Raw genomic sequence first — 144,179 nt, forward strand, 5'->3', positions numbered from 1 at the left:
TTGTCCGTTTCCATTCAAAATAATTGTTATTGTCTGTGTAGTACACTCAAAATGGGTGAACCTAATTTAGGACTATACTGTGTACAAATAGACGAAGATCTCAGGAGCATAGAAGTTACGGTCGACCCCCTAAGTAAGTTACATTTTTAACTAAATCGCGGCAACTCAATAATGACGTAGTAGTAGCCACCTATCTCTATCTCGCTCGGACTAGGCGAGTGTTTCGCCTGTTTGGCAAGCGTTTGTTGTGTCGGCCGTATTGATACTTTGTGAATCAATGTTTTAAGGTTGAAATTGGCTTGCGATCGTAAAATTATCATTTTTATGTTGTTGCGTATACGGCGCGAAATTAATCGAGAAGTTTAGTGTAAACAAACGTTCGTCTCGGTCAATTTCCCGTCTAATGTAGTTACGGTATTGTATTTATGTACGTAGCTGTCACTATGATTATGGTTATGGTTTAAATTGATTGAAAAAAAAACTTTTTCACACTATTTTTAGTTTCTTTATCTATTTAGGAAAGTCATAATCGTATGGTATTTTTGTAAGTATGTACCTAATCATAAGTAACGAAGTACGACCTGAGTGGTAATAATGTTCAACATGCCGGTATACCACGAAAGAGGTCCCGGGTTCGATTCCCGGCCGGGCAGAAATTGAAATGATGAATTTGGCTAACATTTAGTCACTATGTCAAACTTTTGGGTTTGCGTGATTTTATAGTGAATAGAGTCTAGCTTAAGAATTCCTTTTGTCAGTTAGTTGAAGATCGGAGTGATCTAGTTTTCACATAATTAATTTTCAAAAATTACTTTTTAGATTAATTTGAAACTCCAATTTTGACAGCTGAGTTTTACCAGAGTAAATACAATAAATAGCATACGTATTGGCGCGCTCACATACAAACCGCACTCGGACGTTTCTATGAAGATGACCTACTCATTTGTTAAATACTCTGGTTTTACGGTCCGATTTAATAATAATTTGTCGGCCGTTTGGTGTAGTGGTTCAGATTGGACTACTGCCGAGATGTCCCGGGTTCGATTCCCGGCCGGGCAGAAATTGAAATGATGAATTTTAATTTCTGTGACGGGTCTGTTTTCTATGTATAATATGTATGTAGGATATGAGTATGAAACGGAACGTAAGGATGTGTGAAAGAGAAGGAAGAGTGTGTGAGTTAGTGTGAGACGTGTAATAGACGAACGACGATTGTTTTGAATTATTATTTTTATTATTTTCTATCTCGGGCAAATAAATACGTGGGAATTAGAACCGCATTTCAATTTCTACATGTTCGTTCGTTCGTTTCAGCCAAATGACGTCCACTGCTGGACAAAGGCCTTCCCCAAGGTTTTCTATAATGAACGGTCCTGCGTTTTTCCTGTCCTACATGTATTTATTTAAAAAAGTATCGTTGTCTAGTACCCATAGTACAAGCTTTGCTTAGTTTGGGGCTAGCGGCGCAGTGTAAAATATCCAATAAAAAAATAATAACACAATGTTTACTAGTTAAATAGAAAAAGGTACATTTGGTAATAATAAAGTTTTAAGTGAAAATTTTTTAAACCTACATACTTATTGTTATAAATACATTTTTTTTGTGAATAGTATAATTGAAAAAAAATAATATACGAGTATAAAAACCCACACTAATACAAATACTTAGGGTGGGTTGCACCATCTTACTTTGACTTTGACAAACGTCAAAAATCTGTCAAACTCCATACAAAATGCACCGGTTATCGTCATAGTTACCGTTAAAGTTAGGTGTTGCAACTAGGCCTTAGTTATGTTCATGCACAGAAATGTTTTTACTGTGCGGGAATCAAACCTGTGACCTCTGGCATATTAGGCCGCTACGAGAATTTTGTGTAAGTACCAAACGGTCGACGCACACAAGTTGACTTAGGCTGGGTTGCACCACCTCACTTTAACCGTAACTATAAAAATAACCGGTGTTTTTTGTATGAAGTTTGACAGACTTTTGATGTTTGTTATAATCAAAGTAAGATGGAGCAACCCAGCCTTAAGCATTACGTTATTTATTCTGCTGTAATAAGGTTTAAATTCCAATGAAAATATTATAATTGTATTTTAGGTACTTCACTTGACTTTACTTTTCAACCGACTTCAAAAAAAGGAGGAGGTTCTCAATTCGACCCGTATGTTTTTTTTTTTCTATGTTTGTTACGCAATAACTCCGCCAATTATGAACCGATTTGAACAAATCTTTTTTCGGCGTATAGGTAATACCTCAAGGGTGGTCCCATTTAAATTTAATAATAAAAAAAACAACCCCCAAGGGTGGAAAATTGGGGATGAACTTTTTTATACGCAATATCTCCGCCGATTATAAACCAATTTGAACGATTATTTTTTTGTTGAATAGGTATTATCAAAAGGGTGGTTTCATGCGAATTTAAAGAAAATATTTCACCCCCAAGGGTGGAAAATTGGGAATGAACTTTTTTATACGCAATATCTCCGCCGATTATGAACCAATTTGAACGATTATTTTTTTGTTGAATAGGTATTATTTGTGTTCACGCATTTGAAGTCGGTTTAATTTTTTTTTAAAAGTTATATACAAAACTGTCGTAACTACAGAAAATAATTATTTCTTTCATCAGGTTTCAACCAAGCGGATCCATGGGCACCAGTCATAAGCAGCCAACAAAAGTATACGGTACATTTTGCAGACAATTCTTACATTCCCCTTCACCTCAAGGATATGCCTAATACTACGTCCCCTCTAACTTTTTATGAGCTAATGGTTCATGATGAAATTTTCCAAGCAATTGCTGAATGCACAAACATGAAGGCAGACAGAGTTATATCTAATAATAAAGATTCGTCACGTTGTGCAAGAATCAACCAATGGGTACCAACTAACCACTCGGAGATCAAAAAGTTCTTCGGCTTGATAATGTTCATGGGACTCGTGAAACTTCCAAGAATTACAGACTATTGGTCTAAAAACGACATATTGTTTCAACCCTTCCCCCGGTTGGTCATGTCGCGAAACCGATTCGAGTTATTATTACAAATGCTACACTTCTCAGCTGACGATATAACTAATAGCTCTCATTGCATCGAGAACCTTGTGAACGCTCTGAACGTAAATTTTAAGAAACATTTCTCTCCATCTGATGATTTGTTTATAGTAAAAGGACCGCTCATTGTTCATGGGAAATTGTCATCTGAGCTACAAAAGGATCAAGAAACCAGTAAATATGGCACTAGAGTATTAAAGTTATGCTCCGATCCGGGTTATATTTGTAAAGTTAGCCTGTTTTCCCGAACAACAAATGAAACAATGCATGACACGTTGTCAGATACAGTAATAAGCTTATGCGAAGATATTCTAAATGAAGGCATTACTTTATACACTGACGAATATTTTACTAGCCTTGATCTGGCTCGAAAACTACTAGACAATGAAACGTATTTAGTCGGTTTTTCGAAAATCAAGAAACAGCTTCTTACGCTAAGAGTCGCTACTACCGAACTTGAAGGTGGTTCTTTTACAATAGGAGAGACTAAAGACGGAATTAAGATCATAAACTTGAAGGACAATGATGCATGCATTTTATCGACTAAACCCTCAGATAATGAACTTGTCAATGTCACAAAACAAACACGAGGCGGGAAAGATTTTACAAAGCCACAGATTTTAATTAATTACGAAAAAGCAAGAGACGCAGTGAAAGTATGCAGCAAGGTTACTGCTAGTTCATTGTCCCTCCGCAAGTCTGTAAAATGGTACAAAAATGTAGCTATAGATTTACTGTTGAATACCGCTGTTATGAATGCTTTTACTTTGTACAAGTGTGTGACACAGAATAGTATTCAAATGACGGACTTTAGGAAATATATACTGCAGCACATGTGTGACGTAAAAGAGTTCTCTTTCACTACAATGAACAAAGGAACGGTACATACATTGTCCAGAAAAGATGGTCCAGTAAGATTAAATCGAAGAACTTGCTACAACTGTTACAAAGAGAACGCGAAGGTGATTGGTAGGCTTCTGGCTAAGAACCGATCACCAAAGGTGGTCACTTACTGTGAAGCTTGTCCTAAACAACCGTATCTCTGTTTGCAATGTTTTAATAAAACTCATAAGTCACAATAAACTTTAGTTTTATTTTTGTAGTACCTACCTATCTGTTGCAGTTTTATAATGGGCGTTGCATTGAAATAAAAAATCTAGTAAAGACAGTATCATACAGTTAATTTGTATTTTAAAATTTTACATTTTCATCTTTTTCTCTACCAAATTCAAAACTGAAGAAATCAATTATTTTCAGCCTTTCAGTACTCACTCAAAATAAGAAAACTATTACTTTATTGCTCAACTTGTATTAACTAAGCTGCAAAGTACAGAAACTAAAATCCTATTAATGTTTACTGCGAATGTCATTAAGTGTTTTGCTGTTGGTGTAACTTTACAACAATGTCTGTGTGGTTCCATTAGTAGTAAACAAAAGGCCATGGGTTCAAGTCCCAGGCTACAGCCAAAGCTGCCAATTTTCTCAAGTGGAAAATCAAAGAAACAACTAACATGAGGAAATCAGCCGGAGAACCAAAGTGACTGAAATAGCCCGCAGAATCGGTAAAATCAAGTGGCAGTGGGCGGGGCATATAGCTCGTGAAGCTGATGGCCGTCGAGGCAGAAACATTCTCGAGGAGCGACCGGGAGCGGGAAGACGTAGGTGGACCGACAATCTGGTGAAGGTCGCGGGAGGTGCCTGGATGCTGGCGACCAGGACCGGTTGCTGTGGAAATCCTTCTTCTTTGTCCAGCTGTGGACGTATCGAACGAACGAACCATATTACAGTTTTATTAAGCTGCTACAAACTACATCAAAGTCTAAACTTTCCATTTTACACTTAAATTCGCAGTAAAACTGACAAGCCATGTAAAGTTTCATAAGCATAGAAGATAAGAGCGTATTTGTCAGTCGCTCAAAAGCCTGATGGCTCGCCTCTAAACCCGGCCGCAGTTAAGTGGATAATAAAACATGGAAGGTTGCTTTCATTAGCTTCGTGCCAAGTCGAAGAACAATGTAAGTCAAGTATTTAATAATTTGAACTTTGAAGTGAACTTTAATATCACAAGAATTTTCAAAGGTAGTTTTAGCTCTTAAAGTAGTTGAGTTTAAAGAAATAGGTTAAGTTTTTTTTTTTTAAAGTTTCAACAAAATGTGGATTTGCTCAGCTACCTAAGTACCTACTCTTTTAATGGATTGATAAACAACATAATTTTTCACTACATTTTAATTACTATAATTGTACTATGTTAGTTCATTAAGGATCAATCTATTGCTTCCAAAAATCTAACACTAAGTCATATTAATTTGTAATCAAAATGTTAGCTAATTTGAAATCAGTTTATTTTCACCTGTATCACCTGTAAATATAAAACGGTAAATTTAAATTTACACATTTTTCTTGTCTAGCCGATCCGCACACGATATACTGCAAGTTAAGCGAATCCACCTCAAATGTAAGCTTCTTTTACGAGCAATATAAAATTTGAAATTCCGCCAGTCAGCGCCCGCACCTTGTTTATCGGCGACCGCCATTTTTATTATTGTTTTTAGGTTTTGCTGAGTTATGATTTTCTACGGTCTGGCCGTTTCGTGTAGTTGACGCTAACGACTCAAACAAACCTTTGCAAATATTAGTTTTCTAGACTTATTTGCTTGAAAGGTTGTACAAAATTCGCAATGTTTCATAAGGGAGCTGCATTAATTTTACTCACGAAAAATGTTATTTGGTTAATTTTACTAGTACAGCGTATCTTAGTTTCTCTTTTGTTTTACGAATATTATTAGTTAGCAGATCACAGGAGCAGAATATTGTCAGTCTGAAAGACTGCTTTTCAGTGAAACATTATTAAACATTACGAGTTAGTCCAGTTGTCCTAGAAATAATTATTTCTTACTTTTATTCTGTTATCAGACGTGAATGATTAGCTATCATGGGCGTTTGTTATATTCTAAAGGCCCAAGAAAACACAAATAAGAACCTGAAAAGTACAGTAACTGTCGTAGTTACAGATCTGAATAAAATAACAGTGATTCTTCCGCACAGGGAGTGTAACACGTCAAGTTCAAAACCTCATAACTAACATTAGGCAACGCTTCCTTTATCCGGGAAACATATTGACGTCTCCCGCCGCAAATACAACTATAACTCATGCATGTACATTCTAATAGAGATACTTAGAGAAGTCTCGCTTTAGACCAAAGCTTGACTGCCTTATTATTATACGAAACTAACCTGTAATTTAAACACAGCGTATTCAACTCTCGAAGTAAGCAAAGAGTGCATTATTAATAAAGGATATTTACAGATAATATTGCTTGTTTTCTTATACACTAACGCCATTAACTTATACAAACTATCAAGCCTAGTTTAAAAATGAATGGTTTTGATTGGATGTTCTAATTAATTGAACATTATTTTGACTGTACACTCAACATTTAATTTTGATTACGGAACAGATAGATATTTCGAGGCTTCAAATGTTGTGTCACGTAAAAACCGGTGACATGCTTGATTTTAATCCTGGAAATAGTGACGTTTTGGCAGTGAGGCTACTGGACCCATAATCTGTTGTCGAAATTTCGATAGCGCAATCTAATATTTGTACGTCTATAAAAACTTTGACGCACATCTTGAATTATTATACGTACCGTAAAAAGTTGGAAAAACTTCCCTGGAGCTTGTAAACGGATGATTTACACGAGTTTTTGGCAACTTTACAATAATAGGATGTGTTATTAATTCTAATATGTAACGGCTGAAACGACATTTGGTGTAACATAACTCATGCAACGTAAGTACAGAAAGATTTACGAAAAAATATGTCGCGGAGGGTGAAGGAAGTAAAACGAGTTTACGTCTGAGTTTGTTGCTGCGTCTTTTCTTACCAATATTACTATTGTAGGGTGCTTTTATGTGACAAAAATTTTACATTTTATTTTTTTTAAATAGAATCAATTACTACAGAGACACATTGCATGCTCAATGAGCTCTGTTGTTACGAATTTTATGCCTAATGAACACCTGCAAACTGAACACAGAAAAAGCAATAAATTAAATTCTATTCTAATTAGGGTTTCTGCTCGAGCTTTCTCGAACTCGAGAAAACTCGAGAAATTTGGCTACATTCGAGACGAGAAAAAAATTACCGGAGCTCGAGAATTCTCGAGTTTCGATTTTGAAGCTTTAATATTCTTGAAAGCCTATTTTCTTAGACGAAAGAAAGTTTTTAATTATTTGATAGGTCAACGTTGCTTTTAGACTGGCCTTTCTTTCCTTTTTTAACTGATTTGATTTGCAAGTAATGATCTCAATCGAAACTAAGTAATAATATTCAACAACGAGTATGATATATAACGTATTATGTATGTTTAACTCTGCTGACTGATATAAACTGAAAAATTTGTTAAACTCGTGCCTCCTCGTAAAGTTTATTCAAGTCGTTATCTGTGAGAAATTTAAAAATTTATTTAAAAGTTTTTTTTGTTCATAAAAAAAAACTATACTGGTCATCACAAAAATCGGCCCACCTACGTTTTACAGGAAAACTCGTTTCTACTGACACAATCATTGTGCCCCAACAATATTGGTGTTATTTGAAAGCCCAATAAATATCCTTAAAGAAAAACACATTTAATTTCTTAATAAACGATTAACATAAATACAATAAATGTGACTTGAAAAAACTTAGTCGGCCGTTTGGTGTAGTGGTTCAGAACGGACTACTATGCCGAGAGGTCCCGGGTTCGATTCCCGGCCGGGCAGAAATTGAAATGATGAATTTTAATTTCTGTGACGGGTCTGGGTGTGACTATGTATAATATGTATGTATTTAAAAAAAAAGTATATAAGTAGTATATCCGTTAAGCTAGCACCCATAACACAAGCATTAAGTTGCTTACTTTGGGGCTAGCTGGCGCTGTGTGAAATTGTCCAAAGATTTATTTATTATTTATTTATTAAAAAAAGACCTCACTTTGGGCTCACCTCNACTTCCCTACTTCAGTGCGGCACAGGGTGCATAAGCCTTGTATTTTGAATATAGCTATAATTTTTATACTAAACAAGTTATTCACGAACGCCTTCAGGTGTATGTCAATAAATGCATTATTATTAATATTCAATGAAAAAAACCGCAATATCTATTAACATGAAGCAAAAAATAAAATTAATATATCTTGAATATTACAAGGTCTTTAAGCCTTGTGCCGCCACAATGTAAGTTTTAATACCAGGTTTACTGACCTTGTACCGAAGGAATGGAAAGTATTAGAAAGTTACTGCCGCAGCAAAGGTGTTAAACTATTGAATATCATCATCTCTGTACTTAATCAGAGAAAAAAATCACCTTGATGTTGACCCCTCTCAGTCAACATGCAATTATGTTTAAGTAAGGTAGATACCAAGTTACGCTATCAATCATGGTACCTACCGTACCTACCTATGTCTGAATGTCTGTAAGTTCTGTAACTCATTAAAAAATTGACATTTTTAGCTATGAATAAAATAGCAACTTAATTACATAATGAGGTTCTAATTAGAATGAATGAATAAGTACCTACTTACCTACCTGCAATGTTTAACACAAGTCTGATATTATTATTATTTTATTATTATAGCTTTATATTCCACATTTTAACAGTTTGNTGTACAATTTTTTTGTACGACGCATAGTTTCGGCCCCTGTGCTACGGTTGCCGCATGCCCCGCAACCCAGGCCGTGGGGGGCCCGCGCAGGCTGGGGCCCGGCTGGCAAATGCCACCCCGACTGTATGGCCAGTCCGACGCTGAGTAAATGTTAATGATGAAAGAAGATTTAATTTTTTGTTTCTTTCTTTACCAAAATATAATAAGTGGTACTAAATTCTAATATTGATTGTTGTGCATAAAAGTAAGTAGGTATATTAGATAAAAAAACCTGTGTTTTTAATAAATTTCAACCGATTTCAGCAGTTTTCATTAAAAGACGAGACCCGAGAAAACTCGAGACTTTGGCCTCGAGAATTCTCGAAACTCGAGAAAAAAAATAAGTCGAGAAATCAGAAACCCTAATTCTAATCCTATTCCCAACTATTTTACCTAGACATTCTTAATATGATGGCTCAGCAGATATTTTTTTTTTGTTTCGATAAAACTTAACATTTTCCAAAACACTTCACTAACTTGTTTTTTAAGACTATAAAATCATTGCCACGAGTGTGTGCAAGTGTATCAAGCATGTAGCAATACACGCAAAATTTGATTGAAGTTCAATGATATAAAAAAATACATAATCTGCCTTCAAGTGATGCCTTCACACAGCCAAATACTGCACACAATCGGAGGCTGTCGCAGGCTTACCAGGAGCAATTTCCGTAATAGCCAAACGGATTAGGAACACAATCAAAGCGGGTGAAGTTGGTTTTGTCCTAGTACACATCTGTGTAACCGTTAAAACCGTAAAAGTAAAAAATAAAATATACAACTTGTTAGTAGCCTCTTATTCGCTTACATTACGACATTATTTAATTTTTATCATCATTTCAGCCACAGGACGTCCACAGCTGAACAAAGGCCTCCGCCAATGATTTCCACATCACCCGGTTGCTAGCAGCCTGATTCCAGCGCTTTCCCGCTACCTTTATGTGGTCGTCGGTCGGTCACCTTGTGGGTGGACGTTCCACGCTGCATTTTCTGGTACGTGGTCTCCACTCCAGAGCTTTGTTGCCCAGTGGGGCAACAACGGCCAATGGGCCGTTAGTTCTGCGTACTATTATGCCTGCCACGACGTTATTTAGTGCTTATATTAATTTTAACTGCGCCCGCTAACAGCCTGGTTGATATGTATGATAACACAGTTAAATGATCAATAGATAAAAAGCACTCCAAATAGTGGCTTTAGTGGGGTTAATATGGTGCTTCTGTACCCCTTCGTGCCTGTTTCGACTGTCAACGACGAGCCGTCCGTGGCCGCGTCGTGTGTCGTGTATTGGGCATTAATAACTGAGCGTGTCCCTGCATTGTCTGTATAAACAGTTGCCAATCAAGCTAGTTGGAACAAAGGTATATTTACATTGCCATATCCCATATTATAGTACCATCTCCAGATATACCTACCACGTAACAATAATATTTTTTTTTTTTTTTAGGAATTACAAACAAATGTGTTACAAAAATTAACTTATCTACTAGACTTATGTATTATTTATGTGGTAACACATCCCACTACGTAATCCACATATTGATAATGAAACCATGTAATATAGAGCGAGGCAATTACAATATGTGATCANTACGTTTTCGTTGCTGTTTGTATCGAATGACACCAATTTGCCTAGGTATACATAGTCATCTACATATTCTATAGGTTTTTCCTCTATTTTTATTGTTTTCCTAGGACTGTTTGACATGTTGCAAAGTGTGAACTATGAAAGTATAAAAATCGGCTTACACATGAACGCTTCTAAAACTAAGTCTGATATTATCATTCCTTTATTTCCGAGAATAATGCTTGTTTTAACCATCAATCCCTAATTACAATTATTAAGTGACCCCTATGGTAACACATAACAGGAATTTTGTTTACTAAAAATTATGGATTGATGGTGAAAACAGGCATAGTCTCCCACACTACCTACGTACGGGGTAAACCCTGTTTTTTTACAATTTATACAGGGACATTTTGTTATGTTTTCAGTTTATGGGAACAATGCAGATAAAATATGACAATGAGGCTCGCCAAGCTGGTATTTACGTAATTAGTGCATGCGGTTTTGACAGCATCCCAAATGATATGGGGGTGATTTTCTTGGAGAAGAATTTCCAAGGTATGGTAATAATACCTGATATAGTTACTATAGGATATTGTGCTGCAGCTGAGATCTAGATTTATTTGTTTATTTTCAGGCACTCTACACTCAGTAGAATCGTACTTATCACTCAGCACCGTCAAGGAATACCAAAAGGAGGCGCGTAAAAGTGGTGTTCTTAACTTTGGAACATGGGAATCTTTGGTTTATGTGTAAGTTTTATGATTAGGTAAGCCTACACCTCGAAAAAGTATCGTTCGCATTTGTCTCGTGAAAAAATTGTCTGTATTCTGGCTACTGCGATACAAGCACGTACGCTTAGTGCAGAGACGGCTAGACTTTAAACTGTACATTTGTTATCATTAAGAAATACACTCTTTTACTTTTTACTAATTAAAATGCTAATTATAAAATTTACAAATAATGAGCAGTTACATGAAATGATTGCAGATTCGCCAATTTCACTGAGATTTTGAAACTGAGAAGTAAACTATATCCAAAAAACGAATCCACCTATAAGCCAAAACTGAAACAGCGGTAAGTTAGGGTAATTAATTATTACCTAAGTACTTAATTATTAAGAAAATACTTTTACTAAAAAAATCATTATATTTCTTCTTCAGATATATTCATAAGCAAAATGGAAAATGGGCAGTTCCTCTCGTAAGCCCTGATGGGTCTATCGTGAAACGCACGCAGCATCGCCTCTTAGAAACCAATAACAAACGGCCTGTACAATTTCAACCTTACATTGTTCTCCCTAGTATCTCATATGTTTTTCTTCTTGGTATAATCACCATGTTTGTCGGCATCCTCTCCAAATTCAAGTATGGAAGAGCTTTGCTTTTAAACAAACCGGAGTGGTTCTCCCTGGGGCTGGTGTCAAAACAAGGACCAACACAAACAGTTATGGACAACACGTGTTTCACTTTTGAAATGTTTGGACGTGGCTGGGATATGGGACAAGATACTGAAGCTTCTGAACCAAAGAAAACAGTTATAGCTAAGGTCTTGATAATATTTAAGTACTTTAGTTATTAGGTACTAAATTACTCGTCTTTTTTTAATTATTAGGTACTAAACTTAGTCTTCATGTGTAGGTGATTGCGATTGTTCTGCTTAAAAAAAATATTATTTTAGTATGCTCAAATGTAGGACTAGTTACTTATGGTAGAATTGGAAATTACGAATTTCAAACTTTTCAGGTTTCCGCCATGGACCCTGCTTATGGATTCACGTCCTTGGCACTCGTGCAATCAGCCATTGCTATTCTCAAAGAAAAACACAAAATGCCATCAACGTAAGATAAGCTTGAAATTCTGATGAAAATAAATATATTTTGCACTAGCATTCACTCGCGTGAAATTTAGTTTGTCACATAAAATATCGTCATAAATTATATGTGATCAAATGAACTTCAAAGTGAAGTTCGATCATTATTATATGAGTCGCTCCATTCGAAGATATAATATTACCTGGTAGTTCCCCTAGCCTACATGGCAACGACGCACTTAAATTTTTAGAGATAAGTCGAATTTTTTCGACAGACAACAGTAGTTTTTTCGATTTTAGACTGGCAACACTAAGTAATAGTCTACCTTCACTCACTCACTCGCTCTGCTACCTCATTCATTTTTAGAGATTGCATTAAGTTCTTAACAAAATCATTAAATTGGGTAGGGTGGGCTGGGTTGTTATATCTTCGAATGGAGCGACTCATATAATAATGATCGAACTTCACTTTGAAGTTCATTTGATCACATATTATATTTCGTCGCTCCATTCTTCAGATATAATATTACCTGGTAGACCTTTAGAGAAATGATTTTGTTAGGACTAAACAATGGTGTGTAATGCATATTCTCACTGACAAACTTGATCGTCTTCTCAATGGTTGCATTAGATTCATTTTCGGCCTCCGGAAATTTGATCATATCTCGAGTTATAGATCCCAACTCAATTGGCTTCCCATTCGTCAGCGTAGGAACTCTAGACTTCTTGGCATTCTTTTCGCCGTTCTCTCTAATCCCACCTCTCCTTCCTACCTTAAAGAAAAGTTTACATATCTGCACCAATCGCATGACCGAACTCTCCGTTCTTCCGGAAACCTTCGGCTTGTGACACCTGTCCACCACTCTGCCTTCTTCTCGAAGTCCTTTACAGTGCAGGCTACTCGCCTTTGGAACTCGTTGCCACAAGATGTCAGAGAGTCGGAAACGAGGACATCATTTAAAATGAGAGTACGTAAACACCTTTCCACATGATTGCGTAATATTGTTTATTTATTTATCACATATTATATGGTATTATATTTATTTATATTATATGTTTGTATGTATCTGTATATATGTATGTATATGTTTGTATGTATGTGGGTATATGTATCTTAAATATTATATCAATTAAAAATTTAACTTCAATTTTAACTTCTACCCTTCTACCTCTACCTTCGCACACACAGCTTTCTGCATAACCCAGGGGTCGACTGGCTGAGAATGCTTAAATAGCATTAAGTCCACCTTTTGTACTATTTTATTGTGCAATAAAGTTTTATAATAATAATAATAATATCTCTTTTGACTTCTTGCACAACCGCATTAGACCTTGACGCAAAACTTTATGCCTCCCATTCGGTTAATATAGCTAAGAGCTGTAGTATTGTCGATACGCAATAAGATTGCACATTTGCACAATTTGTTACGTTTCGAGCAATGGTTTTTAATGCCAAGTAAATTGCTAACAACTCTAAGTAATTTATATTTTATGTAATGATATTTCATTCGTTTTCCATGCTCCATGCACCCGAGTATTTTTACAGGAATTTCATCATTTCAGAAATTTTACCCGAGTATGTTTAGGTTCTAAACAGCTTTTGTCGGTATTGATTATGAATCCGAGGTCAGTTAGTAATTGCAGGGTCTTCTTTACATTATTTAGACACTCATTATAATCGCAACCGATACAAAGTATGTCATCAAGGTAGATGACGGATTGAAAACCTTGATTCCTAAGAAATTTTACTATTTCTTTCATGATTTTAGTAAAAATTCTAGGTGCTATGCAAAGACCATAGGGCATTGCGTTAAATTCGTACGTAGTCAAATTTCATTTAGGATTTTCGAACTGAAAACGTAAATATTTTCAGAAACTCATATTTACAGGTACTAATAAATATGCCTCTTTAAGGTCGATTGTAGCTAAAAAGCAATCTTTCGAAATTAATTTTGCAACTGTTCTATGGTCTTCCATCTTAAAATGTGATTTGGTTATATATCGGTTTAAAGATTTAAGGTTTAGAATAAACCGCTTATCGCCGTTGGGTTTCGGTGCTAAGAATATCTTTGAGATGTACTGATCGACATCGGGCTTACATATGGATACGGCACCCAAGTCTAAAAGTTTTTGAATAGCGAGTACCATATCACATTTTTCTTGTGCACTAAAAGTAGGGCTAACAAAATCGGTTTGACAAAAATCTTTTTCGAATGGAATGTCAATACCGTATCTAATCCAGTTAAGAATTTGACTATTATTAGTAATATTANCCCCTAGGGCCGCTAATATATTGGGATCTAACTCTGGGGTGATCGGGGGTGGCTCTTCTGCGCTGGGCGCAGAGGCTGGTTCCGCTACATTAGGCAGTTCGACGGTTTCCTCGGTGTTGGGGATATCTGCAGGTACTTCAGGAGCGCAAACATCCACCAACTCCTCGACCGATGATGCATCGTCTTCTTCTGGAGGATGCCCCTCGATTTCCTCGGGGTTAACGATGTCAGCGTCTGTAGACAAGACATGACTTGGTTAATTTTATCACTATTTACATAATTCTAATTTTAGAATATGTTTATCGTGATGATGCTAAGCCTTCGTGTTGTTATCACGAACAACCTCCCGGTATCATTCCCGTATCATTGAATCAAACTAGTTTTTTGCCATTGTGTTAACATCGCGGTCAACCTCCAGGCATAAGTATGGCCTAAATTATTATTATAGATAATATTAACCATCGTGTTACCATCTCGGGCAACCTCCCGGTATTTTTTCTTTAATAATAGAACTGGATTAATATAATTGAATAATTAATTTCACCACTTTTGTAACACACAAAAAAATGTGGGTAGGATAGTAGGTACTTACTATTTTCTGGTTCCGAATCCGATGCGGCAAGGCATGTTAACCTTCGTTTCTTCTGCAACTTCTCAATCTTTTTGAGATATTTTTCAATTTTTTCTTCGGCACTGCGTTTAGACATACCTAATTGTTTTTTAACTATTTTTCCTACAATAATACTTATTTAGCACTTTAGAGAGAACGTCCGTTCGTTGCCACGCACTTTAAAGGAATGAGGTAGCAGAGCGAGTGAGTGAGTGAAGGTAGACTATTACTTAGTGTTGCCAGTCTAAAATCGAAAAAACTACTGTTGTCTGTCGAAAAAATTCGACTTATCTCTAAAAATTTAAGTGCGTCGTTGCCATGTAGGCTAGGGGAACTACCAGGTAATATTATATCTGAAGAATGGAGCGACGAAATATAATTTCCTATGTTATTCTGGGTTAGTTATAAACAAACAATAATACTGTAAAGTTTCATCAAAATCCGTTCAGTAGTTTTTGCGTGAAAGAGTAACAAACATCCATCCAGACATCCAGACGACATCCAAACCACAGATTACTTATTAAGTAAGTAGATCCAAACTTTCGCATTTTCAAAGTGCAACGAATGCATGCCTAAACCTAAGTGTGCCTCACCCCCAACCCAGATCCACCCCACCAGGCGCTAAGCCCCCTATTAATGTAATGTGATTAAAATTAAATCCAAACAGTACATAGCTAAACTCGTAAATGGGTTGAAGTTTCGTTGAACTAGTTTTTCGAATTCTTGACTGGATTTAGTAAAAACTAGCTGACCCGGCGAACTTCGTACCGCCTTAGCGTAGAGATTTTCTTAATATTTTTTTCCGTAAGAACCATCCTTGGACTTCCACAAACATTTAAAAAAAAGAATTATCGAAATCGGTTCAGCCGTTCACACGTGATGCCGTGACAACGCGAAACGGGTTTCATTTTTATATATATAGATTATATTTTTCTTCCAGAGGAGGAGTCTTTACGTCGGGCGCTGCTTTTTGGAAGACAAGTCTTGTAGCTAAACTACAAGAAAATAATGTTAAATTCGAAATATTTTATTAATTTAAGATTATCGTATAAAATGTAGTCCTTTTACCTTAATTATTATGTTGGTATTATTGACTAATCGGAATCGGTAGGCAGGTATAAATTAAGTCGCTCGCACTTTGCTCGTTTTTATCGCCCCAACTCTTAAATCCGCGACCTTTAATATAATTTATAATTCTTCCTTTAATACGTAAATTAAAGGTATTTATATTGGCATTGAATAAATGGTTAAAATTAAGGTATGATTAATAAACAATTTATATTTAGAACTTCAAATGATATTACTTAACTTTTCCTTGCCCACAACTTATAACTTTATTGTGGTAAGTAAACCCACTCCCAGCAAAAGCAATATTACCCCCATAAAGCCACGATGCGATGCGGCGTGCGGCTCAGGCGCAGCGCCTAGTACGGTCATAGTGGTGGACCGGTTGGAAATTATGATATTATTTTTTTATGTTTATATTTGGTTCAAATAAACAGTCGAACTTGCCGCATTCTATGTTATTAGAGGAACACACGCGTTGAACAGTATTAAAGAGATAAAACACACACATAGCTAGTTTTTTATTAAGTGTTTGAAATAAGTACCTACTGCCATTTTGTTCATATCCTGCGCCCCGATTGCGATAAATATTTGCAACTGCAAATTGCAATGCGACTGGACGACTATTTTGACAGCTAGTTCAAACGAAGTTGTAACGTAAACGGTTACGTCTTTGTGTTAAAGCTGTCAGAAAGCTACTGTTACTCAAACACTTTACGAACATTTGCTGTTTTAATGAAATAAGTTCGGACTTTTAATGGAAAGCGCTTAAATCCGTTATTTCGCCTTCTTTGCGCGTGAACTTTACCGCGATACCGAATTGCACATCAGCTGGAGCATGACTGGGGTGTGGACTAGAGATGAAATCGGGGCACCATACTCTCTAATCTGTGCGGGGCACTGAATTGCTGAGATTTTGGTGTATGGTGTGGTATTCAACGGAGCAATTATAAATTGCAACGCAGCGCGCACCGAGTCACTACGCTACGGGCCACCCGCCGCAGCACATCGTAACGTAAGTACTCGTAACGTAATTGTATTTTTTTTTGTATTTTTATTAAAGATATGTTGTGATAAAATTGTCTTCTATAGAAAACGTGGCGTGCAGGGCTGCAGGGCACAGAAACACTTATCTTTCATAGAAGACCGTGGCGCTGAAAAGGTTAACGAGTTACTACTGAACTAGGCCCTATTTTCTCTGACCTTAGCCTTTTCCTGTGGAAACGACAGAAAAAAAATTGTCAGTGTCAGTCAAGTGTCAAACCATGACAGTGACATATACCTTGATTTTTTAGAATCCAGCAGAGATGTAAACAAACACTTTCATACACAATTACACCATAATCACTTACGTGTTCATAATATCATACACATTATTTAACAAGCCCATGAAACCAACTTTATTTTCNAAAAAATGTTACGTAGTAAGATATGTATTTAGCGTCGATCCAGCAATTCCAATAAAAATGTCTTACAAAGACACGTTTATTTCTATTTTTATACACTCATGTTCCCTACACTTATATTAATAGCAGGATATGTTTTCTGTTAGGGCTTCAGACGAATAAAAAGCTGAAAGCACCTACCTACAGAATGAATGTGCTCGTAAATTAAATCCCTTATGGGCTTTAACTAAGGGACAAAATATTTTCAATGGCACATTTATCACTATATCCCGCTTTATGTTTGTTTATTCAGTTCAACCTTTTTGTTGTTCTTCTCTGAGGGCAGATATCAATTTACAGCTGGTATCAGTAAGTTCTGGTTTATAAATTGGCTTTCGAAAAAAAATTACCTAAGTACACTGATTTCCAGGCGGAGCACGCAAAGCGGTAAAAACTATGACGGTAGTTTAACTTTCCAATTTAAATTATTGTAGGTACGTGAGACCAGTAGGTATTGGCCATTTTTCAAGTTGTTCATTTAAAAATTTAGTTTGAGAAGCAACTCTAATCGCTAAGAAATTTTAATTAAGTATTGAAAAATAAATGTACAATTAACTTTCGTATCAAACACTGCACTTTATTTCCAACAAAAAACATACCAAAGCTTGGAGTCCCCGTAGCGTTGTAGCTGCTACGGCGTAATACAGAAAGCTTCGTAGCACCTCAGAGCGTTGACAACTTACTTATCTTTCGTAGCGTTATACTCGTAGTTGGCATAGTTTTCACTGTCAAGAAATAGTTAACATGTATCTATAACTTAATGTGCATCCCTAAGTTCTTATTGAGTACGCATGCGCGCGTTCCAGTGACCCGTATAAAAGCTCACTCTCGGCGGTCTTGAGCCATTCCCGCCAACATCTCCCGACCGACGGAACCTAAGAAACCGCGAGTAAAAGTTGGGTCCGACTTTCAAAGTGCACCGTGGCCAAATTTTGTGTAGATAATTGTAAGTAGTTATCATTAAATCATTCGGACACTATTTTAAGCACACTTTTATGTCTAGAAAAGTACATAAAAACTTTTTTTAAGTTAGAAATTTTGCTATTAGTTATTTTGCGATCACGTATACACTTTCTGAACACAAGTACCTAAATAATAACAGTAAAACTTGATTTATTTGGCCGGTAGAAGGAATTTATATTCGTCTGGGCCTGTAATTTAAACGCCAATTAATATTGCAATTAAAAAAATCAGACTTACGTACTTTTAAAGTAGGAAATTAGTCACCTTAATAAAATTAATCTTTTATCAATTATACCTTAAGTATTACCTACTTATTACAACTTTTTTATCTATTCAAATGGTTATCTGGCCCAGTGTTCATCGCTGGTGACTACGAAGTCTGAAATGATTGAATCTCACATTTTATAATAAATTATATTTTTTGTAAGATTACTACAGTTAGCTTAATTGTTGTTTATTTATTTATTTATTTATTTATTAAAATACATTGTACTCTAAGAAACTTAAAACTAGGTCTCACTGTAAAGGCTAAAGATTACACGAGAATATCAAGTGATACAATATCTAAAGGCTAGCTACCTAGTTTTGTTAATTTCATAATGATATTGGCAATTAATGTAGTTGTAGAACAATAAAATTTCAATCCTTCGCATAAAAAAAATATGCAAATGTAGACTCAGTTTGGAGGAAACTTATTTACTCAAATTCTTTTTGCAGCTAAACTTTTTGTTTTCGTCTGTCCGCATGATAAAAGTTTGGTGTGACTCCAACATTTATGTAATTTTAAAGATATTTTAGTTATATTGGTGTTGAAGCGAAAACGCCGTCTCTATTAACAAAAGAAGTTCATTATAGGACGGCTGCCCCTTTGTTGATATGAAATGCTGATAACTATCATAAAGTTTAATGAAAGCTATTGTAATTGAAATACGAAATTCTGAAATAGACGGCAGGAAATGTGCTGTCTGAAATATTGTCAACGAGATAGCAAAAAAATCGTTGTGTTTTGATTGTAAATCATTAATTTGGAGAGGTAACAAATTATTATTTTTACCTACTTAATTAAAATTTCCACTTGCCTTTTTTATGCCATTTGATACGATCGTTTCGGACTAGGTACTAAGGTTGGGGGTTCGAATTTCGCTAAGGGCAATTTTAATGTGGTGAGCACGAAAATTTTTACCCTAAGTCATGGACGTTTGCTGTCTAAAACTATTACTATTAGCATAGAGATGTGTTATGTAGTACTTTCATAAAATTAACATTAATACGTTTTATTCCTGTATCATTTATCTGCTGTTTTATTTTTATGTTAGGTACTTAAACATTATGGATGAACCTATGGATTTTTTAAATGAGTACCTACTACCTAATCTGCTGCTAAAAGTATCTCAAACAGCCGTAATTATTTGCCTAACTTGGTTTTCACAACAAGCAGTACACAAGTCTTTGTATTGTAAGACTCTACGTCCTAGTTACGAACAAAAGCTAGTGCTGTCTCTTTACCTTGTACCTAGTTCTTAAAGGTAAAAATTATGCGATGCTTTGAGTAAATTAATTGTTAGTAAGCTTACGTATTACTGTTCAAGTTTTATTCCATAAATTGTAATGTAAGTATAGTTCTTGCAACTCACGAAGGCGAGTGAGATTTACTTGTGTGTGTACGTACATGTACATGCACATAACGATAGCTAGGTAATGTCTATCAAAAATTTTAAAAAACTAGCCTGGAACGGATAAGTAACTTTAAATGTATTATGAAGACATACCATAATCGTCTATGAGCCTGGGTATAAATACATGTTAAACATTGCCAACTTTCCAAATAATAGTAACCAGCCAAAGAAATAGCCATTTATTAACTTCTTAATAGACAGAATTGTACCCGCAACTTCAGTGAACTTACTATCTAGGTATTACGGATATCATAAATATAAGAAAGGAAATCCTCCAAGCCGCAGCCTTATTGCAAACAAACAGGTGGAGTACTTCGCAGCATAATTGAATCTGCCAAGTTTATGTCCTTCGTTGTGATAGAACATTATTGGCCTCAGCACCGATCGCGCTCGGAACGACCTTTTTATTATTCATGGCGAGCAACTGCAATGTTTGAGGACTCGATGCGTCGTATTTTAATAACCGATTTCAACTTTATGGGGCCAAAGTTATTATGACGTGTAATTTTACTTCCGTCTACTACTCAATAATTTTAGGCAAATATAGGGTTTGAGACAAATTTCAAAATAGGAAATGCATTTTTAGATGGGGATAACACGCAACGGCGTTGGCAGACATCGCGGATGCATTATTCTGGTGGCTTTTGTGGCATTGGCGTTTTCGTCAACCTATGTTGAACAAGTAAGTTAAGTTTGCTCAATACAAAAACCTATTTTAATAATAATCATGACTTTAATTTATATTTTATTCTGAAGGTAACAAGCTTGCCGGTCGATGCATCCAGTCAGTGGCCGACATTTCCACGAAGAAATATAGCTGCCTTAGCCAGAGATGGGTACTTGAAGAACGGTTCCCCTGGCTTCAAGAGAAGCATTTCAACATTGGCTAAAAATGGTCAGCTGCCTACTTATCGCTCGCCGTATGATGAAACCGACAGACAAGAACAAGATGACGAGGAATCCCATGAGAAACGCAATATGGCTTCCATTGCCAGACTTCGAAGTTACGCAGCCATGAAGAGGAATATTCAAGCGCTGGCCCGGGACGGTTACCGCGTCGGCAGGGGCCAATACAATCAGCCGAATGACAAACGCAATATTGCTGCGCTGGCTCGTAACGGATTAATCCACAAAAAGGCCGAAAGTAACGGGGATGAATACTATTACCCTTTTTACCAGAATCCGATTCCTCCTCTCTCCGAAATGGACGGGCCGTTCGATTTGAATGAAATGTACGATCTCCAACAGTCGATTAATCCGGATATGTTTCCTCCGCTCTCTCGGGTTTATAAGCGGGATGTGTATGGAGGACAAGCTTTGAACGATTTCGACGAAAAACAATTGGAAATGGATGACAATTGGTACTACAAAAGGGGGTCTTTGGGTTTGCCTGTGCATGGACTTTTCAGGCCGATTTACACAGACCCTACTGCCCGAACCAAGAGATACATACTTTCTCTTCCAGACGTGATCGACAATAATGAAATTCACGTACCGGAAAATGATGACGGGTCCGATGACAAGCGTTCCGTAGGTATGTAACAACAAGTTATCAATCTTCAACTTTTCAACTTATTTATAGCTTAACTTTTCTGACATTTGTGTATGTTACAGATGAAGATATGGAAGTGCGTGATAATTTTGAGAAACGTCATATTGGTTCATTGGCTCGATTAGGTTTACTTCCATCATTTAGGTTTTCGGGCGGACGCTATAGTAGGTCTGGACGAGCCAGGCTGTTATTGCCTAGCCAAGAAATGTACAGGTCTTGTAAAATTTAAAACAAAATCAATGTGATATTATTTGTAACTAAGTAGTGTTGGAGAGTTATAAAAATGTGCTTTAGTGCTTCAAAAGGAACTGCATATAGAGAGCGGAATTGTTAGTCGCATGATAAATGTTAGTGCACTGTGCTCAATGTCCAAGATTGGTGTTTAGTGTAGGATTTTTCATAGATTTGTGGGCGTTGTTACGAGGAGACTGATTCGTCATTGAGTAGGTATGTCAGGTTAATGTGCTTTTTGAAAACTGTTTACCTAAATGTTTAGATTTCTAAGCATCTTCTGTTAGAATTGCGATGAAGTGTCGCATGTTAGCAGTGAACACCTCTGTGTAATTGACAGTAGATACCACGTCTGAAATTTTAATTTTATTGGCACATTATTGTTTTTGTAAAAAGATACAAGTTTTGGCAGAAGTTAAAGCATTACTTAAGTGTTAGATCTGTGTCGTTGTAAACGTTTTTATGATATATTCATGACCTAATTGTACATTTATATTTCAGGAAGCATTCCTCTGACGAGAATTTCGGAATTAGGTGAGTTTTTATATTTACGAAAAATGTGTTATTTGTATAATAACTTTAATTTGCTGTCGAATGTATATTAAGGATTTTGGTTTTCCAAACCATGGCTCACAGTACTCCTTCCTTTTTATATCTTCTTCCCGTCCTTCTTATATCTTCTCTATATTCTTGTACTTATGTTTTCATAGTCGTCGCCTTGTATTTTCATAGCAATTGTTTGCGCGAGCCCTGTTTGTCGTGTTATTACCGCGCCTTTGTGACGTTTAATTCTATTTGCCCTGCTGTTTCTGGTTGATTTGGTTCATTTCAAAGTGCTCTGTTTCTGGTTCATTTCAAAGTGCTCTCGTAATACCATTACCCGGTAATATTGTTTGCCACTGTGACATTTAGGCCGTAAAATGTAAGAGGGATACTACGCCGGATGTCGCGGCGTGGAGCTTCGCGCTCGGCGGAAACCAAACTAAATATACATAGTTTCTCTTTAACAACGATAATATTGTCCACTACCCCACGTGTAGTTTTGTGGTTAGTTAGTAAAGTTACGGAATTGAAATGGATTTGTTGGCTTTGTTTCTCTATAAATAAGTAATAGTTACTACTAACAGTTTCATCTCTGGTTGGATTTATAGATCGTATAAGACAAATTTAGCAGTTCATGGAACTTTACGTAATTATAGGATAATGTAAACTCTAAGTCCAAGAAGTGTCCATTTTAATTTAATACGACTTTCTTTATAGCCTCTTTAACATCGTTTCTTTTTTATAGGGAATATCTCACTAGTGCCGAAGCTGACGCAGCAATCGATTCAGACGACTCCGACCTACCGCCGCCGGCAGTACCTGCTTACTCGCACCCGACCGGCCGGCTCCTCCACCGACCACTGAACAACGACCTCCCGATAAACACCAGGCCCCTCGCACCTCCACCCATTCCAAATCTACTCGATTCGTTCTCAAAAAACAGCTGGCACTCCAAAGATAGTCCCCGATTCTACCACTTCAGGTCCCTAAAGATTCCGTATCATACGTCTGACAAGCGGTACTTGCTACTCCCGGCGGTTGACAACTTCCTTCTGAGGAAGGCCTACCGTAACAGCAGCCTGCCTGGACGCCGTAAGAACCAGTAGCTATGCCAGTGCCAGAGCAACCCTCGGTTACTCGGCAGCGGCTTCAAATCTCTATGAACTCTAAATTTAATCTCGGTCCCTATTTTGTGTTTTACGCCAACTCTTCTACCATTGGGAACACGAACTCAGAACTGGACTATGTAGACAATAATTATAAGGGAAAAATATATTCATTCAACATTAATGGTATTACGTTGTGATTAAAAAATTACATTCATCGTTAGAGTATAAGTTTAGAATAGATTTTAAGGGATCTCATTACATAAACGACTTGGCCAGCCTTTAACAGATATCGTATACTAATTTAAAGTGTTGTAGATACAATTTTAAGGTGTCAATCGCAAATATTAATACCACGTACTAGAAGTTACGTATTTAGGTAGGTTTTGTGTAGTTGATAATACTTTTTGATGATATCTATTTACCTACATACTAATATCATGAAATACTTTAATATTATCTTTGAAATTCTTAAAGTCTCTCTATTGGATAGTAGTGGGTAATTATCCTGGCTTCCAGAATTATACTGAAATTTAATGTGATACGTAGAAAATGATATACCTAAGTTTATTTTCCTTTGACATTTCAAATATATTTTGTAACATATCCTAATTATACATATTTTTAAAATGTCTCTTATTGACTAGACTTAGCTGTGTTTGACAAATAATAATATTTTCTTGGAAACCAATATGTTAACTTTCTGAAAGCTATAGGCTTCTTTGCAAAAGGTCTTGCCTGGATTTTGAGCTTTGTATCTTTTTCTCGATGATATTTAGGACAATAAATGGTAAACATGAAGTGACCATTGTATGAGATAATAATTTTAAATGATAATATACTGTAGTCTTGTCTTTTGAACGTAAATACAGGTAAATATTCAAATGTAACGTCGTGTTTGTTGTAAATAAACCAAACAGGTCAAATACTTTGTTTTATTGATACCCTACCCTAGACAATTTCCTCATTGCTAATGTTGCTAAAGTTTTAATACACAGTTAAATAAATAACATTTCCAGAGATATTTAATCAAAAAAAGTTGGATGTAGGTAGCACTGCGCACTGTCTGAAATAACACATCAAAAAAGCCAGTAACCTCTTATCTTTTGTCAGATTGTAAATGAGTTTAAAATTTTACTGACATTTTCACTTACTCTAATTTTACTCTTGGGATATAAGGAATGTCCAAGAAATCAGACTCGTTACTTAACAAATTTGAACTAACGGAAGCCAAATCTGAGTTAGATAATGGGTTTTCAGGAAAAAGTCTAAAACTGGGTAATCCAAATAAACTTGATGAATTCGAAGTGTGTGAAGAAGAATGTGGTAGTAGGCTATTAAAATTGGATATTTGTGATAGAGATCCAAGAGCACTGGGGTTAGGAATAGAAGACCCTATGTTGCTTGCATTGAATAGATTACTGTTTTGTAAAAGCAATCCAGCGTTACTAAGGGCTTGCAGACCGGCACTGAGAAAAAGGGAAGGGAAGGGGAAGTTTAGTCCTGTTCCAGGGGATAAAGGCAAATGTCTTTGTTCTAACTCTTCATCTGCTGAAATCCATGGGACCGTAATCTGGAAATGATAAGTACATGTTAATTGCATGTATCATGAATGTTATTATATTTTATAGGGTTCCGTAGTCCTGACAAGGAACCCTTTAGTTTCGATATGTTTGTCTGTCTGTCCGAGGTTTTGCTTGGCAACTATTGGTACATGAGAGCTGTAATTTTATGGAGGTATGTATATTAATCACGCCGACAAAACGGTAAATAAAATTTAAAAAAAAATTACATGTAAAGTAGGGATGAAATTTTTTTTCATCTTCTACCCCATCGTGTGTATCGTTGGATAGGTCGATGACGGTGGTTAATTTATAAATAATCCCTAATGAAAAATAAATCGTTTTCAGTATTCATTATGTTGATAATAAAATAAAGAATATTAAAGTCAAACTTACCAATAAAGAAAATACAATAGTTTTGAAAAGCATCTTGCTGAAGGAACCTTCTCCAGTAGATCTGGCACGTGTGCAGTCAAGAACGGCTTATAACTAGACCGAATACAATGCAAATGCTAATTTGAAGGCGACCAAGGGACTGCACTTGTTCTATTAACAAACCATCACCTACCTACATATTATGAGTAGTTGGTATTGATATAAAATTACGGATTTTCAGGAAAGTGTTTACTATGTTAAATGTGAGAAAATCTATTTGAACACATTGGTATTTTAAGTAGTTGTAGTTGATTGGTGCTATTTGCTGTCTTTGGTGCTTAAACTTAGTACGGTTCACAGGATACTACATAGATGCAACCCGCTCGGGTTTTATGTCATGTTGTTTCGTGATTTGGTTTCAATTAAATAAAAAACATTTTAATACAAGAGTCTATTTTTACTACTGTATTCAGCTGTTAGGTGTAAATAATTTACATATAAGACAGTACAAACAATAAAATGGAACATATTGGGGATACTAAATAGAACCATTGCTTTCATAAAAAAACTAAAATATTACACAATTTAATTTTGTTTCAACTCAATTATTCACTCAATTATTATTTAGGAGAATTTTGGAAATGATTTTGTTTTCAATCGTGTTTTAAGATCGTAAGTATCTAACTAAGTAACTGTTTGGGTTTGGTTTAACCCATTTGGGTTGTTGAGTCAGCAGCAGTTGTAGAGTCAGCAGCGGTTGTCGAGTCGGCAGCGGTTGTCGAGTCGGCAGCGGTTGTCGAGTCGGCAGCGGTCGTCGAGTCGGCTGCGGTAGTCGAGTCGGCTGCGGTAGTCGAGTCAGCAGCAGTAGTACCGGCAGTAGTAGCACTGCCGCTGCATGCAGCAGATTGGGTGAGCGAGCAGCGCCCGTTGTTGCAGTGGCGGAAGAAACCTCTGCACCTGGTCAGGAGGCCTACGTTGTTGGGCATGCAGCGAAGAGCTGCAGTACAGCTTGAGCAACTGGAGCCAGCCTGTGATGAATAAAATGTCAATAAATTGATGACGGAGAACACTTTATTATAATACAAAAGTGGACGCGTTTTAATTACAGAGCTTCTGGATAGCGCAACATTATTACTCATAGCTTTCATTTATTAATCAAGGTTTCGATTTGAAATTGAAAGTGCACAGGCAATGATTATATTTTGTATTTACCTGAGTAGTATAGTTGCAGGAAGTAATAGTGGGGAAAGCAGAGAAGAACAGTCTGTTCTGTGGTTCCTGGTCATTAGCTTGACGCCTTTTCCGTGTTTGAGGAACGGCAGTTGTGGACAAAGCTTCTGCTGCAACAGTTGTTGAGCCGAATCCATTTAGATTAGGTATATTGGGTAGTCCAGGAATAGAAGGTAAATTAGATAGGTTAGGAAAGCTAAATGGGAATGCCAAGAATCCTGACTGCCCCGGACTAGATCCAAAGTTTGAGCCAAAACCGGACCCAAAACCGGAGCCAAGGCCGGAGCTGGCGCTTGAAGCTGATGGCCCGAATCCCGGGAAGTTGGGTAGTTGAAATCCTCCAAAGTTTCCAGCACTTAATGAGCCGAAAGATGGGAATTGAAATCCTTCTTGAGCAGTAATCTGGTGCACAAGCGCCTGAAACATATTCATGAAAAATGTGAGATAGAAAAACAATTGTTATTTTTGAATTTTAACATACAAATATCGTAAATAAGAAGTATTTAGCTGACAAAAAACTATGCACAATACAGAAATTATTGTTTGGGGTCTTACCAGAATGACGATTGCGTAAATTGGAGTTTTAGTATTCCCCATCTTGTTTTTAGATAACTTGCACTTGAACCCTTAACAGCTACTGAAGATTGCTAGCTGACCCGAGCTTATATACTCATGAAACAATAAAGGCATTATGTAAATTTGATACTTCTAATCTTAAGGGCTGTCAATAAATAAATAATGTGGATACTTGTTAGTAACGCAACTTGCGCGTTTTGCGGACATAGGCACATAAAGATAGACAATGACAAATTTTCAACAAAAATTTGAAGGGAAACTTGCTCACATTTGCAGTAATCCATAGGTAGGTACTAAGTAATTATTATCAATAAATAAGAAAGTAGCTCTCTGAAAGTAAAATAGTGTGTGAAAGTTTGTGTGGGAAATCATGTAAATCATTCAAATTTTCATATCAATTGCCTTCGGCTATGGTTCGTTCGTTTGTTTCAGCCAAATGACGTCCACTGCTGGACAAAGGTCTCCTCCAAGGTTTTTCACAATGCACGGTTCTGCGCTGCCCGCATCCAGGCTCTTCCCGCGACCTTTTCAGATCGTCGGTTCACCTAGTAGGAGGCCTGCCCACAGCTCGGCTATGGTAATAATAAGGAAAGTGCTTTTGAACAGACAAATAGGTACAACAGGTTAAATAATAAAATAAGTGATATGTATGACTAGTGGTATATCTCAAAAAATATGTTTTTAAGACAGTGATTTCAGAGAAAAGTAATGTTTTCCACCCTTTGAAAGGAATAGAACTATCTCCAATTTAATTTGTGTTTTCATAGGAGAAAAGTTTGTGACGGACGCAAAATTTATCAAGTTTTCTTTTACTTTGTGTCTCAGTGGCGTTCGTATGATTAAATTTTCTGAGTTTGTGACAAGGAGTTGCTTTGTGTCACAAAGTAACGTTTGACCAACCCTGACAATGACTGTTCAACCAAACAACGACTTTATAATGACATTGTTAAGAGCTCTTTCAGTAAACGGCAAATGCTTTTCAGCGCATTTAATGCGCTTTCATTTGTTTTTCTTTGGGTCACGGTTTTCGCGCTGTAAAGTCGTCACAAACTCTACATTTATCGAGTGTACTTATTGCAATTTACATACGGAGCCAAGGAGTTTAGCTTGATGTGCCGATGTCTGTCATTAGGAAGGAACTAAGAACTAAGAAGCAGAAGGTAATTATTGCATTTTTTTAAAAGTTTTTTTTAACAGCTTAGACGTGCTTATTTATTTAAGAACGACACAGCGACTCATTACAATTTTGTCAATTAAAGTTTACAAAAACACTTTCATTGCTTGCAGACCTTTGTTAATTTTAACACAGTCACACATCAAACTGAAGTATACTCAAAGAATGAGCACTAAAGAAATTCACTGTACTATTGTTCGTTTTCAGGCCCTTTTATAAACTGGCAATGGATATAATAAGGTAAAATATCTTGATTATATAAATATCTTGGTTATTACCTGAAGCAGTCATGCATACGCAATAATTTATGAAAGTGATTTATTTTGTCAACATTCTCTACATAAAACCACAAGTATATTATTAAAGGTAAAATGATGATTGATAACTATGATTTAATATGAGTCTCATTGCATTTTTATTACCAATCCCAATGAAGTTAATAATAAAATACGAGTAGTAAGTCTCTTAATTATTATGTTTTACATTAATACATAAACACCCAGTGAGCTGCGTACGAAACGAAGTAAATAATGAAATAGTAGGTCTGTTAGTTTTTTTGTTAATTAAATCTGGTATTTTGTTACCAGAACCAATGAATTTTTAATTGGATGTTGAATTATTATTTAGCCAGTTTTATTGATTTTTTAGAGAGTAGAATAGTTTCTAGGTCTCGTAGTTGGTTATTCTGTTTTACATTACTACTAGCTGTGTCCCGGGGTGTTACCCGCGGTAAAACGTAGCCTATGTGTCAATTCAGGGTTTCAGCTTAACTCCATATTATTAAAATTGCTCCAGCCGTTTAGACGTGAAGAAGTACCTAACAAACATAAACACTCAAACGCTCACAAACTTTCGCCTTTATAATATTAGTGTAATTACATAGACATTCACTGAACTGCGTAAGGCTCTTCAAATACTTAATGTTTTCACCTCTATTTGGGTTTGACAAAATAAAGGATTGTAAATACTTTGTCAATAAGTACGGTCTTTTTTGGTAGGTTAAAGAACTTATGCACTTACAAATTAAAACGAAACGTGGTCAGCTTAACTTAACTAGGTTTTTACTTATAAAATAAAATATAAATACAACTGCTATTTAATGTAGCGAATAGCTGACATGGGTCCTAGTGTCGGTGTCACATACAATGCTGCAAGGAATTTTCATTACGCCATTTTTGTTTTGCGACCTTTAGCGCGGCCTATACCTAATTGCTATGTTTCTTGTTACGTGAAATGAATTGAAATTCTTCTTTCAATTTGGGCCAAGAAATTGTTTCTTCTAATATACCAAAGTTGGTATCTACCAACATCATGTGTATGTGCGAGTACTAACTTGGATCACACAATAGTACCTTATATCGAATGAAAGTACAAAAGACCATCTTGCAAGACCATACAACTGTACATCCTATTGCCAAGAAATGCCAAAAAACAGGGTTTCTTAATGTTTCACACAAAATTTCAATTCAGTTCATCATTAGTTACGGTATAAATGCTGCCCGTATGCAAACAGACTCATAGGCTTAGTAAAAGGAAAAAAATAGTGACCAAAACACTGAACCATGAACTTCAAACGTATGAAAAATCAAAAGCACATTTAAAATTGCGCGTCACAGTTCAAAGGGAAGCCTGCTCTATTATTATGCATCTCGCATAGCGTGGCCTTTCCAGTGTATTTTATAAACGTGTGCAGTTTCCGGCAGATGAGAGCAAATATCGGTTGTTCGTTGTTTCCAACGGTGTTCCTGTAAGAACAATGCTATCAACTTCCCGGGTGTGTTGAACTGGAAGTTTTCTGCTTTGAGTTACTGTGTCGCGGTTTGTTGACCGTGAAAAAATATTAGGTAGAAACGATTTTATATCCTCAATATTCAAGTTTAACAATAATAATGAGTGATAGGAGTTATTAATAGATATAGGTTCATTGGTTCATGCACAACGAAGAAATAGTATTCTTCTAAATTACCTAGGTCATGATTCTAATAATTTGTGATAGGTAGGTTCGATTAATATACAAGAAGGTTATGTTGCCAGATTTATATTTTTATCACTTTAAAACATAACTTTATAAATAACTTGTCTAAAATTATTAATTTCGATTTATATAATTTTACAATTAGGAACTGTTATGTACATAACAATGCGATTTAATAAATATACAAAAGAGTTTAAATTTAAATTAACAGTCCATGATCCAACCATTTTGTTCTTCTTAGCATCCAGCAGCGGGCACAGCAGAGCAGATTCCATTATTGCAGTGGGGTTTCAGAGGGTTCAAGCAGGGTTTGAGGATCCCTCCGACTGGCTTGCAAATGAGGCGAGTGCTGCAATCGTGGCAGGAGATGACAGGAGTGGTGGTGACGTCACAAGTGGTCCAGTTTGGGGGGCTCCACTCATCATCTTCGGCTTGCCGGCGGACTCTGCCCTGGTTCTCGTGAGGACCCCCCTGGGAGGTATGTGGCCCCCCTTGAGGCTGGTGTGGCCCACCCTGAGACACCTGGCTGGCTGCTGCCGCTAGGACAGCGCACTGAAATTTAAGTAATGCTATACTTTGTAAAGTGTTATTAGGGCTTCATCATCATCATCAGTTTATTAAGTTGACTGTAAGAGCACTCTAAATTGCCAGAGGCAAATGGAGGTTTTGGCCCTCACTCTACACGCTGCCACAAACGATGCCCAGACGGGTTGGGGAGGCTTGATTTTCGCAAGTTTGTTGTCGATTCACGTGAAGACTGGGAGTGGTCCTTTACTTTGCCGGAACCACACACACAATAGAGCTTAATATTAGATTTTTAACCCAAGCCAAGCAAAGAATATACTATAAATCTAGGTCTTAAAATTAACTTTCTTGGTTTTAACTTTTATTAATAAATAAATTAGTCAACGCATGTCGTCACTAGACCTGAACAAACTATAAAACAAATCATTTTCATAACGCTAAACAAAATATCATCTTACCAGAACTAGAAGCGTGAGTTTGTTCCTTAGGAAAGCCATTGTGTTCAATAATGTGCACTTGTCGTATTATCGACACTGAATACGGTTGTGTCCTTTTATACTCCGTATCAGTTATCACGATCTGTTTTCATCACAACATAAAGCAAGGAAATCACACGTGGGGGTTTTCCAGATAGAAAACAATAATATTTGTTCTCATATAGGAATTTTCTAGGATCTAGGCGAAAACAAGGTAAGATCTATGTCATTGTTTTGTTAGTTCTCAGTAAGAGAGGTTTAACGGGAAAGGTAATAAATATTTTCTGGAAATTCCTTTAGTTTACTTTTAAACTCTACAAATTCCTGTGTAGGTACTAACTAATTTTGTTTACCGTTAATTCTCTCTTCGTTACATTTACATATTGTTTTCGTATTTCGGTTTTCAGCGAACTACGAGTATACAGACGGACGGAATTCGTGACCTGAATTACAATTTGAATATTTGCAGTTCGGTATTTGTGACTGAATAGACTTCATTCGTATTATTAGCATTTGTGAGGTGTATATTGGGACTTGCAAAATTATGGCTGTAATGGAGAGACAGTTTTGCTAATTAACAAGAAAGGGTAAACATTATAAAACCTATCACATTCACGATCGCATGGAAACTTCTACAAATATAATTGTTTATTTTGGTGCCAATTTGCCCTAACTTTAAAGATTAACAATCTTCACTTTCAGTTGTTTTTATTTTGTTAAGCAAGATTACTTCTAATAAATAAATAAATATCCTTGGACATTTTACACTGCACCTCTAGTCCCAAACTAAGAAAATCTTATACTATGGGTACAGGACATTAATAATTAGCTAGCATCTTTTCATATTTTCTTATTTTGTACAGATGACAGCACCTCAAGGTAAAAACTGTGAGCGGTATTTTTATGTGGTGATATTTTGCGCACAAAAGCATAGTTTATGTGCTGTTCATAGTGGAGTTCTATATTTGCCTCAAGTTAGGCTAAGATGCTTATTTTTTGTCTTATTAAAAACTTTTTGAATTACAGTTACTTTAGAGATTGCAGATTTAATTTAGGTAAACTGACTATCAAAGATAGTGATAATTTTAGTCAGGAATGAGTAATACATAAACTATTCCACAACATTTTGAAACTACACTTGAATATGCCTATCATGTGATATGTTAAGATAAAATTATTTACTCATGCAATGACAGGATAGTGAGAGCACTGAGCACTCATAACTACATTACTCGTAAAGTTGCCTTATTTCTCTTATTTCTACGGCAGAATTCTGAAATAAATCTACAACAAAAGGTACCTAATTCATGATGCACTTTTTAATATTCAACAAATTGTTTTGTTTGAAACCGAACTCCGGCAATTTCAGCCGGAGATTAAAAAAAAAAAATTGAAATTATAGATGAAAATGTATTTATCATTAGGTAAAGACAAGACAAGGATGATTATGTAAAGTACCTAACTACATTATGTACCTTTTACTATTATGTCAGACATTTTTATAAAATGTAGCATTGAACGAACTGAATATGTAGCATCTAAATTAACAGCTTTTCATAATATTTTTTTCGTGGTATTTATTGGTGTCAATAACCTTACTTATTGGGTTTGAAGAGGAAAACGAAAATCAAAGACTGGCTCGATGCCGAATTTACTTTGTGCTTGTTTGTTGTTGTAAATGGATGAAATCGTCGAGGCCAATGACTTCACTGTCAACAGTATTCTAATTGATAAAAGGGAATGGAGAGATGAATCCCAAATATCAGAGTAAGTTCCTTTTTCCTGTAGTGCGAATTTCATAACAGGTACAGGTACAGGTACAACATACATGTTTTTCCTATTATGGACTACACGCACGCGGGTAGGAAAAATATGTCTGAAATAATACAAGTTCCGCACGCGTACGTGGCGAAATCCGCATCACAGTAAAAAAGCAATAAGTAGGTCATTGCTACCACACTATTAGAGATTCAAAATAAATATTAGAAAACTGTTATTATTAAGTACCTAAGTTAAATTAAATTTTATTGGTGTGTCAAATTATGATCATTATAGAGGCACATAAGCCAAGATAAGAACGATAGGGATATAAAATCTTGAATTGTGATCTACATGGCTCCCGGATCAAAGATTCTGTAATCTGTCGGAGATAACAGATAACAACTTGTAGTGAATCATTCTAGGCCTCGAAATAAAGCCGTCAATCAAACAATTTTCAATGACAGTACCTATTTTAGCCTTACATGGTCACTAATAAATGAAGTCATCGTATGGTACAAGGTACATTTAGGTACATATGTTATACTCGTAATTGTAGACTTAATAAAGTTTTAATGCTTCCAAATGCTTGTCTGGATTTTGTGGCTTTTCGATAGGTGGGAGAGGTACAAGTAGAATACAATAAACAAATACCACAGAGCATGGAATCGCCACGCTGATTCCGTGCTCTGTGACAAATACTAATGTCGTAATAGAGTTTAGTCTACAATTTCACTATAGTACTAATTATAACAAAATCATTATTAAACCAAATTATATTAGTACTATTTACTTTGTAACTAAAATAGTTGAAACCTACTACATAGATTTAAAATAAACTATTGTGTGCAAACCAACGTTTCCATTACAAGCCAGAGGCTTGTAAATGCACCACCCACGTATTTTACCGCAATATTGTGATGCTGCATGCAACTAACATAATTTCCTGGAACAGCCTCCGCTTCGTTACATAAGGCTAGGCTCATAAGGCTTAAACTTGGTCATTCGGCACATATGTTTCGTTAGGATTATCTAGAGCTAGCTTTTGCCCTCGATTTAGTCCTCGTGAAATTCAGTTGGTCTTGATACATATCGTTGTTATAATGCCAATTAATATTAGCCTATTCTTAAACAATACATTTTTACAGTATCATCACAATCCGTTCATTAGTTTTTGCGTGAAAGATTACGTAAGAAACATCCATCCAACATCACACATTTTCACAATTTTAATATATTAGTAGGATGGGATAGGAGTTTTTTGCCTATACGTATTCACATAGTTACATATTCAATTGCTACATGGTGACACATACTCATATCTGACTGATATACCTACCTTTTATCTATACTTTCATTTCTTTTTACTCGTATGAATTAAATCTCTTCACGTATGATTTTATCTGCAAATGGGCATGACTAATAATATGTAAGTCCTTGAAAAGTAACGTACTGGAGTTTTCCATCATATTAGAATATTATCTACATTCGAAACATTAAGTATTGAATGTAAATAAGTAAAAATGACTTGTTCAGCTTAAAAGCTTTCTGAAGTCAATCAAAGTAGGTACGGACGGGTGTATTTATAAAAAGTCTAAATAATGAAGTCAACAGAACGTGACTGAAACGAAGAACAGAGGATAATAAGTAGGTAAGATCCAATATTGTCTTTCAATTTGAATGAAACAATATTCATGATACTTATAAATGTAGGTAGGTACGTCATTAATAAAATAACACACAAAATTTTGATACTTGATTTATTTTTTCTTAATTTATCATTACTTCTTCTAATGAAAATCTTTACTTATGTACAATTTGCAATTTGATCTACCTAATTGATTTCATGTGAAAGCACGACATAGCTCACAAAAATTCACTAATGTTTTGTCTTAAAGGGTCGACTGTCGAGTATTTGAGTGTTGGGCTTTTAAACTTGAGGTGCATCAGTCGCTGGTTCACAACCAGCTGAGGGCGTTGCTGAGCATTCTCCTAGGTTGCAGTACGGCAGAGTAGGGTCATTGCAGGCCCTCTGGATCCCTCCGATCTTCGTACAGACTAACTTCGTGGTGCAGTCCACGCAGCTTGAGCCGATTGTGGTGCAGGGGGTCCATTGGGGGTACCAGGGTGCGGCGGCGACCCAAGGAGGGATCCAGGGGTTGGACCCGACCCCGGCGGCCCAGGGGTTGGCTACGGCTGCATCAGGGGCGCCCCAGCCCCATCCTGCAGCGGTAGATGAGCCTACAGCCATCTGAGGGGAAACATTACATGTTTATGAACTGAAGCATGTAGAGACGACAGCAAATCAAGCAAATTTTTGGCTTTTGCTACATCTTATTTAGTGGTAAAAAATACTACGGTACAACAAAAATGTACCTATAACTATTATGCGATTATTATTTTAATTAAACGACTTGTTTACGTTATTAAATGCTTATTAACTTACCACTACACATAGAGTTACTAAAACCTTGGAAACCATTGTTTTGTGTCGTTCTTCGTTGCTGTGTCGTTAACTAATAGGACTAAAAAGACCCCAATAGAACAATTTATACCCATTCATATTGTCAAAGGGATTTTAATTAATACTCGTGTAAATAGCGAAATTAGGTTTTCCCATCTAACTCCATTGTTTTCAAAACAGACTACTTCTGTAGGATCTGCAAATAAAGTTGTCAATACACATTTCCCTTTTTTTAATAAAAATATGCAGTAAAAATTATTGTATAGGCTCTATATTCTTAATGGAAATATTTATTATCATAAAAGATAAATATTTTATTAATATTAGCACTGAAGTTACATACAATTATCTCTCTCTAAGGTTGGCAGCTGTTTGCTCTGACGGTACTATTTTATCTCGTTTGATGTCTGTTTTTGTGTTAGATGTGTTTGTTTAAAATCATTTATCTGCTGTAATTTTCTTACTGTCTGTTTACTTGTTGTTATATTTTGTTATCCATAGTAAGTTCTAGTCTGGTTTATAATAGAGTTAGTAGTTAGGTATATCCATCCTCATTGATTGATAATTGACTTCGACAAAAGACTTGGAATCTAAATAAGTGCTTTTTTATCGTCAGCAAAAATGTATGAAAAAGAAAGGAAAATGTATGAAATTGCTGCCCCAGCGACTGGTAGGTAGTCGTGGGGGCAGCTAGTGGGTTTTGTGGAGCTCTCACTATGAGAAGGGTAGGGAGGGTAGCCTATCCCCTAAAAACCTGACTTTTCCGCTATGAGCCATATGAATCGGGAACGCAGGATGCCACTGCCTGTTGCCTGTAGCATTTGTCCGCGTTCCATCGAAATAAGTGCTAAGTTCAGTAATTAATGTGGAAATCGTTTATTTCTTCTGCTACAACAATGTCTTGTATTGAAAAGTAAGTAAGTAAGGCTCTACATTTTTACTGTGGTGTCCGTAACCCAAAGGATACGAAAAGGCCAATTTATTTATGTATGTGCTATCTCTGTTTTTAGCAGACTGTCACTGTGACACAATCGATACTTGCTTTTAAAAGAAGCAGCAAATCGAACGCACAGCGTTGAATATAGCTCTGTGATTGGTTCCTGTGTGACCCTGTGTGTCCACCCGCACTGTGAGACCTCATATTCATGTTTGTGAATACGGGCGTGTATCTCATGAATCGTGGAAGACAGTGTTTTTTTACAGAATGTCTATTTCTAATTTTTAACACTTAACAAAAACGTAGTTTTCTACTTTTAAATTATATAAACTTTATAACTATACCTAAAATAAGACTTTAATGTTCCGTTGCTAGGGCTTTAGTAACTGCTGATCAATTCAATGAATTATGAATTTCTTCTTTATTTAGTGAATCATAATGTTTGAATTTGCAAATCGTATAAGATGCATTTAAGTATATGACGTCTTGCTTTCTTATCTTTACTTTTCACACTGCAGGGAAAATTCTTCTCTTAAGCTACGTTTCATGGCTCTTTAATAACCTAAGTTTGGAATTTTGATATCAACCAAATGGTCCTAAGAGTTGACTTCAATGTTTACCTATATAGATGACTAGATATTGCTCGCGGCTTTGCTCGCGTTATAATATTTATGTGATCTATCACAAAAAGACTGCATTCAAAACCCGTTAGGTTTTCCCTTTCAAAAATCGGGATAAAGTTTATTAAATTTTGCTGGGTCACTATCAAATTATAATCTAGATCGGTCCAGTGGTTTAAGAGTGAAAAGCTAGCAGACAGACCGGTAGAGTTACTCTCGCATTTACAAATACATACATAATTCGTATTATACAATGTATATAGGATATTGTACCTACTTGAGATTTTCATTCATGTCAGCCGAACTCATACCTGAGAAACATTGCATATCCAAATATATTAGGCGTTCTAGTTCTATACTCATACCAGATAATGTTTTCATTTTATTATTAAAATTTTCCAAACACTTTTACTGTATCGCCCTTAGTAGCTTGAAATATTTTTTCGACCTTCCCCCTACTAACATAACATGAAGTTCTACTAATAACAAGTAATTATATAATATTAAAGTATTTACAAATAGGTAGGTAGATTTTTGCTTTAAATAACTGCTGAGTTTCCTTCTTTTAGAGCTCTAAGATCTTTTATTACACGCAATTGCATGTTAAAATATTTTTTAATTACTCACGCATGTTTATTTATGCCCACAGAAGTGACAACATGGAAACAACGATCAAACAATCTTGATTACACAAATGTAACATCTTATCACATAATCAACATGATTTTCCTGTTAAACATACTTACTAAAAATATTTATCTTCTTAATTTAACGTTATTATGATTTGTAATTGTATTGAAGTTAATTAACTAATAATAAGTTCACGGTATTTATTAGCGTAAACGTAGTCAGTTCATTTGTTAAAAAATAAAATAAGATAATTAACAGACATAATTATCCATTCTAGGCTAAAATAAATAAAACTAAGTATAGATAATTAGGTTTTAACATTCAAGACATGATTTTTCGACTGATGACTGCGGCAGGTACTGACTCCGTAGCTCAACTTATCTGAGGTGATCTTTTCTATTGAAAAGTTTTTAATGCAAAATCTGTAAAACTAAAGTGTAATTATCATGGCAATTACAAAATAGTTTTAAATGTGAACATGTTACCAGTTGCGTTTTAGGCAAGTCTGCAATGCCGGTTGATAACGCTGTGACGCGCATAGTAAACACATTGCTATGAGAACACAATGTGTTTGTTTGTGCACCGAAGTGTCTACGACCTAATCCTCTCTGACATGACGTAGGTCAATGTAGAGCCGCAGTCAGAGCTCTTTATCAGTGAAGTGAAACCAAAAACACAGATTTCATTTTCTCTACTACGTTGTCACGTTCTATGAGAGTATTAGTTATGGGTTCTAATGCGTATTTAAACATTACTATGAGGTCTCACAGTGCGCGTAGACGAACACGGTCACACACGAACCAATCACAGAACTGTATTCAACGCTGTGCGTTCGATTTGCTGCTTCACTTAAGCAAGCATCGTTTGTATACGGGTGTGAGTTAGCTATCGGCCGGGGCTACGCAACCTTCACTGGTTGGGATTCATTGGAGGCAAACTGTAGATCCTGGCTATACAGGAGTTGCAGTGGTAGGATAAGTTCCGTAAATTCTTTTAGGGTAAATGCGTTTTCCACCCACAAGGTGGACCGACGACTTCATAAAAGTAGCAGCAAGGCGCTAGATGCAGGCCACCACCAACCGGCCATTGTGGAAATCATTGGGGGAGATGTTCAGCAGTGGACATCCTATGGCTGAAATGATGATGATGAAATGCGTTTTTTACTCACTACGGAGAATAATAAATAAATAAAATGTTTATTGCCAATTAATCTTAATACAAAATATTCTTATAACAAGCGGCTTCTGCACTAAGCATAGCTTGTGTCGGAGTAGCTTTTTTAAGTTTTTACATAAGTATTGATATCTTTGAGGTCTGGAAGCTCTAGGCCAGCATTTTACACCTAATGGATAATAATCATCAGACTGAAGGTTGAATTCGGATGAAGCTCGCTCACACACTTATTTAGCTAACTATTTATTATTTATTTAATTACATCTAACCAAAAAATTCCGTGAGATTTTTCCACGGCTTTATCGCAGATATTTGACATAATAATTCCACTTAAATAGTTTCCACAAAACTAGGCTAGAAACAGATTGTGGTGCAGATATAATTTTTTAGTAGGGTTCAATGTTTTTTGATCATTTGTCTCCACATTTGATGTCCATATTGACCAATACTTCTTCTAATTGCGGTCCCAGGACTGAGGTTTTGTAGTCCTGTACCCATATGGGGTGAAGATGTCAAAGATCCCGATATTAAATTACTGATAATAAGAACTAGGTAAATAAAAACACAATCATCGAAACCCGAAGTCTAGGTGTTCGTGACATTGTCGACGTTTTGCTAATTCTTTATTGCTGTAAATGTGGGCTTGCTTCTATCCGATCATTTTAGCAAACTGCAAGTATGTTTTCAATGATGACGAAATAAAGACAGATAGTGGTCTAATTTATTTTCTGTGTTATTTTTGTAGCTCCTGTGCTTAACATGTTGTGTTGTTTTGCCAAAAAGATAGGTACCACTCCATTACTAATGAGAACAAACTAGCTAATATGCTGTTAAATTCGGAATTTTAATTAGGTAAGTAAGTCAGGTATTTGTAGTCGTAAACGAACAACTAACGGAATGCAAACAGTGTAATCTGTGAGATAAGGTGTACCTGGGCTACCGAAATACACGTGACTTAATCCTAATTGCGTAGGTGATTTTGACCCTGGTGCAAGGATTTACGGGCTAGTTTTTGTTTGTTTTGGAAGTATAAACTTATCATGGTGTCATGCTAATTTATCCTCACTTGTGTCATATTGCAACTGTATGAACCTGGATAACTGTTTCGTTTGAATGCCTGGGCACATGGCGTCTACAACAGTCCTCCATCGCGTTCGGTCTTGAGCTTCGCGTTTGATCTCGCTCCAAGTCTTGCTGATTTTCTTCGCCTTGTCTGCTACAGTGCGCCGCCAAGTTTGCTTGGGGCGACCACATTTGCGTTTACTTTACGACCAGTTACTTTTTGTATTGGATAGCCCATTTATTGAGAAAGGCTATTGGCCAATACGAGCAGAGTATCAATGAAAAATGTTGCAAAACGGAAAAAATATTTCAAGGATTTTTACGCGTACGAAGGCGCGGGCACAGCTAGGCTATTATGTACAATATACATGTACACATCACAGTCTCAGTGACCATTAGTACATTTAACGTCGTTCCAAAGGCAAATCCGCCTACAGTCGACTTCACGATCCACCATTCCGGCAGATTGAAACGAGCATGTGAAAATACATTGGTGCTTGGTTTGCACTCACAATTGTATTAAATGTTAAAATCCAATTCCATAATCCTTGGATACACTTATCGTATTTACACCCGCAACGTTATACGTATTTATATTTACTTAGATACTAGAACACATGCAATGTTCTTGTACTAAACTAATTGCTTTATATCTATTTACTCTCTACTAAAGTTTTCCCTAGGTTTCCATAAAAGCGCCAAATAAGCTTATTGTACACTTGTTTGTGGTTCCTTGCTTATTGTAAATTGTAAACTTGTTTGTGGTTCCTTCAATCAATAAAAAAAAAAAATAACTTCTATGCCTGTATTCTGAAAAGTATATTTTTAACGTCTTCATAAATTGTTATTTACTATTAAGAAAAACTATTAATAAAAACCTTTATTACTAAGTTCATAATTATAGGCACCCAGATTAGTCAAAATGTATGACCATAATAACATCTTAACTGCTTTACCTACATATTAATATGGTCATCGTTAATCTTTCGATAGTAATATACTTTGAAGAAAAAATAGTGTGTTACAAAGAACTAGCCATATCCTAAACAAAAAAGTTTAGAACAATATTATTATGTTGGGCTAGAACCTCAGTATTATACGTGACCGCGACCGCTCTCACAGGGACATGCATGCCTCGGATATTAGAAAAGTATTATATTTCGAAGCTTTTACCAGAGTCGCTCATTTGCATAAAAGGGTTAGGCGTAAAAATCAGTACAAGTACGAGTAGGTATACTTTACAGATGGAATCGAGATTTTAGTAAACCCTTACAGCTCGTGAATATCAATTTTAGTTTGTTGGTAATTTTAGTACATAATGTCTTGATCTACTAAGTGCGATCTATGGTATCTTATTACTGATACTGACTTTAAGGTTAACCCTTAAAGTTCCGTAGGGTCGGTATTTGATTTCAGAACAATTCTCAAAATCACATTCAAAGTTCAAACTAGTATCATTGTCTTTATTGATCCCTTACACCGTCTATAGAATTTTGCCAATGTCTGTACATTGTGTTCAGAAAATGAAGAATGGGACTATTCCCATCTCTCGTTCCCACCGCTGCAACTGTTAGGCAGGATCTGCAGCTTAACCGGCAATAAAAAGAAAAACCCAACCGGTTAAGGTTAAGTTGGTCCCGGGGGAAAGTTAAGAAAATGTATGGATTAAGACAAATATAAACCATATTACTGTCACTTGTGCGTTCGAACGTACGTAGGTACTTATCGTGCGAGTTTGAGCGAGTGACGGAGGCCTGTTACCATTCCAAAAATATTTTAGAGTCTACAAACAAATTAATTAAATCCTACATCCGTTAGTATAATTGTTGACGTCGGATGTAAACATCCGGTCGTGGCACATTTGTTTTGGGCTTTCCTTCAGCGCATTGCGTTTTATGTGATACTAGCGGTCGCCCGCGACTTCGTACGCGTGGATTCCGTTTTACCCCCTTCATTATCTTACGCGGTTTAGATTTTTTCATACAAATGTTTTTTCCCGCTAACTACCGTTCCCGTGGGAATTTTGCAATATCCTGTTGTAACTAAGCTTTAAGTTAACTAAGGTACCTGCATGCCAAATTTCAAGCGTCTAATTTAAGCGGTTTAGATTTTTCATACAAAAAGATTTTCCCGCTAATTCCTGTTCCAGTGGGAATTCCTAAGTATACTATAACCTGCCCAGGAGTATGAAGAATAATTGTACCAAGTTTCGTTAAAATCCGTCGAGTAGTTTTTATTTCTATAAGGAACATACAGACGGACAGACAGACAGACAGACAGACAGACAGACAGACAGACAGACAGACAGACAAAAATTTTACTGATTGAATTTTTGGCATCAGTATCGATCACTAATCACCCCCTGATAGTTATTTTGAAAATATATTTCATGTACAGAATTGACCTCTCTACAGATTTATTATAAGTATAGATAATTAACTAATGTTAGTACTTAGTCATGCTCGCGAAAACATTTTGTTTGGAGAAGATTTACGGTGTTGGCTGGTTATCTCGCCAGAAGTCATTATCTAACGACGTTATCTAGTAATTGCCAGTCGAAGTATAAAAGGATGTGCTCTACCACCGGAGACAAATTCTAACGAACGAGCTCTTATATCACACAAGTTTTAAACTTAGTGAATAACGAACGAATTTCGCGTTGATGTGACAAAGCATTCAAAATGAAGATAACATATTTACTTCTAATTGTAAGTTTTTAAGTGTTACTTTAAATAATTAAGTGTTGTGTTGGTGTTATGAATGATAGATAATAATTATTTAATTTTAATGTAATTTTACAATTTGTGAGTGAAGTGTAATTTAATATTATAACATAGTTGAACATTTGCTTTTTATAGCCTTTGTTTTGTGTTGCAATATTTGGTAGAAACTCATTTTCTTAAATCGTTTTAAATACCTGCATGTTTTTAATATTTATTTAAAACAGTGAAAGTGAATTAATAATGCAGTTATCGAAAATAAATGAACTTTACGAATTTTAAGTTTAGTGACGAAGCCTAGTTAAATATCTTGTAAAGATTTTAAATAAACTCCCTATTTCCTTACACATAATATTATAAGCTGTCGCTGACAAATTAATAAATTATGTTCTTTTAATTATTTCAGGTCTGCTTTAGCGTGGTGTGTGCGAAATATTTGCCCGATGAAACAAACTCTAGACGAGCTTTGTTATGGAAGTCCGACGATTCAGATTCAGATGATTCCAAACACATAGACTCCAGTGAAGATAGCAGCAACAATGACGACGACGACGACAGTGACAATTCCGTGGAGCGCAAATTACAGGAACAGGAACGTAAACGTCAAGAAAAACTGGCAGAGCAGAAAAGAAAAGAATTAGAAAGAGAAGAAAAACTGAAACGGAAACTGGAGGAACAGAGACAAAAAGAGGAAGAAAAAGAACGTAAACTAGCGGAAAAACTCGCTGAAAAACAGCGCAAAGCACAAGAAAAGTTGGAAAAAGAGGAGCGAAAGCGCCAAGAAAGAATTGAGAAAGAAAGACAAAAACAAGAAGAAGAAAATCGCAAGAGGCAAGAGAAAATTGAAAGGGAAGAACAAAAACGTTTGGAAAAAGAACGTAAACGATTGGAGGATTTAAAGAACAAAGCAAATCATAGTCAACAACCCATTTCTTCAGAGTCAGTGGAAGATACTGCAGAAGAAGAATTAGATCTTGAAGATATTTGGAAAGGTTACATATATCAGAGATATGGAGTTAACGTGAATAGTACTGCTATCGAAAAGAAATTGGCCATACGTAGATATATGAGTGAAGAATTAGGCCTTAACGCTAACAGTACTAAGGGCGATTTCCGCCAAGCTGTTATTAAGTTGATACAAACAAGGCTTCAGGGTGATGTTTCTGTTCAAGAATATTTTAGGAATCACATTTTGAGTCATGTTAACGCTGTTGGCATACAACAATTGAAAGCAGATTTAGAAAGGAAGTTGGAGAAGTTGAATAATAAAACAATACTTCTTAATAATTACAACTTAACTACGGCACCAGAAGCACAGTACGTTGAAGAAAAGAAAACATTCATTCAAGCTATTTCACAGTTTTTGGCCAATATTCTGCCAAACTGGGTCACCGGAAGTACACCAAACGCGATCTCGAACCAAAATGGAGCAGCTAATTCAGTGTCTGCAGGTCAAGCTACCGCCAGTGGCCCTTCTGCCGCTGGAACTGTTGATGCCAACGGACAATCTACTGCTTCTGTGGGCTCTTCTGCAAGTGAAACTCAATCCAACTCTGCTGCCTCCAATGCCGCACCTCAGGGACAAGCTGCTGATAACTCAGCGTCTGGAAGTACTGTAGTGAATGGTGCTGTTGGAGATTCTAGCGTTGCTGCCAATGGACAAACAATTACAGCTGATGGCTCCGTTTCTGGAATCGTTGCAGGCAGTGGAATAGTTGATACTTCGGAGGCTGGAAATGCCGTAGTAAGTGGCAGTGGAGCTAATGCTGATGCATCTGGCGTAGCAGCCCAAGGTCAAACAAATGCTGCTGCTGGTTCTGTTTCTGTAACTGCTGCAGACGGTGGATCTGGATCTAATCCTGCTGTCTCTAATGCCACACCTAATAGCCAAACGAACTCTGTTGATGGTTCTACCTCCGCCGCTGGAAGTTCTGTAGTGAATGTTGATGGCTCACCTGTAATTCCCGATGGACAAGTGAGTGGTTCTGATGGATTAGCTGCTGAAGTCCCTACAGCCGGTGCAAGTGGAGCAGGCTCTGCTTCATCTGCTGCTGTATCTAATGGACAGACGGTTGGCTCAGCTTCCGCCACTGAAAATGCTGCAACAAGTAGTGGTGCATCTGGCGCAGTATCTAATGGGCAATCAATTGCAACTGGTGGAGCCACTGCCGAAAGTGGAGCAGAATCTAACTCTGTTACTTCCGGTTCTGCATCTATTGGACAAACAAATGCTGTGGATTCCACATCAGCCGCAGGAAGCGTTGTTGTGAGTGACAGTGGTGCCGTTGATGCAGCATCTATTGGACAATCAAATGCCGTGGATTCCACATCAGCCGATGGAAACGTTGTTGTGAATGAAGGTGGTGCAGTTGATGCAGCATCTATTGGACAATCAAATGCGGTGGATTCCACATCAGCCGCAGAAAATGTTGCTGTGAGTGACAGTGGCGCAGTTGATGCAGCTTCTATTGGACAAACAAATGCCGTTGATTCCACATCTGCCGCAGGAAGCGTTGCTGCGAGTGAAAGTGGTGCCGTTGATGCAGCATCTATTGCACAAACAAATGCCGTGGATTCCACATCAGCCTCAGGAAGCATTGCTGTGAGTGAAAATAGCGCTGTTGATGCAGCATCTATTGGACAATCAAATGCCGTGGATTCCACATCTGCCGCAGGAAGCGTTGCCGTGAGTGACAATGGTGCAGTTGATGCAGCATCTATTGGACAATCAAATGCCGTGGATTCCACATCCGCCGCTGGAAGCGTTGCTGTGAGTGACAGTGGTGCAGTTGATGCAGCATCTATTGGACAAACAAATGCCGTGGATTCCACATCTGCCACAGGAAGCGTTGCTGTGAGTGAAGGTAGCGCAGTTAATGCAGCATCTATTGGACAGTCAAATGCCGTGGATTCCACATCTGCCGCAGGAAGCGTTGCTGTGAGTGAAGGTGGCGTAGTTGATGCAGTATCTATTGGACAAGCAAATGACGTGGCTTCCCCATCAGCCGCAGGAAGCGTTGCTGTAAGTAACAGTGGTGCCATTGATGCAGCATCTATTGGACAATCAAATGCCGTGGATTCCACATCTGCCGCAGGAAGCGTTGCTGTGAGTGACAGTGGCGCAGTTGATGCAGCATCTATTGGACAATCAAATGCCGTGGATTCCACATCAGCTGCAGGAAGCGTTGCTGTGAGTGATAGTGGTGCCGTTAATGCAGCGTCTATTGGACAATCAAATGCCGTGGATTCCACATCAGCCGCTGGAAACGTTGTTGTGAATGAAGGTGGCGCAGTTGATGCAGCATCTACCGTGGATTCCACTTCTGCTGCAGGAAGCGTTGCTGTGAGTGACAGTGGTGCAGTTGATGCAGCATCTATTGGACAAACAAATGCCGTGGCTTCCCCATCAGCCGCTGGAAGCGTAGCTGTGAGTGACAGTGGTGCCGTTGATGCAGCATCTATTGGACAAACAAATGCAGGAAATTCTGCAGTAAGTGAAACAGAATCAAACTCTGCTGTGTCTAATGGACAAACGATTGATTCTGCTACAGTCCCTGAAAATGTTGTGAGTGAAATTGGAGTAGATGGCTCTGTTGCAGCTCCAGGAGATGCCATAGTAACTGACAGTAACTCAGCTTCGAGTACTACTGATGTAGTATCCAATGAACCAGTAAGTGCTGCTGATGCTTCTACTGTTGGAGTTTCTGCTTCACCTGATGCGCCTCTTGAACAAACAGTTAGTGACTCTACCTCCGGTTCTGATGCTGCAGTAAGTGGAAGTGATGTAGCTTCTGGAGCCAGTGGAAGTGTTGCAACACCTAATGAACCAGTGGTTACAGGAAGTGAATCTGGTTCAAACACTGGTTTCACTGATGTAGCATCGAATGGACAAGCAAATGTTGCCGATATCAGTGGAGCTGGCTCAAATGCTGCTCCCTCCAGTGTGGCGCCTAATGGTCAAACAGGTAACGTTGATAACTCAGTCTTAGTTCCTAATGAACAAGAAACTGCTGTCAATGATGTTGCTCCAGCAGCCGTTGAAGGTGGTGCAATTGCACAAAATACTGAATCTTCAAACACACAAGTAAATGCTGTTGATGCCGTATCTTCTTCAGGAGCCGCACCTGAGACTGCATCAACTGCGAACTCAGAAGTTGTCTCTAACGTAGCTGACACAGCCGAATCAAATGCTGTTGGTTCCTCTGATGCAACTGTGGCCAGCCAAGGTGAAGCTAATTCTGTCGCTTCAGAAGTATCATCTAATGGACAAGCGAGTACTAACGATGTTACAGTTGCCGAAGTTTCTGCAGCTGGAGAAACTGGATTGAATAGTGTGCCTTCAGATGCTACTACCACTTCTGTTGATACACCGGCTGCACCTGGAGCTTCTGAAGTGGCATCAAATAATCCTACAGCATCTGATGTTTTATCAAGTGATATCATAATTGTATCAGCTACTGAAATTCCTATTACACCGGAAATCTCTCCAGTTTCTACCCCATCTGATGCTGGTGTTAATGAGCCTGCGACCGCAGATGCAAATGTACAAGATAGTAGTGTGGTCTCGGCTGCATCTGCTTCAGCTGTCTCCGAAAATATTACGGCTGGTGCCACAGTCACCAATAATGTGGCAAGCAATTCAGTTGTTGATGTGAATTCCGCTGGAGCTAATGAAGCTGCTGCCAACACAGCCGGTGCATCAGAAGCGTCCGCTGCTGCCTCAGGATCAAATGCTGATGCTACCGATGCCAGTGCCGCAGGTCCATCCGAAACGGCTCCTGTTGCCTCATCAAATGTACCTGACGTAAGCAGCTCAAGCAGTACCGCCTCAGAGGTTGTACCTGTTTCGTCTGTTTCGGGCAGTGAATCTGCAGTCGCCGTTGAATCATCAACAGTCGTCGGTGATGGCAGTGATGTGGTACCAACTGATGCTCCAGTCCCATCGGAAACCCCTGCTGGCACAGACACATCAGCTGTCAGTGAACCAAGTACTGACTCACCAGTACCTGAAGCCCCAGTGGAACCCGTCCCAGCTGTAGATGTTGCACAGTCTGAAGTTTTGGCAGAAACAACCGTAGCTGATGTTCCAATTACAGAGGCGCCTGTGGCAGTAAACCAGGCTGCTCCCGAAAACGTACCCGCAGATGTGGTATTTCCCCCTGAGGAACCGGGTGCGTCCATTGTAGAAATTACAACCCAGATGTAGATTGTTACCCCAGTATTTGTTTTTAACTAAATGTAATTTATAACTCGCATTTTGTAAATAGGTACTACTAATATTATACGAACTTAATAAATATTATTTGATTCAGAAGCAATACTCATAGCATTTTTATTTTACGATCGTTGCTAACACACCACACTCATTATTAGATTTTCGACTCTTGTAAAATAATTATGAAAGTAATTTCGAGTCTCGGAAATGACTACAGAAATAAAACAAACACATGATTTATTTTAAATTATATTATGCTAATGACTTTTCTAATAACTTTTTACAAATGTTTGGTTTAAAGTAGGTATCTCTAAATGGAATGCATAGTAGAGGTAATTTTATCTTTTTAACTAAGTTAATCTTACTAATTAAGGTTTAAATATAATTTAAATAAAAATAACAATAAAGGACAAACATTGAGCAAACAAAGGAGTGGATCATTGAGAACCTCACATGTTTCTACATGATGATTTAATTTCAAAACAGTTTTCAAGATTCATGTACCTACTCCTGTTATTAAACTCATTGACTATAATTTAAAGTAAAACAACTTACATCTAATATTTCGTTTCGTCATATCCAGTATTTATTAGTAGCGTTAGGTGGTGGATTTGGATAACTGTGTTGATTGAGCGGATCACTCATGTTAGGGAAGGCGTACGGATCGTTCATGTATTTGTATTCACTTGATAAACCTGCGAGGCTCATGTTCAGAGAATTGTGTGACGGGCTCCAGTTTGCAGCAGCCGAAGGATCCACAGGAACTTTGGAGTAGTCAGCGGGAACTTTAGGATACTCAGTGCTCGGTAAAACCTTATTATAATCGTCGTTGCTTGCTTTAACAAAAGCATCCTCTCTAGGTTCGATGACTTCCTCGCTAGCGACTTTCTCATCAGCTTCTGGTTCTTTTGGTAGATAGTTGATAGGTTTGTTGTAAACGTCGTTGGTTGGATACCGAGCGTAGTCGTTTCTAGGGACTGCAGCGTCGAGTATTTGGCTTGGTGCTGAGACGTTAGCGCTTACTAGATGACTGAAGGTGGAGCTAGAGGTGCTTGGGAAGGCAGCGCTTTGGAATGCTTGATTGAGGTGCTGCGATTGCGCCATTAATTGGTTGTAGTTAGCGTATTTTTGGTGGTGCCAGGCGTCAGGGTGCTGCGGATGCTGCGGTAACGGAGGGATGTCCCCTGCCGGGTAGGGACACGGAATCTGTGGCATGGGTAACGTGGAGTAACCAGCTAAGCCTGGCGTAGAGTTCGAGCCAGTGTGTTTTCTTAAGCGAGCTCGACGATTCGAAAACCATACCTGAAAATAAAATGATAATAACATAAAACTTCTACTTGTCTTTTCTCAACTTAATTGCTTTTGAGAAAATATGTGAAAATTTTGTTGAATCATGATTCAACTACGTTCGTAATTAATGTAAATGATACAATGACCAAAGAAACAAAAATATTACATTTAATTAACTTTTTCTTAATTATTTATGAATGAATGATAATTTTGTAAAATGGCACCCCGAAACTACATTTAGCACTACAATGTCATTTTACCTTAACGAAAATTAAAGTTTCTAATTTTCTTCAGGCGGTAAAATATAACGTACCTACCATACTAAACATTTCGAGCGATGGTAGGTTTTAGACTGCTCTGCTGTTAATTTATTTAAACTTAATTCCTTATTAAAACTTCCTTTATTAAAACTTAATGATACAAATTAGAATAATGTTAAATGAATGGTATTCTCTTTTACACCATTTAATGAGATGTTTTACTGTGACACCAAGGGCAAGAAAAGTCTCATATAAAATGGTGTTCAATCAATTTTTACTAATAGCACCTTGGTTTATGGAATATTGTAGTATTGAAAGATGACGTACCTGTATCCTGGCTTCAGTGAGCCCTGTCTGCAGCGCGAGCTCCTCTCGTGTATACACGTCAGGGTACTGGGTCCTGTGGAAGGCCCTCTCCAGAGCGTCCAGCTGTTCTCCCGTGAACGTGGTCCGCGACCGGCGCTGCTTCCTCTTGAGGGTCAGACCTGGCTCCGACTCGATGTCCGAGGAGTCTGATCCTCGACCTGGAATTTATGAAGATAGATGGAAAATTTGTACTTATGATATAAATGCGAACGTTAATGTGTTACCTATTTACGATTAAACTGAAACCAACAACTGGACTTATTTTGATGAAATTTGGTATAGAGATAATTAGGACCTAGGGAAAAATGTAGGATAGTTTCGACCTGTTTTTAAAACGGGATACGCGCTGTATATTATTAAATGTAACTCGAACGAAATGTGGTACTGGAGGCACTTAAAATGGATTTATCGCTACACTGAAGTTCTCATAGCGAAAGAGCTTCCAATCAAACCAATAGTTTCGTCGATTGTGTCAAGTGCGAATACGTAAAAATACCTTTGTCTACCTATAGTTTACTGGCAAGTAGATCCTTGATATAAAGGCACTGAAAGATAATTATGGATTCCGTGGAGGTTAGTTGAACGGAAAGCATGGTCGATCTGTTTTAATGGTTTCAATTTATTATTTAATGGACTTTAGTGTACAAATTTGGTGTTATTTTGTGTTCTAAAGTGCAGTGAAGTGATAAATTATAAAAAACATTGAAATACTTCGAATTTGTTGTCGGGTTGCAGGTGTGTGTGCATGTGTGCGGGTTGTCGTATGAACAACCCGCTTTGGACCCGGTGGCGTCTCGAAACCTGCTTACGGGCATACTTAACTCCACGGAATCCATGAAAAATCAATAGAACTGAAACACCCACGTTCTATTGATAACTAGGTATGTCAATTATTTTTCACTCGACATTGGCAGAAATAAACCTACCAGAGAGGTTTGGTTGCCATTAAAAAAAAAAAAAGAGAATTATGTAAGAATAAATAAATCCCAATTCCTTGAAGCTAAGATAAGTGATATTGAGCTAGTCTTTGTTATATTAAGAATGTAATATACGAATGTCTTCTCAATGGGAGGTTATAATTTATTTGACATTATATTGTAGCAATTTGTCTTCATCTCTTTTTTTGAGACACGCGTTATTTATTAAGCTTGTGTTTTTTGTAAAAACCCACATCATGTTTTAATTCGGGCAAATCAAGGGTCGTCAGGCGCGGGTCGGACTCATTTATAAATCGGTAGCGGTATCCTACGGAAACAGATTAAAAAACTGCCGGCAACAATACGCGGCTTTGGGTTTAGAGCTGATTTTAAAAAATGCGGCTTATATTAATAGCCTTTTGAAAGAAGTCAAAATTGAATGAGATGAAAAAATAGGGGCTCAGCGTGGCGCGGAATAAGGAACACCCAGCGCGGCGGCCTCTTTGTCGGCGTCTTTGCGCGGTGACACTTTGGCACCATTCAATATTTTGGAGTCGCAATCTGGATTTATGACATGAACGAACGCGAGCCTTAATACGCGATTTGGACTCTGGTTAGATGTAGGAAGTAAATAAGTTTTATAACACTGTCAAAAAACACTTTCTTAATCGCCGGTTATTAATTTTAGCTTTTCTTTATTCCAAGCTAAGCTCACTGTTCGAAATTTATAATATCCTTAACCTTTACCCGTCGAATTTGATTAATTTATTGCAGGCAGAGATAGCTAAATTAGTTCTACCATCAATTCAAACTTTTGCGAACTTACGCATATTAATCATGTCATCAAATGATAATAAACGTGATGCAAACTCAACGGAAACCGCCTATTATCCGTTGTAGGCGTAGGAAGGAAGGGCCGTAGGAAGGAAGGGCCGTAAAAAGCACGAGGCAACACATCGACCACAAAGGCTGCGACACCAAATAAAAAACATCGTATTGTAATAAAATGATTTACATTGCTCAAATTCCCGCGAGCGAGAGAGCGACAGATTTATTTGGCCTTTTTTGTTCCCAGTCCTGATCTTAACGTATGTGACCAAATGACTCGCGCGCACCGCAACGGTCGAGAGCGAACTTTAAAAGGGAATCGTAAAGTTTCTTTTGGTTTTTCGGGGATTGTAAAAGAAACCTACAGGGGATTTAATGTCTGGTGAAAGGAGAGAGAGTGATGGGGATTGCTGTGTGTGGGATAAGGAGGGAAGGTTTTGGCGATTGCCGAAATGTGACCCCGTGAAGATTCGGGGCGAGCCAAGTCATAATTTGGAAGTTGAAAGAGCCGCGCGGCGTTTTAACACCTTCATAATCTGGGCTCATTAAAAAGCCGGGCCGCCTTTGTTTCAGCATGTAGTTCCGATGTTAACAGATGGCTGGCGCGGCCCAGGGTGGGCGTAAGCTGTTTATTATTTGCCACGAGGTGCCATTTAAATTATTTTGATAATTTATTTGCACTGTCATGAACTTTAACTGTGTATCTTGTTTGTTTCTATGGAAGTTTGATTTGACAGATGAGGTTAAGAGACAGTGCGTGATGTTTAATATCAATTACCAGTTACATACCTATTAATATTATATTATTAAACGCAACAACTAACAATGGTTTACTAACCCGTATTGGCAGAATTCCGAGATTTATCATGTTAATTTCTAAACATCAAAGGGATCCGCGAAAGCCGAATTAAATTCGTACATAGTTTCGACTATAATAAGCTATTTTGGACAGATAATCTAGTTCTAGACCGCTCAAACAGAATTAGTATTTGCACGTTGCGTTTGATGCCGGATTACGTCATATACTTAGTCATTATACATACATCGAGGATTACCTGCTGTTTCAACAGATTTGAACTTTAACATCAATAAACAGAACACAATATCCTATGTATTTAAAAAAACATTTATAAAGTAATCAATACTTGGCCTCGTACTCGTATTATGAAGCAAACTCAAAACTAACTCGATTTAAGCATATTCAAGTTATTGGTTGAATTTTAAAATACAGATTAATTTACTAGCTTGAATAAATTTTCAGGTTATAGGATAGATTTAATTTACTAGCATGAATAAATTTTCAGGTTATAGATAGATTTCATGATCATCCTTATCAAACCATTAAGAGTAGGCGCACACCGTTAATTTTTCGTCGGCCGATAGTTTAGTCGGGCAGTTGATCAGTATGGGCATGTATGGGAGTGCGCACACTACGCCGCGGCGCCGATTCGATTTGGCCGATTCTTCATACAATTTAAAATCGGGCACAACTATCGGCCAACTAAAAATCAACGGTGTGCGCCTAGTCTCCAATGCAGAAGCACGCCCTTTCTAAAACTGGCTCAAAGTTAAACTTAGCATTAATGTTTAACTGTTTGTCTTTATGTACTACTTTCGCATTATGTGTTATAAAAATGAGATGTGTTGATTACTTTACATTATCTTTCACTTCCGGGTGTTCCTCTATGGGAGGGCCTGAGCGACGCGACAAATCTGTCTCGAACACAACGCGGTGTAATAAATGCCTTCAAATAGTTTGGATGCTAGTTACTCTATGGTGGGTTTACATGGTTCCTATCCTACTAATTTAAATATGAAAGTTTGTGAGGATGGATGGATGGATTACTTAACGAGCATTCATTTGGCAATATTTATGTAGGTATACCATGATTGATACATCTGGAGTCGGTGCCAAGATTATGAAACATGTAAAGTTTGCCTGCACCGACTCCAAAAGTATCAATCATGGTATACCTACATAAATATTAATAATTAATTCGTCCTAATAAATAAGTAGGTAATTAGTAATTATTTTTCTACGTTTTAGTGTAGGTTTTTTGGAGTCGGTTTTATTTTTTTATTTTTAACAAGTAGCGCTACTTCTTAAAAATATTTAAAAAAATCAACAATCGACTTTGCTAAGTGGTGAATTGCAAATTACATCAATATTCGCAGCACAAGTACCTACCTAAGTAATGCTAATTATCCTTGGAGGTATTTTAAACAAACAAAATCGGTTACATCGGTTAGTTTTCTAATTAGAGATATTATCATCGGTTAGTTTTCTATCTAAGTAGAGATGGAAGAACAGTCGCCCGGCAAGCGAAAGGTCGTGGAGTCGATTCCCGCCTTAGGCAGTTCGATTTATTCAAGCTGTTTATTTAAAATAAAGTTTTTCTTATCTTATCTTAAAAGTATTTGGATTTAAGGCTTTGCCATTCGTAAGTCGTCATGTAAGCCCTCTCTAATTCAAGATGTAGAGTGATTGCGCTACACCGCGGAGGTTCGGTAATGGCCCCCCCGCATTAGGCCGCTAACGACACATGTTATTAAACAAATGCAAGATTTTATCGCCGCCTTTGTTTCGTGTGAAAGTCGATCGTGATGTCTCGCGATTTGTATTGTTGCGTTTTTCAGCGCGCGACAATTTGCGATTGCGTATAGATAAAGTAAAATGGAGGATTGCGACGGGAAGTATGTCAATAGATGTACATTTTTATGGAAATACTTTTAGCTTGATTGTCTACTTAATATTTATGTCTATTCGTAATTATCATTTTTTGAACGGAGCTCTAATTATTTTAATAACTAAGTTATGTTAGTTAAGATAAGGTAAATATTTACTCAAGAACATACTAAGAACTGCAGCAGACTTATAATTTATTTATATTTTAATGAATACCTGTGTTCATAAGAAATTGTGCCAAATGATTTTAAGTTTATTAACTTACATGAGCTTAAAGCGTATCTATTTCTCCTTGCGTATTGGCAAGATTGACAAGTAGCCAAGCAAGTGCGAGTTTGCTTAATATTTCAGCCGATGCTCACAAAAAGCGCGGGCCTTTCAACCCTAAAAAGCAAAATGGGGCGGCGAATCTACGAGACAGGTACATACCTACGGCGGATCTCAAAGGGCAATTACGCATTGACATGAATAGGTAAACACAATGCAACAATGAGACAACAACCAAAACATGTTACGTCGATTGTGTGCGATTTCAGCACTATCCAAGTGCGCAGCGGGCGACCGCGGCGACTTTGTCGGACTACTTTGTCGGACGACTCGGCTTAAAGACTCAAACGCGACCGCCTCGCCGCGCCTCGACAACAAATTGCAATATTTCAAACTGCAACAATGACTGCGTAAGATTTGTGTACGGAAATTGAATTTTTTTAACGCACCTCGTGAGAAAGCTTTGACAGGTTGGGGTTATTAACGCGCCCGAGTGACCGCTCGATGGGACGGGAAGTTGTGCAAATGGGGGTGGTTTATCTTTTCGGCTTATTGATTCGGAAGTGACTTGATGTTTTGGTAAAAATGAGAAAAAGCGCAACGGATTATGCGCATCACTATTTTTTTCAAACACGAAAAGGTGCCGTGCGTGAGTCATAACCACAATATAGAGTAAGAATAGTTCTGATATAAAATTAAAGGTATAAAAATAACGTCGCTACGATCAAAGTACGCCAATCCAATAACTATAGCCTTAAATATTGACTCAACATTTCACTACTATAGTAAAGTTCACAATAAAATGCCTATTTTTCAAGGCCTCGTTAAGTCGCGCGATCGATTACGTCTGCGATTCAAGAAGTTGCCAGTTCACGATAAAACACGTTTTTTGGGAGACGAACGAGCTTGAAACGTGATTGTGACGATAAATAATGTTAGAAGACGATCAAATTGAACGATTGTTCAAGTTCCTCGAATACTCGTGTTGATGTTGATCTTATTATGTCAGGGCACTACAGGTGTAGAGTTCTAATAAATTATTCTGACTACTTAAGCAGTTATCGATATAATAATGTGACTTGGATGTAATATAAGAGTGGCAGACGTATAAATAGGTATAGAGAAGTTTAATAGAAATTATCTGCATAATAAACAAACCGAGCTCCGTCCGTTTTGTTTTTATGAAAAAACCATACAGTTGATCGAATAATAATGTTATAGATGAGTTAATTAAGTTTTGGATTGCTAGCAAACAAGACAAGCAAGCTCGTTCTTAATTATTGGGCAAACGTAAAGGCAATGCTCATTAGATTGAATCAAATATCTCAAAAAGCATCTCACCTCCCAGAATCCCGTCGATGCTGTAGTCTTTCTTCCCATCAGGGTCCCTGGCGCCCCCACGGAGCAGCCTCGAAATCGAAGATATGCTGGGAGGGTCCGACACGCCTTCCTGCAAAACGCGTCATTACACGTCATTGTCTCAACACCAAACACTTTTTACACAGCCTAAAATAACTCGGCCTTTTAACCGCCCACGATTTTTAGCGGACAAAAACACAACTTATTTTATCACATGCTTTTTATTGTATCCCTTCACAAAGAGGAAAGGTTTTTAGGTTTTATTCCGGCTATTTCTGGCACATTTCATTAGGCAAATCGACAGATGCAATATTGAAACATTAGGTACGTGATTGGACGCAAAAAGGAAGCCTTTTTCATTGCTACAAAACGTTGGACTTCAAAGAGTTGTTTGTTTTCAAAGCAATCTTTCAATTAGATTGGATTTGCTTCTAATATCTTTGATTGTTAGATTTGTAGCAATAAATGAAATTTTACTTGACGTTTTTAATGAAATGTGAGAGGCTTTTTCACATTTTTAATAGTTTATCTTTACCACTTCTTTTTACCACTTTTATAAATACCACCACAGGATACATAAAAGAAAAATTGTTAAAAAAAATAGTGTTAGAGGCCTCATTCCCTTGGATGCTAGATATTTCGATTGTCTTTAAATTTTCGGCAAATTATTTATTTACAAACAGAATATACACGAATACCCTTTCATTCGGTTTCCGTCCAGACCGCAGACCTTCGAAATACGATCGAGTACAATACGAACTAGATATTTGTGAACGTACAAGACCAACTATGTACCTAATATCAACAGCGGAACTTATTTTTTCCATGGATATTAATAAATAATGTTTATTGCTTTTTTACACAAAAAGTAATAAAAAAATTTATATTAAAGCAAATGGAAGTAGTTCAGCTCGTGCTGCGAAGGACTACCTGTCGTAGATAGCGCTTGTTTTCACTTATACTTTTGAAGTCATTGAGACAGTTTCTTCTGATAGATTATTATTGTTTGTCCAATTTTAATGTCGCGGACTCTATGCTACTTATTATTTACTAGCGACCCCGCCCCGTCTTCGCACGGGTGCTAAGTATACAATCCTCTTGAATCACTCTATCTATTAAAAAAACCGTACCAAAATCCGTTGCGTAGTTTTAAAGATCTAAGCATACATAGGGTTAGGGACAGACAACAGAAAGCGACTTTGCTTTATACTATGTAGTGATTTTGCCATGTTACCTTGATGAGTTTCTCTCGTATCTCCCACGAGAAGATGCCGGGGTTCTGTCGCTTCAGCTCTTCAATCCTGGCTTCCACCTCCGGCGTGGCCACCCTGGGCTTCGAACCGCCAATCACGCCGGGTCTGATGGATCCGGTCTCCTGGGCGAAAGCAAAGCTTCCATTTATAGATCACTTATTACATTATAGGTATTTATTTATTTATTCAAAATGCGAATATGAATCTAAACGGCAGTGATTTAAGGTCTTCGATAGATGAAGCCCAGCCACAGCAAAGTCCAGTCCAGCAGCATACGAGTGTGATTATAACAAATCCATCAGTAGATTTGGCTGCTTTGGGATCTCCTGCGTCTGGTGGCGTTTATTATTCATTGCTATACATTATAGGTATAGCAATGAATAATAATTCCTTATGTATACATATTAAGACTGAGTTCCACCATCTTATTTTAACTTTGTCAAACGTCAAAAGTCTGTAAAACTCCATACAAAACACATCTGTTATCGTCATAGTTACTGTTAACGTTAGCTGGTGCAACTCAACCTTAATGATTTATTTGCACCATCTAGTCGTTTCTAATCGATATACTTTTGCCAGAGTGGCCGTGGTCATCATTGTGATTCATAATAAGTGGTGATCTCTGCAATCTAGCCTAGATCTAGTCCCATACAATGTGAAAATTGTAAATGAGAGAAGTTTTTTAAGTCATGATAAACTGAAGTTACAAAATACGAGTATGATCTTTGATCTTATTTGATAGTAATAATGACGTTATAACGCATAACTCCTCAAATGTTTTAAAGTCATTCTGGTTGTAATTCTATTTTAAGTTTATCAGCGGTGACTTCTAATTTTTTTAGAAAAAGAAATTATGGCTAAAAATAGATAATAGCAGCATCACAGGTGCCGAATCGATGCTTTCCAATTGAAAAGGCCCTAATAAAATGTATTAAGGTGACATAATAACGTCCATAAATAAATAAATAACACGGTAATAGTGCTTATCTACATGTATCCAATTCAATGCACCTTCCAAGGAAAATATATTTCTGAAAGCTGCCGTATTTTTCTGCAGTAATAAATGGCCTCTAAACTTGGTTGTGAAGGCAGTAGCTATTTGTTTAGATATATTCTGGTATTTTGTACGCACATGATAACTAGCGTCTGGGGACTATAGAGCTATAAATATTGCAGTACTCGAGGAACAAGCTATTATTTAAATGTCTACTGATTTATCAGTTTCACTATTACATAATATCTTCCGACCGCAGCATCGTATGCTATTTCTTTGATGAAGTGACATTAGAGAAAAGTTCCATCAAAAGCTTTCCTGCAAAATTTATACGTGAACAATATTTATGAGTAACATGTATAATTATCTTATACAACATATAATTACCAAATAGCAAGTGAAGTGTTGTTTTGCTGCGAGTGAAAAAATGGTTTTTGTTTTTCCAACAAAAATCACTCAAATGCACTGTTGTACGCTTTGTTGCATACATTAAAAAGTGCAAAACTTTGTAAAAATGTAAAAACTTTATCAGAAAAATATGCAGCGTAGTTTTCTTTGGCAGTGTCCCCACAATGGCAGAGGTCGAACCCCACGCCGGAGCGTAGAAAACACTTCCTGGGTGAAACAATGGGTTCATTGTGGTGTCCATAGGAGCTGGTGAAAACAGACCTTCAGGCTTGGCTGCACAGGGATCAATGACGATTGTTCCCCCCCACACTCAACCCTATTGACATGATGGTATCTACTTCAGATATTTGACCTAATAACAATAAACTCGTACATACGATTTTTTGTAAATATCGTAAGAGATGTACTCGTACCTATATTTATTATTATTTTTCGAGTGTTCATTTTTAATAGCTCACGAAAAACCTCTATTTTTAGACAACCATTGTAATGGCATTCCCGAAATTGTAAGAGGGAAAATGAAATGTTTCTGCTATCATAAAAATAACTTTCATTGAAGTGATTTCGGATGAAATATAAAGGAAGGAACTTAAAAACATTACAAATTATTTTACCAAACATCCAAGTTAATAGTCTTGAAAGGATATTCTGCGAAATCATTAAGGAACGCGGGTAATCATAAAGTTATAACAGCTCAATTATAAATTAATAAAATGGTTAACCGCAGACAGTGAAACAATTTTGGGTTAAATCCATTTGTATCATAGAAAAAATATTTTATTATTCAAGAGGGGACAAGGAATTTTTTATACCAAGGACATTATTTGGAATTCTTTACTTTAGCTTTGTCCATGCGGCTACTCGGGAATTCGTAGAATTCGTAATGTTTGCGGACCTTCACTAAAATGTGCATACACTGTCTTGCAAGTGAATGTGACACTCTACTACACAATGTTTTAAACAATAAATAATTTTAAGCTCGCTTTCACCTTCGATCTGATCATCACAATCAGATGAAATGAAGATAAAGAGTCTCTATGTAAAAAAACAAACTAGAAAAAGTAGTTTTTACCATTTAATTTCTGATTTTTTTAAAAGCCCATTTATCGATTGAGACTCATTAAAAATACGTTAATCCAAAGATTTAGACGTTTGCTGTAATTCCGAATAAATCTCATTTCGTTTAGCAGATAAGTAAATAAATCAAGAGTCGGCAAATACAGTCTAATAAATGAGAAAGGCTGATACAGTGGCTCAATCAACAAATTATTGATAGATGTTCATCAATATTGGTATTCAATTTGTATGTATTGACACGACCAATTGAATTAATCTAATCAAAGTCAGTATGTAATATAAATAATTGTTTTGACATGCTGGTGTTTGCCTGAAGTGTAGTTCGTTTATGGTAAAACAAGATTTAAGCCCCGGCAACACTTTGTAAACGGAAACTTTGTAGTGTCTTGCAAAATTAGTTTAAGACAGTTTAGAACATTATTTCCTCCATCAAAATTTAACGATGCGTTATACCCCTGCTCTATGACAAAAGCGTAGAGGAAATTTTCAGTAAAATGGAAAGGCACATGCTTTAAAGTTAGAAGAAAACCGATCAAACGGAGTGTTATAAGTTTGAAGCTCAGATCTCGATCGATTTAAAGTCGGTTTTTTATTTGAAAGTTAGTTTTGGTACTTAAAACAGAAATCTAAAAAATAGTTAAAAAACCTTTCTACTTAGAAGATTGGGTAAAAATACCCACGATTTTTTTCTTGAATGGGGGGACTAATATAAGTAATATTATCTAGGTTGGTTAAAAAGCCTTTTGAATATACTTTAAAAAAGTGATTTAATATTCTCAATAGACTAATAGAGGCAGGTACCATTAAGTATTCTCTTGAAGGGATTGCAGCCAGGCTTGTGCTATGCTTCAAAGCTTCAATATTTAGTATCGAGTAGTTCACAATTTACTAAGAGCATTAATTTACATTCGAGTACTTTAACAATATGTTCTTAATGTTAAATTATTATTTTAGTATTAAGGTAATAAAAACATGTTTTCAGTAGGAATATAGTAGCAATAGGTTTTTTGTAGTTACTTCATCTTTTTCAAATTAATGTGTAGGTATTTAGACTATTTATAATTATTTTCGACCAAATAAACATTTTTCTTTCCTTCTTTCTTTCTTTCAAAAACATTAATTGAAAGTAAATGCTGAAATAATGAAGCAGATGAAACATGAAGACTAGTTTACAATTTGTACATTTTATGGTGGTTATGAATAGAAATAAATATTTAAAACTAGCTTTAGCCCACGGCTTCACCCGCGTGAAAATTAGTTTGTCATAGATCGTCATAAATTTTAGCCTATATTTTATTCTGCGTTATAAACAATAATACTGTAAAGTTTTATCAAAATCCATTCAGTAGTTTTTGCGTGAAAGAGTAACAAACATTCAGACATCCAGACATCCAAACTTTCGCATTTATAATATTAGTAGGATAATCCCAGTCTACGTATAACGTTATTTATTATTGAAAATCTTACTAGAACCTGTTGCAGATCTTGAGACTTAGCCTCGGGAGAGTCACAGATGCTTCGAGATTTCGTAGGTACAGAATTTGTTGACCACTGTCTGATTTGGTTACTTACTACCTGGTACCTATTGAGGACTTTGGAGACGGCAGATTCGTTACTACAAGTACATATTATACTCTCCATCGCCGTTTACGTAGTTTCAGGTTTATCTGTCACCGTCGCTAATGCCATCATCTTATTTTGCGGGAGAGAGATCGAACATTTAAAATTTCGGGTAAATAAATAAACGTTTTTGGGGGCCTGCCACTTCTTGATCACACAGTGGCTAACTGCGGTTACGGTCACAGTTAGTTTTCAAAAATACATCTCGTGGTTTTCTCATCAGAATACGTGGAAACTTATCGCCATGATGGTAAAGAAGAAAAAGAAAACTCGTGGTCCAACTTCAAAATATTCATCCTGATCTGGTCACTCACCTGGTACCTATTAAGGATCTTGGACACGCAGCCGTGGGAGACTCGCAGCTGCCTCGAGATGACGCAGGGCCTGACTCCAGCCGCTGCCATCTCCACAATCTTCAGCCTGATGTGGTTCGGCAAGGGCCGTCCGTTGATGAAGAGACCGCCGAGTTGGTTGACTCGTCCTTGTCCTGATGACAAGGAAATATGGACTCTTAATTGAGAATCTTAAAGACTATCTTTCAAATGCAAGTTCTTCATTGCGAACTAGGTAGTGTAATGATGTACATTTTATACATAAAGTAGGTTAGCTAGAAGGTATTTATGAACCGTTTTAATAGACAAACTCACTTTTAAGGAGTGAAAAATTCCAGTATGATTAATATTATACGGTAAAATTCTAGTATGATTAATTTTATTAGGTACCTAGGTATGATTAATATCTGTATTAAATATAGAGATTAATATTTCTAAGTGAAATATATTTTAACGTAACATAAAACTAACGGAATAGGTATGCACCTCTATTTCTTATTTAAATCATGTTTTTTTGTCAATATTACTTTCAAAAGTTACATTATAATATTTCCCTGTGTATTTCTTGGAGTGGGATATTTAAATGAAAATACAACAAATATTTGACACGTTAAAATATTACTGAAATTGAAACTGTAAACTGAGACTACATTTACTGAAATTGCTAGAGTTGAAGAAAATATACAAGGATTGTCTGTAATTATTCTAGAGAGTAATTATTATAAATGTTACATAAATACTCAATTGTCATTTTGCATTTTTTTTTCAGATCCTTTTTATGATAAACGAGATTATCGGCAGTTGTGTTTTAGTGAATGGTTTTATTTTACTTTTAAAATGAACTTAATAGGATTTTTACCTTTAAATAGTAAGAGCTTTTTTACAAGTGAAACATTAGATTTGATGTATAAAATGGAAGCATTAAGGGGCATCCACTCTTTACTTATCTCTTTAATAAGTCTTCTTAGCTTAGTGCCTTGCAATATACTTTATTTAACTTAGTGCATTGAAACTAACTAAGTGAGCTTTTTTAAATTTCGAAATATTTTTACCATCAAACCATATTATTGTCTTAATAAGATTTTAAAAGCAAAAAGAATCAAATTCACAAAATAAAGTTAGTAGTGTAACATGAAGAAGATTAATTAAAATAATAATTACTTCTATACCCTTACCTACCCACACATCCATACCATTTTGGTGACGTTCCATAATGGTATGACAATCAGTGTGATACTCCCATAAACTTGAATTCTGGCACAAACTATAATGAATTCCACTGGAGTAGTAGAAGCATGTTACCGGCACACATAAACCATAACAAAACCTTTATGTTAACACCGTAAAAACGTCACGAACAATGATAAATATCTGTTTACATTAAATTAAGCGAACGAGATCGAAACACATAATTTTAATTGATTATCACCCATCCTTATTTACATAATTAAAATGACATGTTCAATTAATTACGCTGTCATAAATATTGTGATCGGAATAAATGGCTGACCGGGCGACGCGTTCGATTGTAGACGTCAGGTTTGACCAACTATAGCCATGAAGCCTATCAGACGGCGTTGTTTTTTTATTTGAAAAAAGATCGATAGATCGCGGTATCTTTTTTTCTGCGCGTGAGTGCAGTAGATGAGGTTGTGTAGTGAACTGAGAGTGCCGCTGTGTTTGTGCGGACAGGCCGAGGTATGGCAGTGTGCGTGAGCTCTACCAAAGAGGCTAAGCTGAGGGCCAAAATGGGTGTGTGAGTGAGTGCATAGAATACTCCCACTGTATAAGTGTGAACAGTGTAGTGGAGCCATGACTCGAAAAGTTGCGGATATAATCGGCACTTACCAAACTGAAAAAGATTTTGTTCGCTTATCAAAGTGAACAACAAGATGTCTTTGTACTAAGCATGGTCATGTCTAGAACGGCTTTTGTTTTATGGTAGGTATATCTTGAGTTTTATTAACTTTCTAAATAGCAGACTGATTCCATAAATAGCAATTTGAAAAGGTAATTTTCCTCTTTTCTTACAGAAAACTTACAGATGCTGTTAATATTTGATTATAATGTCCAATAAGCACATCAAAGTCAGGACAAATCGAAGGCTTTGTCACCCTCGTATCGTACGAAAACAAGCGCGGGCGCAAATGGAGGGGACCGAGGTCGGCCCACCAGAGCGAGCGGGTTGACAGAAATATACACGTCTCGTTCTAACCAAGCCGGTTTCGATTTTTGGTCGACTTGATTCTTTTTGATACAGATTGTTTGGGTGCAATTAATCGTTGTATTTTTGGTAAGTTATTCATACATTTTGATGTCATGATTAAAACCTCTCAATGAAACATTTTGTATGAATTACAATTTAAAATTCAAATTGATACGAATAAATAGCTAATTAAATATTTACTAGTTAATAAAAGTACATGATATTAAACTTATCAAGATCTACTATACCAAATTGTTTATTTTGTTAATATCACATTAAGGTATACATATTACTTATCCGTTCTACCTATTGACGCTTCAATTAAATAAATAAATATAACTACTTAAATATAAACAACTTAACTTAATGCCCCAAGTTGCTCAAAAATCCTTAACAAAGTAAACCTTTCAAAGACTTGGCCAATTAAATTTTCCTTAAAAGTTGTTGATAAGAAACCCAACAGAATTTATTGGGATTCCTATCGACAATAAAACTTTGGATTTTGTTTTTAGCAGAAGTACCTATTTTGTAAAGCCTTCTGATACTTTTAGTTGCGGAAACATTTACAAACTCTAAATCTGGAAAAAGTTGCTACAATAAGCTACATTTTATTTTGTAAAATTGTTAGTTAATTTCAGCTATTTATAATTATTATTATCATCATCATCATAATTATAAACCACTGCTGGACATAAAAAAGCCCAAGGACCCTTTTCCAGCCAGCTCTTTCCAGCTCTTCTTGAAGTCTTCGGTCTATTGAGGAATTTTGCAAATTAGGTACTGTAGCTAATATTATGTTAACTATGATTATATTATCTTTCAGTCAGTTTAAAAAGCCTAATTATCTTCATTAAAATATTCCAGAACAATTCACTGGCTACAGTCTGATGTAGATTTACAGAGCTACTCGTATGCGCGTAGCATCCGTAGCTCGGTGCTACGGAGCGCAAAAGCTGCTAGTGCTACGAGATTCCGACTACAGAGCTAAGCCATTCTACGAGTATTTTTGAGTCTAATAATAATTAAGAGCATAGGTATGGGTAAAGAACCCCTTTGTGGGTATCCATTGTACCTTTTTGGATCAATTATGGTTGACTTATTAATGATTCAAATAGTTAAAACTGGAGATTAATAATAAAGATACTACTTGTAATTTCATAATGCTTTACATATTATTTAAAATAAAAAGCGGCCAATAACGGCGTAAAGAATAAAGATGGCCAAAACCGGTAGATACTTCTGCCCTTTATTCATTGTAAAATCTTTAACTTGACATAAATATCTACCATAATTTACATTTAAAACAAGTACCGTAGAATAATTAATCTTCAAAATACTGCAATTAGTCCAGTTCCGTTAATATTAGCAATGACGAAAGGCTTGCTATCCGTCTAAAATGCAACGCCAGAAATTCTAGCTAAATATTCGAAGAAGCTAGAATTACTGGGTAAGCAACGAAATTGTAATTTGTACGGTCTCGCCTGCCACTGACGATGGAAAATCGTCACAAATTGCCTTAATTAATTTATTCCAAACAAAATCGACCCCACAAAGAGCCTTCATAGCATTCAATTTTGCATTGAATTGGTAATTTCCACGGCACAATAACTCGTAACTGTATTATTTTGGCTTACTGTTTTTTGCCCCTTATGCTCTGTCAGCTACTTAGGTACAACTACTTTAAAAATGATTGTTTTCTCACGGTATTGGAAAGCAAATAGTTATTCAACTTTCTTTTTTAGTGCTTAGCGACTTTTTACGAAGTTTAACGACGAAAAGTCTCAATTTTAGACTTTCCAGACCATTAGGTGACTTTTTTGTGATTTTTATATCTAGACTGCTATTAAAATGGTTAACGTTTCATTAGGTACGCGATTTTTTTCAAGAATATTTTTTGTGCGTCTGTCGGAGCTTTATAAAAGTTATTACTGTCCTATGTCAAATAGGATTTAGATCGAAAATATCTTGTTTTTTTTATTAATGCTGCGGTAAAAGCGATATCACATCAAGCTAGATATTGTGGTTTCCCTAGTTGTTATAGATGTGTTTTTGCAACAAAATGTTATTTGAAGTCTGAGTTCAAATAAACCTGAATATTAAAGAACTATGAAATTAAAATTACTAATTACACATTTGCTTCATAATAGGCTAAAATCTAATCATGTGAGTATACTGAATTTGAAGTACAAGTCCCATAAAACATTTTGTACAGCCATGCAACTTTCGGTTTCCAATCTGGCTGTGATATTTGGAAGTAATTGACTTTCCCAACGCTCGTGAGAGCAGCCATGTAACACTAGTAGCAGCGGACTTATCAATGGATTCCACGGAATGAAACGCTATTGTAAACGATCTTTCATTCCGAAACGAAGCAGCGAGTTCATCATTGGAACTGATCATCTTTATTTCTTAGCTGTAAGGTTGTAATTCTTTTGGATGTCCGCTGTGTTTTTTGTGCAACCAACCTACGTCGGAGGCTATCAATGAAGTCCACTCTAGTGTTTGTGTTAAGTCATCGTATTTTAATGAACTGCCGATGACACGCCGCACAAGTAATAGACTCACGGTGTTATTCTTTTTAGCGTCGATCTTTTTCTACCCTCCCGTCTTTCGGGACGGGAACTCGAAATAAGGACGAAGCTTTAGAATTCATTTTTTAGATTGCATTCCTTATTCTTGCTCTTTTTATCAGCTTCCTTGCTATAATTTGTAAGTATGTGGTGAATGGTCATTCGAATACCAATTTATTGTCAATCAAAGCCTTTTAGGTATGCCACTGAAAAAAGGTTTAAGAGCCACTCCAGATCATAGAAATTTCTAGAATTCTTAGGCTGAGTTGCATTGCTCCACCTTATTTAAACCGTAATAATAACAATAACCGGTGCTTGATGTATGGAGCTTAACAGATTTTGACGTTTGTCAAAGTTAAAGTAAGATGGTGCAACTCAGCCTTAGAGTTTAAAAAAGTAGTTTACGATTATGAAACTCAGATAATGTATAAGTTCCTTGATACTTTCCTAGTTACTATAGATTATAGATGAAGTCGAGACTTATCAAATGCAACTTGGGAATAGCCTTTAGATCAGATGGACGACCGAGATTTAATTAATTAATAGTCTTCAGAGGGAACAGATTGTGAAACATTGAGGATAGAGCCGCAACTTCCAATTAATAGTCGCTCAATTCGATTCTCGAGGGTAATAGTGCTGTTTCTAGGGCGATTTCTTTGCAATAATACTTATTATACTATCTCACCAATCACAAACCAGTCATCAATCCAGTCGTCATTATAGTGACCTAATTCTTCTTAAGCTGAACATGATATGTTAAGCGTTCCATAAACATGATCCTCCTTTCTGCAGTCAGGTGAAAAGGGTTACATTCCTGCGGGTAGTCAAAGAGTCACAGCAGGTGCATTTCCTCGCGCCGGATGGCAAGCAGCGGAGCGTTTCGCTTGTTACCGTCTGACCGCTCGCTCATGACTCATTTCCTCAGCTTTTTCTACGCACTCTTAAGCTCATTTGACTTTTTCACAGCTTTCGTCCCGTGTGAGATTTTTGGTAAGTGAGTCTATGTTCCGTGCTTTTCGACTTTAAATATTTGTTGGTCAAAAATACTATAAACTTACAGAAAAAACCAAAGCACTTTCATGTTTAGTAACATTCTACCAGTACAGAAATTGATTTTTCTCTCTTTCCAATTGTCGATTTTGGTATGACATGATCAATATCATGTTTACGATATTAACTGTTTCATTCCAAATATGGTATCGTAATATTTTTGAGACCCAAATAATATACGTCATACGGTGGTCACTTTAACAAAGATTTTTTGCCTCTAGCCTAAAGTCGGTCCTGTCGAGTTTGAAGGAATTTTTAATTTCCGGTCATTTTTAATTATCACAATTCCCAGAATGCTTCAGTGACTAAATAATAAAAAATATAGTTCAAAATAAATGTCCTTATGTTTACTTATTTGTTGTTTTGTTTAGATACAAATATAGGTCAATTTGTCGAACGAATTTGATGAGGTCCTCATTCTTCCTTTGTTAATTACAATCATAATTAACTCTTGTTTCAAAAACTGAAAAAAAAAGGTATTACTTACGATTGCAATCAATGGAATATAGCCTTAATCTCTAGTGGATAAGAGTACGTAAACAAAATCTGTAATTACGTGAAGTGTATCTACGTATAGAATGTAATGTGTTTGTACACGTATAAAAAGTGCTCTATCGTTCGACCGGTCCTTTGTTAAATAAATTAGTTTCGGTGTCTACCAAATTACGCCTCAAACCTATCTATATGTACAACACACTCGATCTTGGCAGGAAAATATGCTCTACCTATTATTCTAGTATGAATAAATTAACATACTTGAGGATCTTAACAAAACGGGAGTTGAAACAATAGGAGATCATACTTCATTTAAAGAAGCATTTGGGAACACTAGTGGCCGAATACTATTTGTTTTCATTGATTTATTCATGGTCAGGCTGAAGACTGAAGGCGCCGACAAAGACGGTCCTTTTGAAATACCAACTCGTTCGACTTGGTAATGAGAGTTTGTGTGAGACGTTACAGAATAACAAGTCGTGGCCGGTTGCCCAAAGTGAAACCGCATGATTGTTCGAAGGGATGGGAATTTTGGAAAACAAATAGCGACGATTGCGTAGCCATTTGTTTTGTTTTCAAAAGGAAATCTTTCAGTGCGCACGGGTATTGTTTATTAAGTCTGTTCTCGTATAAAGTTTATCAGTACGTTCGTGATAAGGCTGCATGTGATAAATTGCCTGTTTCATAAGGCGTTCATTAGGAGCGTGCAAAATGCGCTCCGTTGCGCTGCGATAACTTCGCCGATAACGGTTTTATTGCTTTAAATGTTACCTATTTGCTTATCCTGAATGACTTTAGGAAACTAAGAACTTAAATTAAACTAAGAAATTAATATTTTCCATAAAATATATTATATTTAACTGAAACTTATACAATGCTAAGTAATTTAATTTATTATAATCAGAAACTGAAATTATTTTTACACAAGATTGTACAGTGTGAGCATGTAAATGGTATCGATTGAAATTCCTGCTTTTAAAATCTAAAAAATAGTGTAAAAGATGTAAAAAGGCGTTAAAAGTTTTCACAATTATTTTAGTCGTTTGAGTTTGAAGCTAAAATTTTATTATGCTCTACAAAAGGCTCTCCTGTTAGCTATTGCTTCGGAATCCTTGTGTAAAGGCAAATGCTTGTGCGATGAGCTTGAGAAATTTCAATGTACAGAGTACAACAAGCTGTACACCGAAAGTCTTATGTATGGTGGTAATAGGTGCGATTTTTTAACAAAAGTTTGCTGTGATGTTGTATTGTTGTACCTGAGGCATGGTTGAAGTCGCTGCTTTAACACAATTAAGTTTATTTTGGTAGCAAAGAATTGGTATAATTTTAGATGATGTTAGTGGAAAGTGCTCTTAAAAAGCCTAATGAAAATGATTAAATATGGGTTATTTACTGCTATTTAGATGACACGTTAATAGGAATACCACTGAAAAGCTTTAGGGCGGTCATCACACTGCGCCGCGCTCCGCCGCGGAGCCCGTGATTTCATATAAAAAATCCCGCGCGCAGACGCGTTGTCAGTGTAAAGTGCCGCGCGTGTTTTCTATACAAACTGAGGTACTTGCATACAATGATTAAATCTGTCGTCCCGCGTACCGCGGCGGAGCGCGGCGCAGTGTGATAACCGCCTAAGTGTGTCGGTAGACACAGAATCTTTCTTCCGTCAGAAGTAGTAGAATATCTCCTGTCAAAAGTGTCAGAATCTATTCCCTGTCAAAAGTGATATTTTATCTCTGTCAGAAGTGACAGAATCTTTCTCCTATCAGAAGTAAGAGAAGTGACAGAATATTTCTCCTGCCAGAAGTAGAGTATTCTCCACAGGGCCTGCCCGCATAGATTCATCTCGGTTGAATCGCTGGCCCTCGCTGCGTCGATGTAGTGCAAAGAGTTGATGCTGTCCTTAGAGTTGATAAAACGCTCTCGCTGAATTTAAGCTCGTAAAGTTTGAGTAAAGAATGTTCATTCCAAGAGCGTGCCCTTGTTCATTTCACAACGAATAGGAAAGTGTGGCTTACCTTTTTAAGACTTTATTGCATATAGAACTGGGTGGGCACAAAAGACAAACAATAAGTATGCTAAGTACACGAAATTCTCGTGATTATAGAAACACAGCCCTAAAGTTGTGAGATGATTAAACTGTTTATGTAATTTGATATTTTCTCTGCGAAACGAAATCTTTGATCAATATAAAATGTGGAGGAAATAGCACGTAGCGCTCTCCCATTCAACTTAATTACATTTTAATTAAAATTACGATTCTAAAGCTTTGTAAAAGACAGCTTAAATACAAATAAGAAAAGTTAAAAAACCTTATATTAGGCTGAATTTATAATAGGTATAATATAAAGGAGAGCTTACTGTGCATCATTAGTTGTAACCGCTCTTAGCATATCCGACACAATGTCGAAGATTGCAGCTGACTTGCAATGCCGCGTGTTATTCACTTCTTTAATTAACTATCAACCGGAGGCACCTCGATTATGAGATGCGGCTACTCGGCTTTGTGCCCTCACGGGCTACCTGCCCGATTTTCGTAATTTGTAACCAACGAAATTAAACCCTAACCCGCGATAATAAGACCACTGCTTACACCTTCCCGCATCGGCGACGGGATGTCTCGACTTTGATATTGTTTTTGTGTGTATTTTTGGGTATTAGGCGTGTGTTGTCCCTTACGTTGATTACACAGATTTCGGTAATTCCTCTTTTTTGCTTCCCTCAATCCCCTTCGGATCGCGCATTCGCGATATTCCTTTTGTTGCGAAGATATCTAGCAATCTTATTAGATTCTTCACAATGGAATAGAATTCCTTCCCTACAAAAGCTTCGCAATCAAGTTGCGAGGCGTCGGTCATCCATAATAATGTTTCAGATAATAACAAAAAGGATTCATATATCAAAGGTGACAAATCAAAATAAACAAGGCTCGCATTCTTGAGGCGCGGGCAAGAAAGGTAAAATCAAAGATCGACATCCACCTAATGTATATTAAATATGAGTGGACGCATCACCACATGGTATTCAAGTGAAAAACAGTGCAAAAACAAAATGGAATTGCCATTGTAGCTTATAACTCAATCAGTTGTGTCGTAGGCGGTGGCTCGATAGGAATTTTATACTTTTTCAACCATTATCTGCATTCCTTCGAGACAAATATGTCGCCGTCTATCAAAACGATCGCTGTAATATCGTTTTAGAAAAGAAAGAAAATAAAACGCGCCGGGAGAAATTCTTGAAATTTTTAGACAAAAGTCGAACTTTTTATGTAAAGAATCCTGTCGATAAAGTTGCTGTAACTTTAATGGAAATTGTGTATAGTATGTGGTTTGTGAAATAAACATTTCGAGTAAAGATTACGGTTAATCAATGCTATAAATCAATATCCAGTTGACTTTTGTGACTATTTGTGAGCTACAAAGTTGTTTAGAAGTTTGTAGAATTCACTTTATCGCTTTTTGCCCTACTTTTTACGCTTAAAGTGATGGTTCCTTCGTTTTGTGGCTGACGGAAATGGAATTTACGCACTATTGTCAAAGCGGAGTCTCTTGCTTAGGAGGTTTTCTAATAAGAAGTAATTAATTGTAAGGATTAATTAATTTTCTAGTCAGAGACACATTTCGCTTTGATGTCCCTTTACAATCGCAGTTTGATCTTTTTGTTGTGTGCACAGAGTTCTACCTAATTCATTAGGTATGATTGAGTCATACTAATTTGACTAGAGCTTTGAAAGAATTATTACTTACTCAGTAAAAGCAAACTGTACTAAGTACATTATTACTGTAGTACCTATGTTATCTTAACAGAATTGATTTACCGCGTATTTCTTAGAGATAATAATGCTAAAATTCTAGAATTCTATTTAAATCTAGAAAATTTTATAGTACTATAAGTCTATTATAAATAATAATATCGGTTAGGTTACATTTAGTAACATACTGTTTTGTAGCAAATACAGGTTTAATGAACTTTATTTTTATTACTTCCTCATAATAAACGCTACCTCTTTTGTTTTAAAATCTATCAAAAACAATGGGTGCCCTTTTATTACGAGCTGGTAAACAGACGCAGTATAAAACAAATATTTGCAACCAGTTCGCCAACGTCGAAGTTAAACCATTTGATTTCATTTCTGTTAGACCAAATGTTTGTGAGCAAACGTAGCGCTGGCTGGCTTGGCCACACATCACCCGTAAAGAAAACACAATCTTGTACCATATAATTAATCATACAAGCTTCTGCATTTCTTCCTTTGATTACCATTGAGAGAATCTCAATGGACGTACGAGGAGACGGGCTCCCGATTTAATTTCGAATCACAATCACGGTAGCTGTTTTGCTTTCATTTTGTTATTACTCTTATTATGGACGATTTAATGACTGTTTTAGTTTAATGGGAGGTACAGAGGAACAACAAAAGGATGATGTGGCCAACGGCTAATTCAAATCGCGTTCATATGGCCGTAATGATTGTCTTCCGGTGTTACATTAATTTGGGTAGTGTTATTAACTGGCATTGACATATGTAGGTATTTGATTTTAATAATAACAGTTGTAATTATTGAGTTAATGTCCAAATGTTGAGTCTATTTTGGATATGATATAAAATTTCATTTGTGAATTCTATCAGTACCTATGTATAGCAAGTATGTAAAGCAAAAAAGCATTTTTTAAATTTGTCAACGTTAAGGTACTCATTTGTTTCTCAAAGTAGGAATTTTCAGGTCGAATTAAAACTTTGTTATAATAGAGTTTGTTAAATTACATGTTTTTTTAACCGAGTCCGACATAAAATTCATGCTATGAAGACTGAAGTAACCAGAGGAACGAGCCGAGGCGTATCAGCTTAACTATATCAAAATTGTAATTACCTTTCAACGATCAAGATGACTATCAATATTACTCTCATATTTCGGGTGAAAATATAAAATACTATGAAGCAAATCAGTTGACGCTTGCAGGCAAGTATCCTTTTTGTTCGTACCAGTACATCAGCGCGAAATTTATCAGATGTCAAGTAAAAAAATGCCGACCAAGCACCTAAGGTGTGAGCTGGCTGAGACAGTTTTGACGGCCTCATGAAATGATGGACGGTCATTACTATGTCATTGACATCATTTGTTTTATCCGCCTTTTTTGGTCGGAGAAAACCACAGCTCTGGCACGCCGCTTGTGGTTTGCTACTGACTTTGTTTCATTGTTGGTACATGATACAGAGGTTAATAGATAAAAGTGTTTAGATATTGATTGTAATAAAAATAAGTAAGTAATAAATTTATGGAGGAATTAACTTTTGTGAGACCTGCTGGAATATTTTTCATACGAAACTCTAAATAGCTGTGGACCAGACATCGTTAGATTAGTGAAAAACTTCTTCAAAGATTAATACAATAGAATATAGAGTTCATAGTAAAACTTTTTTGTTATGAGTCGGCATCAATTAATAGACTTTAATTGTGAATTTAACACAAAATATACAAATAGAAAACAAGAAAATATTCCCAGCAATTAGATTAGACATGCCTTCTAAAGTTTCGTAGTCGATTATAAACAGTCAAACGTCTTACCGTGTAAAGGTAGTAACAGGATTCTGTTAGTTAATCTACAAGTGGAGCGATGTGTTCGTTCAATTTTGGATCGGTTACAGTTTGCTGCATCATCGGTGATCTAATCATGTATCAGTCGAGATTAAAACAGGCCGGCCGGATCGCATCAAAGGCGGTATCACACTGTTATTTTGACTGATTGATCTCCGCCAACAAAAAAAGGTGCATCGCTACCGAGATCGACAGTAGCCGAGAAAAAACAAATTAGCTGGCTAAACCTTTTCATAAAGCATTGTTATTATCACCACCTACACCGAGTTGAACTCCTCAACCAATTCTCTAACGGAGGTCCCAAATTATAGTGTCTCTACGTCTTTGCAATAAGGCTGAATCTGCTTCAATTTTAATATCTCAGCGCGTATTCGCTACCCATACTGTAATCGCGGTTGTCGAAAGGCGAAAATCACGTTGTGCCTGCGACCTTGCGTTCGTTACAAAAAACGCGATTTATTTTTTGGAAGAAAAGTTTTTCGGTGTCAGATGTGGCGGCTCGAACTTTGATTGTCGAGATTCTCATATTTAGTTTTAATTGGTGGCTTTATCGAGTTTACATTTTACGGTCGGAGTCGATGAGAGGTTAATAAGCGGCACTTTGAAAGGTATCCACGTTTTTTGGAGTTCCGCGTTAATAATAGAAATATGACTGTCTTATTCTAGTTTATTATAGGCTTGTTTTATTTTTTAGGGGTAAGCATGATACTAAATAGTCTATTTTTTAAAAATATTAATTGTAAGTTGACTTACATTTTAAAATTGTTGTAATATGAATAGGTAAGGGACACGATTTTCAATGTTTTGATACAATTTAGTTTATTCAATCTGATGCCTCGACCCATTAAAGCACGATCAGGTTTGCATTTGGACATTAACAATATATTTTTACGGAACCGTTCATGGAAAATAAATGTAATGTGCTGTGCCCAATTTTTTATTGTTTAGGCAATAGCCGATATTGATTTCGGTTCTTTGATTCCGAGGTATTATTGCTTGTTTTATTGGTACCTGGGAACATTGTAATTAAGCATATCGGGCCTTTTTTCTCATCTCTCTTGATCCTTTCGTGTCTATAGTCTATAATAATTTGAGACTCACCTTGAAAGGCGTACGCGCCGAAAATTGGTCTCATATTGTTCATCGAAGACGTAGTTCCTGTTGTGTAATCCATTTTATGTTTTATAATAACTCTCTTTCACTTCACAGTTTCGTGCACTTAAATAGAAATAGTTCATTACACTGCCTCACTTTTCCGTTAGAACTGATTGCACTGTGTTTCACTAACTATTGTAATGATGAAATAAAGTTAGATCACTGAATGGGATGTAATATGAAAACGTTCGCAACATACACATGTGCATGTATGGGACAAAATGGAATCAATTACAATATCCCTAGCCTGGCCGCATTATTTCGTTCCCTACTCATGGGCTATTACAATGGTGTTTCGCTCCACCTCTTTTCTCCCCTACCACTTTTTATTTACTGGTAATAATAGTAAATCATGAGGAACTGTCGCGTATGTGATACTACGTTCGCAGCCTGAACAAAAAGGGTGTAAATTTATGTATTAAAGTTAACTTGCGAGGCATGATCGTGCGCATAAGTTGATCGCGTTGCAAATAGTTTATAGCGAGATGATGATTTATACCTATTTACAGTTTTTGTCGTTGGATATCGACGTAAGTATGTTAGATATCTTGTATTATTTGTCTTTTGTAACTTTATGAGTGTGTTACAAAATTGTGATTTATGAACTATTATTGTTGGTTTTATTTTTTACCATCCTTGGTTTAAATTAGACTTTGTAGAATCTTCATTTTTGGTTACAAATAGATTTGATACTAATCCAAGTTGGTATAACTTTTTTCTCTAAGCTATAATTAATTGCTTGATTAATGACAGTTTTTATATCTCCCATTTTGTCTTTCAATCATCATTGACGTCACCAAAGTTTCCCTCGGCCAACGCAGCTGCCAGGGCCAAGCCAACAATAGTATCGATAAAAAGCCGTCATGCAAATTATCAACTATTGTATCGAAGTATTGTGCGATATACACACGCGCCCTGGCTTTGAATTTTCATCGAACCCTTAATCCAATGTAATAAGATCCTTAATTGAATGGAAAAGCGCCGTGTGAGCCGGCCATAACTCCCGAACGTACGCAAAAGTCCCGCGGATGCTGCGCGTGATTCGATTCGCGTTCCGTTTTTGAATTTTGCGCTTTTAACAGACAGCTGCTTAGAGAAGTCGGATTTATAAGATGACTCCTATTTTATGACAATAGTAAAATAATAATAATACTTTTTGTTATTTAAATAATTATTTTAATAACTACAGTGACTCTACCAGTGACTAGACTCAATGAGCCTTATTACAAAAAAGTTAACCCCGGAACGAACTCTGGTTTAAAATGACATTTCCATACTAGATGTCAATTTAAACCAGGATTCAAACTGAGTCTAACTTTTTGTAATAAGAGGGCATTAGTTTTACAAGACTTAAAAATATGCTTCACTAAATTATTGATATATCCAGTCTGATTAAATTATGAATATTATTCAGGTAATGTAGAAAAATTAAAAGTCAAAATAATCTAGAAAAGGTTCAGATGTAGGCTTCACGAAGATATACACATATTACCTACCTACATTTTAGATACCCGATAAAGAACCCAACCATTGCGAATAAAATCATAGCGCATGTAATAACACACAAAATCTTAAGGAATTGTTTAGGTACCTACCAGCTCAACCACAATCGAATAAAACACTATAGACAACATTTTAATTACATTTTTGGTTGCATTTTCAGTATTGCTGACTCATCGCTCCCATTGTCGCTTCCTACATTCAAGCAATCCAAAAAAAGAGTTGAATGAACATCCTTGAGATTTGTAAGGAATTCTTCATATAGGCCGATAATGTCACGTTGGCGTGTGTCAAAACAAAATCGAGTGGCGACTTGGGAATACGATTCGGTATCTCGATACTCGAAAATCTCCCACTGTGACAAACAACACTATAAGAGACACTTGAGTTTTTGATATTGTACCAAATAAATCCATTCCCAGTAGGAATTCAGTAGTCCTGTTATTTTACAGCCTTTTGTGCGTAACTTTTATTTTCGTTAGACATGTTTCTATAGAACTTTCAATTCTTTCTTTGTGCTTATGTTATTGATTGATAAATGGATAGTAGATGTAGATAATTAAAAGGAGTAAATTAGGAAAGTAACTTTAAGTCGTTTTGTTGATGGTTAATCTACTAGTACACCTAATTCCTACAATAGGAAATGTAGAGTTACTTTAAGGAAGTCCTTATACAAATGCTGATTTCAAATCGTGTCACATTTTGTGTGTCCCATATTTTATTACTATGTGGATTGAAAAGGTTGTTACCGTCGAGGTAGAGCGTATATTTGGCGATTTCAATTCGGCTCCCGAGGCAAAAGATTCTCATATTTACAGGTTTATTACATTTCCGTATTTGTAATTTTGGGCCGCTACAATCAGTATTATGTGTGATGAAAATGTGATGCCTATTTTTGGCAACAAATCTTTTTTTTCGTGGAAACATCTGCTTTATTAAAAACGTTTACTTTTAAAATGGTATTTGTGTGAAGAACATGAGTTCTTAAGAATATTTAAGAGAATTTCATGTTACGTATGCCTTTAGTAGGTATGTAAGTGCTTGTTTCATAAGATTGAACTCTATATTAAAAGACATAAAGAAACCATGTTCAAAAGTAGAAATATACGAAGTAGTGCGGCCATTTCCATTGTTCTTGAACGTGTAGAGCTTACTAAGACTCTACAACGGCCACTTTCACCGCCTTTCAAACACTGGACGTCTTTATGTCTGCTAAGACCACTTAACGACCATTGACGACGGTGGAAATATCTAGACTGAAAATGAATGAGGATATTATGGAATGTTATTTTTAAAATTGTTTTAGGTGTTACATTAGATTTTTAGAAGGATGTGAGACAATACGAAATGATAGGCAGATAAATGAAATGAAATATTTCAGTATGATTTTAAATTATTCGGGCTATGGTCTTGCATAGTGTTCTAAATCTATACTTATAATAAATCTGTAGAGAGGTCAATTCTGTACATGAAATATATTTTCAAAATAACTATCAGGGGGTGATTAGTGATCGATACTGATGCCAAAAATGCAATCAGTAAAATTTTTGTCTGTGTGTATGTTCCTTTAGAAACAAAAACTACTCGACGGATTTTAACGAAACTTGGTACAATTATTCTTCATACTCCTGGGCAGGTTATAGTATACTTAAGAATTTCCACGGGAACGGGAATTAGCGGGAAAAAACATTTGTATGACAAAATCTAAACCGCGTAAGATACATGAAGGGGGTAAAACGGGATCCACGCGTACGAAGTCGCGGGCGGCCGCTAGTAGTGAATATAAGTTACCGTATAAGGCCCATATTTTATTTTGACGCTTAATGTTACATTCTAGAACTGGTTAAGAGTGCCTACGATTATCGTCCATTGTATTTATTTTGCATTACGACTTATAAATACCACAATGTTTAGCTTGATGTGGTCGTCCTTTACTACAAACTGAAACTGTTATTATTGCCAATATTACTCCTTATCCATAACTTATCCTGTAATGAATAATAATTAAGAAATATATGATTTTACCTCTGATTTTAAATAACCACCAATTCAAACTATTACAAATCACACAATAAGCGTACTAATTAGTGTTGTCAAAGCACCATCTGGACGGCCACCTCACTCGACTCCGACTGTCATCTCTACACGGAATTAATAAAATATGTGAATGTTAATTTAAGTCATTAGCTAAGAGTCGAGCAGAGAGATGCCGACAGAAAAAAAGGCAGGAAAAAACGTATAAAAAAATGTGTGATCGCGCCGCCGCACGCCCCGCCCCGCTCTGTTTGTGAAACAAACCGAATGTGTTAAATAAGGAACTGGGAATTTACGGATATATTTGAGCTAGATGAGCCGAGGCTAATACAAATTCAAATTCTTTATTCGCTTTATTAGCTCTTTTACAATTTTGGAAGAATATCCTCAAAGAACTTGAGTTGTGACGTCACCTCGTTCTACGACACCTCGTTCTACGTTCAGAATTTTTAGATTTCCTTTTTAGTGACTTTCGTTTATTAAGCCTGCAAGTGGTCTGATACTCTAGGAAAGTTTATATACTAAACGAAAATGTACTTTATTGCCATTCAAAAGATAGAATTGGACTCTTTTGACAGCCTTTCGTATTTTCGAGTCCCTACCTGTCTGTCAAACCCAAAATTTGGTGTGAGTAAGAAGGATTAATCAATTGAAAAATACGAACAACGTTGTAAGGAGTAGATAACCCCGCTGCCACGAACCGTGAAATAGCTGGTGTTGAAACAACCTCGGGACTTCAATCTCCAAATACGACATCTTTTTCATACTTCACTGATATTCAAATTAAAAATTAAACTGCATTAATGACTTGGAAACTCTCAATCCCGCGTTAATTAGGTGGTTCCAAGTTTTCAATTAGAATTGGCAATCAGCGCTTATGTAAGCCGTGACCTCGTTTTCTTGTAATTAGTAATTAATTTTATTGATTTGATATTTTGCATTAATTTCACTACTTATTAGACTGTATATTAGTTGTGATTTGACCTTTAATCTTCGGAGAAACGCTACTAAGAACAGGCCGTGAAGGAATTAAGATCCAGAACTAAGAGAGCCCAACTCTCCTTAAATCACAAAGGTTCCCTAACACAAAAATATAGACCGTCCAAGATGGCTTTCAAAACATCAATTTATTCCGGGACCACACACGAGTGCCGCATCCAGCACTTCAGTGCCGATTCGTGTCTTGCCCATTAACTTATTCAATTCACTAAGTGAATTGGGTTTTCTTTACTATAATGGCCGGTAATCCGTCGCACATGTCCCGTCTAATGCCTCATGGCCCACATTACGATTTCCGTAACGGATCATTACAATATCTCATACTGACACAGAAAAATTTTACATGTCATTTGGAAATATTTTTACGAGTGTTTGTTTTTCATTCAGGGCGGGCCCTTTTCACACGGTGCGTTATAGCGTCATTCGGTGAATGTTTCAGTACATTTACTATGCGGCTGATTTTTATCTTTACAATGTTTTGAAAAGGTGCGTGTTTTTGTGGAGATTATGATACTTGAATTAGGGATGTGTTACGTTTCATGCTTTACTTTTTCTAACTAGATTTTTGTGAATTTGTAGTCGGTTATTTGGCAGATTTTAATGAAATAAAAGTGTAGTAGAATTAATCAGTGATATGTATTAATTTTGATATTAAATACTAATATAATATATAAAATATTTAGGGATTACAATGGGGCATAGGATATCAAATAAAATACCTAACAGTAAATTATGTTTATAAAAGATCAAGACAAACCTAAACTACCTATGTGTTTTCTGATATCCTTCTTACCTTTGAAGACTGCATAGAGCTCGATCATACCCATTACCCACCTCAAATAGTTCTCCATCATTAAAACCAGTGTACTGACTTCTTAAATTAGCTCATAACGCCCGCGCCCGGAACCGAAGGCGTGACCAATCTGTATAATCACCGGACGAGCTGCGCTGTGACATGTGGCTCTACGACATTACCGTTCAGCACATCAAACTTACATTTTTATTGAAAAATAGGTTTTATTCTAACTACATAAGATGCTACATTGTGAAGCTTGATGTGCCAGTCTATGCATTTAAACAGAACTTAATAAACTTTTTGTGATTACCAAAGGGTGGGAGCGTTTTAGAGGATTCATTAAGTTTTGTTTCACGTTATGTTTGTACTTGTCTAGACGGTGCAGCTGGAACATTACATAGATAAGCGAAACAATTCAACTTCTTTTGAGTTTAACAAGCAGTATGCAAATATGTCTTATTTTATTTATAGTTTTAATACAGCATACTACAGTCAAAAGCACAACAAACTAAAAACGTTTATTGCAAAATAGCTCCTATACCTCTTCATTAAGGACTAAAGGAGTATTTCGATTGATGTGCTGCCATCTGTACTTACATGTAGAATTTGTTTCAGTAGGCATGATATTGTTGATGGTATACTGAAAAACACCAGATATTGTAAATATGAAGATATGTAAATATAACCTTTTGAAGCGTCTGAAATACCTAACTATATTACAATGTATTTGAAATCCTGAAGGCGCTGCATGCAGGCAGCTACGAACTGGAAATCATTGGAGGAGGCCTATGTTCACCAGTGGACGTCCTGTGGCTGAAATAATTATGATTTTATAAATGCAGATTTTTTTCTCATACTTTAAGTGTTGTATTCTCTCTTGTCATGCATCAAGCAATACTACAGGAGCGACAAAATAAATACAAGTAACTATAAAAACATAAACGCTTTTTACACAGTCGAATAGATGGGGTCTAATTATGCAAATCACACGTAGAAACACGTTCGACACCTCCGTGTCAGCTAATCAGCAGTCGCGTGCGCAGCGCATCCGCGTTGTAATTTATCGCCCCTTTGCTGGCCACCGCTCTCATTAGGCGGGTAAAGCGCTTTTCGATGCTGATACATCCACTGAGAAAACAAGACTTAGTTTTTTAATTAAACCTATGTTTATAATATAATTGGCACGCTGCAATTTAAGTGCGGTTGGTGCTGTTGAAAATCTTCATAAACAGAATCGACTATCGTAGTTATTCGCAGTGATTTTTCTTCCTGTAACGTGTAACATGGTGCAGGGATCATATCGAACATTTCGTTCGTTGAACGGTTTTTGGGGAGACTAATTAGTACCTACGAGTATGTTCGTATATAATTTTCAATACCTTGATGTTCATTTGTTTATGTATTTTAAATAACTCAACAATCAAAAATATCAAAATAAAAATATTAATTAATTAATAGTTCGTTCGTTCGTTTCAACCAAATGACAATTAATAATATGTGGCCCATTTTAGGGAACTTATTGTATATACGTCTCATTAGCTTGCCATACCAACACTTCGGGACATCATATCGGTACAATCACAATCGAATTCTACAATCGCTTAATAGCTTAAGCTGGTGTCCCGTGTCTGCAACAGGTGTCTACGATGCCTGAGAGCCACACGACCGGCTTATTTAGCCTCTCTGACTCACCCGGCATAGTTAACATTTGAAACGATGCCTGCGATGTTTATCTGAAACGATTCGCACCGCATTTTTTTCGAGGTGCAATATTGATATGGGCGTTTAATACCAGTTCTGTATATATAGCTGCGAGTCAGGTACCATAAATATTTATTCACGGTCAAGGTATTTAGTATTAGCTATCGTTAGTAATTTTTGAGCTTAATTGTGGGAAAATACCAACACAATTGATTCTATTGTTCAAATCACCGCTCGAGCTTTCCACGTGTTGCCAAAAAAGTCGTTGACAAATAAGTTAACGGAACCTTAATGTGTTGGAAGATGCGTCGAAACAAACAGAAATAAAATGTATCATCGTGTGCGGGCATCGTCGCGTTTTCAGCGGTGTCTTTGCGGCGCAATGGGGCCTGAAGTGCGTCGACTTCAGGGGATTTCACGCCTTTTTTGTGGTAGCGTCGTCGCGACGAGTCCCGTGTGTGACGGTAAATGACGCGTGTGTGTCAACTGGCTAATTGCTACGGTAAGCAAACGCGATTTCTCGTAAAAAAACGTCGGTAATGTTAGGATAGGTTGTCATGTATGTTTATGTACATAACTTTTCACTATAGGCTACTTTAGTTTCGCTGGCGCCGCATATGCAGCTTTGAATAAAACGTTCATTTAGATTTGTTTTTTGTGGTTTGTGGTAGCGATATGAGGACTATAGGATAAATTCATTACATGTTTTTGCTATACACTAGCTAGTAAGTTGTCAAGTGCCAAGTTAGATACGGCTCGCAGACGTGGTTATTAGTTACAAAAACTTATGGTAATGTTACGATAGGTTGTCATACCGGTGTGTAAATAAATCTTTGGTCCGTATCAGAGTAATGTAACACTATGTGATTGTGATATAAGTACACGTGGAAAAAGGAAAAGTTTGATTTGACACATCTATTTTTGCCCAGTCGGAAATACACCATGTAATGTATGATTTGTTTTTATGAAAAGGAAGTTTTTAATTACAATTAACTTAAAGCATCCATTAAAAACAAAACACTTCTTTCGATTCGTCATAATCATGAACATCAGCCTACCGTAGACATTATGTCTCCCCAAAACCAGCTATTTTGCCCTGTGTTCGTCATGTATTAATAGGTACCTAATTCTTCCGATTTGTTTAAAAATACACTTTTATTGTGTAAAGAAAACAAACAACCAGTAAGTTTTCTACTTTGTAACTTTCAGCACCCAATAAAGGTTTGCAACTTTGTTTTGTTGCCCCAATGAAACTCTAATTAATAAAATTGTACCAAGAACTGAAAGCATTTTCACGTGTACGATTAAATTTGATACCACAGTCTTGTGTTTATCTAGAGATTGATTACAAAACTTTTATAGAAGTTAACCTCTAGAATTCTTCGAAATTAATCGAGCTGAAGTAAAGTTCGCTGGGGATTATGTATAAGCGGGCCACAACAAATTAAGGGTTTTGTAAGCGAGCCGGTGAACCGTTGGTTTTTAATTAAAATGTTGGAAACTCGATTCAAGGCTGTCGTGTTAATGAGTCGATTTCTGATCGTTTCGCATTGTTCCTGCCGGTAAGGGGACGTGCTCAACACCATAACTTGTTGCAGCCGTCTTTTTGTCAATCGATTTTTGATATTGCACTTTTTAATGAGGGAATCTGTAAAAGAATGAAGGTACCGGCGTTACTCAGAACCTTGTTTGTTCCATAGCAAGTCAAAGCTGTAGTCTTCAATGTAGGAGGCCTATTTTTGATAACTAAATTACTTGTAAGCACAAGAGTACCATGCTTGTGGCACTTCAGTATGATTGTTCCAAAACAGTGGCAAGCCTGAAATTATACGTAGTGCGCACTCGCTAAAATAATATTTTGTATAACTGAAAGTGTTGTGAATGCTTATACTAAAACGTTTGTTTTTATTTGTATAGAGAACAATAGTGTCTAGACAAACCTAAAAAGGATTTAGGACGCTATTTGGATCAAATATGTAATTGCTCAATAATGAATAATAAATAAATAAAATAAATAAATACCGGAACGTGAGAAAGGCCTGTGGCTAAACAACATGTTTGCTACATGTCAGCAAACATATTAGGTACTAATGTTTTTTCTAATTGCCAAACTTCATAAAACTTTATTTTAGAATGTAGAGCCCATTTCTCGATACAAGTCATTCCATTTTAGTCATTTCTTTTTAGAACTATAGTGAACGATTATCAATATTAAACATTTGTTGAAAACATAATGCATGAAAGCGTGCCATCATCCTAATAATAAATTACTCGTAATGCGGAATTTGTAGGAATAGACCTCCGATTTGTTGAGATACATATTGACATAGGTTGTCTGGATTTCTTTTGATCATATGGATCATAGGATATTTTAAGAATTTTTCCTACATATAAACCAATTTATAATTTTAAAATCTAAAGATCTAATGGGAAAATGAATATGATATCAAACTATCTCTACATTTTGACTATTTAAATTCCTTAGTGTTATAATTTAAGTTTTCTAGTTTGGTGTCAATTAAGAGTGTAATGTTATGCTATCACATTCATATCTTTGGGCCCTAGCCCACGGCGACATTTTGTAGCGATGCAGTCGCGTTGCTGTAGCGCGTTAGTAGCGCGTTGGCATCACTTCTGTAGTGCGTTGCTTGCACATGCAACGTGCAAATGCGACTAACGCGCGTTATAGCCCTTTAGGTAGGTACTGTAATCTGCCGTTTTTACTCTTGTAAAAGAGACTGTTAGACTTTTAAAAAGTAGGTGTATGGTAGTATAAAAGCGGTGGTTCGTGCCGCGATAGTGACAAGACAAGAGACCGATACAGGAGACTGCGATTATCACTTGACTTAAGTTTTTGTCTTCTTTATTTATCCCACTCTAGAATTGTAGCTCTACCATGAGTGTATAAACGTCATTGCTAACGATTTTAGTTCTTGAAAGTAATCTCTAGTGGCACTCTACAATCTGTCATTTCATGTAATTTTTTTACGCAGTCGCTAGCGAGCCCACCTAATGCAAGCCCGTGGTATGCACACTGGTGCTTAAACATTGCCTAAAGTAAAGTAACGGTCTTGGTCTCCCTTCCCAGAAACTTGGCTCTGTCACTTGTCTCTACTCTATCGCGGTGCGCTAAAAACTGCCGTCTTAATACAGTACGGTGTACTTACCTTTACAAAGTTTTTGATAACGACCTTGCGTACTAAATTCCAAGTACCTACCTCCAATGACACGTTCACTTAATTAGAATCATACTGGCTTAGCTAAAACAATCATTTTCTCTTACTTCATTTTGTTTCTTTGGTATTGCGCAAACGCAATCACTATGGCTGGATTTGTGGGACAACAAACAAAAAGAATTGATAGTTGTTGCGATAACTAGTAATACTATAACCTCATTTTAAATAGTGCATCGTTGGACAGAAATACAAGAGAATTGTACCTTAGTAGATCTAGGTAATATGAGTCCTATCTGAGTTAGAACTAGATTAATTTTATTTTATTTATTTGTGTTAGGTAGCGTCTTTGGATTAATGGTTTGAAAAGATTTTATTTAAGTGGGATAAGTATCCGATTAAAAATTTATGCAATTTTATTGGCAAGAGGTAAGTAAACTAAGAAAAAATAATAAATGAAATATTATTGTTGGGAAATTACATATTATGGAAAAGCTATCAACCGAAATATGGCGTAGGTATGTAGAAAGTGAATAATATCGTTAAGATTACACATAAAATAGTTGACGACATCTCTTTCAACGCAGCGTGTACGCAAATAGCCATGTCACATTTCACCGCACATCAAATATGTCAATGTCAAGTATTAATATGATATTATAATGCTGAAAAATCACGCAACATTCGGAATAAAACTTATCGTTCACGAAGAGAGACCGGCATTGCAATTAACGCATACAAACACACAGTCGGTTTTTGTTAGTGTGCTCGATGACTCCGCCCCAAACAAAATTTGACCAATGGCATGCGGCGGTAGGCATAGATCGCTGCGGCAACACGCCTCGTGTTTTTCGTCACGGAACAGCGACTCAGGCGCGACTCACACATTGTTAACGTAAGCGCTCTCCGCTTTGAAGATACCGGATCCATGACTTCATGCTGTCTCGTTTTCACATCGGTCTCTGTCGGCAAAGATAATTCCGAAATTATGCTCAAACAACGCCTTTTCAGCCGGTTTCAGGATGTAGAGTCTATTATGAATTTAATAATTTATCGATAAATCGAAAATCTGGTCAAAATCCTGAAGATTAACAACCTAAATTTAGGACCGGCAAGACAGAAACTAGTGACAGCAGTCGAGTGTGTGAAAGAGACAAGTGATCAGCCGAACCAGCCTCGAAGGCTGCGGAGGCGGCCAGTTTGACCATTTTTTGTTGGACCGCTGATTGTGAAAGATTACACTTGAGAGTCGAAATACATCTTTACATCACACGTCAGTGGCCACTGAGCTGTCTTCAAAGTAACACGGATTAGACACACGCAGTTTTCTTTGCGTCATTATGTCTGCGTGTGCGCTGTGATAGTGAAAGACTGATATAGTGATCTCCTAGGACTTTTGTATGTGTTCGGACTGATTCGGTGCTCGGAGAGGCTTGTTTTCCAAGATTTGTTTCAACTCTATCGTCGATGGCGGTTTCAACTTTGAACATGACGCCGTATTTCACAGGGTACTCCTTTCAAGGTAAGGTTTCATTCTTTCAGAAATATCCTTCTTATATTAAGATACGCTTCTAATATTGACATGTTCATACTTTTCAACTGTTGTTGAATTTTACTGCATTTTTTTTCAAAACTTAATGTAACTTACGCATTTAAGCCCGTTTAAAATTAATTTGAAATACCTATTTTAAATTTAATCAATAAGTATGTAGTATCAAAATTAGTAGGTCCTAATTTTGAATTTTGTAATTGTTAATATTTTGACATTGTTATTTTCGTTCACCAAACAAAGTTAAATTACCTAAACATCTACTGATTATACTAACTGTAAAATGATGACAACATTTTCTATATTATAACAATCCTGTCAGCTTATTTTTAACCGAACAGACATAAACGTATTATAAATTTTACCTTTTGTAACAATCGCACCTCTCTCATCATCATCTCTACATATTAGGACATTGTTATTCATTCTAGGAACATTTTAATAATCTCCGCTATTAATAATGATCAATTTTATGGCTGCATCTAATAACGTCGCCGACACGTCATATCCCCAAAACATGTTGTAAATCAATAAACTTGCGGCCTATCAACAATATTTTTTGTGTATATTAGACCTTTAGCAGCCGATTAGCGACCAATTACTAGAGTGAGAAATATTTTAAAAAGACATAATATGGTCCGTTTTTTGAGGAAAAGGTCCGAAACAGTCATAAAACTATAAAGTCATAAAGAAATTATAAGGCCAAAAGTACTTTTATTGGTGCCCATATAACTATATTTCACCCTCACGCGTCGGGCTCTCAAAATAAAAAATCTGTTTTTATAGAACTAGTTAACAACTGGGCCTTGTTTGGCTAAACTTTCTGGAAGTCTCAAGGCTGCAGCAGACCAAAGAAAGCGATTGTTTCTACTCCACTAAAGCGTTTTCTGTCACGACGCGCCCATTGTCACTTGCAGTCATTCTCCAAATGATCTTGATCTTAATTAGATGCATTGTCCAGTTTTTTTTTAAATTCAAAATAGTCATCACTGTACTGGGAGGGAAAAATCTCGACTAAATGAGTACTCTTTATAGCAAACTAGCTTTTGCCGGCGGCTTCACCCGCGTGAAATTTAGTTTGTCACAGATCGTCATAAATTATAGCTTATATTATTATGTTATTTTGGATTATAAAGGTTTTGCGTGAAAGAGTAACAAACATCCATCCAGACATCCAGACATGGAAACTTTCGCATTTATAATATTAGTAGGAAGTAGGATGGAAAATATGATCGAAGTTACAATTCATGACTGATTAATTTACTATGATGTTAACTAATCTATGTCAAATGAAGAGTCAATGATAACAATTTAAAATTGGTCCTCAATTGTGAAACATTTAGAACTCTAAAATAATGTCTCCAAAATATCTTATTTTCTGACACTACCATAATTTAAAAAAATAATAATATCCAAAGCTTTTAACTTCACTAATGCTTTCTATTCGTACAAAATAGACGATATTTCGTGGATGTTACAACGACACAGTCCTCTATTATGAAACCCAGCTTTTATTTCCCTAAGAAATTATGGCACGTCATAAAAATAGTGAGCAACTTTTGTTTTCGACTGTCGTTTCTCGGCAGCAATCAAATTTTATTGCAGGGGACATTTCTATTCGGCTCTAACCAACAACCGTTGTAACTTCTGTGTTTAATTTTTTTTAATTGTTTTTGAAAGACATGTTCAGGATGCTCTGACCGATTTTGTCTGGTATTTTTGTTTTTACAATAGCATTCTACTAATTGTGCAAGAAACTCAATATTTTATGTGACTATTTTTAATGGTTTGGATTGTCTTCATCATAGATCTTCAAGGAGTTTTTAAGCTACGGATCACGGGACTTATCTCATTACTATAACTATGCACCAGGATTTAAAGCTTATTATCTGGTGCAAAACCCAATCAGTTACTGCTTGATTGGTAATTCCATTGGACATGTATTTGGGTTAATGGTTCTCTTCGACCTACAAGAGAGCGTCCATCTAAAGGGCATATGCACAATGCAATAATCATCATCATTTCAGCCACAGGGGTTCCACTGCTGAACATAGGTTTAGGTCTCCCCAAAGATTTGCATATTGGCCGGTTGGTAGAAGCCTGCATCCAGGTGCAATTATTGCTGAAGCTTGGACCCCTATCATTTAGGCGTCAATGAGGTCATCCACCGCAACTCATAAGCTCGAAATCAACATAATATTATATTTCATTTGGTCTCAAATTAAATATTCCATTGTTTCCCCTCAGGCCGGACCTTAAGATCGTTTCAAAGAGTTGCCGTGTACACTCGTAAATAAAAACGAACGCCGCTCCAAAAAGCCCTCGCAATGACGGTTTTACACATAAATCATTACCATACGAAAACATTTCGACTGTATTGTTAAAAATGTCATTCCAACTTATGACCTGTTTCGTCTAAACTAAATTAAAACGAAAAGGAAGGAACATTGAAAAGGGTAACGTTAGAACGAGACCGCTGTTGTAAAGGAATGCCGACGACTCTGCTCTGGTATTCAGACGTGATATAATAAGATAATCTACAGCTATTAATTACATGGACAGCACTCAAATAAATGCGATTAATCACATTTTTGGAGCAAATTGAAAAAAAAAAGACTGCAAAAATTTTCTTCTTGTTTCTACATACTTATTCAGATTGTTCAAATACGAATGAGTGACAAGTAACTTACTTGTGAATTTTCATACTTTAATGTTTGTTCTTCTACAAGTTTTACGTAGAGTTAGCTATCCATCTTCATTATGAAGTTTGGCTTTACAAAAGCATACCGAGAATTCTTCGAGAACAATTACGAAGATATTTTTTCTGAATAAAACAATGAAATTTCATCAAAATCGGATAATCATATTTTAGTAGAGTCACTTCGAGTTTAAAATATTAGTTTTGATTATGAATTATGTAGAAGTCCAGCATCGCCGGTGAGTCAGACAGAGCTGACATCGGAGCGGATCGGTCCCTTTTGATATTAAAAATGTCTTAAACTTTAATTCGAGTTCAAATTATTCGAGTTTCCGAATTGTAAGTCGGGTTTAGTGTCATAAGCCCCTCGGATGCGCCGTGAACGTTCAAAAACATTTGTTTAATGCCAAAGCCGATTATTCACGAACGTTTGACGATCAGCGATTTGACAAATGGTAGGTAGTTTTTTTTTGTTTGACCCAATCGACTTTTTTGATAATCATAATATTTTATTGCAACTTTGGATTTATTTTGTAGAAGTTCGTGATCGACACTTTAAATTAGATCAGAAAATATAAATAATTGGTTTATTATTTTATCCTGATACAGGTCAAAAGAACAAACACAATAATTTATATATAAAAACTGTTTCGTAATAGTAATTCAAAAACATATTGTTATGCAACAGTAGTAATTGGATTATTCGTAAGGATATTTGCATAGAATATTAATGGTGAAATAGATACCTGTGGTAGGTATCTATTTCATCATTAATATTCTAAATAAGCAAAAAATATACTTACTCATGCGATTTTAAAGGATTTCTTTCATCAAAGTTTTAACATTATAAACGTTAACATATTAATTTCCCTGAAAATGGAATTTATTTATAGAAAAGTTTTAATTAAAGGCCAGAAACGGATTCAGAAAAAAAACCTATTTAAATGCCTGGGAAACTGCCTACTATGGATTTCAGTGCAGTGCCTAACTAAAATTCAGGGAGCAAAACTAGTCTACATAGTTTAACTGAAAACTAATAAGCATTACCTATTAAAAGACTATAAGGAAAGTAAGCGACAAAAAGGCTGAAGGAAAATATCACCAAATCAATCAAATCAAAAATAGATATCGCTAATCATTAGAACTTCTTTTGTAAAAAACATAATCCTCCTTCTGTCGCAGTCGGGTAAAAATTATTAGTATATGTTTTTGCACCTTATTGTACATTGTACCCTAGATGTCAGTCATCCTATCATTCGTTTAATCATCATAACACACCTATAAACTTAAGCATCATTGCAATTGAATTTAAATAATTAAATGCAGTTTAAATGCCTTTGTTTTCCGTTCAATGATCGACATTATATGAATCACTATAATACGTCATGGCTAATCATCTCTACATTATATGCAAAGATACTTTAATAAGTGGGTATAATGTGATACTTCTGAATAGGGTTGCTACACGTCTAATATAAGATACAATAAATATTAACAAAATATACATTTTTAACTATCAGTATACACGGATAGTTAAAAATTTTACTAAAAGTCAAATTAACCATATCGTTTGAAATTGTATTTTTCTGATATTTTACCACTTGTTATTAAAGACAATGTTTAATTTCAAGCGTGCAATGATTATTAATAATAATAAATACTTTACGTGTCAGACGTATAGACGTACCTACGCAAGGCACATCCATGTTAGGTGATATTAATTTGTCTTTAAATTGTTGCCTATGGTGTCTTTCCGCAAGACATTTTCCATTCGCGACGAGCCACTTTTGAAAAATACATTATGTCGTTTCCTAAATTGACCAAATCAGGAGGCTTCAAACTCAGAACCCAATAGCGGTTCAGGTGATAACTACCCAAATACTTAGGTCATCGGGAATTTTTGAGCATACATTTTGTCTCTTGGAATCACAAACGAATTTTTTAATGAATTCGATATCAATGCGATTCGATACCATAGGAGAACCAGAGTGACTGACATAGCCCGCAGAATCGCTAAAATCAAGTGGCAGTGGGCGGGGCACATAGCTCGTAGAGCTGATGGCCGCTGTGGCAGGAAAGTTCTTGAGTGGCGACCACGATCCGGAAGACGTAGCGTGGACAGGCCTCCCACTAGGTAGACCGACGATCTGGTGAAGGTCGCGGGAGGTGCCTGGATGCGAGCGGCGCTGGACCTGTCTTTGTGGAAATCCTTAGGGGAGGCCTTTGTCCAGCAGTGGACGTCTTTAGGCTGAATCGAACGATAACATAATTCTAGCCCTGAAAATTCATCAGCCTTGAAATATGATTTCAGTATACTTGACATTAATAAATAGGAAGTCATTTAGGTAAGTTGGCAAAAAAGATTCAGCATAGTTTTTGCAATAAAATCTATGGGAAAACACGTTTTGTCTGTTCGTAAAAAGAATGTCAATTGACTATTGTGTCAACTACTTAATTCAAAGCGTATACTCGGCCTGGGTAATTCAAAGCGTTAAAACCCTAGCCTGGGTAATGTGTTGTGACGATTTGTGATCCCCACCAGGCCTAGCAATTTACTCCGACCATGCTACGAATCGCAGTTTCATACGATCTCGATATTTTCGCCCTAGTTACCGACTCTCGGAACACATGACTTTGCATATCGATTACCCCATTGGATATCGATGTGACGTTTGGTGAAGCTTTTTGCTGATCACCATGACAGCTAGACTGCAAGTTGTCGTCTAGAAATTTCTTTAAATATACCTATTAAATAGCTTCCTAGCCTTTCATGTTAGCTCTATTATTTTGCTGCGATCACTAAAACGAGTGACATTATTGTATTGTATAAAAATTAATATTCAGAATAAGATAAGCTATGAGTTATAGGCACCTGTCTTAATTACAAAACAATTAAATCGCCAAGTGATATATCGGAGTATTAAGATTCACAATTGGGATGAAAACTGCCGACAAAATCAGTCTGAGCTATAAAACACTTCCCATTAGGGATTTATTACGTGCATTGGCCGGGGCCAATTATAAATACACTACAAACATCACAAAACATTGGATTTTTGACCTCTATAAAGAGTTCAGTACCATAATCAAGGTTTAGTCGCATATGACGGGCCGACAAGCGGTGCGCTTCGCACGCACACAGGCGCGGCTGGCGGCTGCGCGAGCGCAGATCAAAGGCACCGACAGGCTCTTTTAGCCGCATAATATGACGCGCCCCCCGCCCGCCGCCGACGGCTGCAGAAATGCCTCGATCAACCTCCGGGGCGCTTACTTGCCATTACTTATGCCGATCTATTAATACACAAATTGATATAACGGAATGAGAGAATTTCGGACTTATTTATTATGTTAGACTGATTGGACAAGGGATCAATTTAGAAAAATTTACTAACGCTATTGTCATAAGTCACAACCGCCAATAATTAATCCCTTTAAAACAATTCTTTGAATTGCATGCTAGATTTGAAAATAAACAAGAGAATGGATCTTCGGCATAAAATACAGTAAAAACAAAATGAGAACAAAGAATGCATATTCATTTAACTATAAAGATTTAACGGTAGGTGATTTTTATTCTTTACCACAAACGCTTACCATGTAAAGGCATCGCGTTGAAAAGATTTATCAGATTTATCGATCCCCTAAAGATCTAAATCTACAGCGCCTCGGGCGACGCGCGCGCCTTTCGCGACAAACGCATTATGGAGTTATGGAGGGTTTCTCTCACTACACTGAGCCCTGAAGAAATTCCTGTTTACGCTTGATTATATTTAATATGTATAACATAAATAATAACAAGGACGTACTGCAACTTAGATTTTGACGACAAAATGTAAATTTTGAGCAATGAATAATAAAAATCGAAAGAAAAAGATATGTTTAACAAAATATAGATCCCAAGTACATCCTTTTCAAACGGTCCGATGCGCGAAATAGCTCACGTGCGCGCTTCATCGATCAAGGTATCATTGTTCCATTAAAATTACGTAAATTCACCACAATTACCTGTGGGCACCATGAATCCAGCGATAAACGCGAGTCATTATTCAAGGGCTAGACTAACGGGACATAAGCTTAGTTAACTGGCCAGCACCAGTCAAGGAACCTTTGGTTAAATACTAATTGAACCTTGGGCTTTAGTTGCCCAACTCTGAATTTGTTAATAGAATCTGTCTTCACTTTGAAGAGGACGTTTTTGCATGGACAATCAATGTCGAAACTGTAATTAGACGTTCTTCTGAACTTATTTAAACATTGCAGAGTGCAGTTTATATCGCAACTGAGGGAAATTGCAGTAAGTCTCAGCTAATTAAGGTATTTGAGATCGTATCGTGATTGATCACAATATCCTAAGCAAAGTCGCGCAACACGAATTAACTGAAATCACCCCTTAAAGAATTCAGAGTTTTGTGATGGAAATTTTCCATTGCTTTATTTAGTCCACCTGCGGCAAGTGGCTACGTCAAAGAGTCCATTTCGTGTTTGAAAAGAAAAGAATCCGTCAAATTAGTACATAACGCGGTATGAATACCGAATGAGGTCGCACTGGGCACTCAAACACACTATTATATCGAAATAAAATATTCTGTTCCATTCATTACTTGCGTACATTACATTCGGAGCCGAAAAAGTTGCCTCAGTTTGAACAGTTGGCCGTAGCTGAATGGGGGTAGAGAGTACCTAGCTGGGTTTTGAACATGTTATTAGAATGCATTTCGTCTTTTCTTTACCGCTTCCTGGCTTGTTCCATAAACGTTTTATTACTGCGTTTCTTGAGTAATTTTGAAGTTATATTTCTACATTGCAGATTATATTGATGATGGCACGCTAAATTCCTATGTAAGATGCCTAAAATAATGTAATGGGGTTTTTCTTGTTTATATTTGTTTATGCGATGCCAATGACGCAAGCGTTGATGATTGTTTGACATTTGGCCATAGAGCGACGAGGCGTTATCCAGCGTTGTACGATCAAAGTATAATACAATTGATTTGATATTCTGTTGCGCTACATTCCGCTGCGCACGCGACCACGAGCGGCCACACATAGCTCTCCAAACTCTTTGAAGAAGGCTTAATGGAATGACACAGCCTTTGTGCGCGCCGCCCAATTTTAATGCCTATTCAGATGGCATTTCACCTTTTTGTTGCTTGATTTTCGATAGTAATAGCTTATTTTATTAGTCTATAGATGAATTTTAACGGGTTACGAAAGGAGACTACGTCAATCCTGCTTTTGTAGTTTTTATTACCGCCGAGTGAAAATTCTTATTAATATCAAACGCAGTACGCTAAGGATTGTTGATCGAATCGAATTTGCTGTGCTCCGTTACTATTTCATTGATAACCTTTCGAAAATAGCTACAAAGCAAAGAATTACTTTGCAATGTTGTGTTTGATTACAATTTGTTTTTCTTGTTACTTACAATGAAAAGTGAAACAATAAAAATTTCAAGATGGATGTTGTAGACTGGATGAGAAAATAGATAGGTAGATAATATTTCATATTCTAGCAAACACTACAAAATATAACAAAAAATACAGATGTTCATATCAAACGTACCTAATGAGCATTAGAACCTTTTGTAACGATGAAACAAATACCATCATTCATACAAATGGTTAGACGTAACTAGATTAATTAATTAATGGAATAAAATATGTAAGCGGCATGGGACGTTCGGCTTCGCCGTAAATTGGTTATCGCTGCGCCCGCGTCGCGCAGGAAAGCGGTGCAGTGACGTAAAGCCTCATATAAATTTTACTATAGCACATTAATGTCGCTACGTGAAATTGATTTGCAGGCAGAAACATATTATGATTGTGAAAACGGGGTTTACGATTTATTTACACAATACGATATCGACTTGAACATTATAAACTATCATATAGCCGTTACTCTTTCCTATTGGTATATTCATAAATTGTATCAATATTTTCGGTTTCTATCGACTTAAGTTGTTAGAGTTGGGTAATTGATTTGACATAATTTTAGGTTAAGAACCTACGAGTATCTTCAGTTTTCAAATGTAGGTCTAGATACTCGTCGTTTCTAAGCTATTATCTGCTAATAACATTTGTTTTATCTATACGAGAAAAAATAATTAAAACCATAACTTTTTATTGTTCACAACCATTCATTCAGCACTGCAGTTTCATAAGTCGTTATTTCTCCAGTGCGGATTTAACAGCATTATAAACCCAACGTGCGTGTAGAAATAATACAGACTTTTAGTTACGATAGTAATCAGTCTTAATATCGATTCGAATAAAATTTCGATCACAATTTAAGAATTATGAAAAATATTTAACTCTTCAGTTCGTGCCGGTAGAAGTGGTTAAGCGAAGTTGATGAAAATAGTTAATTAAAGTTGACACAGAAATGTGTGGTGAATTCGAAATCTTCATTTATCCCGTCACGGTATGCCTCTTACGTTTAGCAGTAAATGATCGACTATGTTTCAATTTCGTCTAACACGAATGCGTCGGTTGAACGAATCGGTACACGATTATGTGATTGTGAGAGTTTATAGTATACTGTGTCTGTTTAGTTCGTGATTATGCTCGAAGGAGTAAAGTCTTGCTATGAATAAAGCACGTGAGTAGAATAAAATCTCTTTGCCGAAAGCTCCTGGGTATTCTTACTTTTTTTTACTATATTGACTTATCGGTGCTCCACATTTCTGCGCCACCCTGGTCGTTTCTATTGTGCAAAGCAACTTGTGCATGATCCAAAAGCATTTCCGGACGATTAGTCGCCAACGAATGTTTGAATTTGTTGTTAACTTCACCTCCTTTCGCGTTAATAGCGTTACAATGTTTGCGAATTCTATTACGCATTGTGCACTTTGAGGCACCTTTTGTCCATTTGTTGTTGTGAACCTTTTATCGATTGTGTGTTTGACTGATCTTATTCCTTCATTGATATCTTTAGATGCTGTACTGCTACCTTTTACATCTCAAGACTCGCAATTTAAATCTATTCAATTATTCATCTTTTTAAATAATTGTAAGTATTAAGTATAATTATGCATAAAATTTGTTCTCTTCAGCCATAGACTCATTCATGTCATTGGGTGAAGGAACACACCTACTTGCCAATAATGCGACGGATATTATAATGAAGTGATACATTATTACAAAGCCACCCACATTTGTATAGTGGGCTTATTATGGACACGTTATGCATCATAAATATTTCGGGAACATAAAATTAACACTCAAAAACATGGGCTTTCGAGGCACCGCAACGTCTACCGACTCCGACAAAAAATATGGGGATCGCTTGCAGAACCACGGCGTGAGGCCAGCCACACCACAAAAGATTATAGCTTCTTTAACGATTATCCATCGTTTCGACTGGGATATAGGGTTTAAATTTCAATGGCGTAAACGACTTTCTTGTGGTCACGTATCTTTGTTATCATCACCTACAATTATTGACCGTAAGTTGTTTGCGTTACGGTTCACTTTCAATCGAGTTATGGGCACACGCTTCGGCCTCTTCTCGTACCAAAGGACATACTTGTTGACATGTTGTCTAATTGATTGGTGTTTCTCAGTAGGGGTCTAGGGGCCTACATGTGGCGGCATCTTTGTGGAATTATTTGAAATTGATAAACTATAAATGCCTTCACTAAAGTGGAAGATGCCACTGTTACATTTTTTCTGTTATAAAATTGTGTCAGTCAAAAATTCAGATGAGATGAGGCTAAAAAAGTTAGGAACGTTGTTTGGTATTACATTATTAATGAAGATTAAAGATAAATTTAGATGTATGTATAAAAGATCGATGTTAAATTAAGTCTGCTAATCAAATTGTTGTTATGAATAATAAATTGATCAGCTCGGGAATTAGGCTTAGTTACGAGTATGTGATGTATCAATGCGTTATTTTTTATTAAACTTTTTTGTTTGTGAATATCATGAAGCTATCCACAAATTATAATTTATGTTGAAAGTTTTATCCCTGCTTGTAAATCTTCATATTTGATTCTGAAATTAATGCTGCATTAAGAACATAATAGATATTGTATTTTTTCTATACTGCCATCTCACTCAATAGGAGCTAACATAAATGCATAAAGGCGTTGCAAAAATCATGGAAAGGCGGCTCCTTTGACGATAGGTGGTCCCGCCGCTTGAATGATGTGATTATAATAGCGACACTTTAACTCACACATAACTTAATAAATCCAGGAGTAGCCATCGTTCCCATGAGACTTTATTTGCAATCACCAACGAATTTAATTATCCCCCGAACTCATCTCTTCAAAACATCAATTATTTTTTTAATCGTCTCTCGAGAATGACTCATCAGCAATACCCAATAACATAAACCGCGTTTAATCTAGAAGTTACGTCACTGTATTATACGTTTTTTGTCCGTGAAACAGTTGCCGATATCGTAAAATATAACAAGTCCAAACCAACAATGGTCGAAAATAGTTTAAGTGTTATCGTTTCGGCTTGAGCGCATTCGTGTTGGAAGAAATTGGATACTCTTGCCTGAGAAGACTTGCAATGGAACGTAAAATTACGAAGTGAGCGCGGACTACCGACTTACAACCTACGACTGGGCTATTGAAAGAAATACGCCGTACACGGACGCCACAATGCACTCTACACAATTAAAATAGAGTTTATTATCGGCTCCTTCACAACACGTCAGTCAATCCGATCACTTTGTGATATTGATGTATTGTTGTTCTCATTGATAGTTCTGCCTTTATTTGGTTTTAATATGGCTACCAGTTTTGGGATTGCGCTATACAAATTCATTTTGGTATTATCTGGCGATGATTGAAATTCCATGCAATATTAAATTCCTTTTCGGAATAAATTGCTGTTGTTAATTAAATATTTTGCGGCGGAATAAGCTGCTGTTGATTACGGATATATCGAATGGGATCCATGATTATTACAATTTCACTCATATTATTATGTATAACGGGTAAATTAATCACATTTTACTTGTGATTAATTAACCGTAGAGTGGCAACTTTATTAAATGGATTGTCTTCTTTATTAGAGTAGCAGAATGGGATATACGTTTGTTCTAAAACATGGTTTTGATTGCAGGTCAAGGTCGCATGAACCAGTTGGGAGGGGTGTTCATAAACGGACGGCCCTTGCCGAACCACATCAGGCTGAAGATCGTGGAGATGGCAGCGGCTGGAGTCAGGCCCTGCGTCATCTCGAGGCAGCTGCGAGTCTCCCACGGCTGTGTCTCCAAGATCCTGAATAGATACCAGGTAATACTCGAAGAACTCGCTTACAATATTACATTTTTTGCAGAAATATTTTTAATATAGCCAATTATGATATTTAAATCCGAGCTTATAAACCGGTTTCGGAATAGCAGTAATAGTGTGTTTCTGTTCTAACAGGAAACTGGATCCATCCGGCCAGGGGTGATCGGAGGATCAAAGCCGAGGGTGGCCACGCCCGAAGTAGAGAACAGGATTGAAGAGCTCAAGAGACAAAACCCAGGTATATTTTCCTGGGAAATTAGAGATAAACTAATAAAAGAAGGCATCTGTGATAAAAACACCGCCCCGTCAGTCAGTTCCATTTCGAGACTTATTCGAGGAGGCAAACGTGACGAATCAGATCCTAGAAGAAATCACAGCATTGATGGTATTCTAGGTAAGTCATGCTTACCTTGATTCTTTGTAGATTGCTCGTTTGTGATTTGTCTACGGTTTGAGTTCTAGTTGATGTTTCGAAAGTGGTTTAGTTCTAAAGTTATTACAGATACAATTTTTCTGTGCGCGAGTAGTTGCCGTTCTCAAACACTTGAGAAATCATTCCGCGGCGTGTGTTTGCGCGAAACTTTATATTGCTCTAGTTTCCCTCTCTGGGCACTCTTGTCTAAAGGATTACCTTAATGCTGCGGTTTGCTTCATTACTTCTAAACGCAAGGTCGGCTCGGATAAGAATAATAAGAATGCGTTAAGCAACAAATAGAAATCCTTGACGTAAAATTCAATTATTTAAAAAGTTAAAACCTTCGTCGTAATGATGCGTAAATAACTCGCCGTGTCATCGTAGTCCTTAACGCTGATTCGAGACCATAATCACTTAATTTAGTTCAAAACACACTATTATTATAAATTTATTCCTATAATGAGACTGTCGGAGCGTTTGCAAACTTCAGAAAACGGCGTATAAAGTTAATAATCCACGTAAAAGTGTAGCGGGCAAGGCGCGCGCACGCCACGGCAGCGCCCCTTGTGTCGGCTTCGAAATTGTAGGTTATAAAAATGAAATTAGTATCCAAAGGTGTTATTATCCCATCGCGTTTGGCCGCGGGGCTTGCATTACGACAATCTGTCCGTACTGCACGTCTTGTGCCGTATAGCTATCCAATATAAAATGGCGCTCCTAATATGCCGGTTCAGCGACGGAGTGCGGTTTTGCCGGCGAGATTCTGCGCCGCGATAAGATTATGCATATTAAGTTGTGCGCGGCTAAAGTAATATCTACACTGGAAAAGCGCCTATACCACTCCGGACCGAGTATTGAAAATTTGCGGTTCGTGCTTGCCCTGTGACGACGGTAACGGTACTCCTGGCGCGACTTTTCGCGGAAATATTCGCATGCGAGCTTTCTCGAAACCCCCTCGCGTATTATGGAAATTGCATTCAATGAATTACTTTGTCAGGTCAATATAACTGTCGTTAAATATTGTCTCCAAAATGTACAAATTACAGCTATTAATGAACGCCTTCAACTAATGGGTAATTTAATTCTATTTCATTATCAACTAAAGTAATATTTATTGAGGGCCGAAATAACTCATTTTAAGCTACTACAAACGCAACATCATGTGGTTACATTTAATTTAATCTCGGCGGCGTGTGGTCCGAGCGGTAGCCCGATGGTAATCGACGAAAAATAAAACAAAACACTAGAAAGTCACAGTTTGTTGCAATAGCAAAACTCAAAATGAAAATGGAGCACTGACACTTAGCTATTATAAATAAAGTAGTAAAGGCAGTGTAATAAAGTCCATCAGATGATTACTCTATTATAGCTTAACCATAATGACATCATTTCACAAAGTATTGCAAAAAAAGTTGAATGTTATTTTGTCTTTTGTTCCAACAATGTTTTTCTTTGTCACAAAAGGTCCATCGTCTTGCGAGGATTCTGATACGGAATCGGAGCCTGGCATTACGTTGAAGAGGAAGCAGAGGCGATCAAGGACCACCTTTTCTGGAGACCAATTGGAAGCCTTAGAACGCGCATTCACAAGGACGCAATACCCCGACGTGTACACAAGGGAAGAGCTAGCACAGAAGACGAAGCTCACCGAAGCCCGAGTGCAGGTATGGAACGATATTTAACGAATTGTTTGATAAATAGGTGCAATCAAATACACTCATTGTTGTATCACACTCACATCCCGCCCCTTCAAAGGCGTGACGTAAAAAATGACGTAATTACCTTTATAATTAATTATATTGCCTGTAAGCTACCATATGTTGCTCATCGCTACCGTTACTTCACTCCTTTTTTGTAGAATTAATGGCTTTTGATAATAATTGTATACCTCCGTGTAAACTGTAATTGAGTCTATGATACATTGTAATTATGTAATAATAAAGGTATTCACATGCAGGAATTTAATCACTGAAGCTCTTAAGTGTTTGTGTAAGATTCAATGTCGAAGCAAATTAATTATTTAGATTCTCTACGATCGATCGCTATCAGGGGGATTACGTTGCGAGATCTCCTCGAAACAATTAGTTGAGTGGATTTGTGTCAGAACAAAGCCCATATGTTGCGTTGTCTATTTTTGTCGATACAAATGGTAATTGATTTTAATTTGAAAATTCTTTTGTTTAGGTCTGGTTTTCAAACCGAAGAGCCCGCCTTCGAAAACAGCTGAACTCTCAACAACTAAGTGCCTTCAACACCATGTCCTTACAATCCGCCTTCCCTGCCGTCCACCAACAGTACGAGCCTCCGTCCTCCTTCAACGCTCAGTGCGCAAGTTGGCAGCAGTCGTACTCTTCTGCATTGGGAACTAGTTCTGTTCTCAATTCTGCTCTAGCGCCGTCTCTTCATCAATCTGCTTTGACTGCTCCTGTTTGCCAGTCGGCTCTGGCCGCATCATCTCTACATCCACCAACATCCAGTTCCTTTACTTCAGGAAACCTGACTCCCTTATCTCATTCTTCAGAACTACCGAGTTCCTTGCAGCCACCTGCTGACACTACCCCTCCCAGCTCGAGTCCTACCACAACAAGTCCGTCAGCGAATCAAAGCGGAGGACTCACCTACCAGCATTCGACATACCCGAATCCCAGTGACGTGGTGCCCCATCCCTACGGCTACGCAGACTACTCAAAACAAGAACATGCCATGTCGGCCCACAACCACTGGACCGCCAGGCAACTAAGCGGACCGCCTCAAAACAAATTGGCCGAAGTCGGAGCATGGCCCGAAAATTATAGGTAAGTTGATCAATTCCGAATCATAACACTATTATGGTATTTGAATAAACATTTACTGTACGACTCAATAAACTCCAAGAAGCTCAATGAATTATTGATGCTCTGCTACTCATATTCCGACGTGAATTGTATAGATGAATATGCAATTACAATAAATAGTGACCGACCGAATATTCGTTTTCGTTTTCGTTTTCGGCCATTTTCGGCCAAAAAATGGACATTCGGCCATATTTTCGTTTTCGGCCAAAAACCAGCCGAAGCTTCGGCCAAACCGAATATCAGAAATACGTGAATAAGATGATGACGTATAACGTTTGGATATCTTCAGAGTGAATGGGGTGCACTCATGGTTCCAATCAGACTTGAACGGACGCGGTATTGTCACACTGTTTTGAAGTTGTGAAGTAAGATTACGTTGTAAAGGATGTCCAGCGGAAAATTTTAAAGTTCAAAATTGAATACAAAGCCAAATTTAAATACGCCATGAGTCACTGGTCGGGAGCCCACAGAGCGTTCGCAGTTGAGCAATATTTGAAATGCGACGAAGCACGGTTCGAGCGCGTCGCGCTTTTCGTACTCATTTCAATATTCAGCGATTAAGTGATGGCCAAACTTACCTTATCGTGAGTGCAAAAGTTCAGGCAAAAAATCATTAGTTTTATTTGTATTCATTTTTGAAGTGAAAATATTCCCTCTGGTCACCTTTTATTTCTTCTTCACTTGCTTAAATAAACTGAAAAAACAATATTCCAGTATAGACTGGAATTACTGGAAATAATATTCCATTAAGAATACATTTATAAATATCTTAAATTTTTAGTCTAATGTCGGTTTTCTTTAATTTATTCTTTAATCCCAAATCTGTCTGTCAACTATCAAACGTCAATATGTTTTTGGTCAAAATATTTACGGTTTTCGAAGTTTTTGCATTTCTCATATTGTTTGCGACTACTTAAACAATTTGAAAGTAAAAGCATCAAAAATTATGGATATTTCATCGGAAAAAGATAAAAATTTGACAGTTGAAGGTCATTTTCGTTTTCGTTTTCGTTTTCGGCCGAAAATGGGACTGCAGCCGAAGCTTCGTTTTCGTTTTCGTTTTCGGCTGAAAATCCATATTCGGTCGGACACTAACAATAAACTGACCTTTGCGGCCGCCGATTTGAATAACTATTTATTACTGTAGACATGCTGTTATTTTTCTAATAGTAGGTTTAGGATGGGTGTTTTAAATGACATCATATCAGAGTGGCAATTATAGAAGTGGTAATTCGTTATGATGTATCGGCGTGGCGTGGCCGGGCGTATAACGTCCGGTGGCTATAGGTCGGGACGCGGCCGATCGCAAATCAGGGTGCATTCGTTTTATTTCTTTTCACCTTCCTTTATCATTAGTCGGAGCGGCCGCTAATCAATTAAGAGTGTAAGAAGTCAGCCATTATACGCCGTGCGGGTGGTTATTACGGGCCGCGCTTCATAATACTCCGATCCGATCGTGAATGCAATAGGGCTGCGAATTTTATAGAGATTTTCAATCGATTTTTAATTAATTTTTTACTTACTTTTTTTCAATCTCCGAGACGCATTTCGAGTTCATGAATATGTGGACGTCATTATGTAAAAAGAAGAATTTAGTAGGACGTGTCGCGGTCTTGGCGGGACATGTAACTACCAGAGTAAATTTGTCGAAAGAGAATGTGTACGACACATTGTCGCTTTGTACTCTATACGGCGACGACATTTATCTGTGTTATCGAGACAAAGCATGCCTATAAACCTCACATTGGACCACACACAATATCTCGCCTTGCACAATGACAGACAAACTAATAATATATGGGTTAGGCACGTTTATATGGCGGTGTCTTATCTAGTCCTTTAGGCAGGCTTGATTGACGTAATGCTTGGCCGACTGGACGCTATTTATTATCTCGTCTGCCAAAATTGTATTGTGAACCAGAAAAATGGTCAACATTTTATTATTCTGTATTCAGCACAATGCGGACGTCATGTGTGAATTTGAAATTCAAATCATTTTGTTTTCGATTTCGCATCCTTCATGCGTCTGTATTTATACAGAAACCAAATTTTCACACTTATCTAATAAACAAAATTGTATGCGTATTTGTCTTTCTTAGCTACAAGGAATGCTGGATATTATATTTTTGTTTTTGGTGTTTTGACTATATTTCTCGGTGATGATGTCTAAGAATTCAAAGTACATACCTACCTACTTATAAGTATGCATCCTAAACGATGGGTGCTATACCATTGTTGAGTGTCGGTCATAAGAACGACAATGATTCATTACAGATCGTATCGATATCTAAAGTCATCGCCGTCATCGATGATTCAGCCCTTTGGCTTACCCAATACTTCTCTGTCGGTTACCTCTGTCTTCGAGTTCGGAGGTGTAATTTAACATCCTGTTGGTCTTCAGGAAATGATTTAGTGCCTGATAAATTTAGCATCAAATTGTATTTAATACTAGTGTCATTATGAGTTCGTTTATTAATATCAATTTCTCTTTCCTTTCCAAGGATAAAAGTCGCTATCTTTCTCATTCAAAAAAATAAATCTACTGCTCTTACTATAAAATACTTACGTGAAAGTAAATGTAACTAAGAGCACAGTCCTAACTCATAAACGCTGGTATCCTTCGCATATCATGAGCATACACAATACGGTACAGATAACCACTAGTTGCTTTGTGCGCGGGCGCAATTAATGGAACGAACGTGACATTAGAGCGCCGAACCTGTGCATTACCTAGCGTCGGTCTGGTATTAAAACTTATCTGCAGCTATTTGCATTGACTTCCTAAACGCTGCTGGTCGGGGTTCAGCAGAAAACGTTTTCACTTTATGCAACATCTGGCATTAGCTGTGATTGGAAAGTTTAGGACAATTGTGTACCTTCGGTAAAACAATAATCACCTTTTGTTGCAATTCACGAAGGCGAGTGAGCTTTACATGTGTGGTGGTTCGCTACTGTTCGTTTTTGAGATTTGATCTAAGACATTACCCTATGTCCTTCGTGAGTTGCAAGAATAAAATTATACGAATTAAATCTGTATTGAATATTCGATGTGTTCGAAATTAAAATGCTTTGATTTTTTAATTTTTTAAGGCTTGCGTTATTTTATTCAATGTTAGTTTTAGTTATTTAATTAAGTCCATCCAACTACTGGAAGTGAATATTGGTTTTATAGCTTTATAAGAATCGAATAAACCGTTAAAAAAATCGGTTTGTAATCGATAAGATTAACATTGCCGACTGCATTCAACAAAACACAACATTTTCACTTTACTAAGATGAAAATGCAACATTTTGCGATTGCAATTTGAAAGTTAATTGTTTATGCTTTACAGTTTAGTTATGAAATTGTTTTATAGTTCTAGTTTTTATTCTTCAGGTTAACATTGGATTGCAGTAATACAGACGACTTATTCAGTTTAGTTGAGAGAGAACAAATATTTTTTTAGAAAATACACAGTTCTTCTTACTTCAAATCGTTTGTTGTAACGTCAGCAAAGCATTAGGCAGGGGCAATAATAATTACATTAAATTATTGTTTATTTGAACGCGAATTTCGACCTTGCCCAAAGCAATGAAGAGTCGTAATCATTTTCATCGTAATATTAGCCACTGTATTCAGAGCAAATTTACATTTTATTGCCTTTGCTAGTCACGATCTATGTCCAAAAACACTCATTACATACATCGAAATAAAATTATTTAATTAAATTATTTAATTGTGCAAAGATAAAAAAACTATAGTAGGTTAGTTCTTTTCTTCTTTGGAATTTACGGAAATATTTGACAAAACACATTACTCATTATCAGAAAGTTATTAAGCAAAGTTAGTAAGTAAGTAAAGCAAAAGAAATAGAATCCAATAGAATTGACTTTTGCGACTATTTTCAAAGCCTCCTTTACTAACAATGTTTAATCTCTGATAGGTATTATTATAACATTAAAAAATCCTTGCTGACTGTACAGTTGCGTTGTAAATGAAATAACTAAATCTTATTTCTCTTCTGACCTTACATTAAATTACGTACTCCGGTAGGCCAAAACTAAGTAACAATTACAATAGGATATTATGGCTCGCGGCCTATTATTACAATGTTCTTAATATCTCGGATGATAGCTTCCCAGCGTGCGAGCTTCCTATAATCGATACTGTCAATTACGCTAGATATTATTCGGATGGTTTGCAATCGCTCCCACGCTTCGCTTTCTTTACAGCCAGTGTCAATTTTGTCTTTTGGTTTTTGTTTGTGTTGATTAGTGGCCAGTGTCTTTTTTAATCAGGACTTATGTCGGATTATAAAGTAATTTTTAGAGAATTTAAAATAATTTTTTTCTCGTTACAATTTTTTTCGCAATTTAAATGTTTACTTACTCGTAATTTTGCTCAATTTAGTGAATCGACTTTGAATTAACAAGTACTCGTACATTTAGCGAATGATACTCGTAATTTGCTTGTGTTAATCACGATGTTAATTAAATCATGACATTGATGATGATTCAGCATGACATAATTCATTGAATTATTCAAGTTTTTGTTACCATTGTCTTTCGTTACAATTTAAACATGAACTCATGTTCCCCTTTAATTTGTATTTTATCATTTAAATACCACTTCCTTTCAACAAGGGATGAAATTTCAGCACAGCCTGTTCTGTGGTTTGCGCTGTGTTTTGATAAATGAGTCAGTATTCTAACATTTTCTACAGATTTTAATATTTTTTTCTGTTGTTACAGTTCATTTTTCGGCACGAACGCGTCGCACTACGCATCGCACGCGCACTCGCCGACGGAGGCCAAGTCTGGCTACCCATACTTAGGCCAACTTGGCGGCATGGACATGGGCAGAGTACATTAGATATTTTATACATTTTACTACGTATTGCTGCAATAATATCATATTTATACAATGTATCAATCACAAAACATATCACCCGTGCCTTTTCCACTCAAAATTTTAAGTACAAAACTTACATTTACATTTATAAAAGCGTACATTTATATGTTGTGTATTGTATTAAAGTATATTTTTGAAGACTAAATTAGTCTTACTTGTATTATAGAGCTTTATTTAGAGTGATGTATAGAAATAATTAAATTAATTTTGTCGTTGTTAACGTTCCTGTATTTTAATATTGCAACCAATGTCGCGTTGGTTCTCATACTAATATTACCTTAGTAGTTTCAAAGTTGTTATTAGTATAAGTTGTTGATATTGTATGTAGAGCGATATAATAACTAAGTTACTATTTACTACTTGTATATTAAAAATTAAAATATTTTTTTCTGTAAAAATGTATAACTAACGTATACATTTTTTGAAACTTTTACTGTCCGTTTAAAAATACTATACTTACAGATTCATTTACTCTTCGGTCGTCAAAAAGTCATCTTTTAATATTCTATTATTTTGACGATTGATTCACTTGAGCTTACTATAAAAGCCTTAAAATAAATGTGATTAAAGTAAATTGTATTTATTTAAGATAATTTGTATATCCTAGCCTTAGTGTTATTATAAGCACCTTTGTAAAATAGCTGTGTATACCCAAAATAAATGAATCCTAATAAAATACGGTTTCTTATTTTAAAACCTGTTCATTAGTGTTCATCAAATAATTCAAACAAAAGGATAAAACATACTATACAACAAGGAAAACCAAAGATTATTATTGTTTCTTCAAAAATACTTAGTAACAATTACGACGTAAATACACAACAAAGATGTTGAGAAAAACTTAATTGCTAAGTCTTAATTTCTGTATTATCTGTATACATTTCAAAGAAACAACAAAAGTGTTGTACAAATATAGAATTTACCTTTGACTTTGGATTTCACTATAATGGAAAGCTACAACAGGTCATGACCCTTAAGAAATCGTTGGAATCGTTGGACTATTGTTGAACAAATAATAACTGAAATAAGCACCTGCCTACACCCGAAAACTTATAAAAATAAATTTTCATCTTGACTTTACGTAACCAAGTAGAGTTAAAATTTTCATATACAAAAATAGATAGATAAAACGTTTGTTACTACATACAATTTAAGAAGTCTTACAAGTATTTCATTTTGTAAAGTATTTATTTCTGAAAATAAGCTTTTATAAAGCGCCTTTACACGTCCCAGTATAACTGGAACCATGCTACTACTCCGAGAAAATAAGTGAAAATAAGCAGAATGGTTTTATGCCAATAAGGCGTAGTATGAATGACGCGATATAAACTTAATGTGGTATATTATAGCTAGTTTAGACGATTAAAGTACATTAGGCCAATGCAAGATCATGAATAATCCTTTATAAGTAGGACTCCTCAGCATAAGTTGCTAAAGGTAATGTTTGTAACCGGGGGCCTCGAAGATTCTTAATCTTAAGCTGGTACAAGTCTACCATTTTTTTTCTTCACCATGTGTTTAGTTTACTTAAAAACAAGTTCACATTATGAATATTCATTCACACATGATATGAATATAACAATATGAAGTCCAATAGAAAAATCTATGAAAAAGCTTCGAAAGCTATAGCATTTTCATACCACAGCTTTTAATTAGGCAACTATTAAACAGTTTTTACTCCAATATTTATTACTATTTGCAGTTTTTCCTCTGTAACATAGTTAACTAGGTGCAAATTGGATACAATAAAAATAAATGATGTCGTAGTCGTATCTGAGTAAAATTATGAGGAGCAACACTATTCAATTATTGACACAACTTCTGTGTCACGTGATACGTTACGTGCGTTGATACGCACGTAACTCACGTCAGTTGCAGGTATTCCGAATGCAGGCCGGCAGTTTTGTCTGGGTCTGTCTACGTGTGTCGGTAGCACGCTCGCTAATTCATCCTCATTTTAGGGTATAGTGTCGTTGACGTCAATGAATTAGACTGTATTAGACTGTATACAGGCCGTATATTTTAGGCATTGAAAGAACGATCACTTTTATATGTAAGCTGATAATTCGTATAAAAAGTATGTTTTCATAGGATGACAAATCTTCAATCAACAGGTCTTAAACTCACTGAGAATGTAATATCCGAATTTGAATCCAAAGCTCGCAATATTGAAGCATTTCATTCACGAATTTAGTCATTCGGGATTACATTTTATGTAGAGTCGTTATTTTGTAATTTGTGATAGGTAGGTACCTACTCGGAATTGTTGTAATAATCTTCATATTTATGTACTTGTATGCAGCGGTGGTAATATTTTATATGCATAAATCAAATCAACAACTTTCTTTACTTGTATACGACAGATATTTGCTGAAGTGTACGAAGTTTTCCAATGATAGGTAATATAGGTATATTTAGCAAGACTTTTTAGGTCAAGCTTTTAATATTGAATTTAATGCACCCACTTACTTGCTCTAAGCTGAGTTTTATTAAAATATCGAAATAACGCTTTGAGTTTCATGTTGGACTACAAAAGATTTCAGACTTTGTTGAAAATCATTGAGCTGTAGCTATGAAAGTTTCCAGCATCAGATGAATGAATCTTTTCCAAGAAGACATTAATGAAAGATATTTTCGACGAGCTTTGAAAATGGTGACCTTAATGGAAATGAAGAAAACTGTATTGACAATAGAAAGACAATTTAACCTGCTTAGTATGGGGTGCAAAATTATAATTTGTTTACAACATACCAACCTACAATAAAATGAGGCTATTTTCCAATGGATTCTGATCTTTAAATCTTTGCTATAAGATTCCCAATCAATTGTGGACTTTGTCCTTTGTGTGGTATTTAACTATAGTTCGATTGTTTACGTCAGATATCACAACAGTCTTGTGTTTGAATCGTATTGAAGGGGATCAATGTGCAATGGAATAAGCTTCTACAGAAGCTTCTAGCACAGAGACGGACTTTGTGATGGAAGAGCACAGCAGTATTTGAATATAAATACGGTGTGATAGAACTAAAGATACTTACGATACAAATATAGACTAAGGTCAAGTTGCACTACTTAAAACACCGGTTACAGTTATAGTTACGGTTAATTACAACTTTAACCGGCAATTTTTGTATGGAGTTTGACAGATTTTACCATGGGTAAGAAATGACAATGTCGTCTATTGTCCACTTTATTTACAAAGATTGTTAAAATGAAACAATCAACTTAATTTCCAGCTTAAAAACTAAAACTTACAATTACAAAACCGTTTCCAAAATTACACATCCCAAAATGTTTATTCAATAAGTATGTACCTCTACCGTAAGTATGTACAAAATTAGAACGTTTGTTTTTGCTCCTCAGTGCGTCTCGGTCAGTCCTTGTGAGAGCTTATAACCGTCTTTGTAGCATAAACAGATTCTAGGAATCCTGCCCTCAGTGCATAGATAGGTACAATCCCCTACCAAGGTGAGCTCCTGTGTTCACAACAAGCATTCTAAAAATAAATGTTCTACATAAAGTACCTAATGTTTTCTCTTTTTAAAATTTTACTATAAATGTTAAGACCCCGGGTTGCACCGTCTTACACTAACTACTAACTATAACAAACGTCAAAAGTCTGTCAAATTCCATACAAAAACACCAGTTATGATTAATGTTAACCGTAAAATTACGGTTGAAGTTAAGGAATTAAGCTCAAAACTGGATTTTAGATTTAATTTGATCACCTTACATTAAAAGCAATTGTTGCTCAGAGTTGGTTTTTGTGAAGAGAGAATGCTTGCCATTGTCACCGTCTTTGAACAATCGTTTTCGAAAACATTATCAAAGGTCTTGAGATAGGTAGTACAGTTAATAGAATTAATTAACCATAAAATTTATCATACTTCTGCTGAAAGCAATACCTTTGTGTTCGTAATCCTACTAATATTATAAAATAAATGCGAAAGTTTGAATGTCTGGATGTTTGTTACTCTTTCACGCAAAAACTGCTGAACGGATTTTGATGAAACTTTACAGTATTATTGTTTATAACCCAGAATAACATATAGGATATAATTTATGACGATCTGTGACAAACGAAATTTCACGCGGGTGAAGCAACGGGCAAAAGCTAGTAAGAATATATTTTTAAAACATTTGGCACAAAATACTCTTAGCTGCCCCGATTAAGACTTGAGGACAATTGATCAAAGGGAACGGAAGGTCAATAGGTTCTGGCCAAACAAAACTCTTGGAGATCTACATTCATCAATCTTAATTAACGTCATAGCCTTGTTAGTAACTTGGCGGGTTGTAAGTTGTAACATTCATTTCATGTTGTAAAGTTTAATTTGAATGCATATTCTAGAATTACTTCTTTGGGTCGATCCTACTTTCCATAGGTCGTCAACTCAGTCAGTAAGCGGCCTTTGCACGTGAGGGTGATTTTTGTTACGTCAAATGTCAGCGATACTTCAGATTTGTATATTTTGTCACGTCATAATAAACCCCTCAAATCAAAATTACCCCTCCCTTGCCGCCTCTTACCTCAGTCAGACACTGACTGAGTGAATGAAGCACAAGACCTAGTATCATTTAAGGTGTGAAATATGAATTGAAGCAAACAAGAAAATAATATTTTTTCAACTTAAAAAAAAATCTTTTAAATTGTTTGATAGTTTTAGTGACTTTTAAAAAAATATTTTTCCAACACATTTTTCCTCAAAGCTCGCTGCCCTGAAGATGAAACAAAGCTTGTAGGTATTTATTTATCGAATAACTCGTTACATAATCGGATGCCATTGCTTCGGAGGCGTACCGGGCGACGGAAACGTGATTGAAGCTGTATTTTTTCTCGAAAAGCGGAATGCTGAGCGCAAAAAGTATTCGGTAAGGCACACGCGTGGGAACCTACTGTCGCCGCGGTGTCCGACTATGAAGCGATGATGTACAAAGATCGAGCAGTTACTGGATGGTATTCGTAGAACCTTATAACCCAAGTAAGGGCTTTACACTTTTGCGGCAAATTATGGCCCATTGTAATTACATACTAAAGATGAAGCTACAGTGTAAAGTTTCACTAATTGACCTCCATGTGGAGGTTGAGTTTACACGCTTATTTTGCTTCTGGTAAATAAGTGCGCTTTTCAGCTAGTCTTAAGAAAATTAAGTAAGTGGCAAAAATGCCAGTATAAAAGTTACTTTCTTAGGCTGAGTTGCACCACCTAACTTTGACCGTAACTTTAACGATTACTGGAGTTTCTTGTATGGAGTTTGACAAATTTTTGACGTTTGTTAAAATCAAAGTAAGATGGTGCAACCCAACCTTAGTGTTTTTATAGACGAGTGCTGTGAAAATGTTGGGATTTCCAATCCTCATCATATTTAAGACTATGATGTGATTTTAGGAGCCATCTTGTAGTAAGTTAAGAACTCAACTCATGACCTCTTTCCATCTAACTCACAAAGAAGTCCCACAAGATCTTGAAACATTTTTTTTGTATTAACTACTTAATTTACAAAATGATTTCATTTTCCATAGTCTTACTACGTATAATAATGTCTCTTCCAGCATCGCTACAGCCTCGCCACAATCGTCTCGATGGGAAAAGTCGTGCCTCCAATTTAATTGGACATGACGAATCAAGTTTGTTGGAAAAACTGGGCGGGGACTGTTTGCGGAGGCGGATATAGGGTCTATGGTTTTTGTGCCGCTGGACACGTGGCGACGAAATTAATTAAAGAATGATATATATTTTTGGCCCTAAATTGGCTTTCTATATTTAGGATTCGTTTTTTAACGGCCCGTTAAAGGTATTGGAAAGTTTGAGTCAATTTCACTTACATAATTTACTGAAGGTTAATTGAAAGTTTACTAACTTTAATAAAGTTGTACGCACTAATAATGTTCATGAGATAGTGTAATCAAAAGAAGACAAGGAACAAAGAATAATTTTATAATGTTGTAGGCAGACGTTTTAATAAAATTAGGCTACCTAACACTCTAAAATTAAAATTTTGTTATGTTAGGTACTTAGTTGAATAGATATTATCTGATATTATTACTTTACAGCCGGCTATGATGAAGAATGTAAGTATTTCAATTTTTCCGTTTCTCACGTTAAGCTGTAACGCCGATTAAAATAACACTAGATTCAGGTAAACGACGTAAAGACATTGGGATTCCCTAGTCAGCCTCTTTCCCATTCATAAAACTCCGTCGATTCGGTTCGATATCATAACGTTTGCATAACGGACGTGTTCCTAAACGGTTGATCCAGCAATTGTTCTCACACTGCAACGCGTGAGAAACGTAAAAATTACGGTAATTAAAATATTCAAGATGGCCGCGACAGTTATAGCGGGCCGAGTGTGGTCGAAGGTGGATCGTGTTCGGTTTTGGGGGCGTCTTAAATCGTGGGTAATCGGTCGATGGCTTCGGTTTTTCGGAAAAGTCGGTGAAGTCGGTGGTGATCGATTTCCACAGCGGATAGAGCACGCACGTGTCGGCTCGCCGTCGATTGGACACACTGTCGCCGATGACGTTTGACCACCTGTAGATGGCGCTTGCAAACCATGACGGTTTTTTTCAACTACCCATCCACATCACGATCTGATAATCTCTTTATTATGAACTACATAAATAAAATAATCATGTTAAAATGAAAAATGGATGATAGGATTTTGAAATTGCTCGCACTAATAGTATAATTAACTGATCTGAGATACCTACGTAAATTAAGCTTTCTCAGGCCGACCGAACCTGTTTTAACATATGTTCTAGTCCTTCAGACGCCTTCCTTCATAGACTTTCACCTGATACAAATTTACCCTTCGAGCAGCTATGGTAAATCAATCTGGATAACCTGAACCGACTCTGCTGCAATGACATGAGAGGGTTGACCTGACCGGCTTACACGAAAAAAAAATACAATTGAAAAAGACAGACATATTTATTTGTCTCGTTTAATTTGGGTTGGAGGAACATCAATGGAGCTTACATACGGCAATTCAATTGCTTAGAGATGTATGTACATTTGTCAAGGGTATAAAAGTAGTGTGTATCCAAATAGAAAACCGGTCAAACCGTTCACGCGAATCGGAAACAACTTGACACAATTCTCAGGACCTAAGATCAATAGGAAGTGGCAATTATAAAACCAGAAGACACTGAACAAAATTGCTTCTCAAGAGAGTCGGAGAGATTAGTAGCGTGACGAAACCATTTGCTTAGCGAAAATCTACAATCACCCAAGAATATTCGATGGCACTTGTTGCTATCCGAGCCCCATTATCGGTTCTCACGAGAAATGATTCGGCATTCCCTAGCCTCACTGGTATTCTCGATCAAATGCGAAAGTCGTGCATGTCCACCGCTCGTTCCACCAAAAAGTGTTTGGTTCAACACCGATCGGCGACTGTTTTTGTTGGTTTATTGACTATCATAGCTCTTTAGGTAGCTTAACAAGTAGCTATGCCCTAATTCTGTATAAGCACGTTCACAGAGACAGACACAACACAGATGGAATTATGCCAAATACATACTTTAATTAACTAACGTATTGATTAAAGCATGTTAATCTAAGATCAACAAAATCTAAAGATTTAAATGCATTTTCCTAAAATAAGTTAAATAAAACATAATAGCTTTTGATCAGTAAATAGAGGATATAATTTAAAATAACAGCGTTCATCATCGTTTGTTGCGAGCGTTTGAATAGACGGGAGATTCGTTCCGACTTTTTGTCTCACATTCGACAGTCGCGGAATTGTAATTTACCGAATTTTAATAAAAGAAACGAGGGTGTCGACACGCTGTTCTGTTTTCGAGTAGACAATGGACGCGAGAGTTTCGACGGGCGTCATACTGTGACCCTTTAGAGGCGAGTCGCTAGCTTGTTTTGAACAAATTATGAGTCTGGTTTAGCATAGAGGAACGGACAATCGAGTCGTGATTCCTGTAAGTACCGACGGAGTTGTGAACAAAGATTTATTATAGCATGTGAGTCATCGGAAGGCATTAGTATTGTCTTAGGGCGTCGTCAGCGGAGTCGCCCCGCCCAGCTGGAGAGCTTTGCTTGTTTACAAACATTTTATTGAGGTGTTATGTTTAATGGCTTCTTTAGAAGTGACCTTTATTGTTGCGTTGACAATGATTGACTATCATTGCTCTCAACAATATGATATCCAGCTAGGAAGCAACTTTTTTCGTTATTTGAACGGTATTCTATAATGTATTTCTTAGTTCAACAAATTCCTCTCGAGAAATCAATATTACTAATACTACATGGTTGATGTATATTGTTAAGATGATGTTATATTATATTTTTTTAATAAAATGGAAATCCACCATAATTATCTAATTTGTTAATAGTAATTAAAATATAAACGATTTAATACATAATATTTAGTTAGAACATCAATCATCAAATTTTATAACGACGAAAGGATATGATAATTATGATGGTATTTATACCTACTTAAAGAATTTTTAATTACTTTATTAATTTTGAGTTTCGAGTACTTAGGTAGCAAAGTGGCATTTTTAGCAACTAAATTAAGCTCTGTATAGAAAGATCTTCATTTTTATTCAGCCCATCCTTTCATTACTTTTCTTTCAAAGAGCTTTAGGTCTAAACTCAATCTATTTTAACGAAATCAAACGGCATCCACTAACGAGAAGTTGAAAGTACTATACCCCGGTCCTACATTGTTCAACTTCATTTGTTTTCAAGACAATAGGCACAGGGCCAATGTCATCAATTGTCAGCAACACAAAGGGTGTAACAGTACATCCAATTTTATTGTTTTACAACTTAAAGCTAGCTCCCGTAGCCACAGGAGGTAGCAACTTAAAACATAAAAACCTTCCAAAATGGTGGCAATTTAGCTAATTTACAACAGTATTTTTCTGGGAATAGCGACAAATGTGTGCTGCTAGTGTTAGTTGTTCGCATAATTTGTGATGATCACTCAATTTCTTATTGTCATGTTCAATTTGAAAGTAACTTTTATGGCATTTTTGCATTGTTTTATGTAATAAAAATATTATGTGAAGTTGAGTTTTTTTTGTTTATTTTGATACACTTTATTCAAGAGCTCACTAATTAGTTAATCTATGTTAAATTAAAATAACCTTCACCTACAGCTAAACCGTTACTAAAAACGGTACTTAAATGTTTTTTTTCTTTGGCAGTGTTATATCGTTGTCTATAGTATGCCTAGACATAAAAAGTTAAGTACAAAAATGTGCTATTTAGGTTTAGTCCAACGATCAGCTAGTGCAAGATTCCTATATTACAATGATTATACTCGTACTACTCTATAAACTGAACTTTGCTTGTATTTTTTATTATTTTATGCTGAATTTCATATTATTTAGAGTGTAATTAAGAATTTCTATGAAAATTAAATGCTGTATTTCATATACATAATTAAGGTTTAATAGAGTGTTCTAGCAATTAACCTTGCAAGTATCGTGGAATAAATTATTAATTTTAGCCAGGTAAATATTAAGTGCGTAGCTTTTCATTAGCTTGTCTATCCTTCAGACGTCTCATTGTTGAAACCTTACTTTAATGACACTTATAGCAATTTAGTATAATAGGTAAGCGGAGGGCCTCCCCCTGCCCTGCTATAAGAAGCGAAGCTTAATAAAACTGAGTGTGGGGTCGTTAAAGAAACAATAAACGACGGCCCACAGCAAGCCCAGTTGACTAGCAACAGGAACACTTCAAATAAACCTAGTTCCCGATTGATTCAATCACCCTTAACGCACTTAATTTACTGCCGATGAAGTTTCAGCTCTATTCCATCGGTATAAAGCTCCAGAACTGTGAAAGTAAAGACTTATCTTTGATTGTGAAGACATCTTACTGCTTGAAATTTAAATTCAGAACGATAAAAGTGATCTTCATTTGTTTCTTAAGTCTTCGGTTCTTACACTGTTCCAAGAACCATAAAACAGTTGAAGCAAAGTAAACAATTCACTAGTGACTTAATTTGCTGAACGCGACGAATTCGTTAATAATATATTTTTGACCGCACAATTTAAGACCTCATGTGGGGCTTGGAACAAAAGTTTTGGCACAGTAGCAAACCCGTCGCCCGCAGTGTTTATCAAAACCACAACAAGTGCATTGAGTTGGTGGACACCTTAGGAATTTGCGGTATTGTCTTGAGCGTATATTGTCGTGGTCATTGTTGGAAACCAAACTATAATGCTACCGGTAGGTGGCAGCCTTTTATTCAAGCATGCCTTCGTTATTCGATGACAGGCTGGCTACTTGTAATTGATAGCTTCCGTGGAAAAAATATATGGATTGTCTTCACAAGTCTGTGTACTAGCACTTGTACGAAAATGTTTGAATACACAGGTAGCTACTGTATTTTCAACTATTTCTCGATTTATTTTCTATTTTTGACAACGAAATTATGTTTTTACATTGTCAATCTTACAAAATAATTACTCTATCTTTTACACTTATATTGGGCATTAAGGGTTTTATTTTAATTCGTATTTTTCCACATTAGCCTGATTACGTTCTTTGTTTAAGTTTGTTGCTGGCAATGTCATTTTAATGATATTAATGGCTCAATAAAGACTAGAGAAATGCAAAAATAAATAAAATTACACGACGCTGATAAACGAGACTTTTAAAAAGTAATAATGCTTTGTTCAAAGTTTTTTCATTTATCACATCGTTTTCTTGAAAATTAAAACCTATGGTGTTTTTCAAAGAATATTATTTATAGAGTTCTTTAGCTGGAGTTTCCTTATGAAAATCTTGGAATTGTTCACGTTTTTCCGAAGTAAGTAGACACGAAAAATATTTTTGTAAAATAAGAGGTCATTTACGACAAATAAAGCAGAGCAAATTAATACAAAATAGGTCACATCAGTCGGATTGTTTCTATCATCCAATGAGCCGTACTTGACGAGTTTTAGCCACCCAAGCACTACCACACGCAAGCTATGGGCGTAACTACTTTGTCACTTCGTGAATGCACCACAGATAACATAAAAAGAACATTACATTATATCGAATGAAAGAACTGGCCGCCTAATTCGTGGCTAATGCATCACGGTAGAAAAGAGAATGAAGACTGTTCGATTTTTGAAAAAATACCGCCAAAGTTGACGTTTATGTCGATGACATTGTGTGTGGCGTCAGTCATGAATGGAAGCGGGGTGTAACGTAATAGGTGTGAAGTGTTGGCCATTGTTGTTTCTTGTGCAGGTACCATGATGAGGAGGATCACGGATGATATAGGGACGTGTGAATGCTCATAATGGGAGAATGTGTGTGGTGGGTCTAAAGGAGTAACTCAAGTAGCTGTACTTATTTTATTAAGTTTTAAAATTAAAAGAAAAAATACTTGACTTGAATAATATTCCAGATTTCTCAATCTGCTTAAAGTCACAAGAATAATATAATATCGTATTGTAAATAAGAGTGGGAGTCAAATAAAATTCAATGCGGTCCCAGTATAAGCCCTCCATTCTAGTCTTTTCAATAACTGTATATTATTATCTATGTAATAAAGGAAAAGCATTGGAGATGCAATCATATATCCTTCTTAATACGACACGATTCTTCGTTGGTAAAGCTCATGATCGAGTCAAATAGACGATTGTTGTCGAAACTTTATGATTATTAAAGCATACCGTAAATATGTTGAATGGTACAATCGATTTGGTAGCATTAATTACCTAGTCGATTGTAGAAGATTCAACAAAGTAAAATGTTCAGACACTTGCTGAAACAACACTTGATTTATTAATCATCATCATTTCAGCCACAGTATGTCTACTGCTGAACATAGGCCTCGCCCAGTGAAATCCAAATTGTCCGTTTGGTATCCAGCCCCTTCCTGCTACCTTTAATATGAGGTCGCGCCACCTTCATTTATTGATAAACCCTTGAAATTTTCTCCTTTAAAGCGACTTGAGAGCTATATTTTTTCAAGTGCGTTAAACTTCGCTGTAACAAATAGCCGCTCACGCGACGAAAGGAATTTCGTGTAACTCTGCAATGGGGCGGAATGCTGCCGAGATATTGCGCGCCCGTCACAAGTTACGAGTTCTTTGCATAGCTGGATATCCAATTTTCGTTGTTCAGTGATGTTCTTTTGTTTAACGTAAAATGTTTTTTTTTTTTAAATAATAATAAGAAAGAGGCTCTAGGAATTCTGTTGGATTTAATCTTGTAATAGTAAGTTATACACTAAATGACCTTCATACCTTAATAACCTTTGTCTTTACGGCCACGTTATTCTTAATTTATGTATCTTGGCACAAAATTGCTATCTATATGGAATGTTAGGATATAATAAAGCTAGATAGATATCCAATAGGTAGGTACCTAGGTCTCTCATTATTTCAAATATTATTTACTTGTACCTACTACTTACACTCGTGCTATTTAAAACATAGTTTTCTATTTCTGCTGTGTGTCTGCAACAGGATAAAAATCGATAAATTTTGTCGACCAAAGCGACAGCTTCGTGTGACAACACAGCCCTAAAAAGTGACAATTCGAAGTAACAACGGTCTACCGTTGTTAGGCGTCGGAAATGAGTTCCTTGCGAATGATCACTCGCGGGTGTGACGTACCTTACGCCTACTCGCATTTTTTCTTTTAAACATTGTAGGTACTTGTAAAATCCGTCGACAGATTATACATTTTTATCACAATAGGGCAAAATTGTGGTAGAAATGTATAATAGCAGTTTGAGTTTTTAGAGTTTCTTAACGCAAGTTCATCGCCATAAACCAAAGAAGAAGAAGAAGTAGAGTTTCTTAAATAATTTAATATGAGTATGGTTCCCATCTCTCGTTTACACCGCTGTAACTCCTGTATAGCCAGGATCTACAACTTGACCGCCAATAAAAAAGCATGAGTGTGGTTAACATTTATAATAAAAATCCCATCTAAAGTTTTCAATTACTAACATCTTTTGTAAAATATTTGTTGTCTTCTAGTCAAAATATTCCAAGCGAAATAAACTCTCAATTCTCGCTCAAAGTTAAGTGAAGTATCGATTCTGGAGTCGCCCTTAATTCGACAGTGTCAATGTCAACGGTTTCCTTTTAATGCTTGTTCATGCTACCGTGGAAATGGCGACCCGAGGGAAACTTTCCTTATACCTATTAAAGTAACTAATTATTGTTTATCTTATTTGGAGTATTTGGACAGCAAAACAGAAATCATAATAATTTTATCCATTAGGTTCGTGTATGCAAGTTAACTAGATAAAATCATCCTGAAGTTGACGCATTATTTTAAATGCATTTTCTTTAATTTTAATCCTAAAACCAGAGGAGGCCTGAAAGTACCTGATCGAGTTAAAAAAATACAGTATACCTATTGTAGTTTTTGTACTAGTAAAACTATAATCATCGGTGGAAAATTTCACATTCATTTCACAAAAAGAACAGACGTAAAAGCAATATCAAGATCCAAGATTTTAGTTCATTGTAATAAAATAAAACAAAAACTCTTCTTTTTCATAAACCATCGTCCGCTACTGCCCGTACCATTAACTCAATATCACAAGAGCGTCTAATTAACAGAAACTTTCTCGATTGGAAAATGATAATTTTGTTTTCTGTTTCACTTCTTTCAAACATTAAATAATAGCAGATAAGTTTGAGATATAAAAATGTAAGTTAAGATAAAGTTAATCTTAACTTACATTTTTATATGTTGAAATTAGGTTATGTGATTATGTATTAACATAAGAATATAATCATCTACCTCTTTTATGTGACTTACAATTGCATACTGCTTGAACTAGCATTATTAAATAAAATGTATTTGATAAAAATCATAAATCATGTAGTATCGCTCTGATATAATTCTCCTAAAGAATAGCGGTATTAAAATAATATTTTCAATCGTATAATCCCCCATTTAAACCGTCGGCCATAATTCTTATCGGAGCGTTTGTAAAAAAATAATAAAATCAAAATGGCGACTGACGTTCAGGGGAAATAATCAGGGCAGTAATGGCAGCCGTTTATTTACTTTTCACGATTTATTTAGCTAGGGTGTTTGGGAGAGTTTGAATTTATTTGATGGGGTCTTGTAATGGTTGCTTCGGTTATGCCTCGTTGAAGGGGGACGTATTTAGGGGACATGACTTTAACGCTTTGCTCGTATGGTTCTGCGTTGTATTAAAGATTTTTAATCAAAAAGGCTTCTTTATTCATGAGCTTTTAATTAGCATGCTTTATAACTTATATTAATTTTACACAACACACACATTTCAAAAGACGAATATTTTTTTAAGCATATTTTGAACAGAATTCTATACTAAATATTTGATTTCAATATGCATTATTAGTATACATCCGTTTGTACTTTGTATAATTAAGAACGCGATGATGTAGAGTCATTTGATATCTTAGTAGTATTACTATCTTAAAGTAGAAAACACGAAGCGAAATACTTAATAAACAATAATACCAAACTTAAGAATCTGTTAATAAGTGACCAATCATAATCACATAAAAGAGCATAAAACAAATACTCAAATGCATTACATTGCATACAAACCGATTAGCGCACATCGGCGACCGTATTAAAAGATGAAACCACATTGAGGCGAACGCGTTAAATCAAACGTATAATGTTAAGATACGTGTAAAATTAAGTGTTAAAAATGAGTGTAGAAATGCTGATTAGTTGCAGGTATTTAGTGAGTTCGATTGAGCGGTCACATCTCGCATAGAGCACGGCGAACACGCATCTGATACGCCGCCATACGATTCCATGCTTCGTTGGCTCTATTGTGGTACCCGTTGAATTCATGTCATATGCCTAATTATAACACTTCCAATTTAAGTGTGCTCAATCAATAGTCGCGGGTAACAGGATTTGTAACGTTAAGTTTTATGCTTAGCATTGTTGAATGCGGTACTCAAATATTGTTTTTATATTAAGATATTGGCCTGGTTTTAATCACATTCTTACCCACAGGGTGCACAGATGCTATCTACGATGGAACAAGCGTGCTCAGAAGATGCGTTTTTATAGTGACTTGAAGACCTTGGGGTTGTATTTTATGATTCTAGCTTATCTATGTAGCGCAAAGTATGAAATGCAGGGTTGGGAGCTAGTTATTATCTAGGACGCTGTCATCTAAAATACGTAAGTACATTATTAAGCTACTGAAACTACATTATTCACTGGTATCAATACAAAAATATTTCTTACTATTAAAGAAATGGTAATGATTTTTATTCAGGGCTTATTTCACACTATCTGAAAATGCCATAGCAACTTACCTAAGGTTGTTTACCTTAAATCCACGTGTCCCGAACTCAATATCACTACTCAAGTTATAAAACAATAATGTCATTGACATCCGGATAGTATTTCAATAACTAACTATTTAAAACATTCCTCTTCAGACTCGTCCAACAATTTTAATATTACCAACAAATCGAACCTTTTTGTTTTGTTCAGGTGCGACCTTCGGCAGACAAGGATGGATTGTGACAAACTATTTGCTTTTCGTCATAATACAGTTCTTTGTACGCTACTTGTATTACACATGGGAATCACCAATCAAAGTTTGGCGTTTCTGACGTGAAGCACTTGCAATCACTCTTTCTGCATCGACCGACGACGTGGGTCGTCCATCAACCCAGTACGACTTTTTTTCCGTGTTCGCATGTTGATTAAAACCGTTCATCATTTGTAACTCCCTGTCTTATTACAATTTTTATTTTTATTTAAAAAGATTTTTATTTAAAAAGATTTACTGACAAGGTTTGTCTGGTGGAGATTTACTGCCTTATATTTAATGTTTTACCTATTAAATAACCTAAATTAAATCAACGTAGTCAAGAAAGAAAATACTTTAATTACTGTAATAAGTACCTACTGCTGAAATACATATTTAATCATCTCCAAAATATTCGTTGTAAAATGACATCATTATAATTTATTATTTTACGCAAATATAATACTGACATTTATTATTAACATAAAACTAGCGTTATTGGCGAGCGTGAAGAATAATATCATCACTATAGTTAACTACAAAGTGGACGTAAAAATTAATTATTCGGCATCGACATGCTATTCTAATAATCATAAATAACTACTGAAATCGGATCAAACGCGGTAGGTCCGAGGACAATGTGCGAAACATTAAAAATATCAACAAAGGAACTTTTGACTCTCAAAGTACATACGCCGAGGCATCCTTAAAAAACATCTGTAAAAAATCCAAACACGCGAATTTCGTTCTTGTTGTTACTAAAATAAGGATCATTACATATTTTGTGAATGTAAAAGTAAGTTGGTGGGTAGTTGTCGCCCGCAACAGCTGGCGTGGCGTGGAAAATCGATTTCCACGTGGGAGCGACGGATGTGGCATCTGTGAATGCCGCCTGCACCCAAAATACGCTGTCTACCGCTCGATACTATTGTAGTTCATATTCATATTTATTTGTAGGAGGCATGTACAGAGTTTCGGCTTGTTTGGTGACTTGTGCCCGGGCGGAAGGCAAAAGGTGATCATTTTAAACAATGAAACACCTGGTCTGGAAGTTTAATTTGGTTTTCATCGATCTCAAAGTCCTGCTAAGGTTTGTAGATAAGTCATGCAATTTTAAAAATTGCTGTATATTTCTTCTCATCTCTCGGAAAAAAATATTTGGACATCCTTTTTTCAAATTCAACAAGTATTTTTTTAAAGTAAGTGAACCAAAAATGGTTCCACAAAAACATTATTCTTCAAAACACTAACAAAAAAGATACAAAACAATACCGACTTGCAAAATTAATTTAAAATTTCAAACAAGCCTGAAAAAACATGTTGCAAAAACTTGCTAAAATAAAGTCGTCCCATTATAGTCGTTAATTAATTCTGTTCCGATTGATCGCTCACACGTCACAATTGGATAGACCGCAAAACAAAAACGAAACGCTATAATTTTCCAAAACGACCGGCGGGGACCACACAAGCACAGAAATGGGCGAAAAAGCTATCACCGTCGCCAATCGTTTTAACACAGACGTATAATCGTCGCGACGTATTTGTTTTAAGTTGGTCGTTGTATAAAAACATCAAAGGGGGTGCGTAAGAGTGAGCTCGAAGGAGCAATTATGATTTGTCGCGGTGAAGCGGAAATAGTTTGTAGGCCTGTCGCTTATTCCGGGAACGGCAGACTGGGCGGCTAGCATGGTGACGGAGCGAACTTCGTTAGGCGGATTATTTAGATGTCAGGAAACAAAATATTTTCATGAATGACACGGTAAAGTCACGCGATTTTAGAGTGTATTAATTCCAAAAGCTTATTAAAAAGTTTTTTTTAAGTGTATTTCGTTCCCACCACTGCAACTCCTGTGTAGCCAGGATCTACAGCTTGACCGCCACAAAAACCCAACCAATGAAGGTCAAGTTTGTCCCGGGGGAAAGTTAAACTGTCATTGGACCCGCAACGAAATTAATCAGAAGAACATAGGAGGAGTTCGAAATTAAGGTTCGACTTCCCTCCATTGCAAAGCGGATGACAGGTGACAAACAAAGGTTTAAAACCTTTAAGAAAAGATTATGCACCACGGACAATAAATATTAATTAAGGGGGCCTATCTTATGAGCAATTAGCAACTACCTGCCAATATCACTTACCATCAGGTGAGTGAGATACAGGCCAAGAGTTTCCTCGTTGTGGATAAAAAAAAAATTTTTTTCACAAACCTATGTGACATATTTACATTTTGTATTAATACATGTAAGCTAAATCCAGGTAAGCTATAAGCATGTGGAGAGGGTTAACCATAATAAAGTCCAAGGATTGAATCTCGATCTCACGAATCACAACGGCCAGTCCTAGGCTGAAGCTTTGGGACTATTATTGCCTCAATATTAGTTACAATATTACCTAATCGAGTTGCATATTTTTTGTACAGAACAGAATTGTTAGCCTACAACAATCAAAGGCTCAAAAATAGCCTTAACTACATATTTAATTGCTTTGAATAATCTAAGAACGTGAATAAGAAGGTCTTGGTCTGAAGGTCATCAATTAAAGGGGATTATAAGGCATTATACAATACAATACAATACATAATATTCATAATATTTTTAGGTATTTAAGTTAATGCTAACTTACTAAATTAAGTATATCTAAGCCCTACTAAATAAATAAAATAAATGTAGAGTCACAATTTTCCTGTTTTTCTATAAATCAGTAAATAGTTACGTTGGTATCATCATCATCATCATCATTTCAGCCACAGGACGTCCACTGCTGAACATAGGCCTCCCCCAATGACTGCCACATCGCACGGTTGGTAGCGGCCTGCATCCAGCGCCTTCCTGCTACCTTTATCACGTGGGTATACCTACCTGAATATTGATCACCATTATTTTATCAGAAAATCATCATCATCATCATCGTCATGATTCCGGCAGAGTATTAAAAGCATGAGCAGTTGATAAACCACCACTCGTTTAATTCATAAATCCTTTATTCGACAAACCTACTTATATGCGAATTTATTTCCCTTGAAAATGTGCGATTAATTGAATAATACCGACGTTTATTGCCCATCGCTAATCACTGAATGCTAAGTTAGTTTCGCAAGTGAGTTACCAAGCAACGTATTTGCATAGAGAACTTGAGAACGCACGGGCTTTGTTCACGGATTTTTTAACAAAAAAAATTTACATTATAACACGCATTCCCAACGAGAGGTTTTCCAGTTGAAAATTTTCCAGAAGCGCTTACATAATCTTGATATCAATTATTTGAGACAGAATTGAATTCTAAACAACGAATTTTGGCAAAAGTAAACCAGTGTACACTGAGTTTTATTTTCAACTTTTAGTTAGATAGTAAATAATGTAGAGCTCACCATAAAATTAGTTTTGTTATTTCAAACAAAATCTATATATTTGCTCTCATTCAAAGTTGAGTTATTTGTAGAACAATGAAACAATGTATAATTATGCCCGGTGAGGGCATAAATAGTAGAACAATACATGTACATAAATAAGTAGGTAATTACAAATATTGCAAAAACACATTATTCTGTGGCATATTGAACATATTTTTCTGACATTGAGCTACGTAGACGGTGCGTTTAATGTAAAATATTTCTAGAAAGTATCAATATACTTGAATAAAATGTGTAGGAGTGCAGTATTTTATGAAAACGTTTTTGAATTAAACATGGTGTGGACATGCTCAAGAAGGGTATAGATGTGATCTATGATGTTTTACCCCAGAAGAGGCCTATGCAGTTATGAGGCAAATGACTAACATACAGACAAAATGTCGTCTTTTTGTATAGATACATTATGTGGGTGTCGTGTGTTAGAAAGTGCGACATTCAATGAAAGTTTTGCGCGTAGCATGAATTAGTAACTTTAGTTGGCAAGCGTTCTAAATATGACAACTGTACGGATGAATGTTAGATGAAACTTAATTGTACATAGTAGTATACGATGAAACAAGACTCAAGTAGGAATCTGCACTCAATAATAGATTCAGGCCTTCAAATTGAGTTTGTTCGAGTTTAGATTTAAGTTTCATTAAGGTATATTAAAGCCTAAAGTATTGGATTCCAATAATGCTTAGTCGTAAAATGGATTATATTGTCTTAAAATAGGTACTAAATTTAACACAGACAATCACCTAAGTGACGAAACCTTTAGATTTAGAAAATACTGTAAAATGTGACTTAATTAAGCTCTCTTGTTGATTAATACTACACTTGTAAATTAATTATAATATATTTTGTGGTAGTTAGTTTGATGGTTAATTTTGAAACTGTTTAACTTTCGCTACAGGTGTTCTAAAAACTTTAGTATGCGTATTAGTTACCGTTTTGGTAACTATAACTATGAATTTTCATCCTTCAGGAACCACAATAATCTCAACTAATATTATGTAATCTTGTATAACGTAGTTTTATTGTGTTTAATATCCTTTACAAACACACACGTAACTTGACACCCCTTTAATAACATTCTTACATCTAGATTGAGCACCTGCAATCGATCTATCAACGTCGTGCGATAACTACTGAAGCTGAAATTCTCAAGCGTTCACTGAGATATTAGAATACGTTTAATATAGCAAACTTATATTTCTGCTTTATAAGGTCCTACGATTTCTATGTACCTATGTGCCTTTGTAACTACGGTATGATGTGATGACGTATTAAGGGACAGTACGTCATCGCAAATTACGGTGGACTAAAATTGCTTTTATCTTTTGACCTCAGTCAAATAACCCCGTGATTTTAGTCAAAGTTGCTACATCTGCCGTCCTAATCCAGTCATTGTTAACTGTTTTGTATACAAGGAGTGGTGTAGACTAGCTACCTTCCCACACAGTACAGTATCCGAATGAGTACCAACCACACAGTATCTACTTTCATATACAATCTAAAGGCCAGTGTAGGCTGACTGTCGACCCACACTGGCGCCTATGCTAAGTACCGCGCTGTCCTGGGCAACTTTTGATCATTTGTACAATGAAATATCCTAAATACAGTCAATCTATACTAATATTATAAAGCTGAAGAGTTTGTTTGTTTGTTTGTTTGTTTGTTTGTTTGTTTGAAAAAAGTTTACCAATAATACTGCGGTAGGTGTAGTTTTCGATTTCGTTGTAAAAAAATAATACCACCGAGTAACTTTCACCGGATCAAAGGCCGAGCTGCATATTCATAAAATATGAGAAAAAAATATTTTCATGTTTATTTAAACTGATTTTTATATTTTAAAAGTATTCAAACATTTAGATAATAACGTTAAAACATTTAAAAATAATCGTATGAGAACGTTTTCGACTTCTCCACGGACGAAGTCGCGGGCAAAAGCTATTTGTAAAATAATTAGACTAAATTATTAAAAGTGCCTACCCAAAGTCATTATTCCACGCGGACGAAGTCGCGGGCACAGCTAGTATTATATAATATACAACAGGACTGGTGCAGGCTAGCTCCTACCCACACAGGATTTATACTAAGTACTACATTCAGCTTTACTTTTGAGCATTGACCATTGTATATAGGCACCCAACGCTGTCCTAAGTGCATTCCCACTTTTGAACATTGTAAACTGCCCTTTTGCGAGCACAGCTAGTAAAATAAGTGTAATAGCTGTTGCAGCCTAGTTACCTTGCGTCTTCCTAAGTACGTGGCCACTTTTGATCATTGTTAACTGTCCTAAATAATAAGGACTGGTGTAGGCTAGGTGCCATTACCCACAGGCTCATTCCTAAGTACAGTAGAATCTCGATTATCCGGACTTCGATTATCCGGATATCCGATTATCCGGACTCATTCTTCACAGTTTCTAATTACTAATTTAGGGTTGGACCCATAAAAACGGAAGGCGCCGCCACCGTACTAGCAAGGTGTGGACTTCGTCTTAGTTCATTGTTAAAAGAAATGGTTTAAAATTTAGATTTATAGACTCTAAATGATGTGTTGAAAACCCTTTCTATTGTAAAAAGTTAATTTTTGTTTGATTTTACTTTGAAATCGACTATCCGGATTTTCGATTATCCGGAACACCCCTGGTTTAAATTGATCCGGATAATCGGGATTCTACTGTACTTTCCATTGTTTACCGTTTTAAACAGTCCTAAATTATAATACAGGGTGTTAGATAAATGGGTATATGAGCCGACACTAGCCCATGTTAACATATAAATGGTATGGTGAAGTCAGAAAATTGATATCTTCATTTTAATTGTTTTAATTTTCATACCAATCGGATTTTATAAAATTTATTTTGTATAAAAATTAAAAAAAATTAAATGCTGATATCAAATTTCTGACTTCACCATACCATTTATATGGCCATGTTAACATGGGCTAGTGTCGGCTCATATACCCATTTACCTAACACCCTGTATAAGGGTCAGTATAGGCTAGATAGCCTTTCTGAAAGGCTCTTTCCTAAGTCCGTACCCACTTTTGATCGCTATAAACTGTCCTAAACAATATAAGGGCCGGTGCAGGCTAGCTGCCGACTCACAGGTCTAGCGGGCGGCTGCACCCGACCCGTGCGTGGATCACCGTGACGTATCGCGATTTCCACGCATCCATCCCCGCCGCGACGGGCCTTTGTGACAAAGGAAATTAACTAGTTGTAGGCATTGTGAGTCTGTGTGTGTGGATGGATGGTTACCAAAACAAGTTGTGCTGGATAAATATTGTGATTTTTTCTATTTATCTATAGATTTTTTCTTAATTTTTAAGTACAGGCAACAGCAAATCAAGCTTGTTGTCAGCAGTGCTCTCCAGGTCTTGTGTAGTTTTAATAAGTGCTACATTGGAACAAAAATGTATAGTCTGATGCGCTGTCGTCTGTAACTAGAGCCTGAAATCAACAGCACACTTCTATTTCAAAACAAACCAACACACACATTTAAATATGAGATGCGTAGTTTTCCTATTAATAAGAGAAAAGTACTTATTAAATTTCTAAATTATACTCACAAGTAAAACTAAAATGAAAAAAGTTAACTCTACATCAAATACACGAGAGCATTCGGTGCTCTTCATGTAATCATTTGAACAAGTGAAAAACAAATAATTATTTTATTCACACGGCACGGTAACCAAATATTTTTTTTTTATTAAATACTGAATCAGGCAACTTTAAAACTTGTTATTATTACAATCTAATTACCTACTCTCTGTTTACTTTTCTGCTGTCGGTACCGCAGCCGCAATCAACCGTCAGTGTGCCAATGAAGGAAGGGCCATTGTTGTAATGTTGAATGAAAACTCCATGTGTATTTTTTGTTACCATATATTTTTTAAATAATTTTCAGCAGATGTTCGGGCTTGATCGATCAGGTTTACCATTAAAAACTACATTATTTTTTGGGGACCATGAAATTACGTTTCTTGCTACCATCACTTTTCTAGAGAGGTCAATTTGTAACGACCCCGATGATCGTTTTGTAGGTTTTGTATTTAAAAAGTATTTAAGGTAAGTAATTAAGTAATAGATGGAAAACTTCAATACCTTTTTTTACCTCATTATTTCAGCTAATTGTGGATATTATACCTCTCTCAAGGAATGCCTCAGATCATAATCGCAACTTTTTTCTTCGACTCGTATCTTTTTCAGGTCGTCGTTCCATCAAGTGGGGCGTCCTGGGCGACCTGACACGGTTCTTCACGATTCTGAAAATAAACATGACCCACTTTGTAACACTTATTAATATCAGAAACTGTAAAGAGGTCCAATATCTACATCAATTCAGAGGTAGAGACTTACGGATTCTAAGAATATACATTCCAAAGAGCAATAAGTACGCGTAGGTATGCCCGCCCAGGAGCATCTAGGTGACCCTATATTTTCTTTGGTTCTATTAATATTCGATTATTCGCCAAATATTCGACAATATTAGATAAAGACATTTTTATACCTCGAATTTCACTTTGATATATTCAAAGCATCTAAATTTAGACTATGTAATCGGTTCATAGCCGAAATTTAATGCGAAACCCTCTAAGAGCTTTCGAAACTCGAGGGTTAAGCAAAGAAACCCATCCAATCCAACAACGGGTCGCTATTGTCGATATTAAGAATGGTTATAAATTCGTCTTCGACCAGTCTAACGTTTCGAATCCGTGGGAAATCCGCTAGACGTTTATTTTGTTAGTTTCTCAGGTTTTTTGCAAACGGATTCGGACGCGAACGGCGCAATCGCTTTGTGACTCATTCCGAAAAAAAGTTAAAAAACCAATTACTTCAAATTTCGTACCCCAGCAACTAGTGCATATCATTTGCCAAATCGTTTATATGCAAAGATCTACAAACGACCCATAACGTTTTGCAAGTTTATTTTACGGTCGTCTCCATTAACGGAATTTCGGAATAAGTCATTTATCAGACAATGCGTCTGTCGATCACACCGTTTAGAGCATTTGTTGTATAACGTCAATCAATTGCTTACTATGTCTTTAATTTGTTCAATCTTTTTGCAATATTCCTATCCTTTATTCCTGAGCATAACATAAATTGTAGGTTTAACATAACTTAATTAAAAGATCACAAAGTTTTAAAAAGGTTTTAATTTATTTTAAAACTTGGCACTCGTATGAAACTTTTGTTAATTTAGTAAGTCCGCTAAAGTACATGGATAGATTCTAAAATAGGAATATATTTTCGGAGACAGGAACTGATATTGACTGTTTCACAACTTAGAATTTTCAGAAACCAACTCAACTAGACGTCTTTAGTAATAAACTAGCTGACCCGGCGAACTTTGTTCCGCCTTAATGGCAATAAATAACGGGATAAAAAGTATCCTATGTCCTTTTCCTGGCTCTAAACTACCTCCCTGACAATTTTCAGCTAAATCGGTTCAGCCGTTCTTGAGTTATGAGCGAAGTAACTAACACGACTTTCTTTTATTATAGATATAAAGCGATGTTATAAGTTAAATGAGGTTAATAGGTTTTGTATTTAGGACATATAAGTACTAACTGTAATTTTGTGTGGCTTTTATAAAGTTATACTTTTATACTTCTTCTTTCTTCTATGATTTATGTATCCATCACACACTTTTCTCAGCGTAAGTTCTAAAACGCAATAACACTACCCTACATTATAAAGCTACGAGTATATCCATTGTTGACATTCGTTCAGGTTTCACTTCAGATACGTTACATTTCTGTGAAATTGCTCTGGAAATGGTATCGGAGGGTATGAAATGTGAAATGTATCCATAATAATATGGTTGAAGTGACCTTTGAAATTGCGTAGAAATGTTTGCATTGTTAAATTGTACATGTGAGGTGAAAATACAATGATGTATTGATTCTATAAATAAATATGGTACCTACTTGTAAATTGGTAGATTAGTACATTTTTAGAGTCAATTCAATAATAATAATCATTATTTCGAAGAAAGTATAGTATATAGTAGTAAGTTGTTTCTAAGCTCTGTTCGGGACCCTGATTTCTGTGCTAGATTTATCTGCTTACATCTTATAGTAGTTAATAGACGCAACTAATTTCTGACTCTAATTGGTGAAACTAGGTAAAACCAGGTAAAACTATTTTCCATTTTAAAATAACAGCGGTAAGTTTTCTTTGAATCTTGTTCCCATGCGCGACATGCTCATTACTGTATTTTAGTATTTACGCATATTATTATAAATCACAAGAGGATATCATTTTGATGGCAAATCCCAGAATAGGTGGAGAAAATTTTAAGGATACCACGCAAACGATATTGGCATAGAAGCATACGAATGGTTTCTTAAATCACAATCTCTTAAAAAGGTATACCATGACTTTACGTCTCCGTATTAGTATAATTAATTTACAGGGAAATGTTTCACGTTTTGTGACAATATATAAAAAAATCTTCGGGATACGTTTTTTTACACCCTGTATTCTCTCGTGCACCGTCATTTACCAACTGACTGAAAAGTAACATTAATGTATTTCATGATCAGTACCTCTAGCATGAACAACTTTCGTCTTCGAATCGTTTGCGTATTCGACAAAAATCGATACTCAATCTTCGAATTAAACGATAACGTGACAATTTTGATTATCAAAATAAGTTTCGTGCAACCATTTCTCACACAAAGTTCACTTTACGACACGTTCACAAGGGCGCTATTGTAGTTTTCGTATTAAATCTTTTGATGGCGATTCGAATACGCAAACGATTCGAACTCGAAAGTTTTTCGTGCTAGCCGTACAGACAATGATTTTCCCTGCCCTGTACCCTTCATATTATTATACTTCTCTGTATCTGTGATATCTATCGGATAGTGATGTTCGCTTCCCTGTACCCTTTATATTATGCTTCTATGTTTATTGTGTTCCCAAGAGTCCCTCAGATATACAGCGTCGGTTCGGCAGGAACAATAAGTCGATAAAACGCATTTCTTGTTCTTTCCGCTTGTTAGAATATTTTAAAATGTGTAAAGTCCCTATTGTGTTACATTACATACAGTTTATGGATGAGTGGAAATCCCTGGACATCGAAATGAGATAGGGATCTTTTTGGTTAACTTTGCAGAGAAAAGTCAATCGAGTGCGTGGCAAAATTTCGTATCAGTACAGAAACACATAAAAGACAATGAACAAAAGTGGTCCAAATATCCACCACTAATGAGACCTATATTGACTTAATAGTCAATTAAACATTGATTAACATTCAATATGGGACAAAAAAATTAGCTGTCAATAAAAAGTTATTACTGTATGAAAAATTGTTGTAGTTTCTTTTTTGACTTCAGCATTATAGCTACTCATAAGTACTATTTTTATTGGAAGAACGGTTTGCTAGTACAGCTAACGCCATCTGTGCGGAAAATTTGGTACCCGTCTTATAAAAATGGTTTTAAAACATGCAGTATTGTCGGATTTCAGTTGTTGTTGTGTTTCCTTTCAGTTCTTAGGGTACTCCATAATACTTAAAAAAACTGACCTTTATGTGGTCTAAAATTTATTTTTAATCCAATTGTTAGTTTTATCAGAATTGTTAAAAATTTAGTGGCAGATAAGATAAAATTTACAGGATTTTAAAAATATTTAAGCGCTTTATAGGTATAATACCGTACTAAATACCTTAATAACTGTTTTCTTTTCCTTTGAAGTTTTATAAATACCCTACTAAATAAACCTTTTTAAGCAGTTGTTCTGAAGTAGAAGCTGATAAGAGGATTTTCCTCGAAATGTTGAGATAAAATATGTTTTCTCGATCGAACTAATTGGAGATTAAACGTGGGATCGCTTTTTAGATAAATATCTTACTAATTACAAAGGATTATATTGTGTAAGAACTTAGCAGTAGCGTTATAAATATAAAAATCGTTTTCGTTATTACTGTATTAGTGGATTTTGAATTGCAAGTTCATGCACAAAAGATAAATTACATACATGTAATTTATCCATGAGATATGTCTAAGTTTGTTTGTGACCACAAGCTAGGAGGAAATTGTATTGATTGTCAAATTAAAAATAACAACATAAATAGATACGATTTCTCGATCTAGAGTAGGTAATAGTAACTTAATAGACACAGCAATTATGATATTTGTAAACTAAGTTTAATGTAATAATCATAGAGCGGGGAAATCATTTTAGTAAAGCCATTTACTCACATACCCAAGCAAATTTAAGGGTAGGGTACACTGACGACTATTCACTTAAGCGTCGGATCGTGTCAACGAAGACTCATGACAAAGCCGCTAAAGTGAATATAATAATGTAATCGCAGATAATAAGCCGTTATTTACCGCCCGGATCGGTTACGTGACGGACGCGTCTCGTGACGCCGTAACGGTGTCTGCCCACATGATTTCAATAAGCTCTCGGTCTAAGGATGATGCGAAATTATAATATTATGGCTTGCGTATGGGAACGTCCGTCCTTTTACCTGTGTTGAATCCTTGTACCCCGTTATAAACGGGATAATCTTGTTACGAAGATCTTAGGTTCTGTATGAAACGACACTCAAGTTTTAATTTAAGCTCAAGAAAAGATTTAATCCTGTTAATGGACTCATTTAGCTAATATTTTATAAACTACATATCACCGACTCCACTCTACTCTATCTACATTTTTGGTAGATATTTTAAGATCTAATAAAAACTGTTTGCTGAAATATTCGTATGAAATCAAGACCCTCTTCATCAATTATTATTTATGTATGATTATATCGATTAATACTTAACGGTAAGTAGGTATCGTGCTAAGAACTATTTGATCCAACAAACAAAATTAATTAAATTACGAATTGAGTTGCTAACAAATTTAAGATTCGAGAGGTTGATCAAGATTAATTAATTAAGGTTTTAATGGGTTCACGATATTTAGTACTGAAATATGTTAAAAGCAGCAATGTGTAAGTAATTTAGGCCAAAATAAATTGGGTTTAAAGCTTATATTGAATTGTATGGGATTGGGGTTCAACGTAAAATAACTAACCTATATGGTGACGTAATAGTGTTAAGCTTGATATTTCACCGGCTGTATCTAGAACGGACTTACTTTTATCCCATTACAGTAACGTAAACACTCGAAATGGAAACGTTTTTCGCTCTGAAAAAAATATGAGAAAAATACTAATTTGTCTCCATAGAAAATTAGGATACGGTGAGTGCAGCCTTCAAGTCACGTAAAAAACTTGCGATGCGATAGTTTGAAAGAACGCTACTATTCGTACGTGAGGTCACCTACGCTACGTGAGCCACAGACTACAGTAGTAGTTTGATATTTTTACATCAGATTGAATATATTTATTTAAAAGTTAAAAGCTTAGGGTTTAGCAATGGCAATCGCCTAAAAAATCAATTTTGAGGTACGATTTTTAAGTCCTTGAATAAAAAAATCAACCCACCTATCACTTAAGAAAAGTTCGACCGAATTAATTTTTATTGTGTTTATAATTGCTAGAACAAGGTTTTAATTCGTATGAGTCAGAAAGCACTAGGGAGAAGAAATCCAAATTCATGCTAGCGAAGCAAACATTCAGTTCCTATACTTGCTGTTGCAATCGTCTTAGCCTCATTATAGAAGCATTTAAACTCAGAATAAATAAAAATAAATTGCCAGAAATACCAAGAAATAGCTTTACCTCCACAAAGTTAATACCTTAAAGAGCGCTTTTGAAACATCTGAATTTATTTTCCATTTTCCGCTCTATCTGGTAAAATACCGTAACATAGATACACCGAACATTTCCAGGAGAATGCGCTACGTAACTACCCGCGTTCCTTTCGACGAATACTTAATTAAAATGCATGTAGCCCGATACCTAAATTCTGAATTCGCTATTCGAAACATGGAAAATTGTGAAATTTCCCAGTGAAATCTGCCTGGCAGCTTTTGTGCTTGTAAAGCCACTCAATATTGGTGTAATTCTGTTGAAATATTCCTTGAATCTGTTCTGTTTGTTCGCAAATGATAACTGAATTTCAGCAGTAGGTAACAGGTAACTGAAATTAGGCCAAATGGAAAATTATTGTAGTTTACAAATACAACATTTCTTTGTTTACTACAAGAGAAAGCAATTACAGTGGTGGGTGTTCTCCTTTTAAGCACCTAATTATACTTGTATTAGGAGAAACACGCTCTTTCAAGAGTTTAATCAAAATGAGTTAATTATTATGCATCTAAAAAATTCATCGTTGAGAGATGTTTACTTTGTTAACGAATAGGTATTTAGTAATTTTGAAAAAATGTCAAGAGTGGGTCACTAATACTCACTAGTTAATTCTAAAGGATTACCTCTGCTCAGACGAAGTAAGCCTTAAATATAACGACATGGATAATAGTGTTCTTGCACTTGTTAATTACTTTTGAATTTCGTTCATAATTATTGCAACTTTTTTGCAAAGCTCAAGAAAGAGTTTTATATAACTGTTTATTTATTGATTAAGTAACCAGTGACGACAGTAACTTATCAATTACGTTTTAAAAAAGAGTATAGAAATTATTTCAAAGGCTTCACACGCGCCGTCCTATCTCGCCTCTTAATCGGGAAAAGCAGTTGTCCTATTCGCTTTAGGGTTGTCGTAGCTTTATTAACTTCAATAATATCACTAATTTTAATAGTATTAAGAAACTGTTTAATATTTTAGCCAATCTGGTTTGATTTATGCGTAGAGATGCTTTTGCTCATCAAAAGTAACCACTTTTACGAGGTATATTTTATAGGTGCAGATGAAGGCACTTCAAGCTTAGCACTTCTTGGCATCTTAGGCCTTTGTAATAGTTGTTTTCTATTTTGTTACAAAAATTTACATGACTATGTAATGCATGTAAAAATCGATAAGTTTTTGCAAATTACCTATTTCGCACCCATCGGACACTCCTGCGGTGTTAAGATTTTTTACAGCAGTTTTTATAAATCTATAACTCACCATTAATTTCCATTAGTCTTAGTTAAAGTGACATCTATATTTTCAGTAATAGATTTCAACCCTACACTGGGTGACTTGCAGTACAGTACGAATTGTCAGCGGGGTTAACGTCGTTAATGATAGTACCTATTACGAGTTGTTAGGCAAACGACACGTAACGAACCGTTGCCGAAACGCATCCGACACGCTGCGTTTACTGTGTGACGTCACGGATGGATCATTAGTAATCGCGGTTGGTAAACGATCACCTTCGATCCGAGGGCCCATTATGGAGTATTGAAACAAACGATGTGAATGTTTCGATCGAACATACTTGAAATCTATCGACATATTCGAGAATACAATCTCTACTACATGCTACATATTATTCATACTTTCTATGTAGAGTTGGCAGGCCGCTACCAACCGGGCAGCATGGAAAGCTTTGGGGGAGGCCTATGTTCAGCAGTGGACGTCCTATGGCTAAGATGATGATGATGATGATGATGTAGAGTTGGCAGCAAATCAAGCTGAATTCAGCTACAATACAGTCAGTCAGAGAGATAAGATTTTGCAACAAACATCTTTAATCTGAAGAGCTGTATAAACGAACTGTGTAAACAAGAAAAAACATTAAGTACTCGCATTCTTGTCTTCCACAAAGTTAAGGATACAGTTCAATACAGAGAAAACACAAATTAATAAATGTTCGTTCGTGTATACACATTTTTTAATTGTACGACCATCAAACCCGTAACCGCACTATAGTAGTTCAGTAATCAATGTACTAAGTACTATGTAACTCTTATGTCAAGTTATATGTAATTGGCAAAGGTTACTGATATTAGTTACTAAAAGCTTACAGCAAATATAAAAGTTTTGATCAAAACAAATAAAATAATAATGTGAATGTGATTTGTAAGGCTATAAGAGTAGATAAATGGGTAAATAAATTCATTTCACAAATATGGTACTGCGAAATGAAAGCGGTTTATCTGTGAGTGATCTCTCCCAAAAAAGCTTACGAAGGGAAAATATGATTAAAGTTCACAGTAAAGATTAAAGTACTCAGCAATAATAAACCACGATCACGATTTCTAAAACGGTATACTAAGAAAATGATAATACAATATTTGGAATAAGCAAGAGATTTTCCGATTTTTGCTCCTATTTTCAAAGGCAACCGAGAGAAATATTTTGAAGCGATATTGCTCAAAATATTTTAAAAGGTCGCCATCGATCGTCATTTGGTAAATGAATTGACATTGAATTCAGAATCGTTTCCAAATGAAATCAATTGTTATGATGTACCGAGTCATAAATCGAGTTGATATATTTTATCAATGAATTTACTAAGACTGTATTCCAGTTTTTTGTTTATCGACATTCGTTTGTTTTATTGTAAATGTAGAATTGTAGAGCCATTTGCAAAGTGCTGTATAGTGATGAGCTAAACAAACAAATCAGACGAGTATGCTGTTAGTAAATCCACGCAACTCTCGACCTAATAGGCGGTCTTAAAACTCATTAGCCGGGCATCCCTTCATTAACATATATCCATACTAATTAATTAGCCAGGACTGGCCTCACTCAGAACTCGGTTATATTTCACGAAGCTGACAAATGCGCTCGTTCCATCACACCGGATAAAATATTATTAAAACAAACAAACGAACAAAAAAGATAGCTTTTCGAAAGAGCCGAAATCAATGTGCGAGGTTACATTCGATTCTAAATCTTCCGACGGGCCTATGTACTGAAGACGCTGCATTTCAATTTGAACTCTACTTCTTTAAGATAAAGTGTGTTTAGTATATTCTTGGAGATGTTTTTGAATGCGAAAGGTCGAACAGTTTCGTAGCAGTAATTTAATGTAACAGTTAATATGACAGCAGGCATGAGCTTGCCAGCGGGTCGCCGTAGTTTTATATTTATGCACTCACACCTGGAGGTCCGGAGTGAGTATTTTATTTTGAGTTGTTGTCTTGATATGATAAAGGACACGTTGATGGTATTTATGTTGAGATAAATATGGTCTATTAATTACTGATTGTGTTACAGTTCTGTTAATTCACAGTGATTAATGTAACGCTTTGAAATGGAGCACAGGTTTGCTTTAATTGAGTATTTTGATGTGGGTTTTCCCTTTACTCATTTGTTGGACAATATAATACTTAGGACATAATAGAGCCCCAATTAGGACGATACATTGTTGGCCATTTTGATTGAGGTAATAAAAGTAAGAATTGACGCGTTTACATTGAATTGATCTGAATGCAAATTTTATTTTGTAAAAAAACTATAATTGATTTCCTCTATTCAAATTATCAATTACATACTTGTTGCTATTGCTATACTGTCATATTTTTTAAAGAAGTTGACATTTCTTTTTAAGTAGATTTAATTTGATATCAAATGTAATTTGATTCGGATGGACACAATCGCATCACGTTATGTATTGTTGTATTTATAATGCAATTCTACATTCATTGATGATGACCGTTATGATATAAAGATAGTTGGTTTCCACATCTCAGAAGAAACTGCAAATAATTTCTATTGAATTGACTGTAAAAAATCAACACCAAGTAAAAAACCTAATAAAATTAATTTAAAAGTTATATTATGACAGTAGGGGAAAGTCTAAATAATATCACAAATGGACTAAAAAATTCGATCATTGAATCGCTCTGTGACTGAATACGATTTCATTAGCAAATTGTTAACATTTGAAAAGCAGGCATACAAATTCGGTGTATCACTATAATGGGAAACTAACGGCCGTATTCACAAACGATACTTGCTTAAGTGAAGCAGCAGCGCTATGCGAAGTCAAACGTAAGTAGAGCTCTGTGATTACTTCGCACTCACTCAAGTATTGCCTATGAAAAGATTTTTGGGACCCTGTTATACGTCTAGGCGCACTGTAAGACCTCATAGTAATGTTTGTGAATACGGGTGTAATAGAAATCGCATTAGGCGTATACTTACGTCGCTATAATATAATTTACAGGTTCAATGGAACTGTTGATCAAAGTTCGAAGAGCTGACATTTTGAGAAAATCAATTTCTGTGTGTTCATCAAAGGGGTGTTAGCTAACAACGATTGTGAATTAAAATGTCGCCATCCCGAATTTGGTTTTACGTAATCTTCCTTTTGGTTGCATATCTAGATCTGTGATTAGAAACGCTTCAGTTTCTAAAGAAATCTCAGGCATCTGGCAAACGGTAATACACCAACCCGGTTGACCTGAGCGAAATGCTTAAATAATTGGTTGACTACGGACGAATAATAACGAACTTGCGACCAGATACCTGGGATCAGGTGTTAACACCCGTGCGGAGTCGTGACGAGAAAATTACATTTTCACCTGTAAAACGTCGTGATTTCTTTTCCACAAAAGAAACCCGCCTTTCGATACCTATTTTATTTGCTATTGTCCCTTGAATATCTACACTACATCTGCGAACTTTATTGGTGAAAGTCTTTAGAATGAGCTTCTGGGAAGGATTCACATATGCTTTGAAATACAAAAAGTAGTTAAACACCATTGGCTAATTCTAAAGCGCTAAAATAATACACTATCAACTGTAGATTTTTTTGTTGCCTTGAAAGTGAAAAAGGTTCGTCAATTATCATACTAGTGACGTTATCGGCTTGTATTGTCTACGAAATCTATGGGAAAATTGCATTTTCACAGTTTAATAAAAAGTATGTTAATTTAAATACTTAACTATTTAAGCTGTGTGTGTTGTTTATGCAAGTATGTACGCGCTCTGACAATGTATCCCATGAGATCATTTTTATTTCGACCAAAAACCTTGACTTGGGTCTAATCCAGAAATATCTCCATTCCATGTTCTCCATCATATTTTACAGATAGCCTAAAGGCAGCTTCGCAGAACACTAAGTTCAGGATTTAAGATCCTTTGTTAGTGAACATGCTGTGTTGGCTTCAACAAATATGACGGGTAAAGTCTGTATTACGGACAAACGTGGGTAATTTGCGAAGAAATGTGTTCCAATTGATGTCTTTGTTCGAGTTCGGAACATTTTTATGTTCCCCCGGAGGTGCTGACTAAACTTATACATTGTTCTGTGTCGCGCATTTTGTATGAATTTATTAACAGGAACAATCGATACTGATGAAATGGTATTTTGAAGTTAGTGGTCATGCTCTCCTTACTAATATGTTGAAGAGCAGTACAAGACACATTATTATGTAACATGGTTCTATTTATTAACATTTTATACTATTTCTGTATAGTCTCTTGTAAAACGAAATTTCTTAGGTAAAGGCTAATTTATAATATTATGGTGTTTCATGACATGGTGTAAAGTTACATAATAATGATGGCACAATGTACATACGTGAACTTCAATATTGTGCCTTTTAAGAAAAAGGTGCTGTTTTCCTCAAAAACATCTAATTTGATGTCAACTAAAGGTACAAAATTACTAAAATTCTATTAATTAAATGTAAGTTGTAATGATGCAAATTATACTCGACTTATCTATCCAGGAAAAAAGGTGCTCGGAAAATGTAAAGGGCTTTTAATATGCTAGATAAAAGATACCTTTCTGTCGCTTTTGTTTCGATTTCAAGAAATTTATTCTTACAGAGGTTGTTTGCCACTCTGCATGAACGCTCTAAGAACCAGACCTCTTTCAATATTTGCTTGGGAAATAGCCCATATGTATGTATATCCAAGTTCAGGTCAGCGAATTTGTGAACTTCACTTTATGTTTCCACGGTATTTTGTGTTTTTTCTTTGCACTCTGATTCCATTAGAATAAAATATTTCTTAAAATTCCTCAGTACATTATAGAAAATATATCGTATCCTATTAATTTCGGCAGAATAGATGCACAGAACTTAAAATATAATTACTTTACGTACTTTCAGAAAAAAAATGTGTGAACCTTTATAAAAACATACTACCTATTTATTTAAAGACAAAGATAAACAATTTACTTTGTGAACCTGCAACGGGACTTTACATTATGTAGAGGATTATAAAATACAATAAGTACAAGAAAACGTTTGGAAATAATCTCAACAAGAAAAGCTCTCATAATTTTGAAACGAGCAACATCATTCTGTAAAGAAATTGTCCTAAAAATAGTATCATTGAAATGTATAATTGTCACAAATTTCGAAGAAATTAAGCCCAATTTCGCCTGGCAAATCCATTATGATACGGCTAAACAAATTGTGTAAGCTTCCAATTCAAATATTTAACTTCACAAAGGTGGTAAAACGATTTCTTTTGTGCGAATAGAAATCTATTAACCTAAAATATTGTTGAAGTGTTTGGAAAGTAGTAAATCGATTTTCAATGTCAATGGCAAATAAGTTTGAACTTCTGATTTATTTAAATTGTAAAACTCTAAACGTACAACGATTAATTCGATTTAATGTAAAGTAATAATAAATTTTTGGTATGGCAAAATAGAGTACGTTGACTGCTTTCATGCTAGCCCTTTAATAAGTATAGAAATAAACATTACCTTATTATTTGGTTTATACCAAAATAACTAAATGGGAAAATATGAACTGTTCCTCTCTCAATCAATTTAAAATAAAGCTTACTACTTTCTCAGCCTGTAAAAAGAGCCTTAATGAGTAAATTACCCATAATGAACAAGTCATTAGTAAATATTAAATCGTTTTCGATACCATTCCAACTCTTTCCTCGGGTCGGCTGTAAGAAGGCAGCTAATTTGTGTTCTTACTCCCCAAATATGCGTAATAAAGATATCGAGCCGTCATTACATGCTCGGACACGTGCGCGTGCGCTTGGAAGTTAGGCTGCTCGTAAACCAAGACGCAGACCTCATAAGACAGAGCAAGGGGTGTTCTAATACCGCGCCTTAGGGCTTAAGGCCGGGTAGAAGAGAAAATGGCGAAAATGAGGTTTTCATTTTTCATTTTTGAGGTACTAAACAGTAAAATTAAAGGCTAAGATTTTTATTGGGTATAGTTGAGGATATTTTCTAGGGCTATTAACGGATGGAAACACGATTTGATGAAGTTGACTCGATAGAATAAATTCCCAAAGTTACCTCTATTCGTTTTCTATTTATGGTTTTATTTTTAAAATAAGCGATTTGAGATTCTGAATCTTTTACTAAACTAAAGTTCAGAAATAACTTGAGGGCTTTTAACGGATGAAATTTTTATATTGCGTCTTATTTGGTCGGTTTTGGTCGGCCGTTTGGTGTAGTGGTTCGAAACGGACTACTATTCCGGAGGTTGCGGGTTCGATTCCCGCACAGTACAAACATTTGTGTGCATGAACATATTTGTTTGTATTGGACTGGGTGTTTCCTATGTATAATAAGTATGTATTTACAAAAAAAAAAAGTATTTAAGTATGTTTATATCCGTTGTCTAGTACCCATAGTACAAGCTTTGCTTAGTTTGGGACTAGAAGCGCAGTGTAAAATGTCCAAGGATATTTATTTATTTATTTATTTATTATTATTTATTTATTTAGTTACTATGTTAAAAAATGTGGAAAAAATCCTCCATGACGGCTTGGACAATCTCAATCAGTCGCGCGGTGGCGCTTACGGAGGACGGACGCGTGTCAGTTTTTTGGCTGTGACAGTTCGCGATTTGTCAATATTTTTGACAATGATGACTTTGATGAGTCACAGTATAATAATATCAGTGTTACTGTTGTTTTTTGATTACAAAATAGTGTAATAAACCAAACTTATTATGACATGTATACCTCTAAACTCAGTCTGAACTGAGTTACGAGCATTAGAAGTTTGATGATTTTCATACTAGATTTGCTTTTTGCGAGCAAAGTTTTGTGAGAAATTGCAACAAAATAGTGAGATTGTATGTGTAAACAAACAATACCATACATTAAAGGCTCCAGACATCAGTATGGAGCAGAATCAGCGCAATAAAAAAATAGCGCAATATTTTGTTGCATTTTCTTACAAAACTTGCGCACAAAAAGCAAATCTAGTATGAAAATCATCAAACTTCTAATGCTCGTAACTCAGTTCAGACTGAGTTTAGAGGTATACATGCCATAGTAAGTTTAGTTTATTACAATATTTTGTAATCAAAAAACAAAGTTTGGTCGATGGCCGCGCGAAAAAAAAAAAGACGCCACTTTCCATACAAAATCCGGCATTGCCATTTCTGCTCACGATGGACTAATTATCTGCTATACTCTCGACTCTCTAAAGCACAACATTTATAAAAATTTTGCTGCGGTAATGCACTCCAGGTAACCGTGTGTGATGCTTATTGCTCATAGTGATTTTCGATACAGAGCCCCGTACATACGTTATACATAAATTATGGAAAGAAAACACCCAGACCAATACAAACAAATATGTATGCAATTTTAGTATGATATTTTTATTTATTAATAAACAAAAAGACTGAACAAAATTGATGCGTGTACTGTATGTGTAAGCCGTGTGGTGACGGCAGAGTAGAATACATTTGTCACCAACCCCTACTCTTCCCGCGGGTGTCGTAAGAGGCGACTTAGGGACTACACATCAAACAGAGAATGGGCAGCAGCGCTCTCTGAAAAACATCAATCTTTTAAACTGCGATCTCCAACCCGCCTGCCAAGCGTGGAGATTATGGCAAAACCCTCCACTATAGTGGAGGAGGCTCATAGTCCAGCAGTGGACTGTAAAGGGCTGTTGATGATGACTGTATGTGTAATGT

At 36.1% G+C, this 144,179-nt stretch overlaps 9 protein-coding genes across 16 annotated transcripts in view; 5 read left to right on the top strand and 4 right to left on the bottom strand.

The window, feature by feature from the left end:
* Positions 1-4,139, top strand: part of LOC114359094 (uncharacterized) — a 4,178-nt gene extending 39 nt beyond the window's left edge. The window contains exons 1-2 of the mRNA XM_028313338.1: positions 1-133; positions 2,634-4,139. The exon at positions 1-133 is cut by the window's left edge and continues 39 nt beyond it. Coding sequence (XP_028169139.1) covers positions 52-133; positions 2,634-4,138 — 1,587 coding nt within the window. The 5' untranslated portion in view covers positions 1-51 and the 3' untranslated portion in view covers position 4,139. The remainder of the gene's footprint in view (positions 134-2,633) is intronic.
* Positions 4,140-9,946: 5,807 nt separating this feature from the next.
* Positions 9,947-16,566, top strand: LOC114359099 (saccharopine dehydrogenase-like oxidoreductase). The gene is made up of 7 exons (XM_028313344.1): positions 9,947-10,060; positions 10,693-10,861; positions 10,941-11,055; positions 11,294-11,380; positions 11,467-11,851; positions 12,049-12,143; positions 15,939-16,566. The coding sequence occupies exons 1-7, from the start codon at positions 9,947-9,949 to the stop codon at positions 16,030-16,032; spliced, it is 1,059 nt and encodes a 352-aa protein (XP_028169145.1). The 3' UTR covers positions 16,033-16,566.
* A 1,803-nt stretch (positions 16,567-18,369) lies between these two features.
* On the top strand, positions 18,370-24,620 carry NPLP1 (neuropeptide-like precursor 1). The gene is made up of 6 exons (XM_028313342.1): positions 18,370-18,454; positions 20,734-20,829; positions 20,904-21,681; positions 21,762-21,912; positions 22,432-22,464; positions 23,219-24,620. The coding sequence occupies exons 2-6, from the start codon at positions 20,734-20,736 to the stop codon at positions 23,577-23,579; spliced, it is 1,419 nt and encodes a 472-aa protein (XP_028169143.1). The 5' UTR covers positions 18,370-18,454; the 3' UTR covers positions 23,580-24,620.
* Positions 24,621-26,223: 1,603 nt separating this feature from the next.
* On the bottom strand, positions 26,224-27,382 carry LOC114359092 (pheromone-regulated protein PRM7). The gene is made up of 3 exons (XM_028313336.1): positions 27,302-27,382; positions 26,729-27,163; positions 26,224-26,544 (listed from the first exon to the last, which is right to left on the bottom strand). The coding sequence occupies exons 1-3, from the start codon at positions 27,341-27,343 to the stop codon at positions 26,224-26,226; spliced, it is 798 nt and encodes a 265-aa protein (XP_028169137.1). The 5' UTR covers positions 27,344-27,382.
* A 3,136-nt stretch (positions 27,383-30,518) lies between these two features.
* LOC114359095 (uncharacterized) lies at positions 30,519-31,534 on the bottom strand. The gene is made up of 2 exons (XM_028313339.1): positions 31,455-31,534; positions 30,519-31,023 (listed from the first exon to the last, which is right to left on the bottom strand). Exons 1-2 carry the CDS (start codon positions 31,491-31,493, stop codon positions 30,709-30,711), a joined length of 354 nt encoding a protein of 117 aa, XP_028169140.1. The 5' UTR covers positions 31,494-31,534; the 3' UTR covers positions 30,519-30,708.
* Positions 31,535-34,973: 3,439 nt separating this feature from the next.
* On the bottom strand, positions 34,974-35,815 carry LOC114359096 (uncharacterized). Its single transcript, XM_028313340.1, has 2 exons — positions 35,677-35,815; positions 34,974-35,481 (listed from the first exon to the last, which is right to left on the bottom strand). The coding sequence occupies exons 1-2, from the start codon at positions 35,710-35,712 to the stop codon at positions 35,161-35,163; spliced, it is 357 nt and encodes a 118-aa protein (XP_028169141.1). The 5' UTR covers positions 35,713-35,815; the 3' UTR covers positions 34,974-35,160.
* Positions 35,816-42,697: 6,882 nt separating this feature from the next.
* LOC114359101 (serine-rich adhesin for platelets) lies at positions 42,698-48,063 on the top strand. Of its 4 annotated transcripts, none has more exons than XM_028313349.1 (3): positions 42,698-42,824; positions 43,243-45,938; positions 46,350-48,063. In XM_028313349.1, exons 1-3 carry the CDS (start codon positions 42,798-42,800, stop codon positions 48,040-48,042), a joined length of 4,416 nt encoding a protein of 1,471 aa, XP_028169150.1. In that variant the 5' UTR covers positions 42,698-42,797; the 3' UTR covers positions 48,043-48,063. The 4 variants fall into 4 exon arrangements, with proteins under 4 accessions (XP_028169150.1, XP_028169151.1, XP_028169149.1 ...); XM_028313350.1 differs by having other exon boundaries at positions 43,243-45,511; positions 46,169-48,063; XM_028313348.1 differs by having other exon boundaries at positions 43,243-45,199; positions 45,536-48,063.
* Positions 48,064-48,466: 403 nt separating this feature from the next.
* On the bottom strand, positions 48,467-74,988 carry LOC114359103 (paired box protein gooseberry-neuro). 4 transcript variants are annotated; one of them, XM_028313352.1, is made up of 6 exons: positions 74,725-74,988; positions 61,691-61,863; positions 57,259-57,396; positions 56,007-56,115; positions 49,929-50,125; positions 48,467-49,353 (listed from the first exon to the last, which is right to left on the bottom strand). In XM_028313352.1, exons 1-6 carry the CDS (start codon positions 74,795-74,797, stop codon positions 48,625-48,627), a joined length of 1,419 nt encoding a protein of 472 aa, XP_028169153.1. In that variant the 5' UTR covers positions 74,798-74,988; the 3' UTR covers positions 48,467-48,624. The 4 variants fall into 4 exon arrangements, with proteins under 4 accessions (XP_028169153.1, XP_028169152.1, XP_028169156.1 ...); XM_028313351.1 differs by having other exon boundaries at positions 57,259-57,399; XM_028313355.1 differs by lacking the exon at positions 74,725-74,988 and adding an exon at positions 62,888-63,355 and having other exon boundaries at positions 57,259-57,399.
* Positions 74,989-85,930: 10,942 nt separating this feature from the next.
* Positions 85,931-107,166, top strand: LOC114359100 (paired box protein gooseberry). 2 transcript variants are annotated; one of them, XM_028313345.1, is made up of 6 exons: positions 85,931-86,503; positions 98,309-98,481; positions 98,617-98,875; positions 100,361-100,560; positions 101,081-101,691; positions 106,462-107,166. In XM_028313345.1, exons 1-6 carry the CDS (start codon positions 86,449-86,451, stop codon positions 106,580-106,582), a joined length of 1,419 nt encoding a protein of 472 aa, XP_028169146.1. In that variant the 5' UTR covers positions 85,931-86,448; the 3' UTR covers positions 106,583-107,166. The 2 variants fall into 2 exon arrangements, with proteins under 2 accessions (XP_028169146.1, XP_028169147.1); XM_028313346.1 differs by having other exon boundaries at positions 85,998-86,503; positions 98,617-98,719; positions 106,462-107,096.
* The last annotated feature ends 37,013 nt before the right edge of the window (positions 107,167-144,179 follow it).

This window comes from Ostrinia furnacalis, unplaced genomic scaffold, assembly GCF_004193835.3.
Source record: "Ostrinia furnacalis isolate ACB-3 unplaced genomic scaffold, ASM419383v2 OfSCF4234, whole genome shotgun sequence".
In the NCBI taxonomy this organism is placed as follows: domain Eukaryota; kingdom Metazoa; phylum Arthropoda; class Insecta; order Lepidoptera; family Crambidae; genus Ostrinia; species Ostrinia furnacalis.

Excerpts from the sequence above, each read along its gene's own strand:
- LOC114359095 (XM_028313339.1), bottom strand. The coding sequence starts at position 31,493 with ATGGCTTTCCTAAGGAACAAACTCACGCTTCTAGTTCTG. Across the intron at positions 31,024-31,454 it reads AACTCACGCTTCTAGTTCTG|TGCGCTGTCCTAGCGGCAGC; the intron begins GTAAGATGATAT and ends CTTAAATTTCAG.
- LOC114359099 (XM_028313344.1), top strand. The coding sequence starts at position 9,947 with ATGGTGCTTCTGTACCCCTTCGTGCCTGTTTCGACTGTCAACGACGAG. Across the intron at positions 11,381-11,466 it reads AAGCCAAAACTGAAACAGCG|ATATATTCATAAGCAAAATG; the intron begins GTAAGTTAGGGT and ends TTTCTTCTTCAG. Across the intron at positions 11,852-12,048 it reads AGAAAACAGTTATAGCTAAG|GTTTCCGCCATGGACCCTGC; the intron begins GTCTTGATAATA and ends CAAACTTTTCAG.
- LOC114359096 (XM_028313340.1), bottom strand. The coding sequence starts at position 35,712 with ATGGTTTCCAAGGTTTTAGTAACTCTATGTGTAGTG. Across the intron at positions 35,482-35,676 it reads TAGTAACTCTATGTGTAGTG|ATGGCTGTAGGCTCATCTAC; the intron begins GTAAGTTAATAA and ends GTTTCCCCTCAG.
- LOC114359103 (XM_028313351.1), bottom strand. The coding sequence starts at position 74,797 with ATGGATTACACAACAGGAACTACGTCTTCGATGAACAATATGAGACCA. Across the intron at positions 56,116-57,258 it reads TACGAGAGAAACTCATCAAG|GAAGGCGTGTCGGACCCTCC; the intron begins GTAACATGGCAA and ends CGCGTTTTGCAG. Across the intron at positions 49,354-49,928 it reads TCACTGAAGCCAGGATACAG|GTATGGTTTTCGAATCGTCG; the intron begins GTACGTCATCTT and ends TTTTATTTTCAG.
- LOC114359092 (XM_028313336.1), bottom strand. The coding sequence starts at position 27,343 with ATGGGGAATACTAAAACTCCAATTTACGCAATCGTCATTCTG. Across the intron at positions 27,164-27,301 it reads TTTACGCAATCGTCATTCTG|GCGCTTGTGCACCAGATTAC; the intron begins GTAAGACCCCAA and ends AATATGTTTCAG. Across the intron at positions 26,545-26,728 it reads CCTGCAACTATACTACTCAG|GCTGGCTCCAGTTGCTCAAG; the intron begins GTAAATACAAAA and ends TATTCATCACAG.
- LOC114359100 (XM_028313345.1), top strand. The coding sequence starts at position 86,449 with ATGGCGGTTTCAACTTTGAACATGACGCCGTATTTCACAGGGTACTCC. Across the intron at positions 86,504-98,308 it reads CACAGGGTACTCCTTTCAAG|GTCAAGGTCGCATGAACCAG; the intron begins GTAAGGTTTCAT and ends TTTTGATTGCAG. Across the intron at positions 98,876-100,360 it reads CAGCATTGATGGTATTCTAG|GTCCATCGTCTTGCGAGGAT; the intron begins GTAAGTCATGCT and ends TTGTCACAAAAG.
- LOC114359101 (XM_028313347.1), top strand. The coding sequence starts at position 42,798 with ATGAAGATAACATATTTACTTCTAATT. Across the intron at positions 42,825-43,242 it reads TAACATATTTACTTCTAATT|GTCTGCTTTAGCGTGGTGTG; the intron begins GTAAGTTTTTAA and ends TAATTATTTCAG.
- NPLP1 (XM_028313342.1), top strand. The coding sequence starts at position 20,734 with ATGGGGATAACACGCAACGGCGTTGGCAGACATCGCGGATGCATTATT. Across the intron at positions 21,913-22,431 it reads CCTAGCCAAGAAATGTACAG|GAAGCATTCCTCTGACGAGA; the intron begins GTCTTGTAAAAT and ends TTTATATTTCAG. Across the intron at positions 22,465-23,218 it reads GACGAGAATTTCGGAATTAG|GGAATATCTCACTAGTGCCG; the intron begins GTGAGTTTTTAT and ends TCTTTTTTATAG.